The sequence below is a fragment of the Aplidium turbinatum genome, chromosome 7 (assembly GCF_918807975.1).
Source record: "Aplidium turbinatum chromosome 7, kaAplTurb1.1, whole genome shotgun sequence".
Lineage (NCBI taxonomy): Eukaryota > Metazoa > Chordata > Ascidiacea > Aplousobranchia > Polyclinidae > Aplidium > Aplidium turbinatum.
In genome coordinates, this window is record NC_137478.1 from 32098864 (window position 1) to 32243042 (window position 144179).

Genomic DNA, 144179 nt, shown 5'->3' on the forward strand with positions numbered 1-144179 from the left:
TTTGTAAAAATATTTGGGCAAAAATTTGCAGTTATTGGGCAAATCAATCTTAGGCTACCATGAGTTTTCAACATCTTACCAGTTTAATAACTTTGTATAGGTCTATTTGTTATAGAGTAATACTTTGTATGAAATATCATACATTAAAATTTTCGCATGAATGTAAACTGTGCCATCTTCAATTTTGGAAACTATTGTATTTGGTATATTGCAATTTGTAGAGTCGTTTTAGTATCTGTGGATTTTCCAGTGTTTGATTTCATGTTTTTGTGGGCTACAGTTGAACTGTTTTCTATAAAAAGAAGTTTTTGTATTAACTGATTTTTGTCTTTGCTGGTCCTTGGGTTGATATGCTCGGTTATTTACCATATATGACACAGTACATATTATAGTAATCAATGATCAAATATATAGGCAAGTGTTATGTTGCTTTGGCATCTAATTCATGCAGTTAATATATCAGGCAATGTAGACAGTATTGATGATGTCGTCTGTATTTTATGGCTAGGATTGAGTTTGAAGTTATCTTTTTGAGTTATTTTGGTTCAGTGCCTGCGATTTCAATAGTTGCTTCATCATGAACTTAGAATATCTTGGTACGGTAATGATGTTAATAAAAAAACATTGGCTATACCTTCACTGTAATATGAGATCAATATTGATACTATAGCAACTTGTTTTGTTCAAAGGTGCAAATTTGATGCGCATAGTAAAGTAAAGGTAAAGGTCCCATACTCAGTTACTGAGCTTTGGGGAATGAGAAGATAAGGTTCTCATTATACTAAGCCTTCGGCACTAAGGAGAGTAGGTGGCCAGTTCCAGTTCCTTTCACATAGTAGGCTATGATAAACTGTAGAATTCTTTTCAGGTTGTAAGGTTTTAAGCAGCATGGATTAAGTAATGTTACTAGTTTGGTAAGTAAATAAAGTGTCATTTTAGATTTATTTTTTCAATGCAAATTTACGAATCTTGACTCTTGATTTTTTGAACTATCTTTATAATGAAAAGATTCAGCTACTTTTGGTCTGGCTTTTTATTGCAATTGAGCTGGAGATTTTGAAATGATCTGACGACATGGATATTCAGCCACTGTTGTCCAGTTATTGTTGAATTCTCAGTTTAAATTGTTATTGAATTCAGGTAGGCCTAATATACTGTTATATATATATATACATATTTTTGTGCCACAAGAAAATTATTTCAATTTGATGGTTTATTTAGTTTGAAGTTAATTCAGCCTTGTTTTGCTAAGTTCAACATTTTGCTGCCTGTGTTTTTGTACACCGCCAAGTTGATGACTGTGGAGTTCTTAGACTGTAGCCTACTATCTTAGAGGCTGGGCCCACAAAAGGGGGGGACAACCGGTGCATTGCACCGGGGCCCAGTGAGTTCAAGGGGGCCCAACAAAATGTCTAAATTCACGCGATAAAAAGATTGATTTCAACGATTTTGCATAAAATATTTTTTATATATTAGTTCTGTATGTCGAATGGGACCCCCTTATGGGTAGCCTAGGCTGTGCCCTTTTTTAAAATTACAGAATTTTCAATTTTTTGAGTTTAGAGGGGCCCGACAAAATGTTTAAATTTGCGTGCTCAGGTCGATTTTGCATAAAATATTGTTTTTTATATGAATATTAGTTTTGTATTTTGAATGTGCCCCCTCATGGGTATGCCCTTTTTTAGAACAACAATGTTTTTATTTTTTGCGTTCAGGGGGCCAATAAAATGTTTAAATTTGCGTATTAAGGTCAATTTTGCATAAAATGTTTTTATATTTTGAAGTTGGGATTTCTTATATGAAGTTGGTATTTCTTAATGTCATGAACAATAGCAATGCATTCATCCTAAGTTTGCTGCCCTAGTCTCTGCAGATTTCAAGGTCAGAAACGGTATTGTATGTTAATGTAAAGCTGTAAGCACACATATGCAATGCTATGTCAGCCATGTCGGATAGTATTGCAAATTTTATCTTCAAAATGGCTGATTTTACCCACTTGTTGCCATGGTTACAATCAGGTGTTGCCAGAGTTAGGAACGGTTTGAGTTAGGAAAGGTTGGGGTTTTGATCTTAGCCCAGGACTAAACAAAATATCCAAAATACAAGTTTTTGTTTTCAACAGCTATAAACTTTTCCTCAAATTAGGGCAGAATTCCATATCTGACAACGCTATTGAGGCTATATTTACACTATGTAATGTTTTAGCATTTTACAGCATTTTATCTTTGTGTATATATAACTAGTGTGTATCTATGAATTTGAAGTTATATTTACAGTAGTGCATTATTTGTGAAATAATGGAGTGTTAATACTTTAACCTAATTTATCCTTTGTAAGAACGTGCACCGCAAATTTTGCTTGTGATTGGTGAGATATCACACGACATGGCGCGCTGGGGGGCCCGGCAGCAACATCTGCACCAGGGCTCTTGGAGGCCCTGCTTAGAGGTTGTGAGTAATTTTGCGTTTTTGAAAATATATACGCAAAGAAACAATTTGGGCAAAATTTGGAAAATTTGGGCAAATTTTGTTCGCCCCCCCAAAATGTTTTACTCTCCTACGGCTATGCATTTGTGTGACTTGAGTCTATACACTGAGAAATCTTCTCGTATTGCGGACCATACACCCCCCCCCCATTTTATGTTGCAAATCCACCGCCCTAGATATTTTCTTTCCATATAAGATGAAATCTTTCACCATCTTTTCCGCTTCCATCAATCACCCATAGGGATCAACACAATCAAGATGGGAGTGCAGGAAATGCATTTTTATGGACATGAAACACACCATTTTTCATATTCTTTTATCACATTGTTTCCAAAAAGTGATAATAATTATTGTTTCGTTGAGCCTATTACCAAAATTCTGAATTTATGTCTGTATTAGGTATGTTGAATTCGTCATGAGAGACTTTTTCAATATCTTGAGACACTACCATGTCTTATGCAGCTTTTTTTGCTCTAGGGTTTGAGAATCGGCAACTCAGCTGCTGACTGCTATGCGAAACAGGTGCAATAGAACATAATATGGAAGAATATGCAATGTCATATCGTTTTTTTGTTTTTCTAAACCGTGAGCTGTCAACCATATAGCAACAACGGTCTTCTGTATGGTTTCGGGGTTCTCTCCAAACTCTTGAATTAGCAAATACTGTAGCATCAAATGTCGTTTTCCCTTAGTCAGCCATCTAAATTGGACCGATGTGTTCTGCAAATCACATAAGGTGCACAGCTTTTAACTTGGTCAATTTGGTCACTAATTTCCATACCAAAATACATTTCTTAAGTATAAAAGCTTTGCTTCTAGCTTTGTTTCATTGCACATTTCGCTTGTTGGTCTGATATGGTTACTGATATAGATAGACCACAAACATAGCAAAAAGTTTCAAAACAATCAGTAAAAAGTTTGCATTCACGAGATGATTCAATTCCCAACTTATCTGCAATTTAGGCTGGAGCTTTTTACAGAACACAGTAAGAAACAATGAATGATTGAAACATTTTAAGTTCTATATTTTCTGATTACATTGATAGTGAATAAAAACAACTTGAAATTTTGTAGCCTACTTGCTCTATTCCGCGACTATGACCAAACAAAGATCATTGTTATGATACAAGCTACAGTTATGAAGCTAAAATGATAGCCACTATGATGTCATAGTTTACCGACCTTATAAGGAATTTAGAGTAAGAGCTTGAGAAACAGGGTACTAGAAGTGCAAAAACCTTAAATAAATATTTTTTAAACGACACTTGTGGAAAAAATTCCTAGAAGCATGTTTTAATCAACTATATCTTTCAAAAAATACTAAAAACTTGACACAACTAATTTTTTGTTACATGGTGTAATTTAGGCTTCTGGCTGTCTAGTCTTGGGGTATGACTTCCTACAAAAAAACAAACGAATTAAATAAAATGAATCATTTTTTATTAAATCAAAGTTACAAATTTGCTGTTCGGGAGTTGAAAAATATCTCTAATCAATATAATTTAGTGCGACCGGTGTCAGAAGAGCGACATTCCCCAGTCGTGAATTTTACCTTCCTGTTCTCAAGTTCAGTCCGTTCGCTTTTGCTAGTCTAATTTCGAATGCCTGTATATTTCAATTCCCCGCTTACTTCATAATATACCGGTAGAGCCTTTTCATCAATAATAGCTATTGTAAGAATCAAGGGAAAAGCTATACCGGTTTCATAGTTATGTCGCATTAGAAATACAGATGTGTTGAGCTAGATTCTGTGTGAGTGGCGTTTGTTACAGGAAGCTTGACTTATGTTCTGTGAGAACGTTAGGTTTTGAATTTGCAGCATTGAAATGCATTTTGCAATAATGATGAATTTCGGTTAAATGTTAAAATCTAAATTTGTTAGTTAAAAACATGGTACATGTTACACACTTCCCTCCTTACGCCAAAAATAACAGATAATTAATATTACAATAACTCGGTTATACATGATGCAATAATATATAGGTGTGTGGTTATAAGATATGTTTTTTACAAAGAATTGACAATTGTAGGCTAACAATTGCTAGGGGAAGACACATGACCCCCATAGATTCTATTTGAATAAGTATAAGGTGAACAGCAGTTATGTGAAGAAGGTTTAGTAGCCTATAGTGAAATTAAATAGAATTTTATGGGATAGTCAAGCAGCCTTAATGTAACTGATTCGCTTATAAAACCTTTAACAATCTTCTAATATAAATGTTGCCACATTGGTGGCATCCTAACGTGGGTGAAATTGAAGATGAATAAGGACTTAGTTAGAAATTTGCTCTCCACTTCGGTGCCGCTCAGACAAGTGAGTTTAGAAAGATTTTTTCCAAAGCAGCTATGAAAAATCTGATTGCAGGACACCCCGTCCCAATCTTATTTTATGCAGACGTGCAGGCACCGCTCTGCAAAGCGTTGTGGTTTCGCTTCCAAGCAACCATTTGTGATTTTTGTGCGTCATGGGGAAATCATGCGAAACCGCCTGGACACATAAGGTTGTTATCGTTCCCCCCATTTTTTTAGTATTATTAGGAGCTAACATGATTTGAGAAACTTTGTTTAGTTATTTTAGCCGCTGTTTTTCTTTTGTTTGGAATTGCAGTATATGCACAGTTATTTACCCTGAATATGGAACTTTGTGTGTAAAAGCTTGGTTGGCATTTGGCCATGTAATTTCTTTTGTTTCTTGATAAGGCAGGAGCGCTGCCACGTTCTAAAATCGATTAAACAACACCATTCATCCCACGTCGTTCAAACGTTGATTAACCATTACAAAACATGCTAGACGTTTTATGCCTACCGATTTTATCTCGGTATGTTCTATTGAACCATTACTGTTTCCTGTTACATACACCCTATTAGCCGTAAAGCTTAGCCTACGTCATGACACTGTCATGTTACGTAGTATTCCCATTTATCCTATGTTATTATTTGCCGCTTTTACATATCGTACTTTAAGCTACGCCATGTCTCACTGACATTGTTCATTCACTGATATCGCATCACCACCTGTTTTTCACTGCATTTTAACCAGTTAAGTGCGTATGACGGAATATCACGTCATGGAAAATTTTCCTTACAGTGCGTATGACGTGATATCACGTCAAGGCGGGGTCTCACTACAAAGCGTTGTGCAGCTGTGACGTTTTGTTTTTTTTCGTATGAGAAGTTGTTGCGTTATCACGTTAAAGGTTTATTCTCAATCTCTGTATCTTTAGAATTTTTGTTTTCATAGATTTAAGAGGATTAATGCAAGATTTAATGCCGCCTCCACTCCTCTCATGATTTACATTATAAATTAGTCAGTTATAGTTCAACTCATTTGTCCCTTATCGCTATAAAAACAAGTTTTAGATTTCTATGTTTTAGATATTTCACGGTTGGCTAAATACACATTGGTTGTTATTGGCAATGTTCTAGCCAAGAATTGGTATAACTGCGTGCAAATGAAGAGTTATCTAACAAATATAGCTTAGGCTACCTGGCGTAGCACAGAATGCAGATTGAGAAAGGGAAGCAAGTATAGGCCTACTTGTAAAGCTAATGATAACTTTTTGGTAACGTTTCAGAATAACCACAAGTTTAGGTACATAAATATAGCTAAATTATGGCTTCTAGGCGTAAAAGAATATGTTTGTCTGATATGACTGAAGAAGATATTGATGAGCTTCTTGCTTCAAGTTCAGATGAGGATGATAGTGACGTCATTGATATGAGGCCATTATGGCGTCATTGATATGACGTCATCATATTGCAGCTATTTTCAAAGATAATTTCAAACTGAACATTTTATTAATAGATTGTTTTGCTGTAGCTTCAACACAAAAAGTGTCAGAGTCGATTGAAATTAACCACTTAAAATTGCGAAAAATAATTCCGCACTGTGCGGTCGACCAGCGAAATTTAATTACGCACTTAACTGGTTAATTACAATTTTAGGTGCTCATCATTTCACCTTGCCTACGTTAACTAAGCTATTCGTCCTCAACGATTTCGCTCATTCACTGACATTGCATCTCCTTTATTGTATCACATTGTACATACTTACAGATACAGTCTACCGATTTGTCCTGCCTGTTCTCACACTTGAACAGCTTCTAGAACCTCATAAGCTGGCATCTGCAGCCATGATTAAATCATGTCGCCTAGTGGTTTCAACAATTTTATGCTATATTTTTTGTTATTGTGTTATACTACCATGTTATACTACGCTTTTTGCAGATGCGCCACCTCACCACATGGTTGTTGCTAGACGAGATGCGAGAGACCTCGAGAGACCTTGAGAGACTGACAGCACTTACGACGGATGACACGACAGAGGTCTCTATCGCCACCACACGGTGACTCTCATCAACTTACCTCCACGTGAGATGCCTCTATTTGAGATGCCTTTACTTAATGACGTCAACTCGGCTAACCTCATTGCCGCCTCCATGCACCGAAGCTGCATCGTTAACTTTCAACATGGCCACTCCCATGTCCGCCGTAAAACTGCACTACCGTGCACAGTAGTTGCATTGTTACGCACTCAAGCCTTCTTCACACAAGAAGCACTGCTGCTTGCGACACACAGACGTGCACCACAGTTGCACTGTCTATCCAGCATCCAGCTGCTCAAGACATCTGCTTTACAGCTTGCGAATTTACAAGCTGGCCACTCCCATGTCGTGCTCATCATCCGTCAACAGACATAAACTCGCTGCTCATCAGCACTGCTTGTCATAGTCTCGAATTCAACATGCTTGAACTGTATACATAGCATATCTTGTCCTCAAAAACATTCCTCTCATGAACGCCATCTTCGCCTAGCACAACATTCGCGCACGCGTAGCTCACCGCTATTCTATTATTATGTTTGCTTCTATGAGTGTCAAGCCTATCTCCCCGGACGCGGGGCATGAACAATCAAGGACACTCACCTGCCTATATAGCCTAGCCTACCATATTTGTGTATATCGTCCTAAGCCAACATGGCTCCCAGGGAACTTAAGACATCGCCTTATCTCTTATGATAAACGACTGTTACCCCTGTAACCGCAATTACTGTAGCCTATTACAGTCCTGCAATTATTGTATATCGTAGCCACTAAGCCAAAATGGCCCCCAGGGAACTTAAGACATCGCCTTATCTCTTATGATAAACGACTGTTACCCCTGTAATAGCAATTACTGTAGCCTATTACAGTCCTGCAATTATTGTATATCGTAGCCACTAAGCCAAAATGGCTCCCAGGGAACTTAAGACATCGCCTTATCTCTTATGATAAACGACTGTTATCCCTGCAATCACGTTATCGACTACTTGTTAACTTATGTGTGCGTCCAATCTCCTCATCCCACGAAAGGAGTGGGGTCATGTGTCTTCCCCTAGCAATTGTTAGCCTACAATTGTCAATTTTCTTTGTAAAAAACATATCTTATAACCACACACCTATATATTATTGCATCATGTATAACCGAGTTATTGTAATATTAATTATCTGTTATTTTTGCCATAAGGAGGGAAGTATGTAACATGTCCCATGTTTTTAACTAACAAATTTAGATTTTAACATTTAACCGAAATTCATCATTATTGCAAAATGCATTTCAATGCTGCAAATTCAAAACCTAACGCTCTCACAGAACATAAGTCAAGCTTCCTGTTAACAAACGCCACTCACACAGAATCTAGCTCAACACATCTGTATTTCTAATGCGACATAACTATGAAACCGGTATAGCTTTTCCCTTGATTCTTACGATAGCTATTGATGAAAAGGTTCTACCGGTATATTATGAAGTAAGCGGGGAATTGAAAGAGACAGGCATTCGAAATTTGGCTATTAGCGCAGGATATTCTGCCAATAGGGTGTTATAAGTAGGGCAACCAAAAGTCAATAAAGTCAAAATTTTTCTGCCTTGTTCAAAGTTTATAAAACGTCAACAAACTAAATTTCAGGCTGACACGAAGAGAGGTTTCAAAGTTATTAAGTAAAAAAAAAGTCAAAATTCATGGTTAGGTCAAAATTTTCTTTTAACGTAGTTTTTCTTCTCTCTATTGATATTTTATTAAATCTACACAGATACTGATTTTTTGTTGCAATTTCTGTTGCTATTCTGACGTAATAATCGATTTGATGCAATTTCTGAGGTAATAATCTTGTTTCGCCCACTACTGACGATTGAATATTAGCCAGCTACCCTGCTGTTGATGAATTGGTTGCCAGGGTTAAAGCAGTGACCATTTATAACAGGTCAAGAAGAGCTAGTTTAACTTCCATTGGCCAACCTCCACACTCCACAGCCAAATGTAACTAGATGGGCTTTTGGTTGAAAGCTGCTTTCTATTATTCAAAAAGTCTACCAAAAGTAAGAAATATCGTGGAAGGCTTCCATGATGGTGGATTGGTGGTGTCTTGCTGCGGCGTGCTCAAGATGCTGTAAAAGCTCCCAATTTAGCTACTCACCTTGCAGAAATAGAGGAGCAGTATAGTGCACTGTTTGATATAATTCAGAAGATGGAAAACAGCCGTTACACCATTCAAGAAGCTTACCAGAAAATGAGGTCTCTTAAATTTGGTGTTGATGGCTGCCAAATTGGAAAATGTATTCAAGCAAGAATCGGAATGGCATCAAGTGCATTGTGAAAATGGGACGAGATGATATTTCACCACATTTTTATAGCCGGTTGAGGAACTCCCAAGCAACTTCTGTATCAGTAGAGAGAAGCTTCACTAGTTTAGGAAAAATTTTGGCGAGAGACAGAAACTTCAAAGGCAATAATGTGCAACATTACTTGATGTTGAAGTATAATAGTACAGAACCCCCTCAGTAATTTCGGGATATTTAGACACTCCATATTTATCTTTTGCAGTTTTTTGAGTGACTTTCATTACCTGTTCGTTAGCTGTGGTGTCGTTGAGTCTTCCACATTTTTCTCATACTTCAATAGAAAAGAAGCTATCCTTACCTAACGGTTTGATTTCTAAATTTTACGTTTGAGTTGCAAGCGAAGAAAGTTGTTGGTCAAAATTCGGTCAAAATTTGTAAATTATAAAGTCAAAATTTCAAGTTTTTAGGTCAAAAAATTGGTTGCCCTAGTTATAAGTATCTGCGTGTGAAGGGTTTGCGTTACATGAAACGTGATTTACTGAAAAAGTTTTGGTAGAGTTACGTGCTAATTTTTTGTTGGCGATGTCAACGGTTATTTCGTTCGCCTTTAGAAAATCGCAACCTATAATTCCTTTATTGATATTGCACAAGTAGAAGGTTTGGTTGAAAGTTTTCTGCAGTCCGATATCTATTTTTGCTTGAATCAATCCATAGCATTTGATGCTTGGTCTACCAGTTACGTCGCTAAAGTGCATGATTGGTTTACGCTTAGTTTGACGGCTGTTGACTGGCAGAATTGACACTTCCGAACCGGTGTCGATTAGAAACGTAGACCCTGTATTTTTGTCGATAACATGTAGTAGGTTTGTGTGCTTTTCACAATTTTCCTTTCCAACAACCCTACTTATTGTTGGGTAAGTTGCGCGTTTTTTGGAAAGGGACAGTTGCCTTCGCATTTTCTTGCTCTGTAACCGAAGCGAGCGTGGTAAAAACACGGTTGTCTCGGATTAAATTGCGGCCTAAAACCGCTCTGATTTGGCGAAAAGTTATGTCGATTTCCGTTCTGTTGCGAAAAGTGCCGATTCCAAACCCTAGGTTTAGGTTGGGAAGGCGTATTTCTGTAAGGGGGTTGGAACGGTTGTCTCGAAGACCAATGAGAGGAGGAAGCGCGCGGGTTATTGCTTGCAACGTTGTGGTACGGAGGCGTATGAGTTGTGCGCTCTTGAAAATTTACCATTGTCTCCAATTTTTTTGTCAAAGTTAAAAGTTTTTGCTGGAGATGATCATTTATCAAGCCTTGACAAAGGTTTTCTGTGTTCGACGAGTTGTCATGACTACATGCGTCATTGTTTTGTTTGATTAAAAATATGTTGTCAGCGATTTCCGCCAGTTGCTCGACTGTTTTATCTTGTAAATGCCCTGCTAAAGCGACGCGTACGTGACTAGGCATTTTTTGAACAAAAAGATTTAACAGTAATTTTTCGCAATCTCTACCGAAGTATCCAATCTGCCTAACGAGCGTTTTCATCTCGCCTAGGAGGGTGGAAGGTTTTTTATTTTCTAATTTTAGGTCGGTCAGCAGCAACTGCAGCTTTGACGCTGCAGTTTGTTCATAGTGTTTAATCAGTGTTTTTTTTAGTTTAGTGTAGGGATGTGCATCTACGTCGTCAAAGATGTGGTGCACCAACGCAACCTGCTCCTCGTCAAGAAATTCTAAGGCGTTAGTGAACAGATGTTTTTCATTGGCTATATGGTTCGCCGCTGCTTTTGCCTCCAGCATTTTGAACCACAGTTCCAGTTGATTTTTGTAAAATTTCGGGAGAGATATTTTTTGTCTTGCATTAGCCAAATACAGCGACGGGTCGTTTCTAGAAGTAGCAAATGTTTCGTTTTCTGTATTAAAAAATGCGTTGTTAAGCGTGGCGTTTGGGGGTTGAATCGCGGTCTGCGACATCGGTGGCGGATCGTGATTTTCCCGGCCTGATTCCGGTGAGCTGGTTGTCGCATTTTCGGTGCTCATATCCGTGTTTGCGGCCGAGTTACGCGGTTGGGCGCTTAGTACAACAGCGGTCGTAGGCAAATTAGTAGGTGAATTTAAAAAAGATGTAGTTGCGCTTTCTGAGGAAAAAGATGTCGAATTTTCAGGCGTTCGAGGTAAAATTGATGTGTTTTCTACTACCGTGACTGGGTCAGAATGGTGTCTCGTTCTTTGGCGGACGAATGGGAAAAATTTGGTAGTTGCTTTTAAAAAATTGGACATTGAATATAAGTAGCCTAAATATAAAATATCAATACGTTACCGTTCTTTTGGTTCCTCTTTTCTACGTATTTGTTTCACACACAATTAGTTAGTGACAATTAGGCTACTAGTCCCTACTGAAACAAACCTTACAGAATACCTTCTTGACTTGGTTGCTCTCAAGATCAAAGAGAAAGTTATGCTGACTATTACAAGGAGCAATAAAACGTCAGAATCACGGACCCCAGAAAGCTTCTACTTCTTTAAAGACCAAAAAAAGAAAGATATCCGGAAAGGAGGAATAAAAATCAGCCAATCAGAAATGGAGGAGAAAGTATGGATGGGGAATAAAATCTCTGATTGATGATGAGAAAAATGGCTGAGGAATAAAAATGCAGAAATAAAACTCGTTCAAACAAAAATGATTAACGTCTGATTAACTTAAAAAATATGATAAAAACAACAGTTTTGTGAAAAAGTTTAGTGTAGTCAAACTAAATAAGATTTTATCAGACAGTCATTACAATCAATCAACTCACAAAAAACACTTAACAAACAACTGTTTCTACGTTGGTGACCTCCGGACGTAAGTTGGTTTGGAAAATGAATAAACTTAATTAACAATTCGCGCACCACTCTGGTGACACCCAAGAAAAAGTTCAAGAAAAATTCTCCCCAAAGCAGAAAGATTTAGAGAAAAAGCAGAAATATCAGCTATGAAAGATTTGGCAAGCAAGCTCTGCCACACTTTCTATTTCTAACTCAAAAATGCACGAACTCATAAATCTTTTAAAACATGTTAGGCCTACACTTCGCCTTTGGACGAGCCCCCAGTGTAGGGTTTTGCTTATTCTTACGACCCCAGCTTAGGGTTTGGCTGTCTAATTGTCGTATTATTTTTTATACAAGGAAATAAAAAGGATAATTTAAAAGAATATTGAGAGACTCTAAGTCTCTAATTAAAAAGGATAATTTTGGCTTCTGGCTGTCTAGTCTAGGGGTATGACTTCCTACAAAAAAGAAAACGAATTAAATAGAATTAATCATTTTTTATTAAATCAAAGTTACAAATTTGCTATTCGGGAATTGAAAAATATCTCTAATCAATATAATTTAGTGCGACCGGTGTCAGAAGAGCGACATTCCCCAGTCGTGAATTTAACCTTCCTGTTCTCAAGTTCAGTCCGTTCGCTTGCAAGTCTAATTTCGAATGCTTGTCTCTTTCAATTCCCCGCTTACTTCATAATATACCGGTAGAACCTTTTCATCAATAGCTATCGTAAGAATCAAGGGAAACGCTATACCGGTTTCATAGTTATGTCGCATTAGAAATACAGATGTGTTGAGCTAGATTCTGTGTGAGTGGCGTTTGTTAACAGGAAGCTTGACTTATGTTCTGTGAGAGCGTTAGGTTTTGAATTTGCAGCATTGAAATGCATTTTGCAATAATGATGAATTTCGGTTAAATGTTAAAATCTAAATTTGTTAGTTAAAAACATGGGACATGTTACACGCTGCTACCAAGAGGTGCACCTAAATACTTGTCGGGGTTGCCAGTTTCATTCGGACTAGCTTCGCCGCTTAAAGGTTTCGCCATTATGATCCGATACCCTTTCAAAATGTTTGCCAATCCTTAAAAGTGCCGACAATGCTTGACAAGTTTTTCAGGGTTGCCAGTTCTGCAATTTTTACCTCAAAATTTGCCCGACTTTTAATAGATAAATACTATTTGGACTTGAATACATCCTGCAACACTGGTAATGGGTATTTAGAAGTAGTAGGCTACCCTCCTCCTGCAAGTTAATTTTAAGATTAAACAAAGACAGCTATTTTTCTTAAATGTGTAACAAAAAATAATAATAATCTAATCACAATTTCTGTAACAAAATACATATCGTAAGACTAAACTCTCCTTCAGAATCAAACAATTTGCGGTTCGTTAGCCTGGCTATAAAGTGAAACGACACAAGTAACAAAGAACAGTTTTGCTTCGCAAAGTATACATATGGAAAAGAGCAGGGCCGGATTAAGGGTGTATGGGGCCCTGGGCTGAGTTAAGTGGGGGCCCTTATCAAGTGACATTTTTCGCTAAAAATGAATGGTGGAGTGGGGCTACGACACGGGCCCAGTTGCATGTATCTGTGGCACCGAGCCCCAAACAGCGGACCAGTGGCGTAGCCAGAAAAAGTTTGGGGGGAGCCAAATATTTGATGAATTGAAGAGAACAACAAAGTGTTTGATTTAAAGCCATCGCCACTTGATGTGCAGTGGCGTATCCTGGTGGGTTGAAACAATAAAAGTGGTAGGGGGTTAGAGCGTGCCGCAGGCACGCGTATTCTAGGGGGGTGCGGGGGCATGCTCCCCCGGAAAATTTTTGAAAAATTACACTCAAATAATGGACTATAGCGCTTTCTGAAAACACTTTTAGAGTAATATTTGTATGAAATTTGTTAGCAGATAAACAGCTATTAACTTATTAAAGATAACTCTTACACACGAACGCGCACAAACTGCGGCTAAAATTAGAGAACACTAAAAACTCAGATACACAAAAACCCAACAGAGTAAGCCATTCTGAAATTGCTTCCATAAATTAGTTCAAAGAAACGTAAATCGCGTTAATTTTGCGCGATTTACGATTTGCAAAATTTATTGGTGTCTTTCTGTGTGTCTAAAACAAGTCCTTGGGGGTTTTAATGGCCAGATGTCTTGGAAAACGATATAAATTTCTACAAACTTTATTATATTTTCAACAAAGGCCTCAACTTTGGAATCCAAACTTGGAAAATTGGGAGTGGGGGCATGGCCCCTTTCGCCCTCCCTGGCTACGCCTATGCAGCGGATCACCTTCTTGTTTGCCCTCGGCTTGCAACACGGTGCAGTAGGTGGGACCTGTCAGTGTATAACTCCATTGCGGAAGAATGTGTCAATCTGTGGTGTATCAACGAATTTTAGAAGACTCGATAGAAGAAGAACTACATCATTATTCCTATCTAACTGACCATCTTGTTGGTCACAGCGGTAAACCATAATCTCTTCGTGGGAAAATTGTAACATAAAGTTCCCAGATCCGTTTGTCTGCATGTAATGACCGAAAAAGAAACACTCCTCGAAACGTCTATTCAAAAAGTGTATTCCTGTAAAATTAGCCCGCGGCTATCGAAAATGGGACGCAACACCGTACGCCTCTAAAACTGTAACTACAGAACAGATTACTTGGATAAAAGACGGAGAATTTGTCCAGCTAGCAAGCACCAAATAAACCAGTTAAATGTGCGACCGACTTCCAACAAACAACTTCAAGAATGAATCAGAAAAATTTGTGATAACTCAAAGGCACGTCAGCAGTTAGTGTGACGCAATAATGAAAGACAATTATGAAGTCATTCAAACATTTGTTCCAGAGGCTGATGCAATATTTCATGTTTAAACAGGTTTCAAACCGAAACAGGTTTAAACAGGTTTTAACCTGAAACAGGTTTAAACAGGTTTGACACGATTCTATGAACGATGGTGCAATTTTGGCACATTTTTTAGCAACATCCATGACGTAATATTCAGTAGACTTGAACGGTTTTTATATGACGTTTGATTTGGTGAACAATTGTCTGGAACACTTGTATCAGATAATGTCTTCAAAACAGGAAAGCCATCTAGGAATTTTCGATGGACTTGCCAACGATGAGTAGACGAGACGAGCCATGAATAAAGGCTTTGCAACAATTCAAAAAGCTCAGCGGCAGAACGGCATGTTTCTACAGGACATTTAGGCTGGCGATTAAATTAAGTGAATGTGCTGTGCAAGGGACATAATGAGCTACACTACATTTCTCGCGCAGAAAAGCTTGAAGACCGTTTATACTTGCCACTCATATTGGCAGCATTATCATAACTTTGACCCATAATCCGTACCATTTTCGGATATGAAAGTATCAAATAAATATGTTTTTTGCTAAAAAAAAAGAAGAAAAATTGAATAACTGGGGTTGAGCAGGGGTGCTGCAGCACCGCAGCACATTTGGGTGAGCCACCCTTGCTTGCTTGAGATACGAATTAAAGCAGTAATCTCCAGCTGTGCAACTAAAAAAATTAGTAGATTTTTTTCTTTGAGGTGGGGGCCCCCAAAAGTGGGGGCCCTGGGCTTCAGCCCAGTCCGCCCCTCCCTTAATCCGGCACTGGAAAAGAGCATCTAGGAATGAAAAGGAGGCACGACAGCTGAATGCATTTTTGCATCTTAGATTGCATGGCAAAACTACCCTAACGAGAGCTCGAATATTACACCAGATAAAGGACGTTGTGGGTGAGCCACTGGTTAAAGATGGATACGATTTAAGTTGACTTTGATGGCGATCACATTTAACTCAACAAGGATCCACGTTTGAAAGATGTTATTGGTTTGGTTTTGAATCTTTATCCTCGGACTGACAAAGTTGGTTATTCTTGATAGTTTCGCATATTGTAGAGGCTTCTGACGCAAACCGGTTACTGAGATTGACAGAGTAAAGCTTCTGATTGTTGAAATGTTGTTGCCTAATATTCCATCCACTACGTGCCGCTAAATGAGAAACAGTCCCGAAATGCAGTGCTCAAGCACACACCTCCAGAGCCGAACCAGCGCTGCTTGATCTTCAGTCGGGCGGGCAACCACTGATCTAACGGGGTGTTAATTATTTGATGTTATTTTATAATAAATTGATGTTATCCGTAAATTGTTCATTACATGGTTGACTTGTGTAACGACGACAAAGTATCAACGACAGACGACGTTGTGTCAACCTAAACTTCGATGCTGCCGATAACGATGTGATGTTAGCAAAGGATTGTGACAACCAGCTTAGGTGCCGAGTGGTTATCGCCTTTGGCTCTAATGCTGGTAGATCTGAGATCGATTCCAGGTCGAGTCAAACCGAAGACTTTGAGAACTGTAGCCCACCAATTGTGTTCTTGTATAACGCAGTGAGAATAAGTCGCGTAATATTGCGATGGACTTTGGATGACACCGTAAACTTGATATAAATTAAGAATGAGCTCGGTCGCTAAAAGACTTTACCTGTTGTAGAGTGACAATAGCTTTAACAAAACCATAACATTATTGTTATTAAGAGTTGGGGGGGGGGGAAAGTAACCTGTACTTAAAGGTTTCTTCTACTATATAGTCTCTTCAACGACACTTAGTGTTGTATATCAACGCACCCTTCTTCATGTTTTTCAGCTTGTGGGCGTAAGAACATCTATAAAAGTAAAGTTTGTGTTGTAATTTACATTACTTTACGTAGTAAAAGTGATTAACGAGTAAAAGTGATGATCAAAGCTGCAAGGTGAATGGTTTCCCGCTGAATGGAGAGCAGTCCTTAAAATGCGTTGCTCAAGCGCACACCCTGAGAGTCGAACCAGCGTCACGTGATCTTAACGCTTTTTAACGAAGTCATGCGCTAACCAACTGAGCTATTGGGGCGGACTTAAATGATTTTATTCTCATGCAGAATCAAAATTGTCGATTATTCAGTCTTCATTACATAAAAAATTGGGAGATAATCGTGATAATCAAGTCTGCCATTTTACGTCGATTCAACGTCAATTAAGATTGAATCGATGTAAAAATAGCAGATTTCTAAACAATGTGACAGTAGCGTGGCAACCCAGTTAGTAATTGGTTTGGTTTTAAATCTTTATCCTCGGACTGACAAAGCCTTAATAGGGTATTCCTGGTAGTTTCGCATACTTGTAGAGGCTTCTGACGCAAAACCGCTGATCGTCTTTTTGATTATGGCTTATGAGGGAATTTTTAATACGACTGATGCTTTGTTCAGAGCGCTTCAAAACAAAATAATGGACATTTCTTTCTGTTGCGAGCAAATACTCGGCATAGTTTTTATGAACGGTTTGAGCAGAATTGCACAACGCTTGAGCTGAGATTTACCGACACTGATATTGGAAACCGATTAAAAATGAACGAAAACAAATGTTTTACAATGTTTTAGATAATATCATTGTTCAACTAAAACTGAGGATTGACAATTTTAGTGAGCTGACCTTTCTGGGTTTGGAAGATTGTTCTAAATTTTCCGAATAGGCTCTAAAGTTTGATGACACCAAATTGCAGAGCCTGTCAAAAAGTGATGTAAAATTCTTCGACTTTGTAAAATTGAAAGCTGATCTTGTGGGACTCTACAGCTCACAAACAAACAATCAGAAATAAATGTAAAACTTCTGTACAGCTTCTCAGTTTTTGTACCAGTGCGATCTAATTCAGACAGTTCCTGAGGCGACAAAGTTGCTACAGGTAGCGCTCACTATACCCGCTACAACAGCGTCGGTGGAAAGGCCATTTGCTGCGTTGAAAAGGATCAAAACATACAACAGAAGTCAAACTGAACAAGAGCGTCTTTCATCACTAGCAATAATTGCCATTGCGATGAAGAGGCTTCAGAAGTTGCGGCAAAACAAAAAGGATTTCTATAACAAAGTTACAGATATTTTTGTCCAAAATACACTCGTCCGCCCCGTTATCTCAGTGGTTACGCGTCTGGCTCAAGATCACGCGGCACTGGTTCGACTCTAGGGGTGTGCGCTTGAGCAACGCATTCAGGACTGCTCTCCATTTAACGGCACCTAGTGAATGGAATAATTCCCCGCGGCAACAACACTTCAACAATCGGAAAACTTCACTCTGTCAATCTTGGTAACCGGCCCGGTATCAAGAGCCTCTACAAGTACGAGAAACTACCAGGAATAACCGATCAAGGCTTTGTCAGTCCGAGCATAAAGATTCCAAAACCTACCTAACCCATGAAAAACACATGGATTTCATTTTTATATAAATGTGAAAGCATGCTGCTAATTTTTTTTGATTAGTGCGATACCGTTTTTGTTGTCAAAGAAAAATTATTGTAAACATGACTTGAAAAAATTAGTGCCTCACCATCTAGGAACCTCACCGCACGTCACTGAATTAGTCAACACACAATGTCGGAGAGTGGGGAAAAAAAAGGGGGGGGGGGTCATTTCTTGCATTACCAGTTTTCAAAATTATTTTTTTGTGGTGTCTCTAAACTTTTATCTTGTTCTAAAATTGTTTGATTCATTGCTACACGAGATAATTCTGCATTTTTTCTACTTGGACCACCATGAGAAGATAAAATTCGAACTTCTGAATCATCACACTTTTCCTTTGTAGACTAACCAAAATCTTTTTTATGCTGGTAAGCTGTTGTTAATTTTCGTTTCATTTTTCAAAATGTGGTTTCTTAATTTCAAAATATTTTATGTGCTTTCGCTTTGAAACAAATTTTTTTTGGCCTGGGTTTGTTTCGATTCATTGATATGCTAAATTCGACTAAACAATTCATTGATATGTAGGCTAAACTGCCTGCGTCTCTGATAAATAAACGAATAGCTTATACCAGAGCTACTCAACTAATGTTAGCAAAGGTCTATTTTGACAAGTTGAATATTTTTGCGGTCCGGTGAATATTTCATATGCAACCACGAAAATTAAACAACGACTTGGATTTTTGTCTGACACAAAGAAAGAAATAAAAAAGGAAAAAATGTATTGTGTTTCTTTGCAGTGTAGCTGTGTGGATCGAACATCAGAGAAGAGGGAAAAGCGGTGGGAGGTCTGGGGGCGAAGCCCCCAGCTCCTTGGATAATCACAAACAATTGCTTTTCCGTAATAAAAATCTGTTTAAAGTGGCTCTAACATGTGGCAATGAAGTTATTCTTCCAGAAGCCTGAGGTCCACCTTCAACACCCAGAAGGTCCGGATTCGGACAGCGGTCCGCCAGTTGAGTAGCCCTGGCCTGTATTGACTGACTGCGCAAAGACCTTGGAAGTCGAAATTGGTTGCAGTTAATTTGTGCGAACAAAACTAACTGAGATGCTACGATAGTTTTTATTGGTCCGATAATCACAAAGAAATAATGCTAAACTACTATTTGACTCTGAAAGGAGCTTTTATAAAAAGTATAAAAGATGGAGTAGGCCTACTAATTTTTTTTTAAATTACAGCAACTGTTACTGATATAACTGAACCTGAGGTGAAAAAACTTACTAAAAAGTGGGGGGAGGGCAGAAATTTCAGTAGAGGGGCAAATTCTTTCAGTGGGGGGAAATTGTCCCTCAACTTTCCCTTTAAGGGAGGTCTTGAGCCGTTCGTGGACCATCTTTAAAACAGTGTTTTTGCGTGTTTTTGCACCATAAAAGCGCGATATTGACTGGTCATTGTGAAGACGAAATCAGAAAGTTCAATTGAGAAAGAAAACCACGCGAGTTGCTAAAAATGTAAATATGGTAAAGATTTGCCAACCGAGTTTGCAAAACGTGACTGTTTTAGGGGAACGAATTCTATTCAACGTCTGCAGACGTTGAATCGATGCAAAAATACAGATTTGAAGGTTGGAAGAAAAAGTTAGATTAATATTTTTTAAAGCCAAAGTTTAAAACTTAAGATTTTGTTAATACAACTGCAGACTAACAAATGGCAACACTGAACTGCACCAAGCATCTGACTTCGTTGGTTTGCTAAGTTGACGCCCCTGACACACCCCCACACAGCGCACGACAAAAAGACACGAGTTGCAAAGGCACTCCCATGACAAGTGATCGATCATAATTAGTTGCAAAGTTGCATTGTAACGTCCATTGAACGTTTGCTATCAAAGTTGGTTTCGAAGACTTGAAATGGGTTGAATTTCACCTAAAAACAGGAATAATCCAAATAAAGTTGTTTCTACGGTATTGCAAGCCTTCCCAACTTATTTGGTTATGAGCTGATCATGAGTAGGATTCCATTATAATCCAAGTCGGTTTAAACCAATGATATCGATGTAATTTTATCTAACGTAGAATCGATGTGTGATTTTATTCAGAACTAGCCAGTTGCTTGTTGCACCACCGCATCATGTTGGACTGTGGATGACGTCAGTGTGTTTGATGACCTGGCTGCTCTGCTTGTCATAGAAACATTTCCTTGACTTAGAAAGACAGTAATGTTTCTATGACATCATTATGTTTGGTAACAACTTGCTTCAGGCATATCTTTAAACACGTTTTCTTCAGAGTTTCTATCCCATTATTTAACTTTGGAAGAGGTGTAGCCTATCTTAGAAAGGCAAATATTTTGATAAGATTTGGAATCTTTCAAATGGAAATGCAAATATTGTTTTGATGCTCAATTAATAATAATGTTATGGATTTTTGTTTATTGTCGTTCTACAACAGCTAAGGCCTTTTAGCGACAGGATTCATTTTAATCTTATATCAGGTTTAGGATGTCATCACATTATTACCCGACTTGTTCTCACTGCGTTATACATTTCTAAAGTTTTCGGTTTGACCCGACCTGGAATCGATCTCAGATTTAACTTACCAGCACCATTGCCGAAGGCGAAACTACTCGGTCACATAACGGGCATGGCAATTACTTGCTTTTTACATTGATTCAACGTTTGTAGACGTTGAATCAATGTACAAAATGACTGATTTGCTGTTGGGTAAAGAAAGGATGGTCGACAACAGGAAAGCTTGTGAACCCTGGAAGCACGTGTTTTTTGGCGTGATGGGATAATCTCGAGGTTATTTTTGCAATTGCCACTGGCCTGGTGGCAGTCACATCATTTCTAACACGCAAATTTTACATTTTGTTAAGAGAGTAATAGAATTGAGTTGTAGAGCCAGTATCATCCTTGTATGGTACTAGCGCAGTGGCCAAATAGTTTCGCCTTCGGCACTAGTATTTGTAGATCTGAGATCGATTCCAGATCGGGTCAAACCGAGGCCGCCGTAAGTGGCCTCGGTCAAACCGAAGACTTTAAAAGCGGTACCGATTGTGTTCTATCCTGCATAGCGCAGTGAGATTAAGTCGGGTAATAATGTGACAACATCGCAAAGCTGATATAAAATTAAGCATGAGCCCCGTCGCTAAAAGGCATTATCTGTTGTAGAGCGACAATAAAAAACCATGACATTATTATTATCTTTATTCGGATGTTGTTCTATGCATGTTCTTTGTTCTGTTTGTTCATGTCTCGTCCATGTTCTACGCGTATTCATTATTCATGTTCAAACATTGTCCATCGGCGATGACGTTTGCACTCCGACGTTGATCAACTGTCCGGTAATATTAGTGCGACGGCTAGTCAGTCGTTCCGGCTGACAAAGCGGTATCTTTTTACATTGATTTTACGTATGCAAACGTTGAACCAATGTTAGAAAGCAATGATTTGTTGGTTGGGATTCGATGCGGTGATCTGCGTCAACAATAACTTTGAGTTCCTGCACGTTTTACTTGCTGCAATTCTGCTACCACTTCTCACCTTCTCAGTTATCTCCTTATAGTGGGCTAGTTAGTTATTTTATGGTAGTTAATATGGTTAGTTATTATTAGTTATTAATAACTATATTATGGGTTCCTGCATGTTTTACTTGCGGCAATTCTGTTACCACTTCTCACCGACTTAGTTATCTCTTTATAGTAGTTAGTTATCTTATGGTAGTTATTTATTAGTTAGTTAAATTATTGGTTATTACTTATTATATTTTATTTAAATTTTAATTCATTAATTAATACTTTATCAATTAAGCTTTATTATTTTATTATTAGGCTACTGGTAGTTGGTTATTTAAAGTAGTATTTGTAGTTATCTAGTTGTCTTTTTGTAGTTTTTTTGATCGGTTTCTCATCTGGCCGTGGAAGAGAAACTTTGATATAAAATCTTATTTAATTTGAAGAAATTATTTAATTTCAACGAGTTTGGCTAACATTGTCTCAAACAGTAAAATCCGTCATTTTTACATTGATACATTGATTTTACGTCTGCAGACGTTGAATAAATGTGAAAATGACGGGTTTTGCTGTCCGTTGTGTAGGCTACAAGAAATATAAATCACATCGAGTTTTGTATTTCTGCTCAATCTGGGTTTCTGATGAGCAAACCTCATTTGAAGTGCACAATTTTTTGTTGACTTTTTGTTTCGTGGAAACTGAAAAGGAAAATTAAACATTGCTTACATTAAAATAATAAAGAGACAAGCCCTTTGTTCAACCACTCTGTTTACTTTAGACTTTAGAGTTTTATGCAGGGCAAGATGAATCCGTTCTGGAAAAATTCATACCTGAGGTGTCCGTTAACTTTATAAAGTAGTAAAATAATCCTGCACGTAACGGACGTTGAATCAATGTAATTATCATCTGGGATCGCAATTATGTTAATCAGAAATATACAAAAAACATTTAGGGCTTTTAATTTCTGCACATCTTTGTTGTAGAACAACGACAATGGAAGCGACGATTTGAAATTGAAAACTAAATGACTGCTTGATAAAACGACAGAAACCCAGACGCAAAAGCGAGGAACTGGAGCGTTGGCAGCTTTAGAAAATTGTTTTGTTTGTGATGGCAAGAAATAAAAAAGAGAAAAGAAAATCCTTAAAATCGTAAACAAAAGCTAAAGTTTGACAAATTGTGTTGTTTGTCCGATGGCTGTTGCTCACCTCTATGACGTGTTAATAGTGCATCGCAGTGTGACAGGCATGCATCATGATGATAGAAGTGCAGCTTCTCACACTGTCACGTGACAACAAAACACAGGATGCCAACGCGTCTTGCAATTACGGCTTCAAAGCCAATTTGAGATAAATTACACTTTTGAAATAAAAAGGTTTGAACTGTTTGAAATTTACAGAGTTAAGCAAAGCAATTGTGACGACAGAATGCCAAGAAGATAATCTCCACCCTTAAAAATTGTTCTATGTCAAAGTTGTCAGGTTAAAAATTAGGGTAAATATCGGTAAATATAAAATAATTTACTCTTAGAAAGTTGAGCTTAACCCAGCCATTGGTCATCTTTGTCATGTTTCCATCTTGAAGAAAAAACAACGTAAGGTACATTCCCCAATATGAGATAATTTAAAACTATCACAAGATGCGGCAAGTGATGACGTGCAATCATTCTGACGTGTTGTCAATGAGGTAACATTTAACAGTTACGTCTAATATGACAGAACACAGGACTATGTTATTGTTGATGTAATAGAATCAAACATGAAAAATTAAATTTGATTTAATTAATTAAACTACCATTCAACGTTTTATAGGTAGAGAAATCTGGAATTGCATGCGGGAAGTGATTTTCTGATGTCTCTGGATTTATTAATATTCAATTGAACACTGAGAATATGTCCTTATAATGTTTGTAATGTATTGCATTGAGTTTAAATTTAACCGTTGTTATTGCGTTCATAAACGTAGTTGCACTGATGAGAATTTAATATTCGAAAACGCGTTCTGCAACACTGTTTTTTGCACTCTGCAATGCTTGATGCAGATTTATCTGTAGATTTCCATCACGCATTGAAGCGGTGATCTGATAATGAAATTTTCTACGGTTTAAGAAAAAGTTTTCTCTACTTATAAAACGTTGAATGGTAGTTTAATTAATTATTTCTTAAAGTTTCTTGGTTTCACATTACCTAAATTTGATTTCGAAACAAAAACATCGCATCGCGTTTGGAAATTAGAAAAAAGAACTTTTAAATTTTATAAAGCAACCAGAAACTTAAAATGAGAGCAGAGAGGAAGAGCGCCCAGTATGAGTCACAAAGAATCAAATTCTACATGGACCACTGCGTAGCGACTGACCACAGGGTAAAACAATTTGAATGGGCCAGTCCGAAGTTGAAAACAGTTTATTTGTTAGAGCAGGAAATGAAACGCCGTCGCTCTGATTCGCATTATGACACTTTTCATTAATAAATCAACATTTATATGACAAGCTCTTCTTTTTTATCACTTTTAACTTTGCATTGCATTGCTGTCTAAAAGCAAAGTGGTAACATGTTTGGTTGTAACGACTAAAACATACAGATCCAAAAAGCAGAGAATAACGTTCAGCAAACGGTTGAAGCTTTCGCCGTACCCTGACACCATCAACGTTTAGATTGCAAACATCCATCTCCCACATTCCGACACCAAATTGTACAGTTTGTGTTTCTGCTCTCAAGCGTCTTGTTCTACTAGACTAACTAGAGTAACTAGATGGATACAAATTTTTACCTGTCGATTTTTACTGCCGTAATTTGGTTTCTAAAAAAGAAAAATAGGCTATAATTTTAGTAGGGAGATAATTTTTGAATACCATAGACAGATAATTGATAGCAACTTGATGGGATTGAATGGCATAATACAAAAACAATACATAAAATAAACGATAACTACATAAATTCAAACATTTCACGAATATTTGATGTTTTTGTTTAGATGATTTAAGTTATTTTCCTGACGAGAGCAGATAGTTTTGCCGAAAACGTTCGAATTTATGTAGTTATCTTTTTATTTGATGCATTGTTTTTGTATTATGCAATTCAATCCTATCAAGTTGCTATCAATTATCTCTTTATGGTATTTAAAGAAGAAAATATTAGAGAATCTTAAGCGGAGCTCGGAAACACCGTGAATCTGGGGTGGTAAAAGGATAAACTCTCGGCCCCAGAAGTTTAAATCATCATCATCGGCGTATGAGCAGATCTTTCCAGGCTAGATTGAAGGGCAGGAAATCATCGGCCACTCAGCAGTCTCGTCGTCCAGGACCCTCAGACCATGCGCACCGTGTGGAGGCCGGTGGGTTAGGCAGTGGTGGATGACATGTTCTGCGGTATGTTCAATGGCACCACACTCGCCTTCTGATGACGGAGCCAGGCCCCACTTGTGCATGTCCGAATGAAAGCGGCCGGAAGAAATAGAATAACCTTATTGACTTCTTTAAAGTAGTGACCTGTCAGCTGCAATCTTCGTCTTTTGACTTTCTCAATGAGAAGCGGCAGGTCATTGTAAAGGTTTTTTTTTTGTAAAGTACTGCTTCCAGTCAATGCTGAGTTCTTAGAGGTCTGGTGTAGTGGCTGCTGTTGAAGCGACTCCAGGTCGACCCTTTCAGCTGTTGCTTGAACGAATTATATTTTTAGTTTTTACTTTTTGTATGATTTCCATATCGAATTTAATTTATTAGTTGCTACCCAAGCCTTTGCTATTCAAGACTTTGTAGCATTCTATGTGGAATGAATCCAAGCAACCAAGCATTTTAAATTACGACTTCTGATTTTTAAAAGAACTTTTATGCTCATGTTTCTTTTTGTTTACGATAAAAAAATTGCTGTATAAAAACATACCGCGAAAATTTTTTTTTTGCGAAACACAATTTCAAAGGAGTAATTTTAGAGTCACTGCAAATTGAACTTCTAATTGTTATTTTATTTTTTTGCATATACTGTCTGTAAATATAAGCAGTGCTATTGCAGATGTAGTTGGGAGGCTATTCCTAATGAGCACACAACGGTGTGTTGAAAATGTTTGAAAGTTTTTTTTATTTGTTTATTTATAAATGCTGAAATGTTTGGGTGTTCATCAAGAATACGTTCATCTGATGAATGCGAAAGTGAAGGCAGAAACAGACGAGTTGTTTTATTGCTTCACTGATGTTTCGCGCATCAAGACAATGCGCATTTTCAGAGAGAATAACATAAAAAATAAAATTTAAGGAGTTGTCTACTGTACTTGGTGCACTGCGGTTACAAGCCAGAGAAAAAATAACAATAAAACTTTCTCATTTCAAATAGTAACTAAAAACTAAACGATATGCGAATGGTAACTTTCTACCTTGGACAACATAAAACGAAATTAAAGTAACTTGCGTTCTTCTGGTGACTATGGGCTACAAGGTTACCCCATGATGTTAAGGATGATACCTAGCTTTTATTGCCGACGTTTCGTCAGTCAGCCTAGCTTTTATTGCCGACGTTTCGTCAGTCAGCACGGTAAAAGCTAGGTATCAATCATCTTTAACACAAGGAGGTAACCTAGTAGTCCATACACCAGAATGATTATAGGTGAATTGTTCGTAAACAGTGCAAACATTGAATTGCAAACACATTTGAATTGCAAACATTGGAGGACGGCGCCCTTGACGACGATCTGGGCGCCCAACCCAAGTGTCTTCAAAGTAGTCAATTACTGGCTGAGCAACATCTGGTAATACATTCCCATCGTTTTTCTCCAAATGCACTGGCACAAATGGAAGAACCAGCCACGGTGAGTTGAAAGTGGGTACTCTCTGCTTACTGCATTGACCATGGCCATCTCAAAGTCAGTCATGATTGTCTCTGGAACAGCAACAGCAGGTAACAACTCCATGAATGTATGTCCATCTCCTTTTGTCCCCCAGCAGGGCATACACCAGAGGCACTGAAGTGTTTTCCGTCAGTCCGTGTATTGTGTAAAGCTGTCCAAACAGTGAAGGCACTGTCTTGAAGGTGCCGTCAGCATACCAGTGCTTTGAACGGGCAAGGAGCTGCAGATTTCTTTCAGTGGCACAATTATGTGTTTAAGCACAATTAGCACATCTCTAGCATATAGGCTACCCTAATTGATTGTTCGTAAACAATTGTAACTGTTTTTTTAAAAAAAAGCTGTAGCCTAACTTTTATGAACATTTGTTTACGAACAATTAGTATTACGGTCAATTGCATGCCCGAAGAATTGCTTTACGAAGAATTGCTTACGAACAATTGTTTTACGAAGAATTGCTTACGAACAATTGTTTTACGAAGAATTGCTTACGAACAATTGTTTTACGAAGAATTGCTTACGAACAATTGTTTTACGAAGAATTGCTTACGAACAATTGTTTTACGAAGAATTGCTTACGAACAATTGTTTTACGAAGAATTGCTTACGAACAATTGTTTTACGAAAAACTGTTTACGAAGAAAACGTCGGACACCCACCAGAATAACGCAAGTCATTTTAATTTATCAATTTTTTTAATAAAACAAAAACATAAAAATTTTAACATTAAGCATAAGGCAGAAGCAGTTGAGGCAAATAAAATACCGAAGACGAAATTGAATTTCGTAATTGTTCTTGTTTCATCTGTACATTTAATAAAAATCTGTCATCCCCATTGGTGTTAGGCTACTATGTGGTACATGTCAATGGTGGAATAAACTGAACTATCTACGAAAGTTCAATCATTTTTAAAGAATGATCGAGAGAAATTGACTTGGATGGAAGCTGTAAACATTGTTCGAGAGAAATGGACGCAAATAAATCCCATGGTAAATCCCCAACATTGAAGAAAACAAAATACTTGTTAGGCTACAATCAACTGGGGTATTGTTATAAATTGAGATGAATTTTCCAATCTATTCTTTCCTTACTAACGTCGATAACAAACCAATGCATCACAATTAACTGTAGAGGAACTGACAAAGGAGAAGATAGGAAGGAAGAGTGTTGCCATCATGAATTTTAGACTTTCGCTTCATCATCATCATTATGTTCCTTCCACGTAAGGGTCGGATACTATCACTTACATCAGCTAATCTTAAGCATAAGGCAACTTTGGAATTACACTCTTGTTTTATTTAGTGATAGATATTGTACAATTTGGGTAGTGAGGTAGCTATGATAGATATTGTGGCCATTGATTTCTTGCTAAGCTGTAAACAGCCAAACGAGCCTGTTTTGCAAGTTTTTCAACAGACGTTGGCCCTGACATTATCACATGAACCTTCCGTTTAGTCTTCTACCTCGCTGTTACATTGCGATGACTTTTAGGCTAGTTAGTAACAGGTAGAGGGATCCTGCGACTTAACAGTTCTATTGTTGTTTTAGTACGTAGGCCTACATTGCTGTGGTTGAAACATTTTTGAAAAGAATGAAACCCTTGAATGATAAAACCCCAACTTTGGCCCCCCTTCCCCCGCAAACTCATCCAACCGCGAGCTGTGAAAATCTTGTTCTCTTGACGTCATAATTAAGATGCTTATGTTGACTGGGATTGTGCAAGGCAAACGAACAAAAGGACGACAAAAAATGAAATATTTTGACAATATTAAGCAAATTACGGAATAAAAAGCATGCCGGAAGCACTAATAAAAACAAAAGACAGAATAAAATGGAGGCAGTTCATATGGGAGGTCACAGCTGATCAAACATGACCAATCCGTTGAAGAGGAAAAAGTTACGAACCCGAGCACCTTGTTTTGCGCCTTTGTATGATTTAAATTATAAGTAGGGCCATTTTTATTTTGATCTAACAAAATTTTTTTTTGACTTCATTTGTATCAAATTTTGATTTTATTTTGACCTAACGAAATTGCTTATTTGTAGAGGCCACAGTTCTTCCTTGAATTGATACCAGTTACCCAAACATAATATTTTTTCGATTTTAGACCCAAACGTAATATTTTGTTGAAAAGTCAAGTTGTTTTATGGATTATAAAAAGTGCGTCGTGTTTTTTGGCGATAGGAAAATCTCGACAAATCTGTCTAACTTTTGCTGAAGACGATTTAGCTTGCTTAGGCATTTTTGTAACTTGTTACAGAATGTAAGTAGAATATTCCTAAAATCCAAACTGTAGATCTTCGAAAAGACCACGTTTGTGAAGAGGGAATGTTTTATAAAAATTATTTAAATACGTAACAATGAATAAACAATGGACAATTTGCGATAAAAGTTACTGCTGATCTAAGTGGGCATTGTGACATATTTCCTGCTTTTATGGGTTAATATGGTTTAATTGTGTCGCAGTTCCTGATTTACGATGCTTCCACGAGGATTTTGACAAAAATTGCTTTCAAGAAACACAAAAAGTTTGTCAAAAGCCATAACTTGACAAATTTTGACTTTATTTTGACCTATAAACTTCTTAAAAACAGACCCCTAGGTGCTGAAAACAACTTTATTCTTTCATTCGTGCATAAACGAGATCCTTAAAATATTTTGACTTCATTGACTTTTGATGGCTCTAGTTCCGCCCAAACAACATGAACTTATTTCACCCAAACAGCAATTCGGTATTTTTTTACACTTTATTTTCTTTTTTGCCTGCAGACGTTGAATCAACATAAAAACGAACTTGTTTGCTGGCTGTGTGACATTCCTGTCTGCAGTACGTCCAGTTGTCCACTTCTGGTTGTTTCGAACAGGAATTGCTGTAATATCAACGTTGGTTAAATGTCTGACGATGGTGGAATGATGCATTACGTTTTTGTTGATATAATCATTAATCAAGTTGTCTCCCATCACAAAGCAACGCCTTCTGAAGATTGATCGTTTGTGTAGGTCAGTGAGCAAATACGTGTTTCTACATTGCTTCTACGTTTGCAGTCGTTGAATCCATGTAAAAAAACAGATTTTATTATTTGAGTAGATTTGGCCACTACGTGCATGATTGGAAGGCCTACACATGTGCAATGTTGCATCAAAAATTTCATTGGAAGCGTTTTCCAATTTAATTGTCACGACATAATTTCCCATGGAGATAGAATTCATGTTGCACAGCTTGAGACAATTACTTTAGAAACAATGCAATTCTAGATTTTCGATGTACATTCACGTTTAGAGTTCCAGTGTTTGTTTTTATTTCGTTTCATCGCTTTCACGTGTAAATCATCAGCTTATCTGACAAGCAAGGGAGTATACCAATAAGTCTACAATGTGGAATATTTTGGAATTGTACATTTTGGAATTATATGAAGATTTTATGGCAATGAAGTTCAGACCTGTCCGAAGTGAGACTTTGTTGAAATTTAACGTTAACTTGTGACGTAACAAAAGCTTCCCCTTTGCATCTTTTTAACATCTTTAGACTCTAGAATGATGTAAAAAGATTGCTATTGCTAGCTACTGAAGCCTGAAGAATTGTTATTCACTGGAAAAGATTGATTTCCAAAAACGTTCAAAAAAATAATTTTTATTTTGTATTTATGTTAAAAAATATAGTAATCTTTAAGATTTCACCAAGTCTGAAAATTATTCACTGCCTTCCAGTTGGCCTTAAATGACTCATAGGAGAATTGAGCGTGTCAGTAAAAGATTCTTCTTCTTCACCATCGGAAACTCACAGCAAAGTAGACTCACAGCAACGTCTGGAAAATTGTGTCCGACAGGCGTCAGACTTGACTCCACTTGTTGGCTTCTCATCTGACAGGTTCCAGCTTGAAGCGAGGGCTGACACTTTGCGTACAGCAGCTTTAGTCCTTTACTCTTCAGCAGAGTAGGCCTACTGTGTACCTGTTTGGTGCCGCAGTGCTACTGCCACAACATCGACACTGCCATCAACAGCGCCCTGTGCATAGTGACCGGATGGTCATCTCCCAATTCTTGTTGGCATCCAACTTCCTGAGATTCGTCTCCAAGAAGTCACTCTGTCCATCGATTGAAGGCTTTGAAACTAAACTATTTCTACTCTACAATCCACCCACTCCCTCTTCGTCGTGTGAACCTCTGGGGTCGAGGGTCTGTTTTTTACAATCTTAAATTCACGCTGTTCCCAGACAATATCGTCCCCAGAAGGTCAAACAGTGAAAAACTGATCGTCGTTGTCGTCGTGTGAGCCCTCTAGGGCCGAGGGCCCGAGGGTTTATTGTTTTACCCCTCACGATGTTTCTGGACTACACTAAAAGGTTACTGGAAGGCAAGCATTTTTTGTTTCATTATCAAAATATACAGATCTTCCACGTCCATTTGGTGGCTTGAAGAAAAACTGATTATGAGATGGATTTCGTTACATGAAATAATAAAGCGAGCAAAAAGATCTTTTAGTTAGTTGCTTGTTTGCATTTTAGTTAGAATTCAAGTTTTTAAAATTTATTCTTGTTGTAAATATTCATATAAAAAATCTGTTAAATTAATGATTCCATTTAAACAAGATTAACCTAAAACTTTCAATGCATATTTTTATATTCTTTACCACTTGAGTAATTACAGTAACTGGGTCAAAATTTGCCGAGAAATACAGGTTAGCTTCTTACAGCTTGAGGGCAAAGATGTGTTTCTTGCATTTACTTTCAAAACCTGACTTGTTTTTGCTAAAGCAACGTTTCAAACGGATTAGCCAATCAAGAACACCTTTTGTGCAGTCCGATAGGTTTTATAAGGTAACAGTCCAGCTGGGCAATGTCAAAACAATGCAAGGGCGGCAACTTCTGATAGCGGTAACTGGCCAATCAGGTGTCAAGCTTTACCATGTGATGTGTAAAAAAAGAAAGGAGAGTCGCGCGCGTTCACAAAACAGGTTTGTTCGCTCCCTTTCTATTGCAGACGCTCAGTGGTGCCACGGCTGGTGTTTTAGCACAAGATCTTGTGTTTTTACTTTTGATCTTGTATTCTTGTGCTTTCAGATCGATTTTTTGGCTAAATCTTGTGTTTTTTGATCAAAGTCAAATTAATCCTTCCTACCATGGTTGAAGTTTGGTAGAGAATTAAGGACTGGAACTAAAAGGTTTTGGCAACTAGGTTTCTGGTACCGTACTTAGGCATATTCACCAGTTTTACTCATTGAGTAATCAAGCCTGACAAGATTAGTTAAAAACTTGATCTGAAGAGAGTACGGTACATATGTGCTCGTCGTTAGACTCAGAGGTTGTGTTGTTCGATACTAGATAACAAGAGCAGCGTAAAGAGTACATCAGCATCAAATAATGATTATTCACCAAGTCCCAAAACGAAAAAGTGGTATAAACAGCCTTTTAATCGTCAATGGTTGAATGATCCTGATTTTAAAAGTTCGATACAAGAAGACAAAACTGATGATATGTACGGTAGCTTTTTGTGATATTAAATTAAAGACCACAAATCAAAAAAGAACAGTGATTAGTAAGCATCTTCTCTAGACTCTTAGAAACTGTTGATTTTAGAGTCATGTTTTTCTTCAAATTAGCGCAAAATGGGTCGCAAAGGTTCAATTTTGCAATCTTGTGCTTTTGTATCTAAATCTTGTGCTTTTTTTTTCTTAAATCTTGTGCTTTTTCCGAATTTGCGGTGGCAGCATTGCAGACGCTATTTGGAGGGTCGGGAGCGCATCGACTTGATTCCAATCGCGGTTCACAATGATGAAAGTGGACTTAAATTTCTTAGTGGACTTAAATTTCTTTTGAAATGACAATTGTACTTTCAGGTTAAATATTTACTCGCACCAGGATGGGTTATAGATTAAGGTAGCAAACAACGATGTTAGATCTAAGCACATCCGAAGAGAACGCTGAAAGTTCCAGTCAATCCTTCGGTAACGATGAAATTAAGATACATACTGGGTATTCATCGATGAAGAATAATGCAGAAACCAAACTCTACAAAAGGAGATGGGCCATTTTGATTATCTTCTCACTATATTCCGCATGCAATGCTTTCCAATGGATTGAATATGGAATCATAAACGATGCAGTATCACAGTAAGATTGATAGCAATTTTTAATGCATGCTCATGGTCTCAATGCATATACTTTTATGCATATTGGGGTTCTACCGTTGCTCAAAATATTCTTTCTGCACAATGTACGGGCAACAAACTTTTTAAGAGTAGACGCAAGATAATTTGAATGCGCTGCACTTTACAATTTGTGTTTGAATGCATTTAAATCACTTTTAGCTATAACTTTGATTTTAAAGAAGCAAGAAGTTTGCAAAACCAATTCCACCTTTACATATTGTATCTACGCAATTAACATGGCTCAGTGACTGCAAGGGACCATCGCTTATTCAACGGGTAGTCTACCTTGTATAAACGTTATAAACACATTTGCATTGGGCCCGCAAAAGGGGGTCTTACTTTTGCGCATTCCACTGCTCTGAAGTATTTACAGAACCTTAGGAGCCAGGTGCAGATCTATGGGGGGCCCAGGGGGCCCGCCCCCCCCCCCCCCGAAATTTTGTGAGAAATTGTTGAATGGTTTGATATGCTTCTAAACAGCTGATATTAGTCCCACAGCGGACTTAACTTATTCCGGGGTGGGGAGGGGGAAATTATTTTTTGTTATTGGTTGAAATTATCCATCGATTATACATTTTAATAGCAACATTTGTTGGAGCTGGCTCAGCTGAAACCAACGCTGAGCCAAATGACGTCAGTTGAAACAATCTGAAACCTGAATTGTTTTGTAGTTTTTAGTCTTCATCATAATTTCAATCAATTACCATAGTCTATACGTCTGCAAACATACAAATATCCAGTTGGTCATGAACACTGCATACAGGGTTTTGGACCAGATTTCAAGTTTACTTTGCATGCTTAGCAATTTTCATTCCAGCAAAATTTATTGATGAACATGGCTGTTTTAATGTCTATTTTATAGCATATCGTATATGTCGTAGTATCATTGTTCACAGTGGCGTAGCCAGGGGGGGGGGGGGGTTTACAAATCCCCTTTGGCACGCGTGTGATGTCACGATATTGAGAATGATGCTTTCAGTCTCTATGTCTCTAAAATAAAGTTTGCCTAATTTTAAGCGAAATTGCATTAAAAGAGCGAGTTTTGCCAATACCAAACATTCAAATATCTCAGCCAGAAATTAGCAACAAGAAAATAGGCTATGGAGACTTATTAGCTTTATTACCGAAAAAATGCCGAAGAAAACATGATCTTATCCTTTTGCTATGCCACCGGACAGCACTATTTTACAGGAATATTTATACCCATATTTTTGTTGAAAATGCTCTCAGAATGCACCAAATTCAAAGCAATTTTTCAAAATTTTCTGGGGGAGGCCTCTCAGACCCCCCGCCGCTGGGTGTCGCCTTTGGCAAACACGCCGTCGGGCTTCGCCCGCCGGCCATCAAAAACCCCCAAAAGCCACTGATTCATCTGTTTTATCTTTTTCTTTCTTTTTAATTCATTTTCAAATTTTCTGCCCCCCCCCCCCCAAGAAAAACTCTTAGATCCGCGCCTGTTAGGAGCGAAGTTCTTGCACAAACAACTGACGTCATAATAAGATGCGATAACAACGATTGACTCTGATTGACGGTTTTGAATTTTCAAGGAGTGATTCTTGAACGTGTTTTTGTTTTGAAACTAAATAAAGCAAAAGATTGAAAGTTGAGGATAGAAGAGAGATTAGGTTTCCATTCCCCCACCGCCGCATTAATCAAGCAAAATTTTCAGAAAATGTTTTAAATGATTTTTTGATTAAAACATTCAAAGTGTAAATTTTGTAATTAATTTTTTTGTGATTGTTTTCTATTGATGCAGCTTCTATGACGTCGACAGTACCACGGTGAACTGGTTGTCAGTGGTGTACATGGTGGCCTACATCCCTCTCATTGTGCCTGTCACTTGGTTCCTTGACAAAAAGGGGTTTCGGGCAACCGCCATTACTGGTGTGACCCTCAATGCTATTGGGGCCTTGATAAAGATCCCCTCCGCTCAACCCCATTTGTTTTGGGTCACTATGATGGGACAGGTCATATGTGCCATTGCTCAGGTAAAAAACGTCGATATTATTGATAATAATAATAATAACAATATTTGTTAATATTATTTTAATTAACGTGTTAATGATATTAACAATATTTATTGATAATAATAATTACAACAAAGTTAAGGTGCATTTTATATAACACTGTTGTATGTTTACTGCCTGCACAAGCATGCGTAGTTGAAAGAGCTCTACAACACAAGCACTTTCAATAACAAGCAAGAATTCAACTAGAAACCAATTGAAACCATTATTCTATTAGCCAGCAAATCAACATTTTTACATTGATTCGACATCTGCAAACGTTGAATAATGGATTTGTTGGTTGGTTGAAAGAAATCTTGGTGGTAAAAGAACTAGTACTACACTCGAAAGGACACCGGTTCGACACCGCTCCAGAACACCCAGCTGTGTCTTTGGCAGGACACAGGAATGCCTGAGCTAAAGGAGGACACGAATGTTGGCCTCCTTGCCTTCCCGTCCATTTAATCTAATTTTTCAACTACCGGCAGTAAGTCTGGATATGACAAAAAATCAAGTACTGAAAGGAGAACAGATAAATCACCTGCTGTGACAGAGTCTCTTAATTACATGTTGCTCGTGCAGGTTTTCATCTTGGGCATGCCTGCTAAGATTGCCGCCACGTGGTTTGGATCCAAGGAAGTGTCCACAGCATGTGCGTTTGCAGTGTTTGGAAACCAGGTAATCCCTGTCACTTCTAACGATAATTCATTCAGATTCAGCGCGTTCCTTTCTCCAATCGCCTGTACATTTCACTGTGGACACTCTGCGGCTCTTTATCGAAACAACAGAACGATTAAAGAGTGATGTCACTTTTTAAAGTTGTTTTGATAACACAATTACTGTTTGTACCTTTGATATTTGCACAAACGAATTTGAATGGATTTCCAAACTCAATTAAAAAGACAAAGACTCAGTTAATAATTATGTTGTTGAGTGAACATACTCGCAAACAAGCCATGTGTTTTAATGGCTACCTTCGAAGTAAGTAGCGAAGTTTCACGCATGTACTGTATTTTGACGTCATAGGATTGTGATAATCAAGAAGCGGTTGCAGAGCAAATAGATTTGCAATGTTTTCCTCGTCGCTTTAACAGAATTTGCGTGACATTTCGTCCAATATCGAATCAAGGGCTTTGTTCCTTCAGCCTAATTTCCATTTGTTTTAAGTATTTGTTGGCTACGATAGTTTTTTCAAGATTTATTTAATAAACGCAAACGCAGATTTCGTCTGATATCATCCACTGTATGTACAAATGTCCCATCAAAAACATTTTGTTATATTGCATGAGCTGTGACTGGTTAAAGTTTTAGGTGGAAGTGTAAAGTTGAATTAATTTTATCTTCTTCATTTGTGTTCTCTCAGCTTGGGATCGCTGTCGGATTCCTCATCCCTCCCTACGTCATAAAAGGCGTCGAGAGAAATGACGTCAAGGAAATGTCGAATCGTCTCCTTTTCATGTTCATTGGGGTCGCTGTGGTCGCCACATTGCTGACTGTCTTGGTCATTCTAGGTGAGAACAATTGAAGTTGAAGCTTTAAAACAATTTTATTTATAACGAAACAATGCTCTTCTGGTGACGATGTTTCAACGCTGCTGGTAAAAAAATTTATTGATTTGATCTTTATCCTCGGACTGACAAAGCTTGACAGGTTATTCCTGGTAGTTTCACATACTTGTAGAGGCTCTTGACGCAGGACCGGTTACCGAGATTGACCGAGTGAAGTTTTCGATTGTTAAAGTCTTGTTGCCAGGGAATTATTTCATCTACTAGGTGCCGTTGAATGTAGAGCAGTACTGAAATGCGTTGCTCAAGTGCACACACCAAGAGTCGAACCAGTGCCTCGTGATCTTGAGCGTAACCACTCAGCTAAACTACCCTATATATGATCTATTTATTATAGTCTTTATATGTGTCTAGCGGTTTGGGGCTTTCGGACCAGGCCGGCCCTGATTCAATTTGCAAACTTTGTGGATATCCGCGTTTAATAGGCCGGTTTGGCTTAACGAATTATTTTTAAAATTGTATTCATCAAAAAGTCAATCGGATGCATTTTGAACTTTAAACAAATGTTCTGGTTTAGGCTTACATTGTGATTATCGATTTATAGTTTATTTGGAGTTGTTTAAATTAATAAAAACTCTTCAAATCTGGTTTATTTTAGTTGTTCGTAAGAAACCAGTGAAGCCTCCGAGCCAAGCTCAAGCTCTTCAACTTAATTCCCACTCGCAAGAACCATACTGGAATTCAATTAAGAAACTAGTTTTCTCTGTTCCGTCTGTTCTACTCATTCTTTCATACGGTAAGTGCTGGTTGAGTTGGTGTTAGCTTTAGATCAGGGGTGTCCAATTCAAACACGCTGCCATTCCAATTTTCATCTTATAACTTATTCCGTGCCGACGTTTGGTAATTGTTATTTATCGTTTTTTTTCTAATATTGAAAAAGTGTTCGTTTTTTTACAAAGAAATAAAACATTTATTTCATCATATTAATCATTCACAACGACCAAAACTGCTTCTTTGTAAACGTTTTTGTTTACAACCAAACTAGAAAGATCGGTCGTCAACTGCGTAGTGGCAATACGCGTCTCTGTGTCTGACTATCCGTTGATAAGCTGGCTGCGTAATTTAGATTTGTTCAGTTTCATGACAGAGAATCCCTGATCGCAATGATATGACGTGGTTCCAAGTAGCCTAAATCAGAAACGAGCATTCTCCTATAGAGCTGGATAGGTATCTTTCTCAAACCGAGAGTAAAAATGAACTATCGTTGTTCCTGATATACGTATTTTGTACGTGGTTTGGCAGAGCTCAGTTGAACCATGCCTAGTCTTGAATAACACAATTGACTGTGTAACAAACCTTACGTTTTGGCATATGAACTTTCGCTAAACTAGAGCTCGAGTGCCATTTTTAAACACTCGGCGTGCCATCTTTGGCACGCGTGCCACGTGTTGGACCTGGTTGGACACCCTTGCTTTAGATAGACATTTTAGTAGCATAAGAGTGAACATACTTAAAATTTTATTAGTGCAGCCCGCCACGGCTCTTCTTAGTGCCAAAGTGGCCCGCATGCAAAAAAAGGTTGGTGACCCCTGCTTTAGATAGACTGCTTAATCATTGTAACCAAGGAGATAATTCATTCTATCATAAAGAACATATTTTCTATTGTATACTTTTATCGTAACATGGCGCATTAAAATACATACTAGGCTCAGTCCATAGGTGCCGACTTTTATTTTTGCATGGGGTGGCGGATAGCACAATATGGCAACCTAAAAACTTTCAAACTGCATGTTTTGGTTTGATTTTTACTAAGCGTGTTCCTGGCCTACGGCGTGTTTCGTAGATGCAATTGTCTTTTCACACCAGATTTGTAGCTCGATAATTTACAAAGCAACTTTAAAACAAAGCACAGGACAGGAGGTATGTCGTGAATTTTATTGTTACGTTGCTGCTCTGACACTTAACATTTGGCAAAGGTATTTTTGTGAACAGCAGCTCTGTCAATCCAACTGTTAATCAACTGGTCAAGACTCAGTAGCGTAGCCAGGAATTTTGAAAGGGGGGGGTTTTGACCACCCAGCGGCGGGGGGTCTGGGGGGCCTCCCCCAGAAAATTTTGAAAAATTACTTTGAATTTGGTGCATTCTGAGAGCATTTTCAACAAAAATGTGGGTACGAATATTCCTGTAAAATGGTGCTGTCCGGTAGCATAGCAAAAGGATAAGATCATGTTTTCTTCGGCATTTTTCGGAAATAAAGTTAAGTCTCTGTGTTTTCTTGTTGCTAATTCCTGGCTGAGATGTTTGAATGTTTGGTATTGGCAAAACTCGCTCTTTTAATGCAATTTTGTTTAAAATTAGGCAATTTTTTTTAGACTGAAAGCATCATTCTCAATATCGTGATGTCACACGCGTGCTAAAGGGGGGGGGGGTTGTAACCCCCAAAACCCCCCCCTTGGCTACGCCACTGGGTCAAGTTGTAAACGTGAAGCTTCAGCTTGATAAATATTTTAAATTAGGACGTGGTTCAATCGATGTTGCGTCATGGTAGATCCCAAGTAGGTTTTTATGCGCCTGAGTGCACTAAACGATCGCTCCGCCTCGCAGGTGGTGGAAGGCAACGATAAGTGTATTTTCAAAACTTTCCTTTTAAAAGTATAGCTTTCCTCGAATAAAATCATGCAAACGTGTAAATTTGCAGAACGTTAAAACTGCTACTTTACTAAGTGCACTTTTTAAATAAAACTCAAAAAGTTTCGAAAATTGCATTTTTTTAATGAAATTTGAAAATAGATATTCATTTAGGGGGTGGAGCTGTCAATTATCGATATAATTTTATTTCCAAGTATTTTATAGCTGTCTTAACTTACAGCGATATTATGAGCAGTTTAAACTTTTTCAAAAAAGATTTTTGAGGGAGGCAATGGAAAGATTGTATTTTATTGATTAATAAATCCCATTGTAAACCTAACAAATGTAACAATGACTTATGACAAGTAATAAATAAAACGATCGCAACAACAAGAAAAAACCTCGTAGCCACGTGTTGCGCAATCTTCACGTAGCTTGCTTGATGTTACGCGAGTATCATGCTTGTGACAAAAACAATCATTTTCTTCGCAATACTGTATTGGTTCACCTCTTGCTTGAAGCGAAAACCAATAATCAAAAAAAGATTTAAACGTCCGTTCAAATTACATTTATTTGCAGTATGAAATGTAACCTAAACGGGGTGGCCACGCCACCCCGCCACAGCAGTTACGGGGTGGCGTGGCCACCCCGTAACTCCATAAGTCGGCGCCAGTGCCTCACTACCTTCCTGTTGGTGATCTTTTCATTCACAACAGTCTTTCGTCGCTTCACACCATTGTTTGCATTGCTATTTTACTGACGAACTTTGTTCAGGGATTAACACAGGTTCGTTCTACGCGTTTGGGACGTTACTGAGCGAAGAAATCCAATCGAGCTTCAAAGTTAGTAATAAATTATCTTCTTTTCGCTTTATTCCCACTTCAAGTGTGATTGCCGGTCCAGATTCCTCCACATTACTTTGTCATCAGTATGATCTTTTTTCGCTTAGATTGTTTCAAAGATCTTCTGCTACACAATCTCTCTATTTTCTTTTCGGCGTTTCTCGCTTTCGTTTACCAACTTCCAATCGTCTCATTCTTCTTCTCTCCTTACAATGTGTCCCAACCAACTGAGACGTGTCTCTCTCACCTCATCTTTCAGTTCTCGAACTTGCATTTCTTTTTTGATATTTTTGTTTCTTATTTGGTTCTGCTTTATCAACCCCAGAGACCATCGACCCATTTTCACTTAAAAACCACGTGCGTCTTCTCTTCCTGTGTCTTCCTGTGTCTCCGTCGCATCCCATACAACATTGCTGGTCTTATCATCGTTTTATAGAGTTTTTCCTTCAGCTTTTCTGACACCTTTCGGTCACACATGACTCCTATTATTTTCTGCCATGCTCCCCATCCTACCTGGTATCTCTTTGTCGTCTCTGTCGCTCGTCCAGTTCTCGTGGACTGTCGAACAAAGGTATTTGAACTATTTTGCTTATTTCACTACCTCTTTCTGTAATTGTATTTTTATCTCATTTTCTTCATCATTATCTTCTGTTAACAGTTGGAGTGATGAACTAAATACATCATAATTAGCAGCGTATTAACAGTGGTTGGCAATCAAGTATCATAATAATAAAATGGTGATCATTGTTATCTTTGTTACCATTGTTACCGTCGTCAATGACGTAATGCAATGAATTATCAATATGACTGTTATAGGATTCTTCAACGGCAGCTGGACAAATTGGTCTGACAACTATCGTTGCTGGGATTGTGGGTTCAATACTCTGCGGAGTATGGTTGGATAAGACACGACTATACAAGTAAGAGATAAAATTTAAAAGACAAAAGGTTACCTTATCTTACTACTTCATACAGTGTACTATCCACCAAATGTTTCAAAATCTCTACCGGTCTCGGACGATGAGGTATAAGACAAACTACTCTCCAGCCACCTCTCAGTGCAGTTCGGGAAACATGATAATTTATATGGCAAAAGGACAAAACCTCTTCCTCAAAGGCTCAAAGTGTATACTTTACACAACGCATAACGGAATAGGTGTAGTTTGAAGAGGTTTTATCATTAATTAATTAAACTACCATTTAACGTTTTATAGACAGAGAAAACTTTTTCTCGAACCGTAGAAAATTTCATTGTCAGACGCATTGAAGCGGTGATCTGACAATGAAATTTTCTACGGTTCGAGAAGAAGTTTTCTCTGCCTATAAAACGTTGAATGGTAGTTTAATTAATTATTTCTAAAAGTTCCTTGGTTTCATATTATCTGAATTTAGCATTAAGCTGACAACTTTAATAACGAAGCACTATTTGTTTTTACAAACATTTTTTAAACTTTTCAGGAAAACCACAGTTGGGATTTACTTTGCCACCTTGCTGTTCATGGGAACCTTCTCTGCGACACTCGGGCTAGGCCATCTGTGGGTTGTTTACGTCACAAGTGGATTATTGGGGTGAGTGGCCTACCTCGTATCTTCATTGCAAACTTAACAATCGATTGACAATCACAATAGACAACAATTTTGGTGCGAATTGTGTTGAACAATAAATTTATTTTGAGGTATTGTGAACGCATTGTGACACAAAACAATTCAGCAAAGACATCAGCAAACAATCAGCAAGCACACAATATGACTCGATCACATAGATAACCCACACATACTGGTGTCGTTATAATGTTATTGTACTAACAGCTTGAGAAGTAAAATGACTCGCGTTCTTTTGGTAATATAGGATACCATCTGGTGTAAAGAACAATAAAAAGTTTTTATTTCCAACGTTTCGCCAATCAGCACGATTGGCTTTATCAAGAGAGCTGAAATAGATAAACAGCAGGCTCCATGTCAGAGATGTTCATAAAATGAGGATCCAGATCTTGATCCTGCAGGATCATTGAGAATTCGATTTTGCCTCTGCATGAGATGAAGTGAGGTTTAGTTTTGGTGTGCGCTGTGTAGTAAGAACCCGAGTTCCAAATCACATTGACATGTCATTTAAAATTCATTTTTTGGAAGGACTTAGGACTGTGTTGTAGGGTTACCAGATAACACAAATGTTCACAGAATCATTGAAAAGTGACAGGATCAGGATCATTGAAGTTTTCAAAACTATCAGGCCAGGACTTGTACTCGTCGCATCAGGCCTGAGTTAGGATCTTGGAAAAGGTAGATGTGGACATATCTGCTACTTGTTCAGCAGCAAATGGCACAACACAAAAACATACTGACGGAATGAATAAAGTAGCAAGAACCAGAGTTAAAAAACGCAAGAAGATTACCCCTCAATTTAATTGATAACGCAGTGATGCCTAAAAACAGTAGGCTACTTTCCATTTATCGATCTCTTTATGGCTCTCTTCATCCCACGCGGTAGGATGGTATAGCGGATAAAGCGCTCGCTTCCCAATTATGCAACCCTGGTTTGATTTCCGGCTTGAGCTGGTTGTTGAAAAACACCGCTCACCTCTACCCAGGGTGTAATAAATTGGGTGGGCGTAATTGCTGAAGGAAAGGTGGCCGAGAAAAAGAAATTGGCCACCCTACTCTCGTTATTGCCGAAAGATTTTTATAATGAGAACCTCATCTTCCCATCCCCAGATGCTTGGATCAAGCATGGGACTCATCTTATGGGTCAACGTTGAAATAGCTTGAAAAGCAATTACTTCTGGTGAGCTTTTTGAAGGCTTGCTGAGTAAAAACTTAAATGTTTCTAAACATTTGTTGTTTCATCACAATGCTGCAGATTCACTATGACTGGGTACCTGGCAGTGGGGTTCGAATTTGCGGCAGAGATTACCTTCCCAGTGTCCGAGGGGACGTCTTCTGGTTTGCTCAACGCCTCTGCCCAGGTAGGTTGCTATGAAAACGTCTCACGTTTGTCTTTAAGATTATTGTAGAAGAACGTTTGTAACGAAACCGAATCATTTTTTTTTTTTTAAATCCACCGTCCTATTGAACATGATCTGGATTTTTTAATGATAATTTTTTAATTAATTAATAAGGCACTTTCGTTACCGTACCAAAATAAAGAGATGGTCATTTAGTTTATTTGCAGTTTATTAAATTTTCGTCACTGAGTTTACAGAACGGTTGGTTGAAATTGTTGCTACTGAACACTTGTGTGACATTGTTGATACTTCTTCATCGTGTGTCACACGGCCGTAGCCCAGAGCATCACGCAAGCTCTTGCTTTATCTGCTTTTGATACTGACCATTTGTGTGACGTTGTTGCCACTGAACATTTGTGTCCAGGTGTTTGGAATCGTCTTCACTCTGGTGATGGGGCGTCTTCTTGCTTCTGCGTCGGTCCTGGCTGCAAATTCCTTCATCTGTGCTGCTTTAGCCGTTGGCTTTGTGTTGACAGGTATGATCTTTGTGTGAAAACCATCAGGTGGAGGGTCGAAGGGAAATCTCACCTGAATGTGGTCCGCCTTCATTCAGGATCATGAGGGAAATGGTTACGTGAAGGTGGAAAATTGACTTCCTTGTCTCCCGTTCCCGTAATCTAAATCTTCAAAGTTTAACAGCAGCCGTCTTCAAATAGACATACCTCGATGGTGACGATCACATAACATCCGGGAACGCATATAATCTGACTGTTCATTTTGGAATGTAATCTCGATCGCAAACGCACTCAGTGACCACGGGTTTTGAACCCGGGTGAACCAGGCTTAGCTGAATGATGGGAAACATCGCTTACCTCTACCCAGGGTGTGATATATTGTCTGAGGGTAGTTGCTCAATAAGAACAAGCGGGGTAGACAAAGGAATTGACCATAAAGCTCTAAGCGCTCGGTTCCATGCTTTTTGTACAATGAGAAACTAAGTCTCGTGATGTGCTCTATTAGGTAATAATTGTCGACGAAGTTGTTTTTTGTTTGAGTAATTGCATCTCGCAGCAGAGACACTTTAAAATCATTAGTGCATTTGTTTTCCAGTCTCCATCAAATCCAAATTGAAGAGGCAATTGGCGAACAGGCGCTCGACCGATTGTGGCGACAACCAAGCATGACGTATCCGCTGTGCATTGATGATGTGCAAGGATTGAACAATGGTTACAGAGATTGGCAGACCCACAAAAAGTTAATGTGTCTGATCATTCATGAATCAGAGATGGATGTTTAAAATGCCTCTACCTCATGGTTATTTCACATCAGGTCTTGTCCTAAAGGTGTCGGCTACCCTACTCTCTTTCAACTTTGAACTTCAAACAAAGCAATATGCAAGTAATTGTGTCAAATATCTTGATGAAACCAGCATTGCTGTACTGTGACTTCATGCATAGAAAGAAACATGACTTTTTGTGATATTTCAAATGAAAGATGATGCTTCTTGCTTGGCTGGGAACTGTACCTGGATCCTCAACACGATTACTACACTGAAGATTGATCCCTTGAATAGCTTGGTTTAGCTCCCAAACTACTGAAAGACTTTCAGTAAAATTGTTTCATAACCATGAAAAGTTATGCAATTAATTTATGATTTCGTTGACAAGCTTGTGTGGCGTGGATATCGTGAAAGTTTCAAAACAAGATTATAGACTTTGACGCTCATGGTTTTGTGGCTTTTATTTGTGTCTTTGTATTAGGGCTTAGGCTATATGGTCTACTTCACGTAATTCAACGTAGCACCAGGAGAAATACCAAACTAAGCAACCAAAATTTTTTCCACAAGCAATCAAGAATTAAAAAGAATGTTTCATATTGATTGATTTAGTCATTAATACTCGGAATGGGAAAGCTTCTTGCAGAGCTTAATCCTGGCAGTTTCGCATACTTGTAGAGGCTATGTACCACTAACGCAGGGCCGGTTACCGAGATTGACAGAGTGAGGTTTCCGATTGCAATATCATGAAGCTCATAATGTAACACCCGTTACTCCTGCAACCATCTTGTTGCTTTCAATTGTGGTATTCAAGCTTCTGCTTCATATGTTCTTTATTCGATTCCAGGTCGGGTCAGTGACTTCAAATCAATGGCCACTCTTCGTTTTTTTTTTTTGACTAAAGCAGTGAGAAAGTAGAGCTGCAACTTTCCAAACATTACTTTGTTGGATCAATATCAGTTTGTGCAAGAGGTTTGCATCAGCAGGCTACAGTATCTAATAGCTTTGATGAGGGTACAGAACCGGAACCCGAGATGATTTTACAGATCTAAAAACTTTTTAAGCAGTTCAAGAACTTGACTGACGACTTCTGGTTTTAAGAAAAAAACTTCTATCCTTGACAATTGTAATACTAGTACCGGTAGCGTTTTTTATTTGAGGCTTTGGGTAGTATTAGTACCAAGCCCAAACTTCCATTTCAAAAGCCCTGATTGTACCGGAGCAGCGCAAGGCTGTACCACCCGTGCCGTTGGTACAATTTGCACGTTTGCGCTCGGTGGTTGAAGACTTAGGACAGCACGGCAAGGAAGCCAATATTCATGTTCACCTGCAGGCATGCGATTAAGTATATTGCCAAAGACACAGTCGCATGCTCTTGACCGGTGTCGAACCGGCGCCTTTGCAAATATCAGACCAGAGATTTGCAGCAAAAAAACTTTAAAACCACGCGGCTGTGCAGCAGACAACGGAAAATCAGGTACAAAATGGAATTTAACTTTAACTCTCCTTTAGTTGTATCAAAAGCACTGATATATAATAAACTTTCTTATGTTTATGGAATTAATACAATTTTGGTAAAGAGGTCACTTTCTTCAACCACAGACATATACAACCAAGCAACCACACGGCATTTAACATAATCCATTAAAATTGAACATAAACTATAAGCTACAAACGTTTTCGGCCAACACACGTTAGCCTTTATCAAGTAACAAAAAAATAACTGCTTGTCATATCTACAATGAAAATGAATAGGTTAACTGATCTAAACACTGAATTGAAAAACGAAATGCATAAAATGAAACGGCAGAGCAAAGGAGAAAGGCACATCACATGGCGTTTAAATTGTTCAATTTTAATGGATCATGTTAAATGTCGTGTGGTTGCTTGGTTGTATACGTCTTATGGAATTAATGTCTCTCTTTTAGTTGGTTGGATTTAGTCTGGGAGGAAAGTAACTTTCCGGTCAATTTTCTAAGCAAGCGATTTTCTATTATGTTTGAGGTCCACCACAAAATGCAGATTCAGTTCAGTTCAGTTCAGTTCAGTTGTTTTTTTATTTCTGACCATCATATCAAAACAATACACATCAACATAGCAAAGGTCAAGAAAAAGGTAGAAGCGACAAAACGCGAACGTTAAAACGTGCTTGTGATCGAAGTAAGTTATTGAGTTGAAAAAAATTTGGCACGGTCGCAACACCTTCAGAAAAATTTAAGATATAAAGGGAAAATTAAAAAAATAAAAAATGTTACAAAACAAATAAACATATAGCCTATAGGCTATAACTTTATTAGCCTACATAACTTTAGCTGATATATTGAAGATTTGTATGGACAGTTGCTATGAAGATCGGCCATGGTGCGTTATCAAGAGTGCTGATGGTCGTAAGGGGAACACGTCTTGATGCGTTTAGCTCATAGCAAAGAGCAAGGCAGGCAAAGAAAACCCCACAAAGAAATCCTACCACGGGCAAAGCCATTTCAAGCGCAACGCACCAGGCCTTGCACGACTCACAAAATAGATAGGCTATAACTTGACGACATGAAACAATGACAAAAAACAAACTAGCAAAAAACAACATCATCATCTTGCGGAAATTCAATTATACCCAGGGAAGTTATGTCTTAAAGATATCAAGCGTGCTTTGATAAAAGTTGCGTTGATAAAGCGATAATTTTAGACCCCAGTCAGCTAAACTCGCCACTTCCACACCGATCCAACGTTGGCTAACGTTGTATTAATGCAAAAATGATAGGCATCGCCAGCTGGGATGTAGTAGTGGTATGTCCCAGTAATATGATAAATTTGGGTTACCGTATGTTTTACACGTTAAACCATATTAAAGTGACAAAAAATATCCAATTTGGCATATTACGTTAAAAAAAATAGATAAACAATCAGACAATAGCATGACGATCCAGTCCAAGATATTGAAATAAAACAACTGGTTGGAGCACATGGCCACCGCTTCACCGAAAGATGGAGATTGGTCAAAAAGGATGGAAAAACTTCTGCAGACTCTGTAGAACTTCTGTGGACAAAAAAACACAAGAACCAGAAGGCCAGTAGGAGTACTTACAATCTTACTATTTTGCTAATAAATCTACACACATTGGCTTATCATTGCTGGGCAAAAAAAAAATATATATATATATATATATTTATATATTAGTATGTTTGGTGCATGATGTAATACTTAGATGGGATTATTTCAAGGAAGATTTAGCTTGTTTATTTTTGATTTAAAGCCTTTTACAGTTTTACATTCATTTCTTATAGTAGGGGGAAGCTTGTTCCAAACTGTTGGCCCCATGTACCGTATTGATTGTTTGCAAGTGTTAATTCTGCAATATATCGGAATATAAGGAGAATTACTTCTTGTTGTTAGGCTACTTGATTGTTTACACATAAGTATATCATTGAATGTTGTGGGAAGCAGCTTTTTTGAATATTTAAACATGAAATTTGCAAATAAATATACTGAAATCCTTTTAATCACAAATCATTACTGTCAATTGTAAATCAGGCGGCCTACCCTTACATTATGTAACATGGAATCTAAAACCATAGCGTGATATCGATAAATCGTTCATGATAGTTTTATAGCATTTTTGTATGAAAAACATTGAAAATTTTTCCACCCCAAAACGTTGAGGCTTCCAACCCCTAAAAATTAGGACTATTCCCATCAGATACAAGATGTTGTGATAAACTGGAAACTAGTTCTGTTGGCTGTAAGACTTTCGGCGTTCAGTTGTTTGTAACTGTATGCAAGGTGTAGCGATTAGAGGACTGGACTATCAGAAACGCGATCAACCAAGCGCGAGGCTCGGCGCGTATTGCTTCCGGTTGTATATGTCATTGTGTTAACACAAAGGACCATTATTTCATAAACTGCGCTTCTACCCTGGTGAAATAATCATTAGCTAAAAGGATATAAGTCTTTTGCTGCATCATGTGGGTTTTTGTGGTTTTATTGGCGACTTTACTTGGAAAAGGTGAGATGTGGAAAGTTTTTTAGAATTTTGCAATAAAAGTAGATTTTGTTGTCAACTTTTATCAAGACACGCAATTATTGTAAACATGTTTGATGATAAGTTAATTGTCGTTTTTATGACTTGCTCTGGTAAAAATGCCATGAAGCTGCGTCACTGATATACAGGGCTATCATACCCCCATTATTTATAAGATGTATGCTAAATTTGAAGAACTCTGTCTTGGAAAACATCACTGTCCCTATTTAAAACAATTTTCCGTATTTTATTGTAAACAATGTCAGTGTTGCAAATAATAGTTTTTTTCTATAATGTTTAAATTTTTTTTGATCTTTAGCCTATATCTTTGGCTGACTTGAAGTAACTTCATTTGTTGGTGTCAATTTATGGTATAGAGCAGGGCAGGGCTTTCCAAATTATATGTCACCACCCAAAACAGGGTCGCGATTGTAACTTTACGGTCACCAAACCAATTAAAAGTGAGCCTACAGTGGATAGGCTAGTTCACTTTGTAAACTGCCCACCAAAGGGTGGCATAGAAAATTATTTTCTGACATGTGTTAGCACAATAAAAAGCATGAAAAGCCCTGGTATAAAGCATAGACTACATGTGCTCACAATTTTGAACTGCGTTAAAGGGTCAGATTGACAGGCATGCTTATGAAGCACTTACTCATGGAATTTTATTGAAAATGCGTTGGAACTGGCAGAATAATTAAAAGAAGCTGAGGAATATATGTTATTTAGCTTTCAGTATAGGCGTAACACTTGAGGTATCAAGTGTGGCAGCTGTAAAGTAGCCCAACGTTTCATTATTAATGAATTGAAATTAACAACCTAACATTAATAATCGTAAACTTATCAACCTAAGGCAGCGTGATCCAACTGCAGGTCCATACGCCAAACTTGGCCGCGAGCTCCGTTTTATTTTTGGCCCTCGAACTGATAGTCAGCTTTGCTTTAGCCTAATCTAGCAATATCACTTCAATTTCTGTTTCTTTGTTATTGTAATTGACAAAAAAACTTTGTGAATGATCCTTTGTGATGCATAACAATAGCCTACCAAAATGTTTCCCATGGGCGCGAGAGTTAGTAGTCTACACAGCCCCCAGAGCTTCAACTCCAATTATGTGAACTGCAAAACGATCCGTTTTTGCTGTAAAAAAATGGAAAATCCTGCAAGCTTTTGGAAATTAGTGTCAAAGAAGAAGTTTCCCCTTTTAAAAGATGCTGTACTGAACGCGAACCCGCTTGCGTTCGCATGGCCACAACTACGATTCTCGTGGATACCAACGCTATTGTCTAAAATTAAAATCTAAGTTGATAAACTTAAAGATGATCCCTCTTTTAGGGTGAAACAAGCTGTAGAGGTTTTAGAGAGTAGTAACTATATGCCATAGGCTATGTATAATTTGCCAGCAATAAGTCTATGAATCGCTATTTAAAAACATCGGCCCGCAAGATAAAAAATAAAGTTTTTGGCCCGCGATGAAAAGAAGTTGGACTACTCTGACCTAAGGAATAATATATGTAATTGTTCAATATTCCAATCACTTTGTTTGGGTATATTTAAAGTAGCTACATGTGAAGATTAACAAATAAATTATTTGGCAACCCTGGTAACTTTCAGACCATTATCTGTCAGCAGGATTGGTGGATATAAATTTTGCGCATGTAAACCAAGAGAAGCTAAGAACGTTCAAAAAATAATAAAAATTAAAACAATGAAACAAATTTTTATTCGTGGTCTACGAAATGCAGAATAAACATAAAATTAATATCTATTGGCAAAAACTGGATGCTGTAATGACGGCGTCAGGGCCACTGAGACGATAGGTGGAACCCAATAAAAGATAAAGTTGGGTCCCATACTTGATCCAAGCATCTGGGTATGAGAAGATGAGGTTCTCATCATACTAAACCTTCGGCATTAACGAGAGTAGGGTGGCCAGTTCCTTTCTCTCGGCCGCCTTTACTTCAGCAAGTACGCCCACCCAATTTATCACACCCTGGGCAGAAGTGAGCGGTGTTTTGTCAACAACCAGCTCAAGCGGGGAGTCGAACAAGGATTGCATGATTCGAAAGCGAGCGTCTTACCCGCAGTACCATCCCACTTGCCTTGGACCCAGTTCTGATGTAATTTCCAGGCTTCATTACGGCATAATAAGAAACTTCTGAAGGGATACGTAGCCTATAGATATAATTATGTGTATTGTACAAGTTCCTGCCCCCTAGAAGCGGTACGAGGCCTAAAAATCATTTCGGGGTCCGGTCTAAAAGTAACTTCTGGAACTCCCTTATTTCACCCACTACTGCCAACAATGGTAAACAAACCATATCACCGTAAAACAGAATTAAATTTGCTATGAAAATGATTACGATGTCCGTTGCAAACATGTTAAATAAACATCAAAAATCCAGAATGGCATTTCGCGAAAAGTTTAGCCTGAAAAACATTACGGTACATCAGCAATCAGCAGTCAAAGAATTTGCTTGATATTCGATGAATGGTCGGTTGATCAACAAAATCCTTACTTCCGCATCTTTGCTGCCACGGTGGGAACCAGTTGTTGCGATGCGTCGTTTTACAAACCAGCTCAAGAGCAATTACTGTAAACCTTAATGCTGTAATTCCGCCAGCAGCAATTTGAAAGCAATGTCAGGTAAAGCAGCAAAATAGCAACATTTTCTCGAGTTTTTTTCCCAATGCAAGCTTTGGTTTGGTTGCTTTTGAATCTTTATTCTCGTACTGACAAAGCCTTGATAGGTTATTCCTGGTAGTTTCGCATAGCCTACTTGTAGGGGCTTTTGACGCAAGGCCGGTTACCGCGATTGGCAGAGTGAAGTTTCCGATGGTTGAAGTGTTGTTGCCAGGGAATTATTCCATTCACCAGATGCCGCTGAATGGAGAGCAGTCCTGAAAGTACGTTGCTCAAGCGCACACCCCGAGAGTCGAACCAAGCGCACACCCCGACAGTCGAACCAGCGGGCGAGTAACCACTGAGCTAACGGGGTGGACTTTGAAGGAACTTTGTAACTTTGAAGGAAGTCGAGCTCACGTTGCTATGTCCATTCAATGTTCTCGCCTGTTGTAAATCAAACACTTTTTCAGTACTCAATCAAATTATGAAAAGCATTTTGTTTTATCATTTGTATCGCATTTGTGCAGGTTCTTGCACAGTGCCACCACCGGATCCTAGCAACACTGTGTGCTCTGAGAAACCGCATATATTGTAAGTACAACATGTTTTATGCGATAACAAGCATATCTGGGGCACCACAACATTCACTCACCACAAACAATGTTTCTACGTGGATTGATGTCGCCAACGTGCGTGGTGTTGTTTTATATTTTACATTTTCTGTGGATTCGAGTTCTGTAGATTTTGTGTCTGGTGTAAACAAACAAACAATGAAACAAACAAACACACAAACAAATAAATAGGTTGCACGGCAATCGTTGGAATGCATGATAGATCTGACTTTATGGATACATTTTATATTAAGGCATCATCAGATGAACACCTTTTTGTATCTGCATACTTTTCAGTTTTTGCAACTGTGCTCATCTTTTTAATTTTTTAAAGATAATCTTCGACGCAAAAATATTCTTGTTTACAAAAAAATCAGCTATATCTGAAAGTATGATCAGATACCGTTTTAAGCAAAAATCCATATTATTATTATTATTACTAAGTTATAACTTTTGTTATTGTTTGCATTATCATTCACACATTTGAACTAATTTTTGCTGTACCCCAGATTGACTAGTAGTGACATCACAGAGTTGGGTGTTACCAATCAAGACCAAATCGTGCTATCGCGTCAACGTCTGGAGAACTCCGCTAACCTTCCCGCCAATTGTGTCACAACCACAGCAACCAATTCATTCCACATCGACTTGGAGTCTTGCGACCCTTATATTACAGTAAGCAGAGTGCTGCATGATATCAGGCAGAAAAACCAAACGTTTATATATTGTACAAAGTGTATTTGAATAAGGACCTTCTGATCCTTTTAGATGAAACAGGCTGTCAATGGTTTAGAGAGTAATAGGCTAATTATATTTAATTTATTGTGCAAAGTGAATCGTGTTACAGATCGTGAGTTCGGGTATTGAACCCTTTTCAGTATAACTTTATAATCAGCATAGTAGCCTATAGCATACACCCATACAGTGAAATTTACAGCAGTTCAGTTTGGTAAACACTAGAACCTGACTATGGAACTGACAACAGTGAAACTAAAGCATGCGTTGTAAGAAAAAAAGTGTAGGTTTCGAAAGCTGGAAATTAAAATTTCCTCCTTGTAGATCCTATGGTCAGGTTCTAGTATTTACAGTTCATTTAGAAAATGGCTAAAATTGTTTTGTGGTTGCCAAGAAAAAAATTAGTCTGCAAGCAATAATAATGACAAATTATGAAGGTGATTAGGATACACATTATTATCAAAGCGGAGTGACAAACAATAGGGAGGGGTTTTGGGGACGGCCATCCATCCTCGCACTAAAGTAACTCAAAATTGCCTACAACGTGATCTACAAAAGGAAATAGTCACTATCAATTAATACCCAAAAAATGAGGAACCGGCGGTAGGCAATTTGACGTATTAGAGAACAACTACACGACCAGTCAAGCTGGTGCAAGATAGAAGCCCAATTACGAATCCAGTTTCTCTTCAGCCTCGGCTTGATTGGGGGTGTAGTTGTTCTTTAATGCGTTGAACTGCTTTCCCTGTTTTGTTTATGTTGATTCAGAATTTAAAAAAATCTCATTTTAGAGTAAAATGTTTTAAAGAACCTTTTGAAAACGGTTGAGTTTAAGGTAAACGAAGCTGATGACATCGCTTTGATAGTAGTTCTAGCTTAAGTTCGATTTATCGAAAAAATTTTACAAAAGATTTTCGATTGTTGATGATTTTGGGGATACCAGGAGAATACAAGAAAACGTTTAGTTCTTTTTCTGCGTGTTTCAAATCTTTTGTTTTAAAATCAATCTTTTTTCAAATATTTTATTGTTTATTTTATGGAGAACTTTGAAATTAAGAAACATTAAAGCAAGAGAAAGATGCAGCCGCTTCTGTTCGGCTTGTGCGAACCGGTTGTTGGATCAGAACTCCTTATTGGGGATTATATGGAGTAGCTTCTTTCGTATTTCTTGACATTGTAACATCAGGGTGAAAAAGATTAAGGATCACTTTACAGAAAAAAAGTTGTCAGCTGTGTTGTTTGACTTTGAACCTTCAGTTGTCTCGTCTTTATTAGATAATAATTATGTTCATTATTACAGCAATCTGATGGACTTGTGTGTTATACATGGGTGGTGCGCAATCAACCATTCATTGACCCAGCCAACACCATTCGGAGATTAGAAGATCGATGCTTGAACAAGACATGCTGCTTTAACGACACTCAAAATTTAGCCCTTGACCCTGTTGAACCATTAGTGAAGTGAGTGTTTGTTTATGATGAAATAATGATGATATGAATGATGTTTATGATGACATTTCCAAAGTCTTTTTTATATAAAATCATTCTGCTCAATAGTGTTGTAGTTTTTATTGTTTACGTTTGGTGACCACAGACCAGAACTAGGCTACTGCAAGTTGCAACATTTTGAAAGTGATAGCAAGCTTTATTGCGGACATTTCGTCCGCCAGAACGAACAACTTTATTAAAGAAAAATTTGATTTCAGAAAACTTCGATTTGATCCGGAGAAGGAAGATGGTGAATTCCAACTGGAGTTGGCTTTCTGTACCGACCAGGAATGTTCCGGCCTACTCCCTTCCGGGTCGTCAGTGATTATGAGCAACTATATATACGCCAGAGCCAGTTTAACGCAACTCCCTCTCAATGAAAACAGTCTATTTGTCCAAGTGAGTCCACCTTGCTGTTTGGGGAAAACAAACTTCCGTGTGGTTTTGTCAACTTATAAATACGAAGATTGGCTTCCTTGCCTCCCCGTCCACTTAATCAAAATCTGCAACCACCGAGCGCAAGCCTGGATACGACTAAGAAAACTTGGTGTCTAAGAACAGCGTTTTTCATCAAGAGCTCCGCGGAACATGAAGGGAGATTTCGTCAGTTTAAACTTTAAAAGGCTACGCGAGGTTTCCTCGTAAGGAATAGTACCAGTTAGTCAAAAAAGAAGTTGAGTGTAGTCAATGGTCGAAATAGAATCATTGATAGTTGCTGCATCATTTATTCGTTGTTATGGTAGTAACAAGAGCATTGTTACTTTAATGTTTTGTTAGTAGGGGGTTCCGTGACAAACGCGAAAGTAAATCAAGGGTTCCGCGATGGCAAAAAGGTTGAAGAGCCCTCGTTTAGCAATTTTCTGAACTTGAAAGATGTCTTGGTACAGCCCAAACTTATTTTGTACATTTTGTCAATGTAGAAACACAAAGCGAAAACTTTCTAATAACTTTATGTTTCGAGTACTTTTCTTCACAAAGTTTGCATTTCAGGCCAAAGAGTGCTGGGCAACCCCAACCAGAGATGTTCAAGGAGTCAGATATGACGTCATAAAGGACAAGTGAGTATGCGTTGAATAGAGAACGAAAAATTAGGGATGATTGTTATCATTGAATTTAGAACTTACAAAACTGGATTCACTCTTCGTCGGCTGGAACGATGAGTAGGCTATTTACAGTAGACGTATCTATACGTCATAATTAACGCTTGTTTTATTGCAGTTGCAAGGCAAACAACTCATCTGATTCTGCAGACGCGATCCTCGTTTCGAGAAACTTCCAGCCAGGAAACGCTGCTTTCCAATTTCGATCTTTTTTTTGGTCTTATGACATCACAAAAGCGCAAAACATCTTTCTGCATTGTTACGTGACAATTTGCAATAGCAACATCTCCAGTGCCTGTGCAAACTCGGTAAGTCGTCACATCAACTTGGAACACTAATTGAAACAACGTCTGTTTAACGTAAATAATTATACAGAAGTGGTGTTTAGTGAGGAATACACCGTTCCATGGGAAAGAGAAGCACTTTTGGAAAAGATTTTCAAACAATAGGCGATTCACAGTATTGAAGCATTTGAAGACCAACAGTTTATTGAGTAGCTGGGTTTGGGCATTGGCTCTAAAAGAGAATAATCTCAATACTGTTGACATACCAATAAATAAGCAAAATAAAGTAGCCGGTCACATGGTATTACACACAAACGCAACAGTCAAAACGAACGATTCTATACGAATGTCTAATCACATAGAAGTTTGGAAGACCATGATCGCCAACGTCTGTATCAGATCAGGCACATAATCATCATCAGTACACACTGTGTGTATTGTGTAATGCATTATGATAAATCCGCTAATGTTACTTTCTTTTGCTTGTCTATGGTTCAAAAAGCAAACTCTCTACCAAAGCTTTATCAATAAATAATTGAACATTAATTGAACAGCAATCAATAGCTTACATATCAAAATATCCCAATACTCATTTTGTTATTAGCAGTGTTTCGACAAGGCCTACTTTGGTGGTAACTGAAGTTGCTGATGACTTTCCACTTTCATACCAAGATCAATTTATTATGACGAAACAAGCGCGTCTTTGACAATAAAACAAGCTATAGTTGCAATAATCTTTACTTTGAAGTTTTTTGGTCAGTTCTGGGGCGATACAGGGTGATGTGGGTTAGGCCCGGGACTTACCCTCAAGAAGTGGAGGGTTTGTGTGATAAAGACCCAACAATTTTGTCTTCCCAACTTTGAAAAGTTTACACATAAAGCCTTCTACTTTACTTTCTTTTGTTGTGTGCATTGGTTACGATTACATTTGTGACGTCACTACCAGGGTTGTCCGGGTGGATCGAGACGTCGACGTCGAGATGCAAAAGATCAACAGATCATCACTTCCGGACCGCTTGAAGTTACAGAACAGAAACCAACCTGTCAGAACGTAAGTAAGGCGTTCAGGGTGTGTATTTTTCTCTTGATGTAACAACCACATGGTTTCCAAGGTAACCAAGACCGGTCCAATCTCATGACCGGGGCATTGCGGAGATGAGGGACCTCTATGTTGAAAATTGGTCAAGTGTGCTCCGTAGAACATTCCATGGTCATCTCAGCCCAGTATTTGTGTTTACATCTCAAGCCATATTTTGTAGCTTATTATGTAATGCAATTTGGGTAGAGAGATAACTTTTTAAACCATCATCATCAACAGTATCATAGCAGATGCGGCCTTTGATGAACTAGATGCTCAGTTCGTAAATTTTTCCAATGTTCCCTTTGTCGTGCAATGTCCCAAAGTGTTCTTGGTTGGCTGATTGATGTATTTCGTTGAAAATTAGATACAAATGTTGTTCGTTGCCTGCCACGAGCACGTCTCTCGAGAAGGCGCTGCTTAGACAAAGATTTTCGAATTCTTCTTTTCTGATGATGTGACCGAGAAATTTGAGTTGCCTTTGAGTTATGTTGTTCAATAGTTCCTTATCTTGATGTACCTGGTTAAAAACTTCTGCATTCGTGATGTGATCAGTATATGAAATCCGTAGCATTTAAACCATAAACAGACATAACTCAGCAAAAGCACTACATTTAACATTATAAAAACAATAAGCGAACGTTTTCGGCTAATTATACAGCCCTTTTCAAACCTGTAAGAGAAATAATTTAAAAGATTTTTCTTATAGGCTTGAAAAGGCCTGTATAACTAGCCGAAAACCTTCGCTAAGTGATTTTTTTATTAGTTAATGTTAAATGTAGTGTTGTTGCTGAGTTTTGTCTGTTTATTAGAATATATAATGACATTTGTGGCAAGTTTAGTTTTTAAAGTTGGCACTTAGCCTACGGGGACGACCACGTGAAAGTACTTGCTTCTGTTGTAGTAAGAGCTGTCTGTTTGCACAGAGAAGCGCAGGTCATATAATCAAGGACTGCCTCACGTAAAAATACCCTAAGAAAATATTCGATCACTGAACGCGTTACCTCAATAATAAATTTCTGATGACATAACAATGGAACTTTGTTCTCTTTTGGAACAAACGTTTCAGCAAGGAAGTGTGATCACGTGATTTCTTTCAGGATAACGGAGGTTGCTCTGATTTCTGCTCCTTAATTATCGATGACGTCATTTGTTCATGCATGGAAGGAAGGGAGCTCGGAAGTGACCTAAAAACGTGTCACGGTTGGTTGCTTATTGATCTCAGGATCATACAATTATTGGCGTTTATCAAAATTCATTTGATTTTAATTTCAGTGACGTAAGTTTTTTGTTCATTTTTCAAAGTTAGCTCAATTCATGTAGCGGCATCTAGTGGGCAGAACAGTTTGAAAGGGTCAACACTTCAACAGCAAGCGGAAATTTGAGAATGTTTAAACCGATTTAGTGGTAATTATCAAACTCATGCAAAGGAGGAGAAGGGTTGATCAATCTAAGTTCCTCTTAGGACAACACAAGGGCTTCTCGAAACCTTCTCTGCGGGTGTCTAATGTCAATGCAAGCTTCTCTAATATGGTGACGTTTCGTTTGGTTTTGGCGTTGTTTCCATAGTGTAGTGACATTGCGTAGACCAGTGCTTCTTAAACTTTTTTAGTTTTGTTCACCTCTAGCATTAATATCCAGATTTCATTCACCCTTGTCTCATGATATAATAAAACTATCTCGTCTATATATAACAGCACAAAATGACTTAGGTTATTTCGATTTTTGTTAGCATCAAACAAAGTTTTTGAAATTTATAAAAGAATCAAACAATAAAAAATATTGAAATTTATAAAAAACAATTAGTTTTGATTAAAAAATGAAAAATTTAGAATTGATTTTGTTTTTGGAAATTCTCACTTGCTTACAGAAGCTAAGTTTTACCATTGCAAATCTACAATTTCTCGAGTCCAAAGATATCAAGCTGCAAAAGCACAGAACACAGTCACCAATTTTTTGTACTTATACACTCAGTGCAAACCAACTTCACTATATTACACTAAAAGATCATATAAAATACTTTGGCGTTTACATAGATAACAAATTAACATGGAAATATCACATAGACAAAATCTGTGGAAAAGTAGCAAAAGCTTCATGGGCGTTGCTTAAACTCAGAAATTATGTCACCACAGACACTTTAAAAGATGTGTATCACGCTTTGATTTACTGTCATTTGTAATATTGTATATTAAGTTGGGGAATGACAGTGTACTGGATCCATTAATAAAATTACAAAAAAGGTTATAAGAATAATTATGAAACAAAATTACTATGCTCACACTAATTTTATATTTTTCAAAATAAACATCTTGAAACTAAAAGACATACATAACATTGAAATAAAAAAACATATGTACAAAGTTCATATGAATCAGTATCCGTCTACGTATTGTGATTTATTTACAAATGCCTCATCCATTCATCAGCATAACACAAGATATCAAACAAGCAACAACTATTTTATAAATAGATCAAACACAGAATTTGGCAAAAAGTCCATGCAGGTATTGGGACCAATGGTCTGGTCAGAGGTTCCAAGTAGGCTAAAAAACTTATCATTTCATTGTTTCAAAAAAGAGATCAAAACATTAATTTTACAAAGCTGCAGTGCATCGTAAGTGATATGTTATAGAAACCAACTTGTCAGTTTCATATGCAATAATAACATATTCAGTTGGAAACTTGAGTAATCTCTGCTTGCTTCTTGGAATTTTGCGTTTAGGCCTACGTTATCTTAAATATGTTTTTTTTTGTGCGTATGTTGAAGCGCAGAAACGTTTTAACGTTTCTCTTGTATTTTTAATGGCAAAATCGTCATTTCCGTAGGGTGGCAATTGACTAGTAGACCGTATGGTCGTCTCGTACTCTCGTTGTCTCCCTGTCGGTATGGGAACTTGTGTAACTTTTGCATTGTGTATATTAGCCTACTTGCATATATTGATTACAATAAGCAAAAAACAGCAACAAAAAACAAAAGATCAGTGGTCGATTTACTTAAATGAAAAACTTAGAATTGATTTTGTTTTTGGAAATTCTCATCTGTTCACTGAATAGGTTGAACACCCGGAATATCCGCCCTGCTCGCAAGCTATCATCCATTTCTGACGGTTCACCCTTATTCACCCCTTTTGGTTGGTTCACCCCTGCAAAAATTTTATTCACCCTATGGTGAACCATTCACCTATTTAAGAAGCACTGGCGTAGACCACTGGATTCAAAAATGATATTTCATTTTTATCAAGGCACTCCATTTTTAGGCGTATATAATGCGCATTCTCCACTTACTCTTCTGTTGTTAAGGCGCATTTTGATGTGCGTTCTATGTGTGTTGTATTGAAACTCTTTAAGTACAAGGAAATGCTATTCTCTGTCACGGTGAAAGGGACAGTCGATCATTTTTTAGCTGCAAGTGAGGCCTTTGTTTGGGATAACGCATTTGGATAGAAGGAGGGAATATTAACATTTTACTTTCCAGAGGGTTTATCCCAGTTTTCGCTTAATTATGCTTCTGTCAAAGCTTTCACTTTCACAAAGAAACTACTTGAAATATCGTAGCCAACTATTTGACAGCAAGTGGCAGATTTCATTTTAACTTCACCACGATACTTTCTTCAAACTTTATTTTAAAAGGCAAATGAATTAGGCAAAAGCAAATCGGTTAACTAAACAGTTTGAGATTTACTAAATAAATGCATTTGCAGCTCCGGTCAGCGACACAAAAAGAATCTACGTGGAAGTCAATGAAGATGCGACTAAGATGCTTCTCATCACTGCACTCTTTGTTCTCTTCGTCTTCGCGACTTTGTTCGTGTTTACGCATCATTGTCATGGTAACCGATGGAAGACTGAACCCGGATATGACGTCGGCTACTGAACGATCCAAATGCTTGGAAAATTAACTAGCATTCCTATAACTCAAATTATTCAGTTAACCTTTTTGAAGACAGAATCCGTGTTTACTTTGCTTATTCGCAAGGCTTGCATGACTTGCACTGGTAGGCTAAATCTAACTTTACAAACCAGGCAAATGTAACATTGCTTTTGTTGTCGAGTTTTGTCTTGTGTTTCCATCATTGAAGCATCTTAGCTTTTAAAAAAAATATTTGAAGTACTGACTTGACAACGCAAGTAATTTGGTTGTTGGTCAGACACTTTTGTGTGTTCGGAAATAAATATAAGCATCAACAAACTGATTATTCTAATTACCTGACACTACAAAGACAAACATGGATGCGTCTCAACCGTCTTCGTACGGGCGTCGGGCTTTTCCACTCAACCATGCACCAGTTAGAAATGGCTTCTTTCTCCTCCTGTGAATTTAGTGTTATTAGGTGTTATTCTCCTGTGAATTGGTGAATGTGGTGCCGAGGAACAAACCGCAGACCACATCATTAACGATTGTGCTACTGCTATCTTTAAACCACCTAATGGAGTGGAAGGTCTGCTTGTGATGGATGATGAAACAAAAGACTGGCTGCTCTCTCGTAACCTTCTAGTTTGATCCGAGAGCATCGTGAATCTGGGGTGGTAAAAGGATAGACCCTCGGCCCCAGAGGCTCACACGAAGAAGAAGATCAATGTTAACTTTCCTCCTCCTGTGAATGTGATGCCGAAGAACAGGCCGCAGACCACATCATCTATGACTACCACCTTCAAGCCACCTAATAGAGTGGAAAGTCTGCGCGCCATGGATGATGAAACAAAAGACTGACTGCTCTCTAGTAGCCTTCTAGCTTAATCCGAGAACATCGTGAATCTGGGGTGGTAAAAGGGTAGACCCTTGGCCCCAGAGACTCATACAACCACGATGACGATTATTTTAATTATTGTGACTTCAGCGACGCAGAAGACTTTGTTTTGCGATTTTTCCCTCGGTTGATGTTACTAGAATAAAAATAACAGTAGCTTGCATGAACATAATCAAACAGGATGCAAGAGAATTTGTGTGACCGACAGTCAACATCATTGAGAGGATTAGGCTCAAGGATTGATGAGATCATTGAGCCCAAATTAAGACATTTTTAAGATGCATTATAATTATCCACAGAATGTCCAATTGCATCTTCAACTTCTCGGGCCTTTTGGAAAGGTTACATGCTCTTAAAATAATCCAGGGATCGGGTCCAAAAATATTCCCTTGATCTCTTTTGTCAACGCTGCTGCGTGCAGTTGGATAGTTTCGATCATGAAATTTCACTTCTGTAAATTTAGTGATGACAGGTACAGAGAGCGTGGTCGTGCGTCTTCCATTATTTTTGTTATCAGGAATTTTTCTAACCTACTGTAGATTGTTGAGCATAGGAGGAAGATAAACAAAGGTTGTTTGTTTTTTGAAACAACAGATAGGCTAATATTTGATAATTTAAATTTTACCATTGGTACATGTCACTCCTGGAAAAAAAATATGGTAAACGTAAACAGTACTTGCAAATTCTCGGAGACTTTTAGTGTTTGACGGTGAGAACCACTAGATCGCTTCCACCTTTCTTGGTAGTGGACGCTCTTATTGATGACTTACCGAGAAATATTATTTCTTGATGTCCAAAGTTTGATTTTGCCTCCATGGCTAGCTCATGGTTACCCAAAGGACAAAATAATAACTGGAGATGTTTCAGATGTTTGTGTTTTGAAACGCTGGCAAACGAAATATCATTTTTATTTTAAGTAGACCAAACAAAATCTTAGTCAGCTACCGACAAGCAGTAACTATAAGACTATATAATTATGTCTATATATATGACGATATTACGACAATTCAAAGCAGACAATTCAAAGCCGATGATTCAAAGACGAAATTTTAAGGCAGGGATCTTTGAATAAAATATCTCTGTTCTTCAGAGATCCCTGGGTTAAAGTTAGGATTAGGTTTATGGCATTTATCGTAAATAAATCATCGGCTTTGAATTGACCGCTTTGAATTTCCCGCTTGGAATTATCGGCTTTGAATTGACGCATAACCATAATATGACTGTAAATAAGTCGGCTGCATAGCCGAGTGGTTAGAGCTCTGGAACGACGTTCGAAAGGGCGCCGGTTCGACACCGCTCAAGAGCATGCAGCTGTGTTTTTGGCAGGACACTTAAAGGCATGCCTAAAGGTGGACACGAAGATTGGCTTCCTTGCCTTCCCGTCCACTTAGTTTAACTCTTCAACCACCAGGTGTAAGCCTGGATACGACAAATACACCGTAAATAAGACTATATAATGGTGCTAGATACCATGCTTAGGATAATGTGCTTGAGAAAAACAACGCAAAGTATCATCTGTGGAAACAACGGTTTGGCGTAAGAATTGTCTCTTGTAGATGTAGCATTAACTTGCGCTGCTGCTTACGTTCGATTGAGAAGCTCTGTACTATGAAACGACCCTAACTTGTCGCATGCGTAGCCAAGTGGTGAAAACGTCTGAGTGACGTTCGAAAGGACCTGGGTTCGACACCGCTCTAGAGCACGCGGATGTGTCTCGGCAAAGACAATGACATACCAAAATAAGGGGAGCAGTTGACTCGAAAACTATATGTCACTTCACTGCTTCCTGTCGTCTGTTGTATCGCATCTGTGATTGCAGTGTGCTGTGTGTTGTTGCAATGGGCACAAAATAAAACATGATTATCATGATTATTGATATTTAGGCCAGTAATTTTTTTCTTGGTGCATCTACAAGCAGCGAATGGGAGTCTACCTTGTGCTACATGCGCTACACTGAACGTCCATTTAAATTTGCCCGGAGGTGTATTTGTGATCTGTAGATCGCCGCAGCAGATGGAATTTTTTGACTGATAGACATTTTAAAACATGGGCAAATTTTTCCTATGAATCAGCTGACTGCAGTCATTGTGACCTTCTAAACTTTGTTTGGTAATTACAGCAAGAAAAAAGTAGGCCTAGTGGTGGGGTTGGGAATCGTGGGAAAGTAGGCCTAGGGGTGGGGTTGGGAAACTTCCCTAACCTTCAAACCGCTAGGCCACGCTACCGACGGTAAAATGTTCACTTAATTTACTTTCTAACGTGTATGAGCCACATGACAGTAATTGGCTGAATTAGATATTGGTTTCTGATTGATTCATAAACTGCATGTGCTGCAGCGACCTGCAAATAGCAAACACGCCAACGGGTGTGCACAAATATTTGTGTCGTCTGACTAAATGTTGCACCAGGCGACTGCATTTCGTTTGTTACTTTCTATTTTGACAGCTGAGTTCATTTTTATTTTCACTAAAAAGTAATCTCGAGGTTACCAATGTGGTGTGCTTGCTATATCTTTTCTGTTTGCAGTGACTTCTGTGTGCGGTCGAATCTTGTAAATTATAGCGCGTGTTGCTCAAGGCGACGCGAACGCTATCTGGAAGCAAGTGGTGAAGGGATATCAGAGCTGCCAGGGCTTACCAAGAGAACAAGGTAAAGAGCTTATCAAATACGATTTCCAATGGATAGAATCAGATACAAGTATTACTACCTTGGAGCAGTGGTTCTCAACCGCCGGTCCCCGGACCGATGCCGGTCCGTGTAATTATTTTGCCGGTCCGTAGAAGATCTTACTTTCTGCAGAGCTTATTTTAATGTGAAGTCATTAGCATATTGTAAAATTGTGATTGCACTGTGAAATATGCACAGCTGTAAAACTGACATATCTCCACGTAAAATTGTTTGATAATAAAGGTGAACTTTTTGATGACCTAATTTTGTGCAGTTGATAATGTTTTTGTGACAAGTTGCGCGTAATTTTCAAAAAGTTTTGAAACACAGAAATACATAACCAAATGGGGAATTTTGTCCTTGATTTGGAAAAATTTAAAAGTCGTTGGAGACGAAAATTTAGAATTAGAAAAATTTGAAGTTCCGGGATAGTCAGGTCTACAATGGAAATTTGCCAAAACCAGAGTTTGAGAAAGCAAGTTTTTCAAAGACTATGTTTTATGACTATGTTTTATTTTAAAAAAGTTTGTTTTATTATGACTATGTTGACAAAGACTAAATTTGAAGTTCCGGAATAGTCAGGTCTACAATGGAAATTTGCCAAAACCAGAGTTTGAGAAAGCAAGTTTTTCAAAGACTATGTTTTATGACTATGTTTTATTTTAAAAAAGTTTGTTTTATTATGACTATGTTGACAAAGACTATGTTTTATTTTATAAAAAGACTATGACTATGTTTATCCAAAGATCTTGTTTTTTAAAGACTATGCGGCAAATTGCGCTTTGGAATAGAATGAAGACAAGCCGATTTGCTGTGGAAAATGCTGGTAAAATGGAGTGGTGAAAAAAGTAAAAAGAGGTGCTGAGCATTGTGAGTCAACACTTGAAAGAGTTGGCTAACAATTTTGACGATCATTTTGCGTAACATGAAGATCCTCGACATGAAAACTTTTGGATAAACAATCCATGCATCGATGAATGATGTCAACACATGCGACCTTAATCTTCATGAAAAAGAAAGTCTGATTGAATTACAATATGTTGTGCTTCTACTTTGCAGACAAGATTTGAAAAACATCATTGTAACACTTTTGGATATCTTTTGCAAACGAATTCGTGCCATCGAATTGATGGTAATTGTTTCAACTACGACAATTCTTTTTCATCTCTAGCTTTAATAACAAAGCAAAGAAATCGCCTGGATGCCGAAACAGAGCTACGTGTTTTAGAAACTTTTTTGATATCTCGTCTTCCTCACATGGGCTACTGGCAGCGTAACAGTAGCAAATTTTCCACTGACATTGATTTTGTATGCAAATGGATTGACATTTTTCTGTTTGAGTTGATTTGATTGCCGTTTTATTCCAATTTTCGTCCTGAATACAAATCATATGCTAAAACCTTGCATTATGGTGCGCAACGATAACTTTGGATAACTGAACGTTACAAATATTCATTCTATTCACTACGATCTTTGGTTGCCGGTCCGCGAACATTTTTTTTAAATTTTGCCGGTCCCCCACTGTTAAAAGGTTGTGAACCACTGCCTTAGAGTACGAGGCATGGTCTGCTTGCGCCCACTGACGGCTACTTTCTTGTTGCTTGTTATTTTATCGAGCTCGAAATGTTTGACATCGATGTCATTTCGTCGTTCAGCACAAAGCAGCGTATCTGACACGACACACGGTGGCGCTATAACTTAACTGATGATAAATAACGTTGAAAGGTAATCTACGTAATAAAGGAAGACGTGAAATTTTTCTTGACCGATATGATTTTTTACAATAAAACTAAATTGACAATGTAACTTTGAGGGAGAGTTAGTTTTCATGCCAAAGACTAGCAAGGCAAAGTAACACAGCAGCCTATGCTTAAGCATTGAAATTAAAGTAATTTTTTATATTGACAAAATAACTTGAATAATATTCAATGGTTTCGACTGATTCTAAGCCCCAATCAGAAATCTGAGATTTTATAACAAATACAGTCTATTAAACTTGAACTTATTAAGTGATAATGGCAAGCTGATTGACTAAATGAATAAGAACCAGAAATCCGCAATGATCGAATACAAGCAGAACAGGAAATGACAGCTCAGAAAAATAGATGGAAAGTAGAAACTAAATCAAGTTAAAAGAATTTTACAACACAACACACGCTAAAATATTTAGTTTCAGATATTTTGCGTATGATATTGCATTGTGATGCTGTGCATAAAAATACACCAAATTCTTTAAACCCAAGCCACTGCCGCTTTAAAAGATTTTACGTTTTACTGCTGCCATGAACACACAATGCTCAATGTTCAAAAAGAAATTGTGAGATGAGCTGACAGGACGAACAAGAGAGCAAACTGGCAGAGGCGGAAGTTACGAATGTCCATCATCCTCATGTCCTCTCTCCGCAAAATATAAACATTGGATTCATTTCTGCTGATGTCTCGTGTCAAACCCAAATAATTGGCATAAAAATGCGGCCAGAGATTCTTCAAGGTTAGGTTTGTTGTTTACGAAAGATGAAGTTACATCATGACGTAAAACACAACATATTATTCCATCATAACTTCAATCTGTGACATGTTAATCGTGCTGGAGGTTCACGATCATAAGCAGCATCTCACTATCACACAAAAATGTTGTTACAACTTTATTACGTTTCAGCCGTTTCTAATCTCCGCGTATCTAAGCCACACGTGCTCCAAGATTTATTTTTATAACGACGACGCCATTTTGATTTTCTATTTACAACTGCTGTGAATGTGAAATCGGGTATTTGCAAATGAAGAATTGTTTTGGCTGGAATTCAAAGCAAGGGCCTATAGCTTGTCAGTTCAGAGAGGTGCCCCGTTCCATTGCCGACCCAATTGAGTCAAATGCATTAGTTGGAGGGCTTGCTCCGCTTTTTGTCGACGATAGCTGCAAATACTCGAGCCGCGAATGCTCCCACAAATGATTAAGTCGATCCATAACTCGTCGTGCCAGAGCAGAAGCATTCGATCCGCTGTATTATGCCGTCACATCCGTTGCTTGGATCCCTGCAGAATGCTGCTTTGTGCTGATGGTGTTACTTGTTATGTGGCTTGTTTAAACCCATTTTTTATTGTCTATGCCAGTTAGATCAACGCATAACCAAAAATAAATACATTTTGTAAAATAGCCTACCGTTGAAATGAATCGTTCAAATAGCATATTTTTGTAAAGTGCTGCCAGTTTCACGGCAAGAAAATCTTTCACTACACTTTATTTTCTACTTTGATTTTGCCAAAATTAATAGTTAATAAGAATTTTAATGTTTTTAGTGACATAAACAATTCTTTTTTGCGTGTTTAATTATGAGGTACGGTATACATTCAATCTGAAAACAATAATTTATTACTTTTTACCTAGTTTGTTGGATATGCATTCTTTTGCAAGCTGTTTTGTACTTGCCTCCCAAAAAATATGCTTTAATACTATTGCAACCAGGGATTGCAACGTTTTAATACCATTGCAATTCATGTTGAGTACTGTTGGCCCATCAACAGTTGCTTTTACGCCCCTCAAATTTATTTCTAGCTTTGTCATTGACTGACAGATATGTCACGCACCATTTTCAGAGCTTAGGTTTCAGAGATAGAAAAATGTCACATGGAGGTATATATCTCCATGGCCATACCAGTGTACCTACTGCACTGAGGAGGTCAAAACGGTGTGCACTGTCTGCAGTTATAGGCTACATAAATATATTAATATCCAAACTAACTCTGCTCCAAATGATGCAAGCGCGTAAGTTGCAAGTTGCTTTAATAAAAAGTTGTAAATTTGTATTCTTGGAAATCCAAAAAGTAATTAGTAAGGCTGGGGTCTGGGCAATTGTCTCCAAATTTTTTTGACAAATTGAGACTTTTTGATTGCTTGTTGCAGCCCAAAAATATCTGTGTTTTGTTTAAGACACACACTGGGGAGAAGGAGTCTTCCACAAGATGGACATTGGACAACGCTCAAGGAGGAAGCTGATTGGGCGATTGTTGATGTCAACTGGAAGTCATCTTACTTGAAGGTCACATTACATTTACTATGTTATTAAATGTGTGACCACACAAGGCATGTGATTGATTGATTGAATCTTTATCCTCGGACTGGGAAAGCTTCTTGCAGAGCTTAATCCTGGCAGTTTCGCATACTTGTAGAGGCTTTAAATCACTGACGCAAGCCCGGTTGAAGCTTTTTGCAGAAAATATTTTACCTTTAAGGTTGCCTCTAAGACTACATTCGATTAATAACCTTCAGCTATTTTTTTCTTTTTGTCAGTGTCAAGGAGCAGTTAGAGTGCAGTGGAACTGTATGTCTTTCGAAGCATTAGGCTGAGAAAGACCAGCAGAGGAATGAAACAAAACTTGGAAACCATAAAACGTTTCAACTGGTTTGTAACCTCTGATCTGAAATAAATTGTGTTCTGCAGCATCAAATCTGTAGAGCTTGGGTTGTTGTGTTGTGGATAGTTTGGAGTTGTAGGCCATGTCTTTGGGAGCATTCGGTTGATAAGCCAGCAAGGAAATAAAAAATATGGCTATTATCCACAAAGTATTAACTGACTTTTAACGTCTAAGCTCAAATAATTTATGTTAAATTTTGTTACGTAACTTGTATCTGCAAGGCTGCGAAATTTGTCGGAGATGATATATCAGCACCACCTCAGCAACTAGCGCTAATTCTGATCCTTTGTCTGTTTGCATGTGATTCATACAGGAACAATTGGCAACGGAAAACAATCGCTCGATTGTTACGCAGGTCTCCCGGTTATTATATCGCTGCGAGTTGCGCGCATGATTATCTGCTTCTTTCGGTCTTCAGTAGAGAGAATGATTGAGGTAAGTCCACCAGCTCTAATCAAAGCAAGACTCCCTTTGGCAACACTGGTTTGAAAATGTTAAAAATGTTGCTTATTATAAAAGACTTCATAGCCTACATGTTTTTAAATAATTACCATAGCGTCTGAATGTGCCGCCATTCCACTATTGAAAGCAATGATGTTGAATTATAAAAATTTGAAAAACATTCGTAAACATAGCAAACATAGTCCTTATTTTATAAAGTAGCTGCAGAAAACAAATTCATGCAGTAATCAAATATCAAAATTCAGTCTAATATCTGTATGAAAGAAAACCGCTAAAGTGGTCTACACTATAATCACACAAAGTATACGCAAGCACTATACTTGTGACAAACACTATAGAAATGTCTTTTCAAGTATTACTGATTTATTGCTTTTGGATATTTTTCTGGACCTTCTGATGACCCTCCTTTTAGGGGGAAACAGGCTGTAGAGGTTTTAGAAAATAATAACTATATCTGATGTAATTCGCTTTGCTTGATTTTTTGCTTGGTATTGAGCACTTTTTGTAGTATTAATACCATTTATTATATAAGTTAATACAGGCTGTGTACCACTCGCATATAGCACTTTTGCATGTCCTGTCATTGCAACAGCTCTCTCAGTACATATAGCCTACCAACATAGTCCTTCCAAACTAGCTTCACTTCCATGAAAAAAATCGTCGAAATTACCGTTACAGTTCGATTTTTTAACCAGCTGTTCATTGATTCGATTAGTTTTACTTTTTCAATATTTAGTCACTAGCATGCAGTCCTCAAGCTAGCCGACTACCAGGGCTAGGCTTATTTACGCAGAATCTACAACTCAATTAAAAATATTGTTTTGAACAGTTACATCAGTTTTAACTCCAGAGTTTTGACCTGCAGAACATGTGCATCTCATAGACCCTGATATGAAGACATTGCTCTGGTTGCAATAATTTGGAGATGCTGCCTAAATTGCTGCCTCATGAGCAAGAAGAAGAAGAAGATCAGTTTTAACAACTGCGTTTCGAAACAAACGTCTGAAAAGTAGCACAGGATAATATGCACTGCTTTGTGTAAAATTGGTATATTCTGTGCGACCCCTGAAGTTCGTTACACGACCCCTTGCGGGGTTGCGAGTCGCCACCAGAGGCGGATCTACCGGGTAGGCCTGATTGGTACAGGCCCACCCAGATTGACAGTGGGCCCACCCAAAATCAGATTCTTTAAAAATAAAACATATTAATGTTTAACGCTAGAACAACCAAGAAGCACTGAATTGTCTTCGGCATCACTATTTCACAGCATTTGTAAGAGATATTCGGTAACACTAAGATTTTGTATATTTGCTCGCCGTGGCATTATCGGTGAAGGCCCACCAAGATATTTCCTAGGCCCACCCATAAATTACGTTCTGAATCCGCCACTGGTCGCGACCTCCAGTTGGGGAAACGCTGACCTATATCATGCTGATTTAATGTTTTCTATAATTTTTTTTCAAAAATTAATAGAATTTTTGCGATCGTTACAAAGAATTTCCCTTTTTTCATTTGTAATCAACATTTTGTTGTAATCACAGTCATTGCAAAACTGTGAGTGCTGATTGAAATGCAAACGCTGGTCAGCAGTCTAAGTTAATCATTAATCAACATTCCGCTGTCTCAAAACAATTAAGTTGAACATAGCCAACATAGCTTTATCAAAAGATTTAACTTTTTTATATTATTATTTTAGTCATGAAACCTATTCCTTGTGCGATGTCCTTAGAAAGTTCAAATGACGCACCAGTGCATTGCGACTTAAAATTTGCCTATCACGGTCATACACAAATAAATACCAACCAATTTTTAGTTTGTTATTTATCAATTATGCTGCAAACTCGGAATCTTTCACGGACCCCCTGGAATTACTTCGCGGACCCTTTGTGGTCCGCAGATCCCCGTTTAAGAACCACTGTCCTACATAGAAGTCAAGACAGCGTACAATGGGATTGGTAATACTGAGGCAAGTAGTGACGTCACAGTATCATTGTGTTCAATGGAACCCATCAGTAAATGATGCTACTTCTAGAACGTTTTAGCATTGGACTAAGAACGGACGAAGAGCTTACACCTTCAAAAACATCTCATAGATACACTAACAATTAAGGAGTATAAGGCCGCTAAAGGATATCAAATATCCGTCTATTCAAAAAGGATTTTAGGTAGCCTACATTAGATTAGAATAACAACTTTTATGTCATTTAGTTTCATTGCCAGTGTCAAGGAGCAGTTATAGAGTGGAGTGGAATTGTGTGTCTTTCAAAACATTCTGCTGAGACAGACCAGTGGAGGAATAAAACAAAGCATTGGAAACCACCAAAACGTCTCAACTACAAATGTTTAATTTATGTTAAATTTTTTTACATAACTTGCAGCATGAAATCTGCAGGGCTGCGAAATATGGGGGCAGATGATATATCAGCACTACCTCAGCAACTAGCGCTAATTCTGATCCTTAGTCTGTTTGCATGTGATTCATACAGGAACAATTGGCAACGGAAAATAATCGCTCGATTGTTACGCAGGTCTCCCAGTTATTACATCGCTGCGAGTTGCGCGCGTAATTATTTGCTTCGTTCGGCCTTTGGTCGAGAGAATGACTGTAAAAATGTTGCTTAGTATGAAAAGAATGTTTAAAAATTATTCTGTTAAACAAAATGTTCAACTAAAGTTTGGCTTTAACTGTCAGACCACAGCATCAAGACTTTCCGCCAGTTTACAATGGAACGATGGCGATGTCGAGTTGATTGAGGTTGATAATAATTTGCAAACATCATCCTTATCCTTTAAGCCCAATCATATTGAAACCATGCAAAGGTAAAAATAAATATCCAAATACGAAACGAGCTATAGTAAGTTGAATCAGAATGACCAATACATCTTTGGAAATCTTTCAACTTTACTGTAAAACTACTATTAGCTTAAAACGGCCCTGCATCCAAGTAGCAAATGCACCATGTGCCAAGGACGTTTTAAAACGTAGATGTGCCGTGGTTGTGAAAACCTCAAGTTAATGTTGCAAGAACGTTGCTAGAACGTAATTCTTGATTCAAAGTTGCAACGAAATTGTTTTGTATCATGAACACAGCGTTCAAACCAAAGGTAACAGTGTGACGTCAGTGCCTCGGTAACTGGAATATCAACATCGTATCACGTGGTTGACCACATTGGTAACTTTATGCGATTGTAATCTCAGCGGGATTTTGTTACCTGGGAAATATTCTTCTGGACGTTTAGGCTACACCATTTAACAAAACTGCAAGTGATCTGTTGCTGCAAGGCGAGCGATCCCAGCTTGCAATCGACAACAGCCGCAGTAACAAAATCTAAAGAGAGATGATAAACACTCGGTCGAAGGAAGTGACATGGAATGGATTAGCCAATCAAAAATTGCTATCATGTCATGTGACTAGCATAACATCTCTGTCTTTATCTTTTTAATTTCAGAATCTGCAAAAAAGAAAAAAACAGCGGAAACATTTCCAGGTACAAAAAGATAGAGCAACAAATCTATTGTCATTTAGAGGCAATTTCTTGGTCGGAACAATCTTGATCATCAAGCAACACAATACGTCACAATGTGGAAGATCGCGCTTATCACTGTTGCCTTATGGGCGCAACTTGGTGAGAATCTTGTAGTTTTGTTTGATAGTTTACGAACAGCTTTATAATTTTAATTAAGTTGTTTAAGTTGCTTATCTCTCAAGGCACTCTATGTGTCGTTGTATAAACTAACAAACACTTTTGGATTCTGTCAGCCCAACTTAGCCAGTGATGTAATAGAGTGAAACTTTGATGGAAACTGAATCAACCCTTCACACCATCGTGGTGTTATTCTCCAAGGTCTCTAAAAGTTGAAACGATAAAAACGAAACTGTTGATACCTGCGTATAATAGCAACAACGCTGAACGCTTGTGACAAAAGTTTGTTGACCGAGGCATAAAACAGTTAAAGAAAGTTAGTCGATTCTGTCCTACTGTTGTTAGTGGCAGCCTCTAACAGCAATTGTTTTTCTTTTAGATCCCAGCACCAGTACAATGATGGAATGCACAGAGACGCCTAAATTTATGTAAGGTTTTGTTTATTTTCCTTTGTTGTTGTACAATAATTTTTCGTTTATAAACATCATTCTGATGCAGATATTCCTGCAGAAGTGAAGATTTTGTTGTGCAGTCCAAATGCTTCTAAAAGTTAAATTTTGGTGTTCTTGTAAGTGCTTTCATGCAGCTATAACGTGTTAGTTTGTTTAAAATCTTAAAACATTTTGTCTCGACAAATTATTTGTCATCATTAGGAAACTTCTTGTAAAGATTTAAAATAATTGTTGCCATTGGACCAAGTAGATTTGCTTCAAAATGTGAATCTTGCCCCACATACTATGCTCTTTGTACAAACACGAATATTCGGGATTCGGCAATTTGGTATGCTATGGTCTTCGCTACCAACAATGCTTACAAATATTCGTACAAAGATATTTTGTTTGTGAAAAATCCTTTTGTTCGTACGAAGACTTTTTTGTACGTCGTAGTTTTTCAAAAATCTTTGTAGTAGAAACCACTTTTTTGTGGATTTTTACGAATGGTCGAGACCATTCGTGACTTTCACGAAGATTTTTTACATGTATAGTTAAGCTAGACGGTAGACCCAAGTAGCCTATGCTTGCTTAACATCATTGCAGTTTTTAGAGTATCAAAGCAGGAAAGATTTATTAGCGTATTTCCGAAGGCATTTTATAAGCCTACTCTGTTTTTTTTTTTCTTGGTGAAAGATATTACGATGTAGAAATAAGCAGAAGTTAAAACTTCGTAATTTTGAGCAACAAGGACTAACCGGTTCAGAATGTTACATCCGCTTTTTCGAAAAGCGGAACACTTTTGCTGTTTATGCTATGACTTAATTAATTACTAGGCTGGCTGAAAAACAACCTAAAATTCATCCAATACGTTTTAGAAAAATTTTAGCCAGCATGCTTGTTCTTGAGTAAGCCATTTATTACTAATAGTAATCATTGTTTTAAATGTATTGTCATAATTACTTGTTAGCAAATGACGTTTATTATTCCCAAGCAAACTTTTGCGCTTCAAATACACGAACAAAACTTACACAGACGAACACGAAGAATTTTTATGTTAAAAACACTTGAATCATTTTTTTTTATTCATACAACAATTTTAGAAGAAATTTGACTGTTTGTAAAATATTTTGTTAAAATTTTTTTCCTGTTTTAAAATAGTCGCACAAAGCTTTCCGGAGAAAATATTTAAACAGGAACGGCTTACGAATTACAAATGCTCGTGTTCTTACAAAGTGCATAGTATGTGGCCCGTGGTTTTGAAATGTGACAATAGTGATCAAGCGACGAGGTGGCGCTGAATGAGTGACAGTTGTCAATAACTTTTCCAGGCTGACCGACTCAGAGATTGTTGACCTTGAAGTGAACACAGGCAATCCAAATGAATACGTTTATATCGGTAAAGCCCTGCTCAATGACCTTAGCACTATCGATGCTGAGTGCCAGAAAAACGCAATGATGGCTAGCACCCAGTTCATGCTACCGGACATGTTGAAGTGTGACCCCTACTATTCGGTAACAATTAACACTCGAAGTCTGATAAATTAACAAAGCGCATGGAAAACAACGATGTGGAAATATATTACGCGAAACAATCGGCAGTAGAAGCATAAAGCATCAACAAAAATAAATGCTTCCTGCTGCAAACTTTCATTCCACAACTATTTAAAGTATATTTGAGTTTAATCATTTTGCTAACCGGTGGGTGGGGTTGTGCGCTAGGAGAACACCCACAGTAGCCTGTTCTAAGTACAAGGGTACGATTGAAAAGTATCAAATGTTTTAATCTGAAAATAATGAAGCTTGTGACAAACAATTTGTTGTGAAACTAAGCAGCGTATTGCATAATATTTAAAAAATTGTTGATTGATATTTGTTCGAACAGCTTTAGTTGTCGAAAGCCATAATGAAATGGTGAGCGTGTTTTTTTTTAAATTGAAGCTACTTTGATGAAGTGCTAAAACTTAATTTGCTCAGTTTGGAAATGACTACATCCTTCTCACATGGACGTTCAGGAACTTTCCAGACAAAACAACTCCTACTGTCCGATTCAACGAAACTTGCTTCAACAGGACTTGCCGATATGACACCAACTACTTGCTCAACACTACTGGAGGCTTCACTGTGGGACTTGAGTAAGAACTGTGTGCAGTCAAGCGTTAACGATTGTAACCATTGTTTGAAGATACCTCGAGCAAGGAAAAGTTTTTAGTTATTTTGGTGAAACGTCCATATGTAATACAAACTATACCATTCTCATCCGGTGACGTAGCTACCCAGTGAGTGTTGTGAACAAATCCAAGAGCGGCAGTTTGTTGGGGGGGGGGGGGGGGGGGGCGAGGGAGGGCAAAAGCATCATTATTGAGCAAATTTGCTCGACACAGCACTCAGTATTAGAAATAATTTCCAGCATTAATTTTTTATGAATATACAAAGGCGGCAGATGGCGCTGTCACGCTGTTGTTCTCCTCTAGTCGAGTACGATTAATGCAAATCCCTTTCTTGATGAGATGAAATGTAACTTTCCACTTGTAATGATTTTGTCTCTTTCAAAAACAAGAAAACTTCCCAAGACACTAGACATTTTCTTTCAAATCATAAAAATTAGTCTTACAGTCATACAAGCTTTATTTTGTGTGAAGCGACATTTTTTTTAGGCTGTGCAACATGCGCTTTAAAGGTTGCTGATTTTTTGTTTTCACTTATTGAACCCATAATATCTAGACTTAATCAGTTTGTCTTTTTAGTGAAATCTTATCTTGCTTGATGGGCCAACCTGACATATGCTAGTAGGTAGGCCTTCCGCCTACACAGTACACACCTCTTTTTTCACGACATTTTTTTTATGTTTTGATTGATTTGAAGTTACTTCGAGCAAGGAAAGATTTTCTTGTCCAGTTGTATGTCTATCTGTGACGTAACAACTTATTGTGAGTCAATGATGTAATTGTGACGATCTTTAGGAAAATCTCGTTTGCTAACCAGCAAATGGATGGCGTCTTCAAACTTGCCATTGGATTCTATAACGTAGACTTCAACGCTCCTCAGACGTCGGTGGTCATGCCTGGGTGGGTTTACGTCAAAGTTTCGGTGACTGACGTTTCAGTGATGAATCGAGTCTTCGTGCAGGTAAGAGATTATGACGTCACTTAAACACCAATTGTCTTGGATTTGAAGTAACAAGAGTTGCATTATAATTATTATTGACTAGTAAATTTTTGAATTAGTTTGGCAGTTTTAACTTCGCCTTCGTATGTCTAAATTCTATGAAATCTGAGACAAGACTTCTAACACCAAATCCGCTTTTAATTCCATTCTATACACAACATAACAACAACAAGGCGGAGTTTTAACTTAGTAGGTAAAGTCATTTTCAGAACTTGTATTAACTTTAATGTTTTATTTGTTTTATTAATGTTAACAGGCAAAGCACCAGCTAAGTGGAAAAGTTTGGGAATAAAAAAGTTTGGGAATAAAAAAAGAAAAAATCATTCCTGATTCTGACATGGTTTCAGAATCAGGAGGCTTAACACCAATGTTTAAGTGATAGAGGAATACCACTGATGAACCATTTAACATTTTAGCTGCTAATGTTGATTGAGTTGTTACCTCTCTAAAAGTAAAAAAAATAAATGAATTATTTTTTCAAAATAATTTTCAATCAACATACACAAACAAATTCATCAGGCTAATTGCAGTGGAAAGTTTGTGAAAAATAGTGAAGTGTCGTAATGGAAAAGTTGTCAAAATTAAAAATTCCATACTTTTTGCAGCTTATTGACTGCTGGATCAACGACAACCAGGATTCAGAAGTGATGCCCAAGTATGACGTCATAAAGAATAAGTAAGTGCGCAATAATCGAATAAATTTGTTTGTTTTACAGATGTAGTTTTGGGTCGTTATTTCGTTCCAACTTTCGTTCGTTCGGACTGTAATCCATTCCCAGTGATGCCTGGCTCACAAAGCGCAAATGTAACATCCGTTCTTGTATAAACAGGGCTACCTTCGATTTACAGTCAAAAATAAAGACGACAAAAACAGAAATTTTTGGTTTAAACTTCAGCATATGCGTCAAGTCATTTACTACAACATTTTTTTCCTGAAACACTATTTTCCAGGAATATCTTCATTGTCATCCGTTTGTCCCTTCTTCAGTACATGAGACCTGGCGTTTGTTCCGGCCAGTAGGAGTGCGCTAGTTTTTGCAGACCTTTCGCCATGCTTCCCTATTGTTAGGATTGATTATGTCCAGGGTTAGGTTCCTTGACCAGGTTTCTTGCACTGATATCGTCTCTTACCAGCTTCAGCCATCTCTTTTTTGGTCTTTCCACTTTCTTTCTCTGCGCATAAATCTTCTTTGCCATCACTTGCGCCTTGTCTGCAGACATACCTTCCACAATCCACATGCCCATACCACCGCAAACGGTGACTTCTAAGAAATACTGTACACTGATGCTTTCTATTTGTGTCATCTTTCGAATACTTTCATTTTTAATTCTATTCTTCAAAGATTTTTTACACATTCTTGGAATTATTCTCATTTCTGTTGTTTCCATCCTGTTTAAACCTTCAATCCTCATAGCGCATCCTTCAGCTCTTAGCACATTGTACTTCTTACACATGTTTTATAAACAATGCCTTTTATTTTCTGGGAAAGCACTCTTCCACATAGAATCCCCGATACTTCCTTGATTTTTTTCCAATCAACTCTTATTCTTGATATTATAGAATCGTGCACTCTTTCATCCATACTCAGGACATCTCTCAGGTAGCAAACGTTTCAACTACTTCGAGTTTATCCCCACCCGGAGTGATTGTTTTCTCGTGTGTTTCGTTTACTTTCATTTGACAACGTTTGCATTCAAAGTCTTTATTCTTACCAGGCTTTGGCTAACTCCTATTCATTTTTAGATTTTTGTGCACCCATTCATTACAATAACTTAATGACATCTTATGGAGTTGCTTCCAACTCTTTTTTAGCATACTGAGCAAGGATCAACCTTGGCTGAATTGACGTCTTTTCCCGAGTATGGAAGGCTTTTGTTTTGCTCCCATTTATCTTTAAACCTTTAGATTTTAAAGTATCCTTCCGTTTAGCATACAGCTCTTCCACTTCCAGCCAGTTGTCCCCAACATATACCAGACCATCTGCATATACAGTAAGTATTCTTTGAGCAATCCTTCTCTGACATTCTTTTTTACTTTGTCCAGTACAACCACAAATACGAAAGGGCTGAGAAATGAGTCTTGAGAGACGCCCACTTTTACTTCAAACTATTCTGATCTTCCATTTTTCAACTTTACAGCGGTCGTGCCATATTCGTATATCTTCATTAAAGCCTGAGTCTCCCATTCTACGACAACTTTTTTTATTGATGTACTGAGGCTACTTCGTTCTTTAGGAAATTACAACTTAAAAAAAAATTACAAACTGTACGTGTATAGACACAGCACCAAAAACATACTAGGTATAGCGGTGCTACCCTCAGATAAATGGATGAGTTGAGGCAGCTGAAGCTTTTTGTTAAATTTGAATTTATCGGTCTCTAGGATAGTTGCTTTAAACGGCTTTCATTCCAAGTGCTGTTGCAGTGAGGAGTTAATAAATTCGAGTTGTAAATTTTTGGATAAATTTACCAAACAAGCATCGGTTTATATCTAAGAAAGTTATAAAAATAATTTTGCTGTAAACACACCTGGCAGCTTTTTTATTTAACGCACCCCGCTCTGAGAAGGTTGTTCCGCACTTTCACATCTCGTACTTTTATAAGTCCTTGTTTGACATCAAGAAATGAAGTTGCATTAAGTCAGCCTCCGGTATTATAATATGAAAAGAGCATTTAACATTATGGGAACGGTAACGTTACTATTGAAAATTAGAAGACAAGTTGAAAATAAAGACGGTGTGACAACCCTGTATAAGTGTATAGCCCATGTCACCAAAGCATGATGTATTTTTCTGCTGCATTGGATAAAACTCAGTTGCATTAAATTTGCGGGAATGTAGGCCTTCTAACAAAACCACAAACAATGATCACATGATGGGGCTAATGATTCGATGAACGCAATTGCAGGATGCTCCAAAACGCCCTCGCAACAGAGGAGATAAGGAATTTCATGCCAGATAATGCAAGGTTTGCTTTCCGATCTTTCTTCTTCACAAAAAACAACATCAATCAAGAGCAGTACGTCTACGCTCACTGTAAAGTTGAGCTTTGTGACAACACAATCGAAACAAACTGCAACTTGAGAGCAAAAGTAAGTTGTTCTCTAATCAAACTAATTGCTGTTCGGTTTTTCATCGCATCACACCATTGTTCGTCACTAATGCTAGAGAGCAACCAATCTTTGGTTTTATCATCCGACGCGCAGATCTTCCACTCCATTAGGTGGCTTGAAGATGATGCGGTCTTTTCTTTAACACTACATTCAGAGGAGGAGGAAAAGGCCATCCATCACCATCCATATGCATCAGCTTCGTAGATCAGAAGTTGAACCGCCAGCAGATATGGGTGTCTTGATTTCAGCCCACGGGAATGTCGTTTTTCAGTTGTTTTTTTTAACATTGCTTCAATGTCTAAAGATCTTCATTATTGACAGATGCTGAATGAATGCAAAACAACGCTCGTATTACTAGTAGGGTAACTTTTGTTTTGCGTATACTAAGCTGCAATTCATCGAACGCAACTTTGCCTTGTACACTAATTTTATACCATGGCAATCTATATACACAGGCCTTGACAACGTGAGAACTGGAGGCCTAACTGAAGCCGATATAATTTTGATTTTGAAATGTAAGCTGAATTTACTTTATATTTCTTTGAAATGTTAGTTTTCAGACTGCAAATTTCCAAAGTGTCATCACTAAATCCCAAAACACTCCAAAACTCTTAATATTACGATAAAAAGTTACAATTTGTTTCCATTACCAATGTTGCCAGACGTTTTTTTGATTTCCAACGCAAGTGCCAAAACCAAAACCTATTTCGTTATTTGAATGGTAACAATAGTACAGAAGCAATTCAAAATCACACAAAATACACACAAAGACTATATTGATTAATTAATACTAAAATAATCAGCTTATACTAGAGATTTCGGCTACCTATAGATCAGAGCATTTACAAATACATGATTCCGAAGAATTTGGAGAAATTTCCCAAAAACAAAAAATGAACTGGACCAAAATGGAACAATTCTCAAAAAATTGTTGAAAATGAGATTTTGAGTAATTTTTCAGATTCGGTTGGAATCAGGCTTCAAACAATCCGTTGATCAAATTTAAAAATATTTTTTTTGCCAACCTCAGTGGAGTTTTATTAATCTAAGTTCCACACCGTCCCGTGATGTTTTCCACGTTGGTAAGTTATGTCATTGTTATATAAAAAATGTCATTTATGTCGTCATCAGCGAAGACGTCGTGACCTCAGCGTTGGAGGAGAAATACCAGAAAGGAAACAACATACTGTTTCATATGGCCCACTGCGCGTGACGGATCCTTCAGAGGACAAGGAAGCATCGCCATGTGGGAGAGTGAGTAGACTCTGGAAAGATGTCGCTGGTGTTTGTTGATGCTCTTACTGAAGATTGTTTTGTTATATCTGAAGCAAGATAAGTTAAGGTTAGGGTTAAGTAAGATAAGTTAGATTAGTTGATTAAGGGTCTCTTTAACTTCACACTGACTCTACAAACGAAGAAACTTCAAGATTAAGCGATGCTAGTTCGAATTTCGGGTTGAGCGCTTGAACAATGCATTTCATGGACTGTTCTCCATTCAGCGACACCTACTGGATGGAATAACTAACAAAACAACACTTCAACAATTGGAAACTTCACTCTTGTCAATCTCGTCAACCGGGGCTGCTTCAATCATTTAAAGCCTCGGCAAGTAGAAGAAACTGCCAGGAACACCAAAGAAGCTTTTTCAGTCTGAGGATAAAGAACGTCACAATCAAACAACAACTTTTCCTTCAAATCGTCCAAAAGAATAAAAATATTCTTTCCGTTTATATTCTCAGAACAACGGCAGATGTTCCGATATCTGCACTGTGATTGGCAACGACGCTGTTTGCTCCTGCACAAGAGGCAAGGCTCTTATGCAAGATGGAAAAATATGTGGAGGTATGCAGTGTTGTGTTGTATATGTAGGCCTATTGTTTGGCATATACACGCATTGTTGTGTCACATTTTGTTTCATATGTCGTTGCGAAGCGTGACAATGCCAGTAGATTATCTGCTAAGGTATGTGCCGCAAGCGAAGCCTTGTGGATAAGTTTAATAGGTTTATTGTAGCTTTGCTATATCATTTCCACCAGAAAAACAAATCTAACATTACCAACCTTAGAAATCGGTTCTGCGCTTATAGTTCAAATTTTATGCAAGTAAATTGACTTGCTCAATTAATCTTGTCACTTGATGGGAGGAATTTAATTAAGGATTTTGTTACATTACAGACGTCACAGAAGAACATGAAGATCATTACGTGGAATTAATTGAAAAGGGAAACACCAACATCATCATCGCTGCAGGTCTGATCGCTTTTGCTCTTATCACTTCTTCTTGTCTCTTCGTCCTCTTCCGTCGTCTTGGAAACGGTTATCGCATGGAAGTCAAAGAAGGCCTCAAATATTAGAGAAGGCTTCAACAATTTTGCTGCAAAAGTTGATAATTTGTTGTTAACTCTCCGTCACATGACGTCAGGTTACCGTAAAATTAGCAACAATTGCAAACTACAGACTTGATTATCAATGTACTCGGAAATTTGTTTCGTTACGTCATCACACGTAATAAGACCAACAACAAAAATGTGAACGAATCGTCATGGTAACCGATGGTTCACCTTATTTGTCATATTCACCACTAGATGGAGCAGCTTAATCTTTTGTCTAGTTTCACCAATTGCCTCATCTTGCAACGAAACTTGAAATATTTTGTTCCTCATTCTCAAATTTTCATTTCTGCGTATTCTATTGTTTGTCCCATCGTCGCAATCGCAGTTCCAGTAAAGATTTACAACGCGAAAAGGCCACCCTAGCACGCAACTGGATGGCGGATGAAGTTACTGTTATGACTGCAAAAATGTTTTATTTTGTGATGTAATCTTGCTTGAAATAAATGTCGCACCGACAAACGTTTTGCTTCCACTCACAAACAGAAAATGCGAGTTCGGTTCTCAGCTGAGTTACCTCTGCACATCTCATGTTGACTAAACTCAAAGTAGACGCATCGTGGTGCACTGCAAGTGTGACTTAGAGCAAAGCACCACTGGTGGTTTGGATAAGGAGCAAGCTCAGTTAAAAAAGGCGCACAAGTAACAGCTAGGTGTCATATATTTGAAACAAGATTAATTCAACGGTAATGTCAATATCACCAATGTGGGGAGGGGTTATTCTTTTATCACAGCTACTGAAAACCATAATTGCTGTTATTTTTCGCTCACTTGTGTTGAGATGATATACTCACACACAAATGAGTGAGAATACATGTGCAATGTGAATATCTTGTCTGAAGATGAGCCTTGTTCTTCCAGTAAAAACAATTTTATTCACATTATTCACTTAATTCCTGATGAGGACACAAGTAGCCTACGTGTCGAAAACGTTACAGTTTAATTTAAGTTACTTTGTTTTGTTTGTCTATTGTTCAACAAAGCGAACTCTTCACAAAAGCTTTAAAACAATTTATGCCAATTGTGAATCAAAACCCCAAAGCTTCGTAAGATAGAAACATAATGTTTTGGATCCCACATTTTGAAATTATTTTTTAACAATGCTTAACACAAACAATCATCACACGAATGATAGTACTGTAGCTTGATGAAACCAATAATCTTTTCCAGTTCATGATTCTGATATCTGAAACGATAAATTTCTGTTGTTTCTTTTGGAAGACTTCTTTCCTTGATCAAAACTTTTGGAAGTTTTTTCGCCGGAGCACAGAAGCTCAGAATTATGCTGCAGGGCGGAGGAATATTGCGGATGCAGATGATTGTTAAGTTTTTTGCCATATTTGCCAGGAGGCAGCAAAAAGTTTGTTTCATGACCTCACAGAACGTCACTTCCTCGCGTTTGAATTCCAGTTTACGTCACTGCATATAATGGGTTCAAGAATCGGACGTTTTTTCTTCAACTAATGACAATGAAGCTTCATCTTGGGGCACTGGGGGTACGGGAGAACGGACAAACAACGCTTTCTTTGTTGGTTTTGCGTTGTGTTTCTCGAGGTTGATTGCTGTTTCGTCTGGAAGCCATTGTCTCTCTTCTGACACCTATTGTAAAGAATATTCTCAGTTATTTATTAGTTCTGTGAGGGGACTGCCGAATGAATGTTTGGACCAAGTTCGCATTCTTTGATAAAAAAAAAACAAAAAAACTTGAAATGAACTATAAAAACTGATTGAAAGAGTAGGAGACAAATATTATAATATTTCTTGTCCGCTCCGATAGCTCAGTTGGTTAGCGCGTAACTTCGTAAATGAACAAGCTTCAAGATCAAGTGGCGCTGGTTCGATTCTCGGGGTGTGCGCTTGAGCAACGCATTCTAGGGACTGCTCTCCATTCAGCGGCACCTAATGGATGGAATAATTTCCGGCAACAACACTTCAACAATCGGAACCTTCACTCTGTCAATCTCGGTGACCGGCCCTGTGTCAAGAGCCTCTACAAGTATGGGAACTACCAGAAATAACCTATCAGGGCTTTGTCAATCCGAAGATAAAGATTCAAAACCAAATTAATCATCAATCTATGATCTTGGCGGGAAATTCCAAATCCATCTGCTGCTTCCTCATTGAAGATTAGGGTCATTGACATAATAATCTGGGCCAGGTACGAAGAGTAGTCCCGGGTCTCTTCAACAAAACACCTTCATGTCAATGCATTATATAGAAATAGGACTCTAAGGAATACCATAGGATTTCTTGAAAGGTCAGCCTCTTATAAAGATTCCGGGTTTCTAAAATCAATCCGGATCCTAGTTCAAAAGTACATCTTGCCCGATTACTACTAAAGCTAAACAAGGCGGGATTGTTTGTTCTTTGTAAAAAAGACAACAGACAGCTTTTCGTCAATAGATGACGTCAATAGAACCCTGTTCGTCAAATCTTGGAGAAGCAAGGAGTCTCAAAAATACAATTTGTTTTAAATCCCTCTTTCTTTACCAATGACAGAAGCAGCTACCTGATTAATGAGAGGATCGGCTGCTCGATTGGATGAGATCACGTCCGGTTCGTCTGTTTGAAGGAATTGCAATTGGCCTTTGTCCAAACTAGTCAGTTGGTGACCATGGCGACCGCCGCTGCTGCTTGATGACGTCGACGATGACCTCAATGACAAAGGTTTTGGGAAGTCGACATCAGTAAAAGATACTGGACGTTGGAGGTAATAATGACCCTGATAAAAACGTTTGAGTTCAACTAGAAATCGACTGAAAAGCAGGCTACAAAACAATTCATGATATTCTAAACGATTGTTGCAATATAAAACATCAACCTACCATGGACATTCACTACAAAAACTTTTTATATTTTAAACCAGCGGTGCTCAAAGTGCTGCCCGCGGTAACACTATCTGCAGCCCTCTTCCGGGGACTTGAATATACAATCTTAAAGCTTAGGCCGAATTGCAAGGTAAAAATGAGCGAAAGTTTTGATGCTGCCGCCAAGATTCGCAAAATGCAGCATGTGGCTAAAAAGAAATTGGGGCACTCCTTTTTAAACAATACATAATCTTGAAAACTAGCTTAAAATTTTACGTTTGGTTCATCAATTTTTGAAGTTTTACATACGCACAATTCGCCTGGCAACACTGTAGATTTACTAGTAGCAAAATGTCCGGCTAGATGCCATTTTTATTTAATAGTAGCCAAGCACTGGTCAAATGTTCATAACTTAGATTTTAAGCGATGGATATTTCTGATATCTCTCACCTCCATGCAATCCTGCTCTCTCTGTATCGTCTTCTTGGGCTTGTGACTCAACACGACACACAATACAACGCAGATGACGACAACAAACGCGATCACAGCAACAATGATGATGGAGATTGGAACGAGAAAGTGAGTTGGATCTGTAAAAATATAACCAGATTTCCGTCTGTGACGTGATAAAAAAAAAATCGACCAAAGCTTTGAGTTGTTGGGTAAATTTAACCCTAGAGGCAACTTTCACTTTCATATGAGATAAACTTTCCAAGTCAAGAAAGAATATGAGCAATGAGCAATATCTAATTCGGATTCGAAAATATCTGGTGGTAGAAAAAGATTTTCAAATTTCCGTGAAGTTACTTAAAAAGCTAATGTTGTGACATTGCAGGAGGCTTGAAATCCTCTTTAAGAAGCTCGATACTGAGTTGGATGCACTAAAAAGCATATTTTCAGCGGTCGATTAAGCGAACTCTTTAATCAGTTAAATATGAATCAGTTTGGCCAAAGTTTATCGGTGGATCAGTAATCGGCAATTCTAATCAGCGGATTACAGTTGGTGCAAGAGACAAAACATTAGTCGGCAAATCAGTAGATTTGCTTAGTTGGAAAAGAATTCACTGTTGGTGCAGCTAACCCTAAAAGTCTTATTTAAACAAACACATGGTTTATAAATTAATAAATACAATAATCTTTCAATTTATGACACTGATGATGAAAAGAGTCCAAGTTTGGAAACCTTTGGAAGCATGAACTTAGTTTCTACCATTAGGGCTCAGTATTTTTGACTAGGACTGACCAAGCATTCCAGCAACTTTTATTCGAAATATACAGTACAGTACGTAGCTTTTCTCTAGTTGGCTTCGCTTCTTAGGCGCCAAGCAGGTAACCGGGATTGCTTAATTTTAAACAGACAATCATCAAAGCAAGAATTGTCGGACCCCACATCTCGCTATCTCAGGCCTCGAAATTCACGGTGGACACCGCGGACATGTCCGCCGTCACAGCATGTGATGTCCGCGGGAAGTACCATCTAGATCGGTCATATTTGTCCGCCGAAAAAGAACACAGGAACTAGCATAGCGATACAAATCGTCATTGCATAGCACGAACAAACAATTATCGCGAGAATATAATTTCCCGCGCATTCTAGCGCGGTAGCGCGCATCTAGAAAATGTTAATATTGCATCCCTTAGCTTCCGTTCAAGCAGGAAAACTTTCGATTTTTACGTTGCTTCATTGACGGATGAGATGGAATCAGCGTAACAAAGGTGAATTCTTCGCAAAGAATCGATGGGAGTACCGTACTTTTACACTAATCACGTGCAACGTTGCTCAAGTCTTACGTCACAATGTCTGCCTTTGATCGAGTAATATTGATGGCAAGGTTGGTTACAAAATTAGATTACACGAGTAGGCTATTACAGCAAGATGCAAAAAAATTTGTTAACTTTTGGTATTGCTGTAAGAAAGAAAAAAACACAGGGAAAATTCTAAAAGTGAGAATGAGGGCGATGAACCTACTCGCTCTTTGACGCTTTTGCTCACATGACACGCAAAAATAAACCTAAAGAAAGAAGCCTAGTGAAACTTTGCACAGCAAAAAATAGTAGAGTTAGTGTGGGAATCTTCTGACTCGTGTCCAGAGCATTGTGACACAAGAAGCCACACGACCTCGTTTGATGGATGTTAATCAGTTATGCCATGCGGCGTATTAAGCAGCTACACGAAGCTTTGACTCTTCAAGCGCACGTCGTTGGTCCCACTTCGCTGAAATTTTAAAAAGCCTTCCAAACCGTAGCTATAGTTCTCAAATGGCGAAGAATTATCAAAATAAAGTGATTAAAGATGACGATCGACGTTAAAGCTGGTGTGTCCGCCATGAGACTTAATTTGTCCGCCGAGATAGCTGCTCAGACCGGACACGTTTGTCCGCCGTCAACAAAAACGAATTTCGAGGCCTGCTATCTGAAATGAAACTCAACCGATGACTGTCCTCTGCTGACGACAGATTGTCATCAATACTTTGTTACGCCACAGATCGTACCTAGATTGGTTAAAGTGACGTTTGACGTCGTATTTCCACTCATGGTGACGTTGAAAAGTTGAGGCAATGACGTCATGGCGACGTGTGTCGACGGTGAAGCGGTCGTCTGAAACGATAACGATGATGTTTCTGTGAGAGTTTGTGAAGACGAAAAACTGGTCAAAGACTCAGTAACTAAGTAATGAATGAGGTTGACCGTAAGCACATTTGTAATTTGTAGGTCGCCGCAGCAGATGGAGTGTTTTGACTGATAGACACTTTAACATAGGACCCGACGAACCAGCTGACTGCAGCATTGTAACCCTTCTAGCACAGCCCAGAAAGTTGATTCTTACTTTGAACTTTGTTTGGTAGTTAGGCTACAGAAGAAAAAAGAGTAATAGCAGTGGTGGGAATCAAACCCACGTCATCAAAACGACTACTACCCTAATCCTCAAACCGTGAGACCACGCTGCCGACGGCGAAAAGTTCACTTAATATACTTTCTAACGTTCATGAGTCACGTGATTGCAATCAGCTGATTTAAGTCTCCTCTTTTGATTGGTTAATAATCCTCATTTGCTGCAGCGACCTGCAAAATATAAATACGCTGACCGTATAGAACAGTGGTTTTCAACGGGGCGGTATGATTACCTCGGCTTAAGGGGGGCGTTTTGATTATTAAGGGCATGGCTACCTAAAGATACGGCTAGATTTGTCACATTTTGAAGAAATTTCCAAATTTTGCCAACTTTGGACGACTGATTAAATTAAATTTTTTTAAATTATATTTTTTCTCCTTCTTTACTGTTTTCCCCAGATGACACAATAGGTTTTACCAATTACCATCATCAGATGTTGAAAAAGAAAGACAATTTGATTTCGAAGATTTTAGTCAGACTGTTAAGTTTTCAATAACAGTCTGATTCAGCGTTTTTCAACTTATTTTTTCTCATTTGCTGCTGCTTCCCTAAGGCAACAAAGAGCTTTTAGATCATTCAGAGACAGCAAAAAGTAAAAACATTTCAAAAAATGTCAGTCAAACACTAGCATTAGCGGTAATCAAAATCTGCAAAATGTGACAAATCAGGCCGCATCTCCAAGTGGCCATGTTAGGGGGCATTCTGGTTTAAGCCATCTACCGACCAGCGTAACGATTTCGTCACATCATTGTCTGGATAATCTACTCTACAGACTGCATGGTCGCACGATAGCCAACAATTTCTCTTACACCATCGTCATATTTGATTGACCAACCGTTTTGTTTGCAAACGCTTCGTATTTAAAATTTAAATTCAGTCATTTTTCAGTATATCACAAAATCTGGTGAGTTCCATTATGACGTAACCACTACTACCAGTATACTGTTTGCATGCTCGCAAATATATATTAGCTTTTCGTAATTAATCGTTTTTGTTGAGGGGCGGTAAAATTTCGCCAGTTTATTAAGGGGGCGTTGGGCCAAAAAAGGTTGAGAAACACTGGTATAGAAGCTACATGGAAGGTTGATTGCCTTCCCACATCTCAAGGAAAGCTTTCGCAGTGAGTTTGTTTTATTTTTGCAGACTTGTTTCAAATTCTATTTGTTGGATGAAGCCAGTTAACTATTTAGATGAAAGTTACCATAGGTCAGGGGTGTTCAAACTTTTTCTCAAGCGGACCAAATTTTAATACGGAAGTGCCCGTGAGCCAACAATCCCTGATAATCTTGTTTTGCTCGAAAACTGATGCATACATAGCAATATTGTGTTATTTAATATCATTTTCATACAACAAAACTATATGCAGGTTCAAGTACTTTTTGATCACTGCGTGTAATAAGTTAGGCAATGAGTTATCAGCTTTTCCATTATGGATTGAAACATCCAAAAACTTTGCATAATACAGCTGCTGTGTTGAATGTGAAAAATGAAAGTGACGTCTTGATTTCAATACGGAGTCAAATTTAGTTCGAGGTTAGAGGTAGACAAGGGTAAAATATGACGTATGCGGGAGCCGCTCAGTTTTGATCTCAAGCGGTTCTTGTTTGCTTATGACTGAGAACGTCTGCTTCCACAAATATGTTGAGCCCAACAAGCTCAACATTTTCTTTGCAAAGTGGTTACATTTCTGGACTTTTTTTTTTATCCTGCTCTTGGTAAAAAAAGGCACAAGGGATATTTGTTGCTATCGGCCGCCACTAGGCGTCGTGGTGAAGCTCAATTAGCTACAAATGTGGCGGAACATCAAGATTTACGTAAAAAGAAGCGAAGAGAATTAAGTACGGCAAAATCCCAAAAGCGGTCGTTGAACTCGCTAGCAAGACAATGAATGAATCAGAATGTCATATGCTCCTCTTAGACTTTTCTTGTCTTGTTCTCTTGTCTGTGAGAAAACGCTGTCCTATTTTTTTTTAATGCAAGTTGAATTGGTATGATTTCTGTGTGTCATTGTGAAACGACAGACGAGGCCATACGAAAACGTATCGCGTGCCGAATTTTGGACACCCCTGCCATAAATGAACCGGACCCCCACTGATACATAAACCCAAGTTTAAAGTTCATACCAACCTGCGGGCAGTCACAACACAACACTCGTATCTCGTAGTCCTCGCAGTAGGATAATGAGTTGTCCACCCCTGGCACACACACGAGCCCAATGCTGACGTTACAATTGAGACCATGACGTTCAAGGAAGAAAAATGGAAGATGCGGATTCATCTTAGTCCTGGAAGAAACTTGATCCTGAGCTTGAGTTAGGAGGAAAACTTAAAACTCACCCTTAGCTTGGTTAAACGATAGTTATTAACAATAGACATGTAGCACTTTGACGTTGGTTTCACGTTGTTATACGCGTTCATACGGACATGTAGAGAATATAGCCCTTAAAGATCCGAAGCCGAGACAATGCTTTGTAGTTACAACGATTTGGCGATGTTCAGTTGGGTTTGTTTTTATTTCTGACCATCACAACAAAACAAAGCAAAAGTGTAGAAAAAGGCAGGAACGACAAAATGCGAACGTTATAACATACAAGCTATTGAATAGAAGGTGCGCTGTATTAAGCACAACCGAGCAGAATGTTTTCTCAACCGTGGAACAAAAAGACAAGAGCATTGGTTCAACGGTTTGTGAGATCGACTTTTAGTTGGATGCGGTTGTGACGTCATACCTGCACTCAATGTCTTGCGGACGTTCACATACGTCATGATGACGTCGGAGATTCACAAAGCTGTTGTCATCTCCCTGAAATGGATCGAAATCGTCGTTGTTCAACCATGCCGTCCACTCACCTGTGCGGTCACAATGTGTTAAATTATAATAATAACAATTAAATGTCAAAGGATCGCTCTCTACATGAGCAGTGAAAATTATTTTAATATTTCTAGATTATAAAACCTCACACTTTCTCAATCATTGGTTTATGGAAAGTAGAAACAACATTGACGTTGTGAAGATATAATGAGGTCAAAATTATATTTGAAGAAAACTGCTATGACGTCATATGGAGTTTCAAACTTCTCGTGCTTTGACGAGAAGTCAATGAAAACTTGATCGGCAAAACGTAAAAGTCATCGGCCTTCCAAGATTCAGACTCTTTGATTGTTTCAGCTCAACAACAAAGTTTGCTGACAGTCTGAACTACTTGTGACGACGTCACACTGGGGTGACGACGTCACATTGGGGTGACAGCAATAGATAACAGTCGAAGAAGTCAGCTTCCATTCTCGTACAAGTATAAACAATATAATCAAACATGTTAAGCCTGTTGAAGTTACTTTGTTTTGTCTGCCTGTGGCACAACAAGGAGAACTCTACCAAAGCTTTATAATCAAATAACAATATATGAAAAACAATAAACAAACAAATTGCAAAGTAGCCTAATAAAACAATATTCAAAGAAAATGCTCGAAAAGCCCAAATTATCGCGTTGCAGATCGCGATTTCGGATATCCATCAATGGGCTTCTCTCCACCACCAGTTTGCTGGACGTGTAATCTGGATGCAGAGGCTCATTTGCCTCTCAGACTGCAAAATCCGTCAATTTCACATTGATTCAACGTCTGCAGACGCTGAATCAATGTAAAAGCGACGGATTTTGCTGTCTGGGCTTACGCGCTAAGTCAGATCTGCTTGGCGGCTTCAGGCAAAATTTATTGTTGTGCTCACGCCTGGCTTAACTTGTTGTCAGAGTCTTCACCTGCGAGAAAGAGGCCGCCTACTCTTTAGTTTTTTTTTCAGCTTTAGTGCAATGCTAGATGCCGTTCGGATGACTGTGACTTGGTTGGTAATGGTTTAAAATCTGCCAGACACACTCATTTGACAAGCTCCCTGAACTCAGAAAGCATCTTTCGACAACCTGGAGGCGCTCCACTTCTCCAATACGTTATATTCCTATCTCATTATTTTTGCATAATAAAACCAATTTGAAAAACCCACGTTGCAAGCTTGGGCAAGATATTCCTTTTACATTCCACAAGCCAACTTCTTGAGGTTTTGTTCTTATTGTATTTCTCTGAATTTGTTGACGACTTTAACGACTTTGAATGTTTAAAAATAATCTGACTGAACAGACTGGGAGTTTTTATTCAGCTTTCATAAACGTCTGGAGACGTCGAATCAATGCTAAAATAACGGATTTTGCCAGCCAGGTAACACACGCGTACTTCGCCCACGTATGACGTCAATTTATGAATGAACTTCCACAGAAAAATCCGTCACTTTTACATTGCTTTAACGTATGCAGATGTTGAATCAATGTAAAAATGATAGATTTTGTATGGGCTTCACTAAGCCAAACCACAAAGCCTGGAATGTCATCGTCAAATGTCAACATAATGTTTAGAGTAGATAGAAGTATCCGTCAGACAAAGTGGCGCGCGTCTTGCCGTTTTACAGAGGTCTCGAAAAAGTTGAGACCTTTGTTTCTCTTAAAACCTCTACTTTTTTATTCACAACCAAATATTTAGAGCATGGTAAGTAATAACAGTGACTCGATCAACCTTTTTATATTATATCTTCCCTGATTGCACTGAGATGATGCAAGAGAGAATCTGTCGTTTTGTCATTCAAAAACAGCAGCACTTTAATGCATTAATGTCGCAGTGGATTGCTGGTCGCTGCTGGTGGCTCATGACTTGTGAACCACCGCGGTGGCGTTCACTGTATTACCGGATCGGTTTCCTAAAGTTGAAACCTCAGACCGCACGATTTCGTCGATTCAATTCTTCCGTCACTGAAAGTGTTCAAACGACCGTACGTCTCGCTGTGCATTCTGTCCATGTTAGTCATAAACATTTCGTGGAGGTCCATCTTTGGATCAGTTGTATTTTGATGTAAGAAATCAATGGGGCGTAGTGGGGCGTAAGAACAATTGAAAGCATTGTGAACTGACAAACGAGAGCAAGGAGACATCGACACCTACTCGTGACAGAAATGAGTTGCAATAAGAAACAATGCACAAGGAACTTGTTGCAATGTTCATGCCATGTTGACCTTGATACCGAAACAAATCATCAACGTTTTGTATCTTAAAATTCTTTCATTCGCCTTGTATCATCTATGGTAGTTTTCAAAATCTATTTCGCTCTTTTCGATGCTGCCAGTTTAGCACTCAAGCCATAATGCGTCATATAATATGTTACACTTTCTGCGCGAAAAGTTTCTGCGATACAAGAACTTTGCAGAATGCAAAAACTTTCTTCCTAGGCTACTTAGAGTTTTAATGATTGCTGGTTTATCGCTGATTGCAGCTGAAGCTTTTTTTCTGGTAAAATAAAATTTAGGTTTTGTGTTTTTCATAATTTGCAGTAAGTCACTATTTTGATTCTGACAGCAGCACCTACAAGAACACCAAGAAATACAAACCACGAGACACGACCACAGGTAGCCAATTCTCGAGTGAACCTGAACTCAAGCCAACTGCGTTCAACCAGTAATTCAAAGCTAAACTATCCAATCTATAACTTAGTTGTTCATTTATTTGTCACAACGACAGATTTGTACTCACAGAGGCATCCTTCGCTCTCCATTTCTGGGATGATGTTCGATCGCGACCCCGCGCACACTGCAAATAAAAACAGAGTTTGCGGCTGTTTCACTTCAGTAATCACCATCAGGCTTTGCCAAACAAAGAAAGATTTGTTACGTCACAGTGCTGGCGATAAGCCTCATCGCTGAAGGTGAAAGCGACACCGATGTGCTCACTTCTCATTCTCAGCATCAGCATATTATGTTTATGACATTCCTTTAACTTTAGAAAATTAATAATTCACATGATTTAGGTTTTGTATTCCAAAAATAAATCTTCGCCATGACTACGTTCTAATCTAACAAGAACAATTTAGTTGTTCCGAAACAAAATTACTTTAAAAACCATAGACAGCCAATCGATAACAACTTAATAACATTGAATTGCATAATTCAAAATTAATACAGAAATGAAATAGATGCATAATTTCAAACGTTTTCGGCAAAACTTTCTGCCCTCTTCAGAAAAATATCTTAATTCATAAACAAAATTATTCGTGAAATGTTAATAATAAATGACTGAAATTGAAATTGAAAATTGAAATTGAATTTCAGTCATTTATTATTAACATTTCACGAATAATTTTGTTTTGTTTAGATGAATTAAGATATTTTCCTGAAGAGGGCAGAAAGTTTTGCCAAAAACGTTTGAAATTATGTATCTATTTCATTTCTGTATTAATTTTGAATTATGCAATTCAATGTTATTAAGTTGTTATCGATTGTCTGTCTATGGTTTTTAAAAAGTACCTCTCTACCAAAGCTATAAAATTACTTTAAATATAAAAAAACAAAATTACTACAGATTCGTTTATTGAAGGAGATGTCTCTGCTGCCTCAAGCAAAAACCTGCTTGGTATTTATACAGGGATGATGACATCACAATCTGTTTAATATAAATGGAACAAAAACAACGAAAAAGAAGATACAAAACAATACTCACCTATGACAGATAGTGAAGTGATCAGGTACAACAATCTGTTCATTATGTTGGCACAATATATCAATTTGTATGCGCTTGTAGTTTATTGGCTTTAGTTTATTCTTGGGCCTTTACATCAAAATAAACAGCTAACTTGTATGGTAAAAATTTAAAAAGCGTTTATTGAAGATCCCATCAAAACAAACCGGAAAACCTCAAGTCTGAAACGTGAGCACAAGAATTAGTGGTCGAGGCAGGTCCACAAACACCGAATCAAACTTACATGACGGCACCGAGATGATTTAATTTAATTTCACACTTTACCGATAAATCTTGAATATTTTCTTTTACGTTGATGTTTCATGAACTTTGCGGATTTACATCTTCAAGGGCTATGACGTTCTTCGATTTTTCAATGAAAAAGTTCAAATTATCATCAGCTGAGCGGTGAAGGAGAGTGACCTAACGCTCCGTGGGTAACCTGTTCGACACTCATTAAGAACACGGGTCTGCATCTTGACCAGCGCTGTGGAGTCGGGCAAAAAATATACGAATCCGACTCCTCGGGTTATAATTGACCGACTCTTGACTCCGGACACGTTAAAATTTCGCCCACTCCACGACTCTCACTCCACATCCCTGATCTTGATGCAACACTAGATGACATGTTTGAACAAGGACAAAAAGATTTGCTTCCTTGTTTTTTCCTTCCACTCAACCCTAAAATCTCTATCAATATCACATAGGAACACAATAGTTTCTGTTAATGAACCTGATCAGTTGCTATGCTGTTACAAATGAGTCTTAATTGACAAATGAACAAATCGACATCGATTTCATTGTTTTGGTTTTACTAACTACTAACTTCACAGCCTTCACAGTCATGAACAAGTCAATTTTAACATTAACTAGTTCTAGAAACGATAATTGTCCTGATGAACATCCAAACTTTTCAACACTAAGTTCAGTGCCACCTTTGCAGTTCGAGATACTTCAAATAACGAGCACAACGAAAGCATGAGATACTTTGTCTCGCAGGTGAATCTGCGTCACTGTCACGTATCAGCGAGCACACAGTGCTGGTAGAATTCACACCATTTCATTGAATCAACCACAAGTGATGTTGCAACAACGTTTGATTTTCACAATGGAAATCTATCAGTCAACAAATCAATCGTTTTTTTAAATTGGTTGATTCAACGTCTCCAAACGTTAAATCAATTTGAAAAACGACTAATTTGCTGACTGGAAGCTGCTGCAATGAGAAAGCTAAAGAAACGTGGCGAGGTGACAAGAAAGCGAATAAAGATGCAAGAGCTCTGTCCAAACTTAACTTATGCCAAGTAGGAATAATGAAACGAAAATAATGATATTTTAGCACAAGAATACCTCAACACACACAAAAGCAATAAAAATATCAACAACATACTCAGTGAAGTATATCGCTCAAAACGACCTCAGCGGCCTTTGAAGACATTTTACAAACATAAATAAAGACAAACACATCTGGAACAATTTAACGACAAAACAGAAACAATTATCCATACAACATATAATAGGAACATTTGGTCTAATTATTCATCTGAGGCCGTCGATGCCTGGTTCAGGCAAGGCAATTGAAGAAGAAGAAACAAATAAAACCTAACAACTACACGGCATGTTTCTCGGCAGCCGATTGTAGCAAGAATTGACAGCGATAGACACCGTGTTTCGCCCATGAGGCTGGGCTCGTCAGTATCGCACCACTAATTCACAACTACACGGCATTTAACATAATATAATAACGTGAAAATAAACTAAAAATGTCAAACCTTTTCGGCAATACTCATATTAGGCTTTTTCAAGCAAATAACTGACTGATGTTATACATAAATTATTCGATTTTCTGGCAAAATAAGTCCATGTCCTAAAATACGAAACAAGTAAGTAAAGGCCGAAAGCACACAGATACATTCATTACTATTGTACCAGGTAGGCTACATTACTGCAACAGGTAGGCTCCATTACATAAAGCTCGCAAATTCTTTGTTCATGTAATAATTGACGACAGCTGGTACTACGTTGTTCTTTCTTTTATCTTCAATGACTTTACAACGGAAACAAGTTTTTTCATTGACAAAAACAAATAATGTAATCGGCCAGCCTAGGCGAATCAAACAATCAAATTAGTTGCAGAGCGGGATATCATCATCGAGCGTACACTTCAGTTGTCCAAACAAGCCGCCATTGTTCAGTGACGCGAGCTAACAATTGCCATAGAATCCATCGCTAAGCTATAAATTATCATTGGGTACAAGCACAAGCTTGCAATGCAATCAGATGTTTGGGTAGATGAAAGCCTGGTTACGTTTATTCAATGTCCGGTTACAACAAATGAACGTACAGACAAAAGAAAGAAGCAACAGAAAATACAAACTGCTTCTCCACTCGACTAATTGCCTGCAACATTCTGCTGACCAGTTCAAATTTATGTCCCTTGTTTCACTCCAAACTTTCTCTTTAAAGTTACTTACTTCATTCCTAGAAAACTGGATGCTCTCCATTGACCTTCTAATGCAGTCCGGGAACATCTTCAACATCGGGTGGTAAAAAGACCCTCGGTCCCAAAGGCTAACTCGACCAAGATGGGGTAGTAAAAGGATAGACCCTCGGCCTCAAAGGCTCATAAAGCGAAGATTCCATTCCTCTGGAACCAGTTGATAACTCGCAAATTTTAGAGTTTTTGTCGTAGCCAATACCCGGTCGTTGAAAAATTAGATGAAGTGGCCGGAAGGCATGGAAATTGATTCTCGTGTCCCACCTTCAGGCATTGGTTGGTTGAACCCAGTGTTTAACTTTGCCATCAACGTAAAGATTATAAACAACAAGTTTCGTTGACTCGCTGCAGCGATAATTAAATCAAACTGCTGGTTAACTTGATCACTTTCCATCTATTGCCACACATCCTCAGAAACAGCGTTTGAAAGTATTGGTAGAAATCACACAAGACCAAAAATGAGCAAGTTGTTGGCTGGGAGTTCGTAAACACATCGCATGAAATCGTAACAATTTTCAACTTGTTCAGTTGATTGTTTGGGTCTCAATGTGTTAATCATGTTGTGTAGAGAAAGAGTCTTCTTCATCGTGTGTCACACGACCGTAGCCCAGAGCCTCACGCAAGCTCTTGCTCTATCGTTGAACTCGGCTAAATCCTGTGCAGAACATCTTGCTTTTAGGGCAGGGCATTTGAGGAGATGTTGCATCGTTTGCTCCTGTCCACAAGTGCAACGTGTGCTTCCCAAAGAATATCCCCAGTGTCGCATCAACGTCTTACATCTTCCAATACCAGTTCTTAAGCGGTTGAGGCATCGCCAATACTCCCACGGTTCACACTTTCCGGGAGGAAGGCCTTCTGTGGGAGAAAGCTTCATATTGGCCGGTGTCAGCCCGACAATCCAGCTCCTCCTTCCACAGTTGAACCCGCACATTGGCGGCAACCTCATCTTGACCCAGTGGGACAACTGAAGCAAGGAAACTTTTTCTTGAATTGCCCGCGTGCTGGAGTTTGGCCGTTCAGTGGGTGCCTGAAATCCATGTCCTGTCTTAGAGAAAGAGTATGTCATGGTTCGTCGAGCGTGTTCAAAAAAAGATCCTTTGTTGAACTTGTTGACTTAGTTTGCAAACTCCAAAAGATACACATACAGTAAATCATTGCAAACAACGAAACATCAAACAAATGTACAAGGTCTCCTCACTGAACCAAACCATTCAATATCAGGATATGAAAAAGTTATACTCGTGTGGTATGATGACATGTATACTGTATAGCTTGATCGGAAACCACCACACTAGAGGCACAACCTCATAACTGGCTATCAGTGTCAAATTAACTTGGCACCAGTCAAAATGGTGTCAAAGATATCTCTACTGAATATTTCTTTTGTTCCATTGTTTCTCATGTGAGAGTTTCTTGGTTCTTTGTTCTGATCCTCCTGCGAGCTTGGGCGTCTCTTGTCTTACTTCCGAGCGGGACTAGGTAGGTTTACTGATGCGTTTCAACTCAACACTAATTTCTATAAAGGCCATCCCACTAGTTTACTGAGACTGCAATTGCTTCTTCACCAAAATACCTCGCAGGCAAGCTAGAGGTTGGAAGTGCTGTGTATCAACTCAGGCACCAAATCAACCGCTTTTTACATTGATTCAACGTCTGCAGATGTTTAATCATTATAAAAAAGGCGGATTTTGTTGTCTGTCATAGACTACATAGCAGAAGGAGCTACATTCTGGACAAGCAGTTGTTGTTTTGCCGGTTATTTCGCTCAAACTGTCTGTCTGAACAGCATCTGAAGCTGCCAGATCAACTTTTCAGCCTTCAATTCACCTTGTTTCGTAAATGCCTCAAGCTAAACCAGACTGAGCCACAAGACAGTCGTATGGGTTTAACAAAACACCGCGGTTAGTCAATACAAAATAAGTAGCTTTGAGCACAAAAATCTTTCAAAATGCATTTCCCGTTCAGGGAAGTTAAACAAGAGCCGTTGCTTGAGAACAACAGCTTTTTACCTTACCAGGGCAATATTTGTTTTTACATTGATTCTACGTTTTGTAGGTGTTAAAACAATGTAAAAAACGGCTAATTGTTTGTGTTTGGCTATCAACGACAAATCGGTTGGCTAGGTTGGTCATCTGAACCCGGCGCAAAAACATCGTTTCTGACATAAAATCACCGTCACAGAACAGGGCTAACTAACCTTTGGACACTGATCGGTCTCTGACAATGACTTCGCTCACACGTATGACGTATGTGGCTGTTATGACGATGCTAGCCTACTTCACAATCATTGCGTTGCTTTTTATGACAGAGCGAGTAAATTTTTATATCAATATTTGTTTAATCATTTAGGAAACAAACTGATATTTGTGTTTGCGTTTGAAATATTTCTGGTGAGTTCAACTATTCAGATGCTGGTTGCTGTCTGCCCTGCTAACAAAATTAGCTGTTTTCACATTTATTCAAGGCCTGCAGGCTACCGCTGCTTTTGTCAGTTAATTGCCGAGAAAAGTAAACAAGTGAACAACGTTAGCTGGGTAGCCACAATTTGTCAGCTGTCTAGTCTGGTCTACACTTAGACCGGACCACTACTTGGATCGGACCACTACTTGGACCGGACTACCACTTGGACCGAACTACCACTTGGACCACTTGGACTACCACTACCACTTGGACAGGATTACTACTTCGACCGGACCACTACTCGGACCGGACCACAGACTACTTTGACCGGACTACTACTTTGACGGCGATGACATTTCCAAACAGCAACATGGAAAGATCAGCTTTTGTGTCTGATAAAGCTGGAATGCTGCTTTCTTTCAGGCAAACGGCTAAGATCACCGTGAGACGCATCACATTTGCCACTTTAGACGTTGGATAGACGTGCCCGCCATTGTTCCTTTTTCAGGTGATCCCATCAAAGCTTGAAACGCGGCGCTCACAAACCTTTTGTTGACCGAAGAGACGCAGGCAGGTCAAGGCGTAACCACGTTCTATATTTTCGTTTGAATCAACATAACCACACGTTGTTTTAATGTAAAATTTGTGTTTTGTCCATTACTTTTGCTCTTGTGTTGAAAGATTGTGAGTTAATAAGAAATAATCAACTTTATGAAACTTTACGTTGATGAAACATAACGTTCTCAAGTGCTTCAAGAAACTTTATACGAAGTGCACTGAGCGCGAAGCACCAGTAGCCAGGGTCTCCCACACTTTGTTATCCATGATATGACGTCATAAGGTAGCTATGCGCTGTTGAGATTCTTAACTCAAGCTTGAACCTTAAAAGTTGAAGTTTACATAATTTTTTTACATTGAACTGATGTTTAATGATGAAATATTTTGAAAAAAAAACAGATTAATTAATATTTAAACAGAGTTTATTTCATTCCAAGCCTAAAATGTTGCTATTGTAGCGAAATCGACTTTAAATATTTATGCTAAGAGGTTAGATTGTTTTACGAACTGAGCATCTAGTTCATCAAAGGCCGCATCGGCTATGATACTGTTGATGATGATGATGATAAAACTCGAATAATTCCAGTAACTTTCGAGTTGGCAAAATTTGCTCACTGAGTTTTTTATCTAAATTGTCCCAGGTTTCCATGACGACCGGCCAAGTGCTTTATCATCTCAGTTCACTTTTCACCAAATTATTAGTTTTTTCATGCATTGTTATATGTTGCTTTGAGTATTGCCGAATTGTATTGCCAAAAAAATAAACAGAGCAAAATGGGGAGTTTATACGTGGGCCACAGTTGATTAAACATGATCAATCTGTTGAAAAAGAAGGTTGCCGAATCAAAGTTCCAGAAATTAAAACAACATAAATTATTGGGGGTAATTTTGTGCGATTTTATGTTTTGCATCCTACAATTTCTTCACTTCATCAACATATTTCTGTGCTGTGCAACATCGAACAGGTGATTTTTATCTGTTCAGCCATCTTGACAAAGTCAGTCAAGCTGAGTGACGAAACGTCGGAAATTAAGTTGTTTATCATAATTAACATTTTATGGTAACTTACTTCACAATGTTAGACATTAACGACCTGTTTTAGTCTGATGCTGCGAGTTCGCTGTGGTGATAGAGAATTGCACGAGCTTTTGGAACACAGTTCACTAGTCATTATGTGCTATGACGAGTAAGCAACGGTCATGCTGCTAAAAGCGAAACTCAATCTATTGCATTTTGTGGTAACTTGGTCAGCAGCCACCAAAAGAACAAAAGAAAATATTTCATGATGTAAATGTCTGATGAACAGATATACTCTGCATAAATCGCTCGTGTACTTCTGTACTTATAAGCTATATCTTTTATTCTAGGTGTAGGTTCATTGGTTCAGGTAACGCAGCATCAGGCACCAGGTCGATTGTATCTCCACTTGCGAAATGAACAACGACCATGCTGCTAAAAACGAAACTCAATCTTCCTACATCTTTTACTTTGAAGTAGAGTAGATTTTTGTGTTTCTGTACTACAAGAACTTTTTGGTTACCACCACAGCCACTGCCTCAGCAATGTCCCTGCCATGACACTTGCAATGTGTGACTTCAGTTTCTACTCGCAGAAAGAAAAACACCTTTAGATCTTTAACAAATTATTGGATTAACAACGATAGCCCTGATGTAGCAATAGCCCGAAGATGGTTTTCTTGGCAGAAACTCTTTTTTGGAATTTACGGAAACCACGTGACTGTTGGTTGTCTAAGGTCAATATTTGTTTCTGTCATCAGAACCAAAATATCTGACATTTTATTTGAAACATAGCAAAGGCCTCCTTTCTTCTCGGCGCCCATCTTGTAAAACAATAGAATGATGCTGAGTATATTTTAAGAAGCGCTGTTGTCGCTGCATGGAACTTGGAATTCAGGAAAAATTATAAATTTATTATCAACCGCTGTCTTCAGTGATCGAATGGTGGGAGAAAATAGAAAAACTGAACAATGAAAAATGAAAAAACTAAAAAATGTAAAACTGGCAGATTTTGTTGTCTACACTGGTTACTAGCTTTCTCGTCCACTTATTATAAATATCTCACACCTACCAGGCACTGAGTGACTGAGGCACATGCGACAGTACAACAAAAAAGTAGTAGATCTTAATGCTTCCCAGATAACAAACCAGTCGTTTTATATATTGAATCAACGTCTATGTTCTAACATCATTGTCATTTTGTCGACTTGTCAGTTTTCAATGCCTATCGCTACAAAGAAACCAAGCCTCAACGATTGTAATCTGATGAGCAATCGCTTGTGCAGAAGTCACATAAACTTTTACGTTTGTTCAACGTTATGAAATGTTTAACAGCCGTCACTGACGACAATGATAGATGAGTTACTGATGGAACTAGTTTGACCTGTTTGATAACAAAGTAGCAGCCACAGCTTGCAGCAAGTGTTGCAGACAGCAGCTGAGGGTCTCCTCTATGTTGTCTTCTTCTCTGTCGAAATTCTGGAGACCTCTTTGAGAAATGAAAGCAGTCGAACAATTGTGGTCATCAAGCACAAATCTTGGTACCATGATAGAAACTTCAATGATGTTGCAATGGCGTTAACTTCAACTGAAAATCTTTGCTTCAAGACGTGTTTGAATTTGCAATGACATATCCATTACACTTTCAAATACTGCTCTCAATCTCTTCCCGTAGCTTTGCACTCAGGCGAGGGTGGTGTACTTGGGTGTCTGTTTAAAAACAACGCAACTCAAAGTGTGACTGGGCATATTTTTGAAGCAAAGTACAAGCAAACGTGGGTCCATGTGTTTATCTTTCGATTCTCAGGAGGTCTCTACCCCCCTTCCTCCTATACCATTGGGTTCCTCAAGCTTGACAAATAAACAAACTCAATGCGTAGCTCTGCTAAAACAATTCTTCTACGAATCCCAAGTCTCGATTCAAGACAGATTAAATGATTTCGTTTGACGCAGACGCAAGGTCATTCAAGCATGACGACTCATCCTTTGGCATCCCGGTTGATCTCCGAATAATTTGCTTGTTTCATCATAATGACCTTCTTGTCCTTGTTAAACCTGTATTTACATATTAGCCTTATGACGTCATACTGGCATTATCAATGTTTGGTTAACCTGTTCAGCTCGATGTGTTAGCGAGGTTAGGCGTTTAGTTGTCATCCGGGCAGCAAATCAAACAATTATTTACATTGATTCAACGTCAGTGAACGATGTAAAAAGATCTAATTTGTCAGCTGAGAAACGGTTTGCTTCAAAGTTATTTCAATGGCACGTTTCGCATAGTTCAAAAATTATTAACCTTGCTCAATTAAACTTCAACCATTTCGTAGCAAAAGCACGAGTCGGTTGATATTGGTTGCTAGCCAATAACTGAAGGAAATCTCTTCCGCTGAGGAAAATGGTGATGATGTCATGAAGTGTGATATTATTCGGTGTGTGTGTGGCGTATCCAGGCTTACGCCCGGTGTTTGAAGATTTAGATTAAGTGGACCGGAAGGCATGGAAACCAATCTTTGTGGCCACCTTCAAGTATGCTTTTTAGTGTCCTGCCAAAGACACAGCCGTATGCTCTTGAGCGGTGTCGAACGGGCGCCCTTTCGAGTGTAATACCAGGGCTCTCACCAACCACTCGGCTCAGGCCCGGATTTAGGGGGGGGCAGAGGAGGCAGGTGCTCCGGGCCCCCCGACTTTTGAAGGGCCCCCTACGTGGAAAATATGTGATTTTGTGCTATTTTTTCTTCCTTTCAGCTTTTGAAGTTTCTGCAAAATGCTGTGCAGTGCTGGATTGATGCTATTAGGCGAAAAATTTTTTTTCCAGGGTAGCCCCCCGATCTAAAAGTGCCCCGGGCCCCCCATCAGCTAAATCCGGCCCTGACTCGGCTATGCAGCCGTAATATTATTCAGTAACACAGCTCGAGCTCCACTTCTGAGACGCTCTTCCCCATAGAAATATGAGACGTTTTCTCAGTTTTTTCTGCGATAAAACCAAAATTTTCCAACTACATCATTTGCTCAGCATTTTCATAACCTTTGCTGTTTGGAATACCTTCTATTTGCGCCTGTCGATAGGTTGTGTCAAACTAAGCTTGCTCGAACTTCTGTTGTTCATCGATCAAAGTTCATCTTTTGTGGTAGGTATTTTATTTGGCGTAGGGTCTTTTGTCGATTTAAGATAAACTCAACTAAGGCAATTTGCTTTGAAAAATTGGTATTTCACTTCATTGGACACATGGATGATGTTGAACAGGAATATCTAACTATCGGTGTCAATTGTCATTTTACGATAAACAGGAGCCCTTCTGTTGTCAGACGTAATAAAAGCCTTCGTATCCCCTTGTTTAGATATCCCTGGATGTTGAAGTTTGTATCTCGCTGTGCGCTGTACCCTACTTTTGTATTTCCAGTGGACCTATTCGTTTTTTATATAGCCTATGTTTTGTTTTTCATATATTTATTTTGCATTGCGAGAAAGCGTACTTGAGTGCTATGTATCGGTGTACGCCTTCCTACGTACATCTGACCCACTTTGCAGCCGACGGCAATGTCTGTTTCCGGTTGTCTACTCTACTTATGACTTAAATTTGGTACCACCCATTACTCGAAATCGATCTCTGGGTAGAGGCAATTATCGTAAAGTTTCTTGCCCAGAGAAACAACAGCAAGTACGGGTGGCTGGAGTCGAACATGCAGGCTCTCGACTGCGAGCCCAACGCGCTAACCATTCGGCCACTGCTGCCTTGTTGACTGACGTTTATTGCCTTCTCAGTAAATCAGCCATTTTTACATTGATTTCAACGTTTGCAGACTCAATGTAAAAAAAGGTTGATTTGCTGTCTGGATGGTGATACCACACGAATTTATAAACTTTTTGTTTGTTTAATTGCAACTACCAAGTCAAGCTGTCAGCATTGAAAGGCGGCCAAGAGACAGCATCATGCAAGAAAGGTTGCGCTCCAGTTTGCTGTTATTTGTTTGAAAATCCTTTAATACCCATTTTATAAATTTGAGATATGCATGAGAAGATTTACGTGAAACTGTAGGCTATATCACAAAAGTACTGAAAAGAATAAATATAAACAGTTGCCCATTGCAAGATCTAATAAAAGTGAATTGATTTTCTTATCACGCAACACATGCGCTCTATACTGCCAACCTCGATAACCGGGCTTGAGACCGTGGTTCAAAGCCCTTACGAGTGAGCAAAACTACCAGTGCTAGGATCAAGTTGCCAATGACGTTTTGTAACTTAAAAATGATTTTCGATCGTTTCAGGCAACACAATTCTTTGCAAACAAAGTACGATGAATTGTAAAGTTTACAATTAAAAACGAAGAAAAGAATGGAGAATAACTATTTTGGTTTTCAAGTCGCAGATTTTTCAATGCCCATTGTTTCATCACAAGCTCCTCCAGTCGTGGAGTCGATAAAATCCCGGAAATAAGCGACTTTCGTGTAAATTCCTGGTTTGATGTTGTGTCTCCGCGTGGAACAAGATTTGGTTCCGGCAATGGCGACACCTATCAGGTCCCATCGCCTTCTCAGGTCCCGTTTCACAAGTGGTCCTCCAGAGTCTCCCTATAATGAGGAGGAGAAGACAGAATTAACATTGTTCATGCAGTTATATTGTAAATATCAAGTGATGTGCTCAGCAATGCCAATAACTTTTCATAGATGGAATTTATCGCACTCATAACTGATAGAAACGAACTGTTGCTTTCAAAAAAGAAGAAACTCTGCAACCAGCACTGCTTAGTTCTTCACATAGTTAAGTTTGTAAGATAAAGATCATCAAATAACGTAAGTTAATGATTATTTTGTTGACGTTATCATAAAACACAATACAGTAAAAGCATTACACTATGATTGCTTTACAAAAGAATTAAATTTTAAATATTTTTAAGAAACTTTTCAAACTAATTAAATTTTAAATAATTTTAAGAAACGTTCTTAACCCTTCGATTTAAGGGTTAAGAACGTTCATAGTTTGTGTAATGTTTGTGGCATATTTTGCATTGGTCATTGGTCATTTGCCAGTTAATCTGTCAATCTGGTTATACCAAAAATATTGTAAACTAGTATATTGTCAACTGTGACGTCACGACGTGAATGACCCATCTGAAGTCAACAGACTTACTGCGCATGCGTCTTCCAGGTAGGCTCCCTCTGTGCAGATCCATGCCTCGTGGAAGTGTTTAGGCCAACTTTGTTGACAGGATGATGTTGGAATGAGGGGGAGAGGAAGCTCTTTCAGCTTGGAACGATTTTGATTCCCAACATCTGGTGGTTGAAAGAAAATAGTTTCTTTTCACAGAATTCCAGTTTTAACGACAAACAATTTTCATCTATTGTGACGTAGATATTGAGTGCTCAGTATATCTTACACATTATCATCAATTCTATAAGTTCAACAGCATCAAGCTTTACAGAGATGAGCCTCAGTAGAATATCGAATTCATTGATGATATTATCAGATATTACAAAGTGAACCAGGAAAGTTTTCCAAAGCATGGTAACTCCAATAATCATATAACGTCATTTCAACATGCCGAAATAAATCGGTAGATAGTAATATGTTAATAATATTCGTGTTACTGTTATTATGAATTTGCAATCTTTCCTTTGTTTATTCTCTCATGTTTTGCAAATCTCATCTGAGTGATCTTGATCAATTAAAACCTTGTACTGATGCTTCTATAGATTTCTTATTTAAGGGTCAGTCTCTTATTGCTGTCAACTTTCAAGGTTTGTGATTGTTCAACTTACGCATTGTCTCGCCCCATCCCGCTACCCAAGTCCTGTCCCCTGGGAGCAATACGTCATCTTTGTGGGGTAAACAGGCAGGTTGGATTTGATTCGAGTACGTCACAGACCCCTGAAGAATGAGATGGGTTAATTAAAAAGTTCATTAGGCTTCGTTTAATAAATCCACCGGTTAACTTTCCTAAATGTGGTGGTTTAATTTATTAAATTTATTAAACAAATTCTAATTTATTAAACAAACTTTAACTCATTTGTAATTGTAAAATTATGACAATTCAAGCAATCTGACTTTTAACTTCGCTACAGCGATGTCGTAAGAAAGAGATTTGAAGTCGAAACTCGGGTGTGGGTGGAAGGATTCCAGATTGTAAATCCTGCTCATTCCAGAATAGGAATCCCTGTAGTATTGACCAGCATGGATTTTATAAACGGCAACATGCTTTCTGGAATTCAACAAAACATAGTGATTAGATTGAAGCAGTATTTGCTAAAAGATTTTGCTAAAGTTTTTTCTCATCTTTGGTTTATTGTTATGTCTGACCATGAAAGGACCATATTTGCTAACATAGCAAAGATCTACAAAAAATAACAGTTTTAAAGTTTGCTTAGTTAAAAGAAAATTCTTTTCTAAAAAATTTAAACTGAAATGACCAAATTAGGAAATGTGGACTAAAGTCACTGTATCAACCCAAGCGCAATCGTTCGCAACAAACGTTTGTTTTAACTATTTGAGTAGTCCACAAGGCATTTAATATGGAAACAATAAAATGGCAAAGCTACCTGTAAAAAGTTGCGCTTGTTGAAAGTGTTATCAAGTACTGCAGGACAAAGTCATTACTTTGAAGTAGCAAAACGAATAGGCTCATGACCATTTACTATGTTTGTATTTCTGCTATTGTGTGGTTTCAATGAACTTTTATTGCTCGTTTTATGCTTATATTGACTTTGGAGACTTTTGTGATCGTCACACAATAGATAGTCACTTAACTCTTTCTGTCCGAGTATTTTCTTTCTTCTCCTGGCATAAGCTGTGAAGCAGTGTCCGGCGGTGACGATCCATCTGGATTGTGATGACGTAACAAAATAAGTTCTATCATGACGTCAAAGATTGAAATGCTCGCTGAAGCGAGATAATTCATTTATAGATTTTAGTTATTTCAAATGGGGCAAAAAGTAACAACATTTTACTTCTTGGATTTGTTGTAAACTACAAGAGCTATAGTTCTCAAACAACTAGACACGGCCTACTAGAACACGGCCAAATATGTTGCTATTTGAGGAAATTTCTAAGAGTCTGAATTGTTACAATCATAGCTATGACAAACATATCATCTTCCCATTTCCAAAATTAAGTAAAATGAGCAATATTTACATCTAGACATGTTTTTGGCTTGTTTTTCCACAGATTAGATATGTATGTTAAGCACAACTTATGCAATAATAATGTAAAATGTGTAAAATTTTCCAACTACATCCTGGAGGTAGTCTCATCATACAGTCGTAAAGGTTTTTTGTATAGCATGATTTTTTGCCAATAGCCACATGTTACTTGCAAAATTAAACTTGATGGAAAACAAAACGAACTAAAATTTAAATTAGCACATCAAATGAACCGCTTACAACATAGAATTCACAAAAAATCCTTGATATTTTAAATGGAACATGCAATTTTACCAAAAGCGATACACCAAATGATACTACCTCCAGGTTGCGGTTGGAAAATCTTACATATTTTATATTGTTATTGCATAAGTTGTGCTTAACATACATACCTAATCTCCGGTTAAACAAGCCAAACATATGTCCAGGTACAAATATTGCTTATTTTACTTACTTCTGGAAATGGGAAGATGACAGGTTTGTCATAGCTATAATTGTAACAATTCAGACTCTTAGAAATTTCCTCAAATAGCAACATATTTGGCCGTGTTCTAGTAGGCCGTGGAGCACCCTACTGTGCCTTCATTTTCATGCTTAGGCTATACCAGATAAGCTTATTTCTTGCTATAGTAATCATTCGTTGTGTTACTTGGTTCAATCAGTATTTAGAACGTTTACTGCCACTGGTATGATTGATATCACTTATCATATGAATCTTTCTAGTCTTTAGTGTAGACTAAGTTTATGTGATGATTGGTGTAGGACAAGTTCTTTTTCAAAGGATTCAATATTGCAGTATATCTTCAGGTCTTGGTTTCATCATATTGTGCCTAAGCCTTATGCTAGGCCTATTTGCCCAGTGTAGATACGAATGTAGCTACACTATCAGCGGCTTGACTCATACTGCAGTACATATTTTTTCGTTTTTTACGTTGTAGTTATCGCCAATCTTCGTTTTCCTCAACTTCGAAACCTTACAATATACTGGTACCCCGTATTTGCTTGCTTCGGTTCATCCTTGCTTGGTTTGGTAGTTTTTTGAGCAAAGAAGAGCCCGGCGCGTGTAGCTGTAGCCAGGGCCAGATTTACCAATAGGCTAGGCAGGCTGAAGCCTAGGGCCTCAACGTCCAGGGGCCTCGAAATTCGGTTTCGAATTTTGTAATTCTTTTGAAAACTTGACAAGTTTAAACCCTACATAAAGTATATATATATATCAAGCTTTTCAGAGTATAAAATTCTATACACAACTGGTTTGACAGACTTTCTAAGCGAAATTAGAGATGAGTTTGACGAGTTTGATCAGCAAGTAAAAGTAACCTTGCCGAATATTAACCACAGAGTTGTCACTGGGAGACAAAGAAATGCACGTGACGCTTCAAGTGAACTCTCTTCAAAGGAAAGGTTTAATAAATAAATTTCTTTATCCCCATGCTCGACGCACTTAAAGCCAAGTTAAGAAGAGCTAATGTGTATAGTGACATTGCAGAAATGTTCTTCTTTTTTTGCTAATCTGAAAGCAACTAAGGCAGAAATTGTACGAGGAGTAGAACTTTTAAAGGAAGCGTATCCGGAAGATGTTGACCCGAAACTTACTGATGAACTTCTAAATTTTCATTTGTAGCCTACGTGAGACAAACACAAAACCAAGGGCTTGCCGGTACAGAAAAGCAATCTATTTCCTTGTCTCATGGAGACCTTTATGAAATTATGTGCAAGGAAAAAATGAACACTGCCTTTCCAAATGTGGAAGCAATATTAAGACTATGTTTCTATGCTTAATGGTCACTAACTGCTCAGGAGAAAGATCTTTCTCAAGGCTCAAAAGCATCAAAAATAAACTGAGATCATCTATGTCTCAAGAAAGGTTGTCCGCACTGAGCATTCTGTGCATTGAGAGTGACAAACTTAAACAGATAAATTTTGATGAACTTTTGCATGACTTTGCTTTGACGAAAGCTAGAAAAAAAAATTTGGTAACCTAGTCTTACTCTATTTGATGGCTTTAACTAGTTCTTATGTCCTCGTAAATAAACTTTACAATTATTGTAACGGTTGTTCGTTCAAAGAAATTAAAATTTAAAGCAAAACTGCCTTAACTAAATTTTTATTCTTTTAATTAAAAATTTGCACCCATGATTGTGGAAAATGAAAAGAACAAAGAGTTTAATGCACTCATATTTTTTACATTAAGCAATGACATGTGATGTTGTTTAGAGAGAAATTCTGAGCTCAAAAATAGGGAGGGGCCTCACAAATGGGATAGCCTAGGGCCTCTCATGGTCTAAATCCGGCCCTGGCTGTAGCCTATATTGCCAGTCTTGTATGACTGTTGATGTTTGCAGAGCATCTGGTGTCAGCCACAGCCTATACTTTTTGGACAATTGTGATGCAGAGGTATGTTAACGCAAGACCGTCTTGGTTAAGGGCAAACCATAAAACTTGTAAGAGAAGCGGGGAAGTTAACACAAGATTCCAAATGAAATTTCACTGATGGGCCACTTGAATTCACAACTAATTGTAGCCTATTTCCCAACATCGCTGAAATAAAATTAACCTGGGCTTGCAGTTTTTATTCTGACCATCACAACAAAAAATAATATGGCAAACATAGCAGAGGTCCAGAAAAGGGTAGAAGCGGCAAAATAGTGCAGAGCTGACACGTTTTGTCAAGAAAGCAGATCATTTAAAGTAGACCTACTACTACTCATTCTAAACTAACGATGGAAGCATTCCTCAATTCTGTCACAAGGATTTGTTTTTCCGGGTCATGCCTTCTTTGAAATATGGGCTGCATCAACCATCTAAATGTTTTGTGAAAAATTTATTCAAAATACCGTAGGCTACCGTACTTTAGTGTGTTTTGTTGGTTAGCCTATCGGGCTGGCCACGAAGTAGGCCTAGACTAGACCTACTTGTAAAGAACATTAAACAAACATTTTTAAAGTAGCCTATGCCCATAGCCGTACGAGCCAGGGGGGCAGGGGGGGCAGCCGCCCTCCCTGTTGTTTCAAAACGTCGCGAATCCGGGCAAAATCTTAAAATTATTAGGGCAAAAATTGCTATATAAAAAGCTACAAAATTGCATGAATTAAGAAAAACTATAAATTAATATCTTTTACCTATCAAATTAAGTACAGCCTCTTATTTGCACAAGAAATGTGCCGCAAAATTTTCATTTGGCACATCCGTACTGATGTATTGTATTGCATGGTGATCAAACTATAGTATGAAATGCATTTAACCAACTGCATCATGCCAATTTGGGCAGCCACCAAAATATGTCTCTAATACTTTTATGAAACTGCCCAAATCAAAACACAAAATTTGCTATATAGCTAATTTTATTAATTTTCACAAATGCATCGTTTTGATTTGGGCAGCTAAAAACATGAAATTATTTGATGAAACTGATTAGTCTGTCTGTTTATGCAACTGCCCAAATTAGCGTGAGGCAGTTTCCCCAAAATGAACAAATTCATTAATTTTTCCCATTTACATAACTGTATCGTTTAGATTTAGGCAACAAAAGATATGAAATTATCTGATCATAGTCTATTTATAAAACTGCCCAAATTGGCATGATGCAGTTGCCTCGCATCAAAATTTACAAAGTCTTTAATTTTTTTCATAATATCCATAAATGCATCATCTTGATTTGGGCAACTACAAAATATGAATTTATATAAATCTGGTGAAAAGCCTACCGGTACTTTTACAAAACAATTCGGATGGGGAGGTCACAGTACTTTTTCAACCATAAATGGACATAGCTAAGCAACACCACCACAACATTTAACAAAAACATGTTATACCTGTTAAAAGTACTGTAATGTTAAGGTGTTGCTTAGCTTTGTTTGGTTACTTTTATTAGGGGGGTGCTTAAAATTCAAAATTTTTTCATTCAACATTGAGTACAGCTGCAAAGTATGCTACAGGTCATCAGATAACACACTAAAAAAGTTTTATATGAAAATATTAAAGTTACCTCCCCCCCCCAAGTGCAAAGTGAAAAATTTGGGGGGGTGCGCCTGCAAAAAAAGCAGATTTTATCAGATATTTCTTGAACTACTTATCACAAACACTTCATATAGGTACCAAATGATGCCAAATTTTGATTGCTTGCACATAATGAGACTTTGGAGATAATTCTGCTCTTTTATGATGCAGTTTTAGTAAAAAATAGTATTATTTTTAGTTTTAAATTTACATTTATTTTTAATTTTCTTTGCATTATGCTTGATATGCACTCTAACAACATAGTATAACCCCATTTAGCTATTTATGAAAACTTAGAACTTCAGCGGTGATTCCAAATAGGAAAACACTTTTTAAAAGGCCAAAATCTAAAGACACTTAGTAGTAGTCCAGTTTTAATCCTGTGATGTCCCCACTGCCGAGGGTGGCCGGATTCACCTCCAAGTGCTGCATTTGCCTTCACACCCTGCCTCCACATCGATCTGTCTAACGCATCCTCTCTTGTCAAGCCCACCTTGCTGCTTTCCTCCTCAATTTGCCTCTTCCATGTTTTCTTGGGTGTTTCTTGTTTTCTACAACCCTCCACTTGCAACTCCAGCGCTCTTCTCAAAACATCATCTTCATCCCTTCTCAAAACATGCCCATACCACCTCACTCCATTCGCTTTCGCCAACTTATCAACATTTTCATTCAACCCAAGCAAGTTCATAAGTTCTTCAGTATTCCTTTTGTCCATCAGCTTCACACCACACATTGCTCTCACCATCGCTCTCTCAGTTCTTCGTAAAATTGCCAATTCGTTTTAACGTAAGCACCATGTCTCACTTCCGTACAGCATTGTACTTACAGTACAAGAAATAATCAATAATAATAATAAATTGACAATAAGAATAAATACGCACTCGTAACAATAACATGTAGGGATAGTTTTTCGATTCAGTACTGATTATTGTATACAAATGTTTAATCATGATGTCAAATGTTTAACTGTAGTGCCAAAGTCATTCCAAGTTGCCATTGCACAGCTCTGCACTTTGCTGAGATATATATGTTTTCATGTGCAAACTGTACACATCAACGGATAAATGTTGACGATTTTTCACAAGCCAAATAATTTCACTAGATTTTGGCAAGGACAGCGAAGTATCACGAGCATATCGCACTTGACTGTACATCACAGTTACTTTTGTTTCTGCTGAAAGTTCATTTGTGAGAAAACTATCTACATCTTCTTTCTGCACCTTCTTCCATCATCTTCCCAAACTTGCATAATTCTTGAAACCCTTTGTGAATTCTTGTAATGTTTTTTAAATTCACCAGCATCTTTGAGCTAAATGAGGTCTACCAATTTTGCCTTTACATGAGACTTCAGCGGCGCAACTAGAAAAAATCAAAGGGGGTCGGCAACGAGAGAGAAAACTATCAATTATTTGTAGAAGTGGATATATCACAGTTAGATTGTTAGAATATTAGCCTAGTGTAAATTGACAGCACAATGATCCAATTCTGTGACGTGCGAAGCGACCTTTTTCGCTCTGTCTGCGCTTGCTACTCACTCTCAAAAAAAGTTTCCCGCGCTTTCGAAAGTAGGCAGCAAATTGTTTGCTCTCCAGGCCCACATTTTAAAAAGTATATAGTCCACACAAGCTTAGGGCCTGGATACACGTCAAGTTTGACAAGATTGTAAAGAAAATGTAATTGCCGTTTTTTTGATACCAAAATTATAAAATTGGTTTAAGAATGTGTGAAGTTGCGACCATACAAAGATTACAAATCAGACTAGCCTAAAGCCAGCTGCAGTTTCGTTTTGTGAGTTAATAAGTTTGCATCCTAAGTAGGGATGCCCAAAGTAGAATTTCGAATCCTTAAGATTCGAATCCATCCAGAATCGAATCTAAAAACCGCTTTTTATCGGGTAATTGGATTCGGAAATAATACGGAGAAAGGAAAAACATTAATGAAAAACAAAAAAAAAATTTGAGAAAATGCGCAAAACGCCTGCAAGTCACGTGCGTCGAGCATGCCAATCCGTTTCTGCATGTGATTAACAGAGGTCCCTTACGTGTGTGTACGCGCGTACGTTGTTTTGAGAGAACAAAGGCAAGAAGGAGAAAACGATTGAACTTGAGAATGACAACTTGTTAAAATGATGGCTTTGTAAAGCTTCTTTTTCATGCCGTTGTAAGCGTAAAGCTGAGCCGGTTTCGCGCACTTCAAGTTTTACTCAGTGCTTCCACTTCTGACAATTGATAAATCCTCTTCAATTTCCTTTTTTGTCCTGAAAAATCCTTTTTTCCTCAGTCGGAAATCTTTCAAAATTTCCTTCATAGGCGAGGTTATTTTTAACGTTATTTAGGTTAAAAAAGGTGCTAATACAACTTTAAAGTTATTATAATATACAGTAATCTCAGTTAAAGCTATTTTAATCTCGACTTTATTCAGTAGCACCGGTATGTCGAAGCAACGTTGTTTTATTAGAACAGTAGGCTGCACAAAAGCAGCCCATATTTTACAATAACATGGTTTACTTCCTTTGTTCACTGTCCAGCTAAAAAACTGCTTGTCAGTTAGTCGGTTCTGGGACATTTACCACCTGGAGTCCTGGACATCATTTACCAATTACCACTCTCATCTTTCCTACCTGGACTCCTAACCTATCCCTAATAGCAAAAATGTACAGGTGGTAAATGTCCAGTTTCAACGAATTATCCATCCATTAACAAATTTATTTTTGTGTTTAGTTTAGTTTTCCTTGATGCGCTAATCCGCTAACTTAACACTATTGGCTAGGCTATCTCTTTTTTCTCCTTGTCAGTAACGCCTTCACAATCATTTGAGTGACGAAAAACTCCAGGATACTAGGCCTATTCATGATACTGACTCAGTCTGACTGTGTACACTATCTATAGGCTACATGTTGTATACATACTACATAGCCTCTATTATTATGACACCATCAGTTAGCATAGGCAAAAACTAACTTTTCTAAACATATCACTAGCACTAAAGATATCACTAGCCTAAGCTTATCATACCTAACTGTACGTCGAACCTCAGTGAACTTTATCATTGCTACTCAACTTCAACTGTAAATCAACGGATTACCTAATTTTAACTCAAAGAATTGAGAACTAACTCTCTCACTACAGTCTGCAATCACGTCCAATTCCCAAAGTGACGATAAAAGAAATCAAGCGATAGAAAAGCGAGGATGGGACAGGGAGTAAGAGGGGTTCCGGATGGCGAGTGACGATGGAAACCAGCTGATCATCGTTATTCCAGTCGTTTTTAGAACTTTTGAAAGGAAATATGAATAAAATTTTCTTTAAAATTGCTAAAAAGAACAAATCCCTTTTTAAGACAAAATTTCCTTGTAAAATTGTTAAAAATCCCTAAAAAATCCTTTTTTTCTTCAAATCCCTTTTTTATCCTTCGAAGCGTTGAAAAATCCCGATTTCGGGATAAAATCCTTCAAAGTGGAAGCACTGGTTTTACTACCCTGGAAAGTTTTGTTTTTATGACATCATATTGCGTGAATAAATGACGGTCTGTTAATATTTTGTATTGCGGTTTATGCGACTTGAGCGTGAAACAAGTTTGGTATGCATAGAACGTAGCTTGAACTGACACACGTTAAGTAGTACGTAAGTCTCAGTCTAGTTAGTCGTCCCTCTTCTTGAAGTTGCAAATCTTAAAGGGGGCTGTCATGCCGACTAGACAGCCCCCCTAGTTGCGCCCCTGTGAGACTTGCTTCTCCTGCTGCTGCTTGCTAGCTGTTTCACACCACGAGTTTTGACTTCATGATTGATAGAACCAACGTCTCTTTCACTGTCCATATTGTTAATTTGTTCTGAATCCAAATTTGAGTCTTCAGGATCGAAGTTTCAAAGCCATTTCCTTTCTACTTTAAAAACCATCTGCCATGCGACTCTTGTGTAAGATTGTACTTCATGGATTAATACTTTTGACCAATTATTGCATTGTGCGAATCGTTCAGTACTCACAAATTTTAAAGCTGGTCGAGACAAGCCCATTAAATCTTCTGCTTTGCATGTTCGCAAGTCGTGGTACACAGTGTTTGGATCGAATCACTGTAAACCAAAAGGTTCAAAATGAGTGATACTGAGGTAAGGTTGAATTACATGTATACCAATGATTGCTCCAACAACACACAAAACACTCAGAAAATCTAAATTTGCAAATGATCTGACAATACAAACTAGAGTGTTGGTAACGTGGTCATACTTGTGGAGGAAAGCATGAACATCGTCCTGTATGCTCCATACAACCCTACACAAATCTATTACAACGTTCGCCATTTTTAATGATACAGCCAAGTTCTTTTTAGGTACAATAAAGACACTAAACATTTTTGAATAGTCCCAAGGCTTATGATGAAAATCAGGTGATATCAGCCTCGAGATACATTCAAGATCCTGGTCCAAAACTGTATCATGCTTCGTGGTTGCATTGACTAAAAAACTTGGAGTAAATTTTTTCTGAACCCAGCTCATTTTCCACCTCTCCAACAATTTCAACAATCTTCCAGTTTAACATTAAGTAAGGATGAGTGTTACACAGCAGATGCTGTAGGATGTGATCCACTGTAGAAGTTTTACTCAGAGCAGCTTTACTTTGTAAAAGTTTTCATCATTTCATTTTGAAATGAGGAAAAACTCCTCATTCTGGGCCACTATGCTCAACTCAACTCCTCATTTTGGGCCACTATGAAGCTCAAATACCTAACTAAAGTAAAGGGTCCCAAATGGAGACCTGATAAATCTTACAACATATAAGGAGGGGCTTACAAATCGTTCAATCGTACTATTTCTTGTATAGTACTGTAATAACTCCTTAGATTTTGGCCCTTCAAATGCTGCTTTTCGAATTTGTAATTACTGCTGAAGACACAAGTTTTCAAAAAAGGGTTAAACGTAATTATACTATGTTTTTAGAGTGCATATCAAGCATAATGCAGAGAAAAAGTTTAAAAAAATGTAAATTTTACGCTAAAATGACACTTTTTTGTTAAAACTATATCATGAAGAAGTTTAGGTATGTTTAAAGTTTAATTATGTGCAAGCAATCAAATTTTGCCATCATTTGGTACCAATGTGAAGTGTTTGTGATAAGTAGTTCAGGAAATATCTTGAAAAATCTGGATTTTTTTTAGGCGCGCCCCCCCAAATTTTTCACTTTGCACTTGGGGGGGGGAGTAACTTTAATATTTTTACATAAAACTTTTTTAGTGTGTTTTCTGAAGACCTGTAGCATACTTTTCAGATGTACTCACACAAAAACAGTTTTTAAGCACCCCCCTACTTTTATAAAAAGGTTCTGCTATTATTCGGCGAGTTCCCTATTCGGCCAGAGCCTTTTTCGGCGAGTTTCCTATTCGGCGATTTTTTTAAAATCCAACGACGCCTTCTGCAAATCCGATGATTGAATATTATTCAATATTCAGACATTGAATCAATGTAAATACGAACTGTTAGGCTAATTGGGTTCTTTGAATCCTACGTCACCGTCTGTATGCAAACTTAGAATATACTAAACTTAGTTATTTTTGTCATCAAATTACCTAGCCTAACTATATTTTTAAAAGTAGTGCTGCCAGACCTTTTTATTTTTGTACTAAAATTCGTATCATCAAAACTACTTTAATTGATTGAACAAAGTTTATTTGAACAGAAGTAGTATGTCTGTGTTTTATTACATTTAATTATAATTTCTCTATTGTTATGTACTTTTTTCTGAATCCGCATGGTCACCCTGAGCCTATTGCAAAGAGCTAGTTTTACCATTACCAAGCATTCAAATATCTCAGCCAGGAATTAGCAACAAGAAAACATAGAGAATTGTAGCTTTATTTCTGAAAAATATATTATGATCTTATCCTTTTGCTATGCCACCGGACAGCACTATTTTACAGGAATATTCATAACCACATTTTTGTTGAAAATGCTCTCAGAATGCACCAAATTCAAAGTAATTTTTCAAAATTTTCTGGGAGAGCCCCCCCAGACCCCCCCCACTGCTGGGTGTCGTCATAAGCGAAACACGCCCTCAACCCCCGCCCTTTCAAAATTACTGGCTACGCCACTGCTGGTGATCTTGGTATGTTACTTTTTCACTGTTATCATGCACCGCATACATTATGTCATATTCTGTCTGTTTACTGGTGTATTATATACAGAAATAACATGCACTTCTACTTTGATTAATTACTGACAACAGAATGTACTTCCGGGATACTTGCCAGGGTTGCCAAAAGATAATCTGGTAACCGGTCATAAGCATAACATAATAATCACATTTCAATACACTACATCCCTTCCTTCTCGGATTAAAACGTAGTTCTCCAAGGCATTACTTATTTGGATAAAAACTCATTTTACATTAAATGATCATCAAGCTACAGGTGATGATAACCATGAGCACTTGAACCAAAAGACGCATCATCATTAGGTTTCGATTACGTAAGCATCATTCATGCAATCTATGATATACACAGATTAACTTTAAGTACCAACATTTACTGTCAAAAGCAATATAGCCATACACTAAAGATCATAATTTACACGTTTGCTTCCACTTTAAACTTGAAATTGTAGTGGTGAACAATTAAATAGATTACCACTCAATTGACGTGACGTTTAAACAAATAGACAGGCATTCCAAAGCTAGTCTTTATAACGAAAGAACAAAAGGAATCATAGACATACAAGTCTGCATTCTTAATAGTCACTTCAAGTTACATAATCGTTAAAGCGAGCAGGTTTACTGACATTACGTGTCGGACGAGTACGTACAGGTATTGAGGACTCATTCAAATCAGCGTTCACGGTCATGTCAGCAGGAGGTGAGTTTACATTTTCATCACTGGTGTTCAATTTCTTAAAAAACGACGAATTTCGTGTCAATTGAACCCCTTCATTGTTTTGTACTGTCACTTCCCCCCTTTCCTTCCTAACTACCTGTTGGGTAGCGCTATCAAAATTTGCAGAAAGTTTATTTGATTTTTGACTTTTAGCCAAAACTTCATCTCCAACCCGAATATCTGAGTCGACAGCACGTCGCTTAAAGTCAGTATATAGTTTACCGTCTATTTTACCCTTCCAGTCTCTGTCTCGAATCCCTTCATCAAAGATCTGAGGTTCTCGGCACAGTTCAGGTAATTTAGACTTCATTTCTCTGCGAAACATCATATAATAAGGAGTAGAACCTGTAGAAACTTGCGGAGTTGAACGATATGCCATTAGAAATTTGTTGATCTCATAGCGCCAATCTTTCTTTTCAACTTGAGCAACTTTGATTGCCTTTAACAATGTTCGATTTTGTCGTTCCACCTCCCCGTTTGCTTGAGGCCATAATGGTGTTGTTTTGCGGTGTATTACTCCATATTCTTCTAGAAAATTCTCAAATTCAATCGATACAAATTGTGGACCATTATCAGTTCGCAATGAGTAAGGTACTCCAAACCTTGAAAACATGGGCAGAATCGCTTGAATCAATTTTTCGCTTGTGATTGATTTCAAGATTGCAATTTCGTAAAAACGACTAAAGTAATCTACCACTACTAAAATGTTCTCACCACTTGGTAATGGACCAAGAATATCTGCCGCACAATCTTCCCAAGGCCCACTTGGTGGCAATACCCGAGCAATTGGTTCTGGTCTGCAAAAGTCGCTGGTGACTTGACATCCGTGACAAAGTTTACACATCTTTTCTGCATCAGCATCGATCTTTGGCCACCACACCTTTGTGCGTAATCGATTCTTTGTCTTGACAATGCCTTGGTGACCCTCGTGTGCCAAATTGAGCACCTTTTCACGCAACGTAGCAGGTATAACGAGTCTTGTCCCTCTGAGCAACAAGTTTCCATATGTACACAGTTCATTTTTTACATGCAAAAAGCTTGTGTCTGTACACTTGGACCAATTTCCTGAATGAATATAGTCCCTAATTTCTGACAACCGTGGATCAGCAGCTGATTCTTGTTCAAGTTCTTCTGTAGATAAAGCGACTGGCATACTTTGAAGAACAATAGATCTCACATAATCATAAGGTTCTTTTAAATCTCTGCTTTCTTCATAGGGCTCTTTATTTAGCCTTGACAATGCATCAGCAATGTTAGTTTTCCCTGGACGATAAATAACACTAAAATCAAATGATTGTAAACGCAATACCCAGCGTTCTATTCTTGCTGATGGTCTTGATTTCTTCGTGTAAATGTATTGCAGGGGCTTATGATCTGTTTCAAGTTCAAAATGTCTTCCAAATACATACAAATTGAATCTTTCACAAGACCAAACCAACCCTAGAGCTTCTTTTTCCGTTTGGCTGTACTTCTTTTCCACATCTGACAAACTTCGAGATGCATAAGAAATGACTCTCCACACTCCATCTTGTAACTGAGTCAACACAGCACCTAGACCAACTGGAGATGCATCTGTCACAATTCTTGTTTTACAGTCATTCCGATAATATGCCAATGTATCAGCCTTTGTGATCGCTGCTTTTAATTTCAAAAATGCATCTTGGTGTGCTTTATGCCATTCAAACTTTGCAGTCTTTTTGGTCAAGTCTAGTATAAGCCTTGCAATGGTTGCTAAATTTGGGATAAACTTAGCTGAAAACTGAACAAGACCCATGAATGATCTGACTTCACTAGCTGAAGTTGGAGGTTGTGCTTTTTGAATAGCTGCAATTTTCTCTGCACTGGGACTTACCCCTTGTTGGTGCAAGTCATGTCCAAAAAATGTAAGCTTTGACATTCTAAACTGACATTTTGTTTTATTCAAAGTCAATCCAGATTTTAACAACTTTTCCAGTACCACATGTAATCGACTGTCATGTTCTGTCCTGTCTTTTCCATAAATGACAATGTCATCTGCAATGTTAGCAACACCATCGCAGTTCTTCAATAAATCCCAAATAATTTTCTGATATTTTTCAGGAGCAGAACTCAGTCCAAACATTAGCCTTTTATATCTGTATAGACCTCGATGTGTAACAAATGTTGTAATATGGCGGCTCGTTTCATCCAACATTATTTGATGAAAGCCCCATTTTAAATCCAACTTACTGAAAACAGTACTACCATTGAGTTGATACAACAGTTCTTCAACAGTGGGAATTGGATGTCTCTCTCTAACTATAGCCTGATTGGCTTGTCGCATATCAACACAAATGCGAATGTCACCATCACTCTTAGGTATGACTACCAATGGAGAGATCCAACTTGATGGTCCTTCTGGGACTTCTTCTATAATATCAGCATCAAGCAGTTCATTTAACTTTACATCTACCTTTTCTCTCAGCGGAAATGGTATTCTTCGAACAGGTTGAGCTACTGGCTTAAGAGAATCATCAATATGCAATTTTAACTCATAATCTTTTAACAAGCCAACACCAGTAAATAAACCATCATACTTAGACACAATGTCATTATCAACTTGAGGTTCAACATTATTAGCACCAGATTTAACACCATTTACATGTATTGGACCAACATGCAACAAACCTAAAGTCTCTGCGGTGTCTTTGCCCAATAGTCTGTGTCCATCGGTATCTGCTACCACAAAGTCAGCAACACATACTTTTTGTGTAACTTTTGATTCAACTTTTGCCGTAAATGTTCCTAATGTTGGAATTGGCTTCTTACTTCCATACGCGTACAATGTTTTAGCAGATTTTCTTGTTGTTGCATTAATATTACATGTCTTCAGCCATTCCCAAGTTTGCTTGTTCACAATGTTGCATGATGCACCGGAATCAACTAACATGTCTCCCACAGACACACCACCAATGTTTAAACTTACACTGCACAGCCCATGTGTTGAACTTTTCATTGAAAAGACATTAGTTGATGCTCCAAATTCATTTTCACCCAATCCTAAATTATCTATTTGATTGGCATTAGATTTTAAAAAGGTTTTAGATTTTGCATTTCTTTGTTGATAAAACTGTGTTGTATTCCTTACTTTTGATCTGCATTTCTTTTGAAAATGTCCCAGATTTCCACATTTGTGGCACTTCTTCCCTCTTGCAGGGCACTGCCTGTCAAGTTTGAAATGACCAAATAATCCACATGAAAAACACTCTTGTGTGTCTTTTCCCTGTTTTGACTTAATGTTACTCTTTCTTTGTATAGGAACTGAATTTACTTCATGCTGCATGCTTGGTTCTAATGATTTTCTTTCCATCATCTTAACCTGTGAATTAACTGCTTCATGTGCTCTAGCAATAGCTAATATATCATTTAACTGCACATCTCCTTTTTCCAAAAACTTTCGTTGTAAATGATTGGAATGACATTTATCAATTACTTGATCACGAAGTTGGGTATCCAATGAATCACCAAATTCACACATAGCTGCCTGTTGTCGCAGTCTGCAAACAAATTTGTTCACCGGCTCATCATGTTTTTGCATCAATTGCCTAAAAACATGGCGTTCAAAAGGTACATTAGCCTTAGGAAGAAAATGATCATCCAACAATGTTAAAGTCTCTTGAAGAGTTTTACCTTCATTGTCTGGAACCGAAGAAAAATAAATTTCTTGCACATCCAAACCAGCAGTATGCAGAAGCAGAGCCTGTTTTTGCTCATCACTGGTGACACCTTTTCCAGTGATATACAATGAAAATGCCCGTTTCCATCGCTTCCAACGTTGTCCCTGGCTTTGTGCATCACCATTGACATCAAAGGGTAATACAGCTGACACCTCGCAGGTAACTGCAGCTCCATTCATGATGCTCACTAGTAGTTTGGACAACACGATAAGAACAATTCACTGTCTGCTTGGACCTCTTGAACCAATAGGCTACAGATTTAAATATTTTCCTCGTCGCCAAATGTCATATTCTGTCTGTTTACTGGTGTATTATATACAGAAATAACATGCACTTCTACTTTGATTAATTACTGACAACAGAATGTACTTCCGGGATACTTGCCAGGGTTGCCAAAAGATAATCTGGTAACCGGTCATAAGCATAACATAATAATCACATTTCAATACACTACACATTATATTTGGGCAATTTCTATAAAAGCGTGCACATTTGGGCAAATTTACTTTCTGCCCCCCCAAAATGGTTTGGTCTCGTACGGCTATGCCTATGCCAGAAGAAAAAACTTCATTGTTATTTGCAAGTAGTCTTCTTGCATAGGCTACTTTTCAAACAAATAATACTAAGTTTTCTTGTTGATGAAGCATCAGAGCGGATATAAATGCAATGTCGGGTTTTGGTATAGCCTAACTTTGAAAGTTTGTCAACGGATATTTGAATAAGCCTACTCACTCAATGGCTTCCATACGCTTAACGTCCTGTTTCTATGGAAACCAATGTGAACATGTCAGCGCAAATCATAAAGCCGAAACACGCCAGACATGAAAACACGCCCACCCGCTATATGCTAAATGTTTGACAAGCTCAGTGTGAACCCCGCAAAACTTTCTCGCCTATGAATATGTTTATAAGGATGCTGGACAAAAGAAATCTGTGTTAAAAAAAACTATGCTTCGAAATATTTGTAGTTCGAACAACTGAAACGAATAAAACGTAAAAAGCTTAAATCTAACTTATTACATCACTTTTTGACAACCCTCTATTGTCTATATGGTTATCAAAAAGTGAGGTCAATGTGGGATTCAGACGCTACGTGCAACCAAGGTATATAGGTTTCGTATATAAGGCAGCTTGGGTTCTTTCAACATTTAGTGATGTTTCTTCTACTTTTCTTTCGAATGTTCTCTTGAATTTGACGCAGCTTCTTCTTTCAATGCTTTCACCTTTAATCGATGGTTTTCAGGTTCTGTTTTCAAAGGTGGCCTTATATGAATGCAATCCTTGGTTACAACAGCTTTATTTTGCACGTCGATTTATCGTCAACGAGCGACTTACAGCGGGTTGGCCAATCAGGCTGCAAGCCGCGGCCGGCGGAATCGCGTCTACTGATCATCCCGGACCTCAGATTAATTAGTAACGGGTTCATATATAATTGACATACAAAAAGCAGCTTTCCACTTGTGGAAACAAAATAAGAAAAAGGCTGAAATAATTACAGTCCGTGACGGCTGGTGCTGGTGACATTTGTGAGCAGTTGGGCTGCAATGAACAGTCTGGGGGGCGAAGCCCGTCACTGTCGGCGAAGGCGAACGACTTCGCATGGGGTCTGGGGGCTGACCCCCCAGAAAGCTTTGAAAAGTCGCATTAAATTTGGTGCGTTCTGAGCATGTTTTTATCCCACATTTTGAAAAAATGCATTCAAACTTTGTTGAAAAGTTGATGTATTCCTAAAGCTGTAGTTAAAAAAACTAACAGTAGGCTATTGCTTTGGAGACAAACTTTACTAGTATTGAGCTTAGTTTTGACTAGCCTAGCCATTGCATACAAGGTTCAAGTGATTTTGAGATGCCCTAGGCTGGACTAGCACTTCCTATAACCTGTTGAATACGGTACCCTAACTCTACAGCTAACACTTGTAGAAGCTAACAATTCATGGCTCATTGCTACTCTGCGATATAAAAACTAACTTTAAGAAGTCTGTAAAGTTTTTCGGTTAGGTGGGGCTGTTTTCCATGCAGGCCCAGCAGATTTGAAAATTGCTGTAAAATACCAAAAGAGGTGGAGCTTCAAGGATAATGTTTAGCCAACCAGAGCGCTTGAAATCCAGAATCTCGGGCTGCAGAGCAGTTTGCCCAAAGTCGGTGTTGCCAAACGAAACTTTGAATATTTTAATTTTCGATCCGCAATTCTTAAGGGATTAAAGTAACCGGGTCGGACAAACCCAGAGGAAAACATATTTTCCCTCTTCTCTTTCTTTCAGGTGGGGCTGCAGCCCTGCAGCCTTGGGGCTGCAGCCCTGCAGCCCCAAAGCACGAGTCGCCACTGATGACAGTGTTGTTTGAAGTTGCACCACTTCTTTATTGCTTATTTGTTTCCGCTCACGAAATACATATCTCAACACTCCATCATAGGCGTACGAGCCTGGGGGCAGCTGCCCCTTGTTGTCAAAGGAATTCAAAAATTTAGCAAAAATCTTTGCTTCAATAATTGGCGCTCCTGTTGTTTTAGGAACGAGGAGGCCACTGATTGATAGACTGACTGATTCTTACCTAACTAATTCATCTATTGTTTAAAGTATCAGGTTTGGTGGCCGTGCTTAACTATATTTATCGATGCATATAGCCTACCGTAGAATTAGATCTTTTCATGCACGTCTTAAACCAGTGGCGTAGCCAAGGGGGGGGGGGGGGTTTTGAGGGTTACAAGCCCCTCTTTGGCAGCGTGTGACGTCACGATATTGAGAATGATGCTTTCAGTCTAAACAAAAATTGCCTAATTTTAAACAAAACTGCATTAAAAGAGCGAGTTTTGTCAATACCAAACATTCAAACATCTCAGCCAGGAATTAGCAACAAGAAAACATTGAGACTTAGCTTTATTTCCGAAAAATGCCGAAGAAAACATGATCTTATCCTTTTGCTATGCCACCGGACAGCACCATTTTACAGGAATATTCATACCTACATTTTTGTTGAAAATGCTCTCAGAATGCACCAAATTCAAAGTAATTTTTCAAAATTTTCTGGAAGAGGCCCCCCAGACCCCCCGTCGCTGGGTTGCCAACCCCCCCCTTTCAAAATTCCTGGCTACGCTACTGTCTTAAACCATTATGGTTTTGCCACCTTTTTCTTTTGTTGGTAGGCTATTACTGTATTTCTTATTCACAATATCATTTCTTCTGCATTCTGACAAAGAAAAATAAATTGAATTGAGATAAAGTTTTTTGAAAAAAGCCGAATAATTACATCAGTTAAAAAAAATCGCAAGTGGAAATAGTCAGAATATATCAAATTATCTTATATCTGAGTAACTCTCATGAAAATGCCCAAATCAACATGAAATAGTTGCACTAAAATATCTAATTTCATTTATTCTCACAACTGGTTTCATGCCTATTTGGGCATCTATGAAATATCACATACGATAGTTGAATCTGGTCAAGCTGCTCATGCAACTGCCCAAAGTAGTATAGCCTATGCATGTAGTTGCCCACTTTACAGAACATAGATAGTAGATACAATTCAAATCCTATGTTGTGTTATGTACAGTGCTCTCATTTTACGAGAATTTGTCCCTAAATTTGAATTAAATATGATTTAGGGATTTTTTGGGGATTTTACCAGTTTTGTATTGTTCACTTGCAAAATGAATGGAAGTTTATTTGTGAAGTTTTCTTCCATATTTGAGTTCATATTTAGCACAGAGGAAACATGAAATTGAGAGAGTCCCACAGTCCCACTTGATCATGTCTATCTGGGTGTAGCCTCGACAGCTCGTCTTTCTCAATGTTTTGAAAAAGATCCAGCTGGAGTTCGACATGTGAGGTCATCTTGCCTCACTTTTATGCTGGAGCTAGTAGGTCAAACTAGGAAAAGGTTTAATGATTCCAAGAATGACACTTTTAAATCTTTAAAGTTTTTAATTCTGTCCAATGCAATGAAATTCTTTCCACCAACAGTGACAAAAGTATAGGCTACCGTATACATCTTTTAAGTTTTTGGCAAATGTAGCACCACTATAGTAGATTTGGTAGACATAGAGGAAACAAGCGATTGAAGAGCCTCAAGAATGGTCGCAATGATACGGTATCATACATATGGAATTTGGGAAAGAGCTGTTATCTCAGAAAACAATTAGAGCTGAATTGAAGTACAAGCACCTGCGTCAAGTAGTCAATTGCCTAATGTCCCTGCTGCCATGTTCAAATACCCCAGTTGAACGACTGGTTTGTAGGACATTAAAACTGACCACAGGAAGCTGACAAACTGGTTTAAGGGATCGAGCTAATTTGTTGAAGTTTCCAAGGGCTGTGAAGAGTTCAGCTACAGATGCTAAAGCACATGAACTACTTGCTAGTTGAATTAGCTCTGATGAATAAGTCATTAGTCGTGCACAGTTTATGCCATTTTTAGCATGTGATAAACATTGTCAAATCTTCTTTCTGTAGGCTATTCCTGTAATGCAGTGGTTCCCAACCTTTTTGTTGTCACGGACCCCTTTAGAATAATTATTAATTCTGCGGACCCCTACCTAAATTTTGCCTGAAACCAGGGATATCTATAACTTACATGTAGTTACCTACTAGAGCCTACAGGCAGGGATATCTATAAATTGCATGTTCCATTTAAAATATCAAGGATTTTTTGTGAATTCTATGTTGTAAGCGGTTCATTTGATGTGCTAATTTAAATTTTAGTTCGTTTTGTTTTCCATCAAGTTTAATTTTGCAAGTAACATGTGGCTATTGGCAAAAAATCATGCTATACAAAAAACCTTTACGACTGTATGATGAGACTACCTCCAGGATGTAGTTGGAAAATTTTACACATTTTACATTATTATTGCATAAGTTGTGCTTAACATACATATCTAATCTGTGGAAAAACAAGCCAAAAACATGTCTAGATGTAAATATTGCTCATTTTACTTAATTTTGGAAATGGGAAGATGATATGTTTGTCATAGCTATGATTGTAACAATTCAGACTCTTAGAAATTTCCTCAAATAGCAACATATTTGGCCGTGTTCTAGTAGGCCGTGAACTAGATGGTTTAATACTTTTTCTTCATAGTTTCAACGTTTAAAAACAAATGAGCAACTACCATCATTTGCCAAGTTAAGGAGCAAACGATACAGTATCCAAAGTGATTTGTAAGTCCAGTAACAAATTCAATTGAAAATTCAATCCATGTGGCAACCGAATTTACTTTTGTTTTTCAAATCGCCTTTTGAACTATATTTAAAGAAGTTCAGTCGATTTTTCTCTGATTTCACTGTTTTTAGTTTGTCTTTTAAAAGGGTTTTTCGTCTGCAAACTTTGGTTAAAAGAGTGAACGTCTATTTGCTACGTCACCCGATGCTGCACATGCACCCCCAATATGTTATGTCCCCCAGAGAGTTGTACGTTGCTTCGCTCGTACGTCATTTTGCTACATCCGGGTTCGTTTAATCATACCACTTCAACAACAAAGACGTAGCTGATAAAAAAATAAACAGCCCAGAATGTAGATTCTAAAATGTTCAACCCCAACTCTAACCCTATCCCTAAAACCGTAACTTTAAATATGAAGTTTGGTATCTGCATTTTGGGGCTCTTAGTATTATAATTAGATTGACCAGGAGTTCCAATCATTTGGTTGGAACAACGAACCTCTTTGAGATGAGAGTCGCTCCGCAGATGTGAGTGAATCGTGCATCGTCTGTGAAGGCTCTTCTTAGCGATAGAGTCCAGGGCCAGTACTCGATTCCTCCAGACCACTGGCCTCCCACAATTCTCTGAAAGACTCCACCATCCGTGGATCGCCATCCACAACTCCCTGAAATGTAAACACAAGTTCAATTATTTCTTCTTCATCTTGTTCTGTCCTGTGGTGGCCATTACAGTACTTTCCACAAAAATTATTTTTGGAGTATGAACTCTTATCAAACCCCTTTTGACCGGGCCAACAAATCAATCTTTTTTACATTGATTCAACGTTTGCAGACGTTGGGGGTTAGTTCCGAGCTAATCGTCCATCCACTATTTAGACAAGAATTTGCTAATCACTTATGATAGTCACAGTAAAACTCAAGCTTACGACACTAAAAATAGATGTCGTAGACTTCATTATAAGTCTCCAAGTCAAAACGCAACTAGAGTTTTGTTATCCCAACCTGATCAGTATTGTGCTACTTACTTGGATAGCACGTAGTTCTTGAGTGGTTGAGGTTTGTTGTTTCAAATGTGAGGGGAATAGAAGAAACTTCTTTTTCTTGACCAACTTTTGACCATAGAGGAATTATTGGGATTTTGTTTTTTTCTTTATAGGCGACGCTTGTTTTGGGAAGTTTAATCGGATTCTCGATGGGAATTTCCTGGATCGAGGAAGTCACTTGAGTAATTTTCTTCAACAAAGCTTTCAAAAACGGATTTATCTTTTTCCCACTTGGTAGCATGGTAGGGGCCCGAGTTGGAAGGTTACGGTTGAGCAAATATTTCAGCAACTTCGTTCTTGTAGATGTTTCGCCGCCAGCCGACTCTCGCAATGACGTCATCATATTTAGCATAGCAGGTAAGGACGCTTGACCTGCGCTCGACGCACTTGTGATGTCACCAACTGAAGGTTTCAAAGCAGAAAGTAAATTGAGAGGATTTGAAGACCCAGCACCAAGTTCTGAAGTTGCTCCAACACTTTTCTTCAAAAGATAATTGATCAAGTTCAATTTCGGTGTGTTTCCAACATTGGAATGGGAATTTGATGAATACAAAGGATTGGTAACACTGTTGTACCGGTTCAGGAATGACGTCATTAGATTCGAAGAGGATTTTGAAGGAGGATAAAGGGTTCCCGCAACGTTAACAATTCTGGATGTTGTTTTGCTGCTTTCAGGAGGTAAAACCTTTGATTTGAAATTTCCTGGGTTTGTAAAAAAAGGGAAAGAAGCGGGTGCAATTTGTCCTCGTGTAGGGTTAAATGGGACTTGGGGGATTACGGTTTTGGCGGGAAAAAATCCGCTGTTAGGTGTCACACTTGTGCGGCTGCCTTGATTTTGAGAAAACCTGATTTGATTAAGAAGTTCCTGGAGCCTCTTCGATGAGGTGGTGGGGCTAAACGGGGAGGGTGGGGCCCGTCCTGGTTGAAAAGCCGGATTGATATTTGGCCATATCTTCTTCGGAGCTCGAGTTGTTATTGGCATTGTGACGTTAGGAGCTGCATTACAAAGACAATACAAACAAGGTAAAAGAAAGAGTTTCACGATACTTACAGCGAGTTATTGTAAAAAAATTGTGAGACCAACACTCTCAAGCTTTAAGGACTTTACCGAGCCTAGTGATATCTGGCCATTTGTACTACAAATTATCACAGAATCATAGGCCTCGCTTTTTATAGCACTGAAACGAACTATATACAATACATTATAATCTCTGTCTTAGAGACACCTCTAGATATTGAATGAATGCAATTGATGAAGCTCAAAGCTAATATGTGAATGTTTTTCCTATCGCAAAAACAATTCGGGATGATAATAATTGTCGTCTGCCCCGATAGCGCAGTTAGTTAGCGCGTGACTTCGTGAACGAAGAACTTCAAGATCAAGCGGCGCTGGTTCGACTCTCTGGGTGTGCGCTTGAGCAACGCATTCTAAGGACTGCTCTACATTCAGCGGTGCCTAGTGAATGGATTAATTCCCCCGGCAACAACACTTTAACAATCGGAAACTTCACTCTGTCAATCTCGGTAACCGGCCCTGCGTCAAGAGCCTCTACAAATATGCGAAACTACCAGGGATAACCTATCAAGGCTTTATCAGTCCGAGCACGGCCTACTAGAACACGGCCAAATATGTTGCTATTTGAGAAAATTTCTAAGAGTCTGAATTGTTACAATCATAGCCATGACAAACCTGTCATTTTCCCTCTTACAGAAGTATGTAAAAAAAGCAATGTTTGCATCTAGACATATTTCTGGCTTGTTTTGCAGGAGATTAGATATGTATGTTAAGCACAATTTATGCAATAATAATGTCAAATATGTAAGACTTTTCAACTGCATCCTGGAGTTAGTCTCATCATACAGTCGTTAGGATTTTTGCATTGCAGGAGCTTTCGCCAAAGACATTAGTTTACTTGCAAAATTAAACTTGGCGAAAAACAAAACAAACTAAAATTTAAATTGGCATCAAATGAACATCTTACAACATAGAATCAACAAAAAATCCATGATATTTTAAATGGAACATGCAATTGCACCAAACGAATGAAACGATACTACCTCCAGGGTGCAGTTGAAAAGTCTTACATATACATTATTATTATGTAAAGTGTGCTCAACGTACATACCTAATCTCCGGTTAAACAAGCCAAACATATGTCTAGGTGCAAATATTGCTTATTTTACTTACTTCTGGAAATGTGAAGATGACAGGTTTGTCATATCTATGATTGTAACAATTCAGACTCTTAGAAATTTCCTCAAATAGCAACATATTTTGCCGTGTTCTAGTAGGTCATGGTCCGAGGATAAAGATTTATAAACCATCCAAACGGGAGAAAAGCTTTTCTAGAGGAGCAAAGAGTCGAATTATGAATGAAACTTTCGAGAATGATTTGATGTAATTTTAACATCATTTTGAAGCTTATTTGGGGTTGTGGAGATGCGAGGATTTGTTAAGTCAAAGCCCAAGAGCGAAAATGGAGGACGTCATGCTCGAGTTATTTATATTCATTTGTTATTTATTTGAAAACTATTTCCATCAATCCTTCAAGTTGGAAGTTCGATTCCCCCTCAAGACAACATGGATGTGCACCACTGATGATCCCGAACAGGAGTGAAACTCGATTATTTAGAGCTAATTAATGCTTATCAGGTGGTAGGGAGCAAAGAGTCGAATCGAAAATGAAAATTTCGAGAACAATTTGATGCAATTTTAATGTAATTTAAAAGTTTATTTGAAGTTAGCCAAGCTATTGTTACATCAAAATCGAAAACATACTGGTCATCGTCGTGGAAGTGGTCATCGTCGTGGTTGTCATGACAACGCGAACTTTGTAACAATGCGGCGCAAGAAATCCTCTGCTGCGTCTTGCAATGGGGTCATAGCAACAATCCAACTGGAAATAAAACGCAAATTTTGATCAGGGCTGTAGTGTCGGAGCCGTGGAGTCGCCATCGGAGTCAGAATTACTTATAATTGTGCAGAATCGGAGTCGTTAAAAAAACTTTACTCTGGCTAGATACAAAACGATGAACAATAACATTTTTGTTTGCGATCTTTTATCAAAATATTGTTTCTTGTTCTCCATATTGAGCTCTACAACTTCACTAGAAAGGAAAAGTGTTTTTCCTTGTTAATTTTTATTGAAGTTGCTGTTTCAATTTTGATCACAACTTAGAATGAAATTAAATTTAAAGGACAAAATTTTTAAAAATCTCGCAACCCTCCAAGATCTGGCAACACTGAAGCTTGAGTCGCAGTCGGCCAGTTATAAACCGAGGCGTCGGAGTCAAACATTTTTCGCTCGACTCCACAGCCCTGATGTTTCTATACGATATCATAATCATTCTTCAATTGCAACGTAACAATCGCTAAATAGATTACGTTTTAAAATTTCTCTTGCCACAAGACAAAGTAAACATATTAAACTTATTAATTCTCTCAGTGCTTGGCAAGAAAGCAGGACAACAGAAGTGTCATGTCAGTAGTAAAGAACCATTGATGTAACAAACAAACATAGCTATATGTTCATTCTGTTCTATTGTTTTGCAACAATTAATAGATTCATGAGCAGTAGATGACTTTGCTGTAAACTGATGGGACAATTAGCCTACCAATCACATGAGACGATTAGATCTTCATTTCATCCACATATTACCACAATTGATTAATTTCAAACCAATTACCTTAGTGCAAGTAGAACATTCGCTTTCTCCTCTCTTTTTAGGAAGTTTCCCTATTGTGCACGAGATCCTCCGCCCAACATCCATCATACATTGGTCATTGCCTGGAATGTATATCGTCATATTTATATTGCACATCGTTGCATGTTTATTTGTGCAAACCAAATGCTTTATAATTCATTTGAAACAAGATTTATCACTTTAAAAACTACCAACGTTCTTTCACAAATTGTAAAGTGAACAATGACACACAGTTGTGCGTGCGAGAAATGATATTTTCCCGAAACACTTAAATAGCCCCGATAGCTCAGCTGGTTGCCGTGTAACTTCGCAAACGAAGAAACTTCAAGATCAAGCGGCGCTGGTTCGACTCTCAGGGTGCGCGCTTGAACAACGTATTCTAAGGACTGCTCTCCATCCAGTGGCACCTAGTGAATGGAATAATTCCCAGGCAACAGCACTTCAACAATCAAAAACTTCACTCTGTCAATCTCGGTAACTGGCCCTGCGTCAAAAGCCTCTACAAGTATGCGAAACTACCAGGAATAACCTATCAAGGGTTTGTTAGTCCGAGTATAGAGATTCAAAACCAAACCAATCAAAAATTACTTTACAAAGGACAAACCATTTAGTTTCTTGAAGAGGCGATATGTTTTCTGGCATGTGAGTTCATCTTCGATTTCCTCAGCCATCCTAAATGGAAACATTGACATTTACAACCAGTTGACTTATCACTGGCTTCCCTGAGACCCAAGTTCAACCGAATTCGGATTTGAGGAGCACTGCTGCTTTTGATGAGTTGGTTACTGAGAATGTATGTAGAATGTTTGGTAAAACAATCAGGTTCTCTCCACCATGTATGCCCCGGTCCCTGTTCTAACAAGTGCAGTAATTTATCCATCACATTCAAAAGACTCATGCGTTTTCCATGATTTGCTCATATTCATCATAATGTCCTCCAATACATCTTCACTTGCGTAATCGCAGGATAGCGAATATTTTAAGGGTAGCCAACCTTGGATTCACAAAGGAGTAGTGTGCAATCAGGCTCATATTTTCAATTGTCCCAATATAAAACGAAGACAATGTATGGGCGCCTATTCATGCACTTTTTTTGAATGAACACTAATTCCCAATAATTCTGACCAAAATAGTTTGTGGTGTTTGAAAAAAGCATTTTTAAAATGGCTCAATATTTTATTGTAAATACGTCTAAGATATGATAACAGTTTTATTGTGTAAAAAAGGTGAGGCCCATACTTCATCCAAGCATCGGGGGATGAGAAGATAAGGTTTTACTTATACTAAGCCTTCAGCACTAACCAGAGTAGAGTTGTTATGTAACTTTCTCAAATGACATTTTTTAATATCGAGTTTGGATTATTTCCCAATCAAACAGGCTAATTTAACTCCAACTTAAAAAAAGGTTCAAGATAAGTTAGACTTTATTTATTATCACAATGATTGTGAACCAAATAGAATCTTTGAGTTCCAATAGCCATGCGGCCATCAAGCAGTAAACTGTTCGCCCCTGGAGTAGATCAACTTCAGTTTAAATGATTTAAAGCAGTGCGAGATAATCAACGAGAACTTTAAGAAATCAGCCAGACAGCAAGACAGTCCTTTTTAGATTGATTCAACGTCTGCAGATGTTCATTCAACGTAAAAAAGGAGTGATTTTCTGACTGCATTGTTACGGCATGTCAACTCACAAGGCTGCCGCGGGTGGTACTCTAGCGCCTCCAGTGACTGCCAATTCGGACTCTGCAATGACATAAAAGGTTGGACATTCGTGGAATGCAGTGAAACTACCCAGACAGCAAATAAGCAGTTTTTAAACGTTTGCAGACGTTGAATCAATGTAAAAACTGATTGATTTGCTGTCTGGGTAATAGTTGTGGTCTGACGTCAGCAAGGAACAAATTATGTTCCAACATTTCATTGCCGTCCATCTTTTATCTTGGATTGGTAGAAACGTCAGTTATGAACCTCTAGTCCACCATTACTAAATTGAACCAAACAAGACAAACTTTCTACCGGAGTTCCACCATTACTGAATTGTTGGCTTAGATTTTCAGACTTTAGACTTAAACAGAGAGCTTTAGTAGAAAGTTTGTCTTGTACCATAAATACACAAAGCTGAGTAGCCAGACTTAACGCATTTACTTTGAACACCCGCAGAAACAACTTATATCAAAAATATATTTTATATCAAACATATTTAGAGCGTAAATAGTTGTCGACGTTTCTGGCTTTACTTTTAGCTTCAGTGAATCTAGAAGAAACTTTAAGCAGTTTCATGATCCACTCTGGTGTTTCATGACGTAATGGTGTCGTCATTGTCGCGGTGGTAACGTCATGACGCCGAGGTAAAGTGGCCAGCATAGAAGCATTCCTCAAGAAGCACCACGGTGTCCCTGGGGCGTCGGTGGCGAGATAACAACATCCTCTGTTGACGCAATGTTGCGGATGGATTCCTCCGTGGCCACACTCCATCCTACACATCGATGATTGTTACGTCATAGTTTGTCGGTAAAATATGTAAACAATTAAAAAACTATCCCACAAATTCAATCGATGCATGAGACGCCATAGAAGGCCCCGGCATGTGCGAGGAATAGAGACTCATAAGATGTTAAGTAATTAATTTTTATCTAGACTTGAAAATATTAAAAACATCAATAAATAACGGTTCGATTCTCGGTGTTGGTGGTGGAGCAGTTCACAAAAAGTAACAAATGCTGCAGTGGCATCTAGTAGGTGGAACAATTTACATGTAAGGACATTTCAACGATCAGAAACTTCACTCCGTCAGTCTCGATGACCGGGCCTGTGGCTTGGAGCCACGAAAAGTATCGTCATAAAATATGCGGCGAAAACAAACATTTGCTCAATTTGTTAATAAAATAAAATGAAAACTATGATGAACTTCTGCATTCAACGTCACGTTAGAAATTAAGCCAGTTTCACTCTGCAGCTGTAGGTTGAATACACAACCAACCTTGCTCTTTGGTCAGTGTTTCCACACTCGGATTGCATTGTTTGTGTTACAGTCATCCCTGCAAGAGAAATGATAAAGTGAACAGAACAATGAATTTGAAAGGTGGTATATGTTCGATTTGTTTCATGAGTTATCTGCAAGAGCAGTATTTCTGCTGCTTGAATGTTTATAAGTGTCGGCTGCGTAGCCGAGTGGTAGAGCCCTGGAACGGCAATCGAAAGGTCGCTGGTTCGACACCGCTCAAGAGCATGCGGCTGTGTCTTTGGCAGGACACTTAAAGGCGTGCCTGAAGGTGGACACGAAGATTGGCTTCCTTGCCTTCCCGTCCACTTAATCTAAATCTTCAACCACCAGGTGTAAAACTGGATACGACAAACAAACAAGTGACGTGATGCAACGTCATTAAAGCTTAGAAAGGTATCTATGACCTATTGGCTTGATTTCATCATCGTTATCATTATCATCATCATTGCTATGATCACTGTTATCATCAGGGCAATGTGAGCACGATCTCGCCTCCACCAATAACTACTAATAGGCTCTCTCTTCTTGTTTAGTGATTGCTCATAAAACCAGAAAGCGTTCAGGGCCGCAAACTCTTTCAACATGGAGAAAAATTTACATTCATCATTTTAGCAAAGAGTGAACAACTTTTAAGATTTTATAGGAAAAAAAACAGTAGGTTACGTCGACAATGCAGAAGGTGATCTAGAATTTAAGATGCACACTTAGTATGCAACCAAATTCTTCAAATTAAAATTGGATTTGGGTAGAAGTTTTGTTTAAAATTTAAGTTAGCTTACCATTTTAAAAATTTTGTATTTACAGCCACAGAAGGATTTCAATAATTTATTTCTTGAAAGTTTATATTGTCTAGTGTGGTGTAGCCTTTCAGCAGGCTAGAAGTTCGACAATTTTACTTGAGGTGTCCCCACCTTGACAGATAACATTTTCACTTTATAACCTATCTCGATTCACTTAGAAATTTATCAATTTAATTATTATTAATAATTAACTAGGCTATTTGAGTGATCAGTGTTTGCGTCAATTAATTTAATTGTTAATTGTTGTTAATTAATTATTGTTAAACGTAAGTTGTTGAGATGAAGGAAATGTGGTCGAGTGAGCGAGAAAAAATTTACAAAATAGAAAAAAAATGTAAAATTACAAGTCGAGAAACGCTGCACGAACTAAATATGAATGGGCCCTTATAGTTAGAGATAGGCCCCCCAATCGAGGGTTTGGAAAGCTGTAAATGCGTTTTGCAGGGTTTAATTAGCTATTGATTTTCGAGTTTCTGTAGTATTTACTTATTTTTTAAACAATCAAAAAACATTAGACAAGCTAAAAAGAGTGGGCCCCTAATCAGCCGTGGCCCCCCGGCCGGAGGGTACGGAGGACGGTGAACACGGCCCTGGTTATCATTATCATCATTCTTATCATCACAGCTACGATCGACGCCACTTGAAGCTGTCATGGTGTTGATACCACCACAGACAGAAGATATGCAGGCAAGACTAAACTGATGGAGTTTTCTTAAATTCCAAATTGTCCGCTCTTGGGTTTGATTCCAGCTTCCATCAGCTTAGTTGCACGTGTGGGAAATTGCTCAATGGTGACTGGTTACTTAGATACGTCGTTGACTTATAATTTAAAGATATACGCAGCAGGTGCCGAAAACGTCATAAAGAATAAAATAAATAAATTCTACAACGTTGCAGCAAGGAGAGGCATTCCCCATTTATTTAACTTACCCAATGTCATGTGATGTGAAAGTAAAATTATTCCAGTCAAGAAAGAAATGGAAACAGTCATGTTTGGCTTGAATGTAAAAACCGATGTTTCGTTTACAAACAAGACTGATATAACAATGCAAACAAAGAAACACGCGTTTTTGCAGTTTCTGAAAAATATATCATTTAAAAATCGAATGAAATTCTGGAAGGAGTTTTGCTTTCAGGCATGACTCATGACTTTTGAGTTTCATTCCAAATATATTTGTAATAAGCTCCAAATTGTAAGATTTTCTGTCATTGTGGAGAATAACGTCTTGACGCAGGGCATGCTTCAAATTTAAAGGCAAAAATTATCCTCTCAGCGGCCCTGACCATCTGCGCTACAAAGCGTACTTTGTGTTGGTAAGACTTGGTACGCCTGATCATAGGCGTAGCCAGGGGGGGGGGGCGAACGGGGCCATGGTCCCCCCAAATTTTCAAAGTTTGGATTCCGAAGTTGAACCCTTTGTTGAAAATATAATATAATTTGTATAAATATATATTGTTTTCCAAGACATCTGGCTATTATTAACACCCCCCAGGACTTGTTTTAGACACACAGAAAGACACCAATAAATTTTGCAAATCGTAAATCGCGCAAAGTTTATGCGATTTACGCTTCTTTTAACTAATCTGTGGAAGCAATTTCAGAATCGCTTACTCTGTAGGGTTTTTGTGTAGCTGAGTTATTTGTGTTCTCTAATTTTAGCCGCAGTTTTTGCCCGTTTGTGTGTAGATAAGAGCTACCTTTAATAAGTTGATAGCTGTTTATCTGCTAATAAGTTTCATACAAATATTACCCTGAAAGTGTTTCCAGAAAGCGTTATAATCCATTATTTAAGTGTAATTTTGCAAAAATTTTCCGGGGGAGCATGCCCCCGGACCCCCCTAGAATACGCGTGCCTTCGGCACGCTCTAACCCCCACCAGCTTTAGTGCTTCCCTTGCTTAACCCACGAGGATGCACCACTGCACATCAGGTGGCGATGTCTTAAATCAAACATTTTGTCGTTCTCTTCAATTCATCAAATATTTGGCCCCCCCCAACATTTTTTTCTGGCTCCGCCACTGCGCCTGATCAGTCTGGCGTGATCAACATTACTTTGATTTGTTAAGAATCTCTCAGGCACTGAACTCTCAACCTAAGCAGCAGCTAACTTCTTCATACCAACATGAATTCCGTCTGGTACTCAAGACATCTTTTCTTCGAAACTAAGTTTAGTTAATTTGACATTTACAACGAAAAATGTTTTGAGTTTAAAAACAAAAGGCTTTTTAAAAATAAATTTCAGGCGTGCCTATTGAAACTGAAGACTTTAGATGTTTCTTCGTCTTCGTTATTGTGAACTAACATTACGCTGTGTTGCTAACAATAAGATCAACAATGAACTGTTGAGATTGATCTTGAGCTTCGTCTTCACTTTCAACAATCTATGAAACTTTTTTCGTTCTCTTCTCGAGTCATTCTCATCGCTGAATTGCTCATAAAGTTATTTTTATTGGGTTGAACAGTTATCTCTGATTCTACCAAGCACCGAATGAACAATATTAGAAAGACAATGAGATCGGGGCTGGTCGCTTTGTGACAATGGTACGGGATCTAATTGTACGTCACGTAAATAATAATCGCCTGAAACATTGTAAATTCGCGTTTTAGAAGTCGCTCTATGCATGAAATCGTGTTCAATGCAGAGTTGAAGTATTTCCTCAAAAGATCGACCGAAATGAAGCAGAATCATAAATCTTTTGCTCTCAAGTCACCCTGACATCACCGAACCCCGTCGCCTGCGCGACGTTCGAAAGGACTTGGGTTCGACACCGCTCTAGAGCACGCGGCTGTATCTCGGCAAAGACACTTAATGGCATGCATAAATAAAGAGAGCAGCAGACTCGAAGACTAACATGTCACTTTTCTGCTTCCTATTGTCTGTAGTATCACATCTGTGATCCCAGTGTACTATATTATGTTGTCACAATGTGCGCAAATAAAACATTGGCAATGAAGCGCCAAGGTTCTCTGTTGTGAGATTTTTCTACTGTAGTTTTGTAACTGAGTCCTGACCGGTGACCAGTCTTGAATATGATTAGTCCAAATTCTTAGTGGGCTGCCCCTTATTTCGTTTGCCGTTCATTTTTCCTTCTAGTAGTTGTCTTTGAATAGAATATTGCGAATCATGTGGCCAAAATATTTCAATTTTCTTGATTTAATCGTTTGTAGAATTTCCATGTTGGTTTGTATTCTGGATAGTACATCTTTCTTTGTGATTTTATTCTTCCATGAAATTTTAAGCATTCTTCTATAAATCCACGTTTAAATGGCCTCTAGTCATTTTACCATTTGTGATGACAATGTCCATGTTTCTGCATTGTAAAGTAACGTAGTCCATAAATAGCATTTCATAATTCGTTTTCGAGTGTTGATGTTAATTTTGCGTGTTGTTAAAGTCGTTTTCATTTGACAATTTTGTTTCTTGCTATTTCTATTCATCTCAATATTTCTGTATCGCATCTGCCGTTGTCAGTTATTGTGTGTCACAAAAGGTCACACAATAAAAGGTCGCCCAACATCAATTGTTGGTCTAGCGCTGGCACGAAGTAGCGACAATGATGTTTAGGCTTCTTCTTTATATTCTTATGCTTAATATTTTCTTAGAAAACCTCTGTGCGCTCTGGTATAAGGTATAAAATTACTGCAAGTTGAAAAGATGGTTAATGTCTGCTCGCCCAGAAGCGAAGTTCCATCTTAGTTTCTTTCCCAATATGGAATGCTTGATCATGTCAGCTTTGGCATCTGTTGTTTTGCAATAACAATATTACAAATTCAAACATCGGAAAACTTTTCTTCTTGAAATAGAAATTAATGAAAGTTCAATGAAATTTGTACAAAAGTTTATGTTTGCGACTTCTAAAATCGCTTTGACATTCTAACCTCGGCGTAACGTACATAATGCACTGAGATGAACTGATCGCGTCGGTTATGACGTCATATGATTCTACATTGGGCAATCTGATGTCATTATCAAAATTAGAAATCTAACAAGCTCTCTCATCACTACAGTTGTTGCGAAAAAGTTTACTTGTACCTCCTAGTACAGAGGGAAACAGTGCCGAAGTGAATTCGGGATGTACTCTCTAGCACAGAGGATTAACAATGCCATGGTGAACCTGAGGTGTACCGGGTAGCACTTAAGGGCAATAATTCTGGGGTAAAAGTAACCACTAAAGTCCGAAAATTTATTTCTGAAATTAAATTTTTTTTTCATGTAAGCCCATTTTGGCAGGGCCATTGAGAGCAATTTGGGCCCGGGGCCAATGAGATTCTCGGGCCTCAAGTCAAGAGTTTTTAAGAAAAACACAATATATTCAAAGAAATCGCAGTGGTTTCTTAAGTTGAGGTTGAGGTTTCTTACGGTTTTAAATTCCCGGACCCCTTTGAAGGTTTCCTAATATCATAGCTCCAAATCCTTTAACCCCCAACGGTGCAGCCCCTGATCTTGGTTTAACTTTGAATTATTTCTTTGTGAAGATTTTCATTTCGTTTTGGTCAAATAGAATTTATTGTGAACAATAATGTAAATTAACAAGTGACGTCAAAATGTAAACCATGGCATTGGCATGCGCATTTACAACATGAAAAGCAAGATTTACGTAAAGTTGTAAATACAGGGCCCTGATGATGTTTCTGTGTCCGATGCTGTGTTGAAGGTAAAGGTCAGTTTGAAGTGAATTAAAATCATTCGGAAATTATCTCATTCTACTTCATCGGCTAACAAAATATCTTCTGCAAAACTTTTTGTTTTGTCGCTGGCCCCATTCACGGATTTCATTGTTAGCATGAACCATTCGCATTGATTCATGCAGGAGAGCTTTTTGTTGCTTTAACCTGGCATCGAACCAAGCACCACCGCACGCAACGTGAACTACACCTGAGTTGGATGCAGATTGGGATGCGACCAGTGTTCCCTCTAAGAAAATTTTACGCTGAGCAAATATTTGATTTAGTGAGCATGAGCATTTTAATACTGAGTTAAAATGAATTACCAACAGAAAATGTAATTACTGTAAATAGTAAAACCAGTCTTCAGAGTCGAAACTGGAAAATAGGCTATCTTTTGCAAGCTAAGTAGTAAAGTTAGTTGCATCCACGAGTGTGGAGTGTTTGTGAAGCAAAGACAAAGGATTGTGATGTAACAAAAAGGTACTGTATGCTCATGTGCATCAGCACATGGTATAAATGCGATAAGCACAGAAGCGTTCTGTCCAAAAATAATGTTGAAGATCATTTTACTTTTAAATTTGGAAATTGCAAGTGCGCAAGAATGAGATTTTACTGCGTAAATAGTCTGGTGGTAGTGCGCATTGCTCAGTTGCGCACCTTAGAGGGAACACTGAATGCGACTATCTCGTTTCGGTGGAAAAGTCCTCGGGCGTGGTCGCGGTTTCATTCCCGGAAGTCGTTCCAGCGATCGCTCTTACCGCGAAAATGACGTGCCGTGACGTGCCAAGGATCTCGTTTGTTGTGACGTCATAAAAGTGGACATAAGAATACTATGCACAAGAAAAACCTCAACTGCAAAGTGCATCATGGTGGGAAACTTATAGTTTGTTTCCATGTCGTGGTTCAACAGTAAACCTCATAAAGATGCTTCTGTTTCAAATGGAAGCGGCGGCATCGCTGCATCGATGCTGACCAGTCTGTTCTACTACTAGTATCATAGCCGATGCGGCTTTTGATGAACCAGATGCTCAGTTTGTAAATTCTTCCAAAGTTCCCTTTGTTGTGCAGTATCCAAAAGTGTTCTTGGTTGGCTGATTGATGTATTTCGTTGAAAATTAGATATAAATGTTGTTTGTTGCCTGCCACGAGCACGTCTCCCGAGAAGTCTGTTCTGCATTCCGATAAAAACGTTTATGATCTCATAAAACTTGCGCCGAGCCTTGTCAACATCAATGAATACACAAACGAGAAAATTATTATCGATTATATTCAGAACTAAACACAATTCCGAACAATATCTATAAATAACTGACAACGACAAATACAAGTCGCTAGCAATTTGTAATGTTATGTTCAGGTATTCAGAGACTTGGAGCGTGCAGATGACATAACTCTTTTATGGAAAAAGTTGAATTTTGCTTGCAATGTGAACAATCAACTTTTCAGGTCGTAGGCTGACAATGGAAGAAATATCAAACAAACACAAATAGCTTTGAATTAGCGACATTTTTTATCGTGTTTATTATGATTGGATTGTGACTTAATAGATTCAAATTCAGATTCTTTTATTCGGTTTAGCATTGAGCACGTATACACTATAATTAGTGCATAGATACATAAATAAATTGAGTGACTGGGGTGAAAGTAACCACGAAAGGCAGTGGCGGCTGGTGGCTATTTTTAAAGGATAGGCTGCAAAAATGTTTGACTGAAACAGCTTAAAAACTTACTACCAAGTATTAGCATCATCGTTAACTAGATTGCGCACTTGTATTATGATGGCGTGTAGATGTACAAAAAGACTATTGATCTATTGACGGAAAAGTATAACGGCATTCATGATAATAGGCTGAAATCTTGCAGCCTACTCGGACGAGCCGCTACTGTGCACCATGGCGACAGCGAAAGATCACGCGGTCAACGAAGTCAGCTTCCACCTTTCATACAAATAATAAAAATTCATTTTAGTTTGCAATGTAGGCTATTTTCAGATTTTTTGAGAAACTTTAAAGTGAATTTCACCTTTTTAAATGCATTGAAAAAATGTGTAGAATAGAAAGTAGGCTAGAGAGTAGGATATTGTGATTGTTATAAATTATTTGAAAGATTAAAAGTCGCATCACGGGCCGCACCAAAACGTCTTTGCTGGCCGCGTGTTTGAGACCCTTGATTTAAACAATGATAACATAAATTTAAAATAATAAGGGTCCAAGAATGGATCCTTGCGGGACAGTTAAGAAATTCAGACGTAATGTTGCAGATTTTTGACTTACACTAATTTCTGTTTTCAAGATATGATTTTAATATGCTTCAGATTTTACCACGTAAGCCATAGTGGAAAAACTTGCTTAAAAGCATATGATTAACCGTATCGAAGACCTTGCTATACGGTCTAAAAAAATAGCACACGTTTGTTTGTTTTGGCTTATGTTAAATAAAAAGTGGTTGTAAACCCTTGTCACAGCTAGGTTGGTAGAGTGAGATGATCGAAAGCCGCACTGCCAAGAAGTTGGAATGTGTTTTTCTGCAGAATATTTTGAATGCAGTTAAATAAAATGCTCTCCAATAATTTTAATAAAGTTGATAAGATAGAGATTGGTCTTAAATCACTTAGTTGTTTTAGAGTAGGAGTTTTAGGCAATGAAGTAATTCTGGATTAAATGGGGGAGGAAATGTTTCATTGGTCACATACTGGTTTAATAGTTTAAGAATGTGTTTTGATAGTTTACGAACATATTAGATATAGTGAAAGATACGTGTAGCAAGGGTTAACTCCATAGCTGGCTAGGTTGTGGGACTAATGTGCCTAATAAATATGAGATTGGTTCAACGTCTATGTGTGCAGTCGATCAGAATACATTTAGATGACTACCGAAAGCAATCAGTGTTGCTGACAGTGAACTGGTTTAAACTTTCCATTTGATGCAGTCGTGCTGCTGGATATAGAGATTTACAGACAGCATGCGTCATATTAATTTCTAATAAAAGAAGTCACACTTATGCCGACGTTTGAGATAATCTTGCTCCAGTTTCTGAGATAAAAATGTTCCAGCTTTGTTCCTTGGAGAGCTGTTGGCATTCTGTTTGTTCCGTTTCCACTTGCCTTCCGCAACAGATGGTAGGAATATTCAAATCGCTTTCGTTTCATTGGGAAATAGAAATTAAACAAATTTCTAGTCAATGTATTGACTTGTTCGTATGTAGAAAAGTGAAAGCAGATGCCACAGGCCACAACAAATTTCATAACAACAGTTTGCTGATCCATTGAAGCTCTGAATGACTCACTGGGTTCCAGAAATTTCAATTTTGCAAAGTATTCAATGGAACTTCTCAAACGGAGGTTTTGAGATATTGATTCTACAAATCGCACCATTTTTACTGCTTCGCAAGAGATTAAGCTGTAAACGGCCGAGCAGAAAAATTTAGCTTTCAACTTCTAAAAGTTTTTTTTTTATGTAAGATTAAACGGAGGAACTTTTTAGGTTTGCGAGAAAACAAAGCCCATCATGAGGGTAGGTTTGGTGAAACAATATTATTTAAACTGGATGAACCATTTGAGAATTCAGAACAAGCGCTTTTGCTTCTATTGACCGAGATTGATAGAATTTTCTTTATTTTGAAGTTTGAATTGATAAATTTACTCCATAACCTGTTTATTTGTAACAGTCTAGTAATAAACACCAAAAGTGAAGGGAGCAAGGTGTTTTAATTGTACTCTGGTGCGCCAACTAACGTAAGACAAATATGTTTTCGCCATTACGACAAGCAAGAATTCTACTTCAAACGCAGACGTTTCAGTTTATCTTGTCCGTTCATATTTAAGATTGTGATAACATTGTTTATTTGTTTTAAAGAACTCTTGTGCCAAGTTAAATGAAATTGATTGAAGAATAAACATTACCAAAAAACAGTGAAATGACTACCAATGAAATAATAGTAACCATTCCCAGTGAAACATTGCAAACTGTCAGTGATGAAGTAAGTTTGTTTATTTTTATTTCAACTTGCTTATTTGTTGCGCTTGCAGGCACTGCAAAATAGCTACTGAAACCCAAAATGAAAAGGAATTGAAAAGAGGTCTTAGCACGAGTAGAGCTATGTGTACAAGCAGAGGTGGGCACCCGCTACTTTTAAAGTAACGCGCTACCCGCTACCGCTACTCGGACCAAAGTAGCGCGCGCTACTGCTACTTTTGTCTAAAATGACTCTAGGAAACACTTTTCAAGTCCCTAGTGACGCAAAAATAACTTTGAAAATTGTCATTTTATCGTCGTTATAGAAAACACATTCTAAGGGAAATTTTTTGTTACGCATCTTTGAAAAACACGAGCATTTCAAAATGAGAGTCACTAAGTCCGGCCCGCTTTGGCTCCAACAGAGAAAAGTCTCTTCATCGCAGCACTGAAAGACATGGGGATGTTGTATTTAATGAACAGATATTTTAACTCGGTATTCGAAAAGCTCAAGGACTTGCTCCTGTCCGAATAAAAGGCGTCCACAATTGCTGTTTCCTTCTGCACCGACGTTTCACGGGATGGCGCCAACACACCAAAAATTCATCCTCGGAGTCGTGACTGGTGTTGGTGTAACTCTTCTCGGTAGCAACCTGGCTTGATGTCTCCCGAAACAGTCGAAT

The 144179-nt window shown here is 38.1% G+C and overlaps 4 protein-coding genes across 4 annotated transcripts; 3 read left to right on the top strand and 1 right to left on the bottom strand.

Annotated features, from left to right (window-relative positions):
- The first annotated feature begins 32286 nt into the window (after nucleotides 1–32286).
- Nucleotides 32287–44234, top strand: LOC145774259 (choline/ethanolamine transporter flvcr2a-like). Its single transcript, XM_082585454.1, has 11 exons — nucleotides 32287–32554; nucleotides 34349–34580; nucleotides 35181–35276; nucleotides 35962–36109; nucleotides 36762–36899; nucleotides 39507–39574; nucleotides 40391–40494; nucleotides 41033–41143; nucleotides 42432–42537; nucleotides 42941–43052; nucleotides 43627–44234. Exons 1-11 carry the CDS (start codon nucleotides 32334–32336, stop codon nucleotides 43698–43700), a joined length of 1410 nt encoding a protein of 469 aa, XP_082441580.1. The 5' UTR covers nucleotides 32287–32333; the 3' UTR covers nucleotides 43701–44234.
- A 3457-nt stretch (nucleotides 44235–47691) lies between these two features.
- LOC145773990 (alpha-tectorin-like) lies at nucleotides 47692–59914 on the top strand. The gene is made up of 10 exons (XM_082585119.1): nucleotides 47692–47793; nucleotides 50960–51023; nucleotides 51553–51718; nucleotides 53079–53239; nucleotides 53485–53665; nucleotides 54257–54324; nucleotides 54485–54674; nucleotides 55597–55701; nucleotides 56829–56931; nucleotides 59433–59914. The coding sequence occupies exons 1-10, from the start codon at nucleotides 47751–47753 to the stop codon at nucleotides 59603–59605; spliced, it is 1254 nt and encodes a 417-aa protein (XP_082441245.1). The 5' UTR covers nucleotides 47692–47750; the 3' UTR covers nucleotides 59606–59914.
- An 11641-nt stretch (nucleotides 59915–71555) lies between these two features.
- On the top strand, nucleotides 71556–81229 carry LOC145774395 (uncharacterized). Its single transcript, XM_082585638.1, has 10 exons — nucleotides 71556–71648; nucleotides 72046–72094; nucleotides 73429–73612; nucleotides 74075–74232; nucleotides 75061–75226; nucleotides 75871–75941; nucleotides 78173–78356; nucleotides 79509–79631; nucleotides 80117–80219; nucleotides 80552–81229. Exons 1-10 carry the CDS (start codon nucleotides 71603–71605, stop codon nucleotides 80728–80730), a joined length of 1263 nt encoding a protein of 420 aa, XP_082441764.1. The 5' UTR covers nucleotides 71556–71602; the 3' UTR covers nucleotides 80731–81229.
- A 180-nt stretch (nucleotides 81230–81409) lies between these two features.
- On the bottom strand, nucleotides 81410–93191 carry LOC145774396 (uncharacterized). Its single transcript, XM_082585639.1, has 8 exons — nucleotides 92996–93191; nucleotides 92033–92089; nucleotides 89195–89315; nucleotides 88594–88750; nucleotides 86066–86171; nucleotides 84024–84163; nucleotides 83276–83488; nucleotides 81410–82365 (listed from the first exon to the last, which is right to left on the bottom strand). Exons 1-8 carry the CDS (start codon nucleotides 93036–93038, stop codon nucleotides 82201–82203), a joined length of 1002 nt encoding a protein of 333 aa, XP_082441765.1. The 5' UTR covers nucleotides 93039–93191; the 3' UTR covers nucleotides 81410–82200.
- Between the last annotated feature and the right edge of the window lie 50988 nt (nucleotides 93192–144179).

Coding starts and splice junctions, on each gene's coding strand:
- LOC145774259 (XM_082585454.1), top strand. CDS start 32,334: ATGTTAGATCTAAGCACATCCGAAGAGAACGCTGAAAGTTCCAGTCAA. Junction 34,581..35,180: donor TCATATGTGCCATTGCTCAG/GTAAAAAACGTC, acceptor TTGCTCGTGCAG/GTTTTCATCTTGGGCATGCC. Junction 42,538..42,940: donor TGCTCAACGCCTCTGCCCAG/GTAGGTTGCTAT, acceptor ATTTGTGTCCAG/GTGTTTGGAATCGTCTTCAC.
- LOC145773990 (XM_082585119.1), top strand. CDS start 47,751: ATGTGGGTTTTTGTGGTTTTATTGGCGACTTTACTTGGAAAAG. Junction 51,024..51,552: donor TCTGAGAAACCGCATATATT/GTAAGTACAACA, acceptor GCTGTACCCCAG/ATTGACTAGTAGTGACATCA. Junction 56,932..59,432: donor TGACCTAAAAACGTGTCACG/GTTGGTTGCTTA, acceptor ATGCATTTGCAG/CTCCGGTCAGCGACACAAAA.
- LOC145774395 (XM_082585638.1), top strand. CDS start 71,603: ATGTGGAAGATCGCGCTTATCACTGTTGCCTTATGGGCGCAACTTG. Junction 72,095..73,428: donor ACAGAGACGCCTAAATTTAT/GTAAGGTTTTGT, acceptor TAACTTTTCCAG/GCTGACCGACTCAGAGATTG. Junction 73,613..74,074: donor AGTGTGACCCCTACTATTCG/GTAACAATTAAC, acceptor TAATTTGCTCAG/TTTGGAAATGACTACATCCT.
- LOC145774396 (XM_082585639.1), bottom strand. CDS start 93,038: ATGAACAGATTGTTGTACCTGATCACTTCACTATCTGTCATAG. Junction 89,316..92,032: donor GGAGAGCGAAGGATGCCTCT/GTGAGTACAAAT, acceptor GTGACCGCACAG/GTGAGTGGACGGCATGGTTG. Junction 84,164..86,065: donor CGTCACTTTAACCAATCTAG/GTACGATCTGTG, acceptor ATATTTTTACAG/ATCCAACTCACTTTCTCGTT.